Source organism: Lycium ferocissimum, chromosome 10 (assembly GCF_029784015.1).
Source record: "Lycium ferocissimum isolate CSIRO_LF1 chromosome 10, AGI_CSIRO_Lferr_CH_V1, whole genome shotgun sequence".
Lineage (NCBI taxonomy): Eukaryota > Viridiplantae > Streptophyta > Magnoliopsida > Solanales > Solanaceae > Lycium > Lycium ferocissimum.
Window position 1 is genome coordinate 32,481,974 of NC_081351.1, and position 143,452 is coordinate 32,625,425.

Sequence of the window (143,452 nt, forward strand, 5' to 3'; positions counted from 1 at the left end):
TGTATCGAGGATTCTGCCGATGTTCTATGGGCACGAGGGTAGAGGTCCCTGCATTTTGCTCGCTCCTTCAGGTTATATATTTAAGTGCGTGTTATTATACACAAAATATTTTTTTTTAAAACGACGACTGAGACCTTTTTTTAATTGACTATATCAGATATGGGTGTGGACTAGGTTGAGACCTTTTCGGCCCGTACCCCGACCCTCCCGGCCGACTATCTTCCGTCCCGATGCCATACGCGCGGAGATGGTCGCGGGCGTACGCCGACGTGTGGAGACGCACCACGGCCTTCTCCCGTTTAGGGATCGGCTAGACCGCATGACGTGCGCAGACGGTATGTTCGTATTTTGGATTCACACGCTAGACCACATAACTACTATTTTAGTCTTATGTTGTTAACTAGTTCAATTCTTTTTACGAGCTTTTATATGGACGCCGTATGATCATATTTTGGATGAGGCGCCCGGCGTTTTGTAGGGCGAGTCGGCACATGTGGATGTCGCGGTGTCCATTGATACATATGGATATCGTTGAGTATCACGCGCCCGATCGCGTGTTACGGCAGTTTGGGTATGTACAGAATATACCCGCGGCTACGGTTTGGGAGCATGACCACTATACGAGGGACGAGCGTGCGGGCGTCGATGATGCGTGGCGACTCCATATGCAGCAGCAGGTCCATAGTTGGGATGTGAGGATGGCGAGCCTAGCGGTGGTCGGACATGACACTCCCATCCATGTGTACATGGAGTGGTACATGCGGATCACTCGCATCATTATTGGCAACCCCTCTAGGCGTCGTCCAGATGGATTGGGATATGTAGCTCTCGCAGGAGCGTACGAGGCTGGTAAGTTTTATTAGTCTTAAACTTAAACCATCGTCTTATGTACTACTTTACAAATTTATTAAATTGTTAATATTTGCAAACATATGCGGTACGGACCGTTCGGACGATGCGCTATGAGAGCCCGCCCGTACGGAGTCCCCGAGACGGCGGAGTATGCGGCACGGATGATTGAGCTTGCCGAGACGGTATGGGGACGGGCACATGACTTTGAGCGTCTCCGCGAGCGTGTTCCGGTGCCCCGCCCGGGGCGGCGGTGGCCGTGGTCGCCGAGGCGGTGGCCGTCGCAGGTGGTGGGGGGCAGCGAGAGGTGATGAGGCTCCATCGACTACAGATATCCCATCGAGTTCTCATTCCCGGCCGTCGACTTCACAGACACCTCTATATACGCCGGACCTTTTTTCAGGTTATGTGCCCTGGCCTTCACTTTCACATCCACCAGTTCGTGATCCACAGGGTGAGCGGCCAGTTCGTGATCTACAGGGTGGCCTACATTTGCAGTTCGACGACACCATGTTCGAGGACTTCGTGTTTGATATGGCACCATCTGCATCACCTGCGAGGGCCGCTCGGGAGCCCTTTCACCGGCATCTCGGAGGCCGTCGACACACGAGTTTGACTTTTACAACAAAGTAAAGTAATTTATTAATTATTTGTTTATTTAAGGTTCATTTTACAATAAATCAAATCTAAATTATTTATATATTATTTCAAGTTCATTGTTCTACGCCCGTGGGTCCACGGGAGCGACCCATCCAGAGACTACCTCATATTCACCACCCCACCCATCTCGGGAGCCTACGGACCCATCTCGGAGCCACTCAGCGCCCGTTGACACATAAAAGTTCTATTAAATAAATAACGTTAATGTATTCAATATAAATAATGAATGGTACTAATTATTATATACTTTTCGGGTTCATCCTTCGGCGCACGAGGTGGCGACTCCCGACGAGGTAGAGGTCGAGACACCGGACCTAACTCGGCCGAGGTTCGAGTGTGCCGGCGGGATCGCATCCCAAGAAAAAGCACGTTCTAGTTAAGGGATCACGGGTGGCGAAGAGATGATGATCATGAGTTGGGAGCGCCGGTTATTAGGAGGAAAAAGGGCGATGGAGACGATGACGAGCCCGGTGGGGATGGTATGAGCCTTAGGCCTAGGGATAGTCTCAGGCATACTACATGTGGGACCCATCCTCGATAGTGTATATACATTAGTGTTGTAAAATTTATCGTAAATAATATATATTTTTTGCATATTTAGTCTTTAAATTTATCATAAATTTTTTGCATATTTTTTCACTTTCACGAACAAATTCTGTGCGTGAAAGGGTTAAATATGTTTGTTCCACTTTCACGCACAGATTTCAGGGTTTGGGTTACGTTTTTGAACTTTCACGCACAGAATTTGTGCGTGAAAGTGGAAAAACATATTTAACCTTTCACGCACGGAATTTGTGCGTGAAAGTGGCAAAACTATTTTACCTTTCACGCACAAATTCCGTGCGTGAAAGTGTAATTTTTTTTTTCCCACTATCACGCACAGATTTTAGGGTTTAGGGTGAAGTTGTCCACTTTCACGCACAGATTTTGTGCGTGAAAGTGTATAGTACGATTTTTGCACTTTCACGCACAAAATCTATGCGTGGAAGTGCAACAACCCACCCCTTCGGTACAACACCCGCTATTTGTATTGCGCACCAAATTAATGCGCACTATAAGTATTGATTTGACAACACACCACGCATGACAATTTCAGAATCTATGACACATAAAGGATTGATTTGACAATACGTTCCGTATTTTTTGACCGTTTTGTATTGCGCACCAATTTAATGCGCACTATAAGTATTGATTTGACAACACACCACGCATGACAATTTCGGGAATCTATGACACATCTTGATTTGACAATACGTTCAGCATTATTTGCGCGTTTTGTTTATTTAAACTATAAGGCTTGACAACCCATGACAAGTGAATTTAACTCATCAATTCAATAGGCCTAAGTCTTACAAGTCATAAAAAAAAAAATCAAACTTCATTCAAAAAATGTCTCAAAATGCTTCGCGTGTTAAGGTTTCACTATTTTGGGATGGAGATATCGTCGAGGACAATTACTCCATTCGTTATAGTGTCAAACCAAAAGCCCATGTTAAATTTCCAACAACTTTAAGTTATGAAACACTAGTCGGTTACTTGCACGAAAGAATGAAAACTACACCCACCGAGTTTGGAATCTCAATAAGCGCAAAGATATCCACAAACAATATCAAACGGTGTAGTGCGTTATGGCATGCACAATATCAACGATGATGAATCTTTGAGTGATTATTTGGGATCGTCGGAAGAATATCGTGATTTTGTATTCATTAATGTTCTTGAGATGTATGTTGAAAAGATACCTCGGGAAGAAGTCCCTCAAGTTATTCATGGTAACACTTATGGGAACTTTAGTTCTTATGGAGACATTTTGAGTGGTCAAGTGGCTGGAAAATCTAACTTGACAATTTAATCAAGCTCACAATGAAAATTGGTAAATATGGTTTTGTTATATTATTATTATATGTAGTAGCATGTGTTTGTTGTATGAATTGGTAAATAACCGGTTTTCAAATCTTTATAGGAACTATTCTCAAAACTCACCAGTGGTACCAAATATGGATGTTGGTCAATCCTCTCAGTTCGGTGGAGTTGATCATTCTCCACACCATGACAATGCTTATGAACAACAGTAAGTTCATCACCTTGATATTAAATTATCTATATATATGTATGATGTTGGTATTTAAAATATGTTACTTTTCATGTAGGAGGATGAATGCACTTAATAATGAAGATTTTCCTAATTATTATGAGTCATCATCAAGTGATGACGATGAAATACCTAATAATGCAGAGGTAACCGATGATGAAGACGATGATGATGTTCAAGTTGGTATGACCAACAATATTCCTCAAAGCCAAAACCAACAACAACCAATGCACCAAGACGTACCACCACCGATGTTTGAAAACCCAACTTTCGAAAGCCCAATTCGGTGGCATTCTAACAATATCCCTTATCTTGATAGCTGCGAGGTCGTGATGATGCATTTGTCTTCACAAGAGAAGATTATGATAGTCGCTTAAAAACCTGGATTGAACCTAAGGATCTCAACAAAGATCGATGCTACCTTGCAAAGGGAATGTTGTTCGCATCCAAAAAAGCTTTGCAACGGGCTGTCAAAATTTATTATTTTAAGGACATGAGGGAGTTTAAGGTTGATCAGTCAACCTCAAAGATATGGAGGCTAATTTGTAGACACACGGTATCAAAATTTGTGAGTGGTTGCTTCGTGGAATTGTTGCGATGGTATGTGGGCTATCACAAAATTTCGCGAAAGACACACTTGTGATATGGAAGAAAATCGAGCAGATCATTATAATTTAGATACAAACATGATTGCTCAAGTGTTACTTAAAGACATTGCCGAAACGCCAAGGTAACTTATCCTACCTAGTACATTATATGTCTTATATCAATTGAAAGATTATTACTAAAAGTTGTTTGTTTAAATTTGTGCGGGTTCCCATTAAAGATTGTATTCGAAACGTTCAAGCCGTATATAGTAAAACTATAAGCAACAAAAAGGGATTTCTCGGGCGTAGACGCGCTTTTGAGATGGTCTTTGGAAATTGGCATACTTCTTTTCGATCGCTGCCAAGGTATATGGCGCTACAACATTTTAATCCTGGTGCTTTGTTGTAGAGTGGCGACTTATAGAGGGTAAAATCTTCAACTTCGTATTTTGGACATTCAAACCATGCATTGATGGTTTTGCTCACGCCGACCGATGATATCCATAGATGGTACGCATGTATATGGTGCCTACGACATCAAGCTCCTAATTGCAATAGGAATGGATGCCAATGGGTCAATATTTCCTCTTGCTTTCGCAATTGCCGCTAACGAGAGCAACGACACATGGGGGATCTTTTTGACCCATTTGAAAACTCATGTTATTAAGGATCGTACCGGCATATGCGTCTTTGTCGATCGTCATAAAGGCATATTGCACAATATGGATAATTTACCGGGTGGCACCTCCTTTGTTTACCATCGATATTGTTTAAGGCACTTGAAGGCGAATTTGCAATCAACGTTTCACAATGGCACTCTAAACAAATTGATGTGGGGGCTGCGATGGAGCATCAACAACGAAAATGGGCCGCAAAAATGGATCGATCGGAGTCGGTGAGTGAACCCGCATACGTTTGGTTGATGAAGCTCGATGTTGAAAAATGGACGCTTAAATGCCGATGGAGGAAAAAGATGGGGCATGCTCACAACAAATAGCTCGGAGTCTTTCAATGGATTGTCGAAATCGCTCGAGGACTACTGTCACCGCAATGGTGAGAATGACTTTCAAGCAAGTGGTGGAGCGATTTGTTGTTAGGACAAGGCAAGCGGTAGCGATATTAGCCGACGGCGGGACATGGATGCCAAAGCCCTTCAAAACTATGGAGCATTATAGACAAAAATGTGAGCGTCACCAAATGACCGAGTATGACCCAATTCAACATGTGTATGAAGTTAGGACGGGTTATTATAACGGTAAGGGTGGAAACGTGCATACTGGTTTATGAGGCAACAAGAATATGCACTTGTGGTAAGTGGCAAACGTACCACGCCGTGTTCTCATCTTGTCAAGTGCTTCGAGAGAATGAGAAAAACGGTAACAAATTATGTGGCGGGGGAATACAAGGTCCAAAGTTACCTTAGAGCATATTCCGGCCAATTCCACCCACTTGGTAATGAAGCTTATTGGCCAAACGAGCCATTTTCGATGGTTGCTAACAAGGATTACATTAGAAAATTGGGCATTAACTCACGGAGTCGTAGACCCAATCAAATGGATGTTAGTGAAAGAACTTACTCTCGCAAGTGCTCTATATGTAAGCAATATGGCCATGACAAGCGTTCGTGTGGGCAACAAGGCCGTGGTAGTACAAGCACGTCTCGAAGTAATAGAGCCTCTAGAACTTGAAGATTGTATTGTTATTGTAATTGTAATTTATTATTGTATTGCTTTGAATTAGTATTGTAATTAAATGGAATGAATTATTTTTTAATTAGTATAAACCTCTCGTATTGGATGAATTATTATTAAAACACTTAAATCAAAACCCTATAAATATTACAAGTTTCAAAACTTGCTTCGGGGCACTTTAGAACCCCTAAAACGACGATCCAAACGTTTAGGTGGACTTGATGTAATGAGCCGACATTATTGTACGCAAAAAAAGATATTAAGTTTTATATAAAATATTGATATTTTAGAATTTTGAAATATGACTAATCTTTGCCCAAAGTATGGAAAAAAACGTGTTTGGAAAGGTAACGCAAAAAAAAAAAAAACAGTTCGGCACATTCACGCACGAATTTCGTGCGTGAAAGGGCCAAAGTGAAAATTTTGCACTTTGGTCCTTTCACGCATCGTGCGTGAATACTACTAATGGAATTTTTTTTTTTTTTTTTAGTTTAGCATTACAACTTTTTATTTTTTGTGCTACTTAAGTCGCGGACTCCTCATAATAAGATTATTTATATTCAAACATATATTTAAGACTTGTTTTAGATCATAAGATTACAAATCCTTATTTCTTTTTCCAGTGGCCAGCCAAACAACGTTAGATAAATTAGGTCGGAGAGAGGACTATTTTTGGTTTCGCTGCTGATGGCACCTGAAATGTTCCACAAAAGTAGAGGTCAAAAAGAGATTTGTACCAAACATTCCCACTAGAGGACCAACAAAACTGAATGCAATGAGAAATAATTATAAAAATTGTCGTAAAATAATTAAGGACCACCAAAATATCAATCCCTCAATTAAAGATGATTAGTTTACAAAATTTATTACATACTAAAGTTTCCTTGAGGCGTGACTTCCTCTCAATAGCGCAATCGGAGATGAGCCTAAACAATCGGTTGGCGAGTAGTCATAAAGATTGTTAATCATCCAGCATCACAAACAAAAAATGAAAAATAAAATAAAATTACGCCACTGTTTATTAATTCCTAAAACTGAACTAGACGGGCTAACACTTTTTGCTTTAAAATATTAGGAGCAAAAATTTAAGAATTAAAAAGTAAAAAACTGTAACACACAAAGTTATGATGAGATTAATATGACCACTTCATTTTTAATTAGAATTTCATGTTCGAGCCCTAGAAATGAAGACATTACTAGTACGAACGACTCGCTCTTTAATAAGCCTCGCGTTGTGAATTCGATTTAGTCGGAGCCAGAGACCGAATATAAAACAAAAAAGTACATGAAGAAGAAAAATCAGTATTGTGCACCATATGGTACACTTCATAATTTAAAGAAAAGTCCAAGACATTGGTAAAAAGAAACGACCCCATTATCGACGACATTGACGCCCAAGACAAGTCTTCCATTTAAATCACAATATAAACAGACACAAATCAACCAATATGCCAACCAACACAAATTAAAACACATACACTTTCCCCTTTACCCCAAAAAAATACAGTTCCAATGGATCACAATATGTTCTTTCCAATCTTATACGCTCCTCTTCTACTAGCTTTATACATTATCACCAAGCATTTCATACGCAAATTCAAAAATCATCCACCAGCTCCATTTCTTGTTCTTCCTTTTATTGGCCATCTTTATCTCTTCAAGAAACCTCTTCAACGTACCTTAGCCAAAATCTCCAATCAACATGGCCCTGTTCTTCTCCTTCAATTCGGTTCTCGTAAAGTCCTTTTGGTTTCTTCACCTTCTGCATCAGAAGAGTGTTTTACCAAGAACGATATTATTTTCGCGAATCGTCCTCATTTAATGGCAGGGAAACATTTAGGATATAATTTTACTTCGTTGGCTTGGAGTTCTTATGGAGATCATTGGAGAAATCTAAGAAGGATCACTTCAGTTGAGATGTTTTCCACTCATCGTCTTCAAATGCTTCATGGAATTCGTGTTGATGAAGTGAAGTCTATGGTAAAGAGGCTTAATTCTTCTGCCATGGCTGAGAAATCTGTGGATATGAAGACTATGTTCTTTGAGTTGATGCTTAATGTCATGATGAGGACAATTGCTGGAAAAAGGTATGCTTAGCACATTTTTATTTACTTAGTGGTCGTTTGGTAGGTAGCCAAAATTATTTCGGGATTATCCGGGACTAATTTATCCCACCTTTTGAGATTATTTTATTTCATGAAAAAGATGGTATAAAATAATTTCGGGATAAGTGGGATAAGGTGGGATATCCCACCGTTGGGATTATGCTTCATTTTGTATCGTATTTGGTAGGAGGTATAAATTTATCTCCTACCAAACACGATACAAAAAATTAATGCTGGGATATCCCAACCTATACCGTGCACCAAACGACCCCTTAGGTGTACTTATTTCCGTGTGTCTGATTATTTTTCACGTGCCAAGCACATAAATCATAACGGGAAGGGGCTGAGGCGGATCTAGGATTTTATAACATGGTGCACCACTAAAGGAGAAAAAAAAGAAGTATCAAGTGGGAATTTATCCTTGCTCCTTCAGGTAAAAAACGTAGCATCAACTAACCAACCAAACGACCCCTTTAGGTAAATATATCGTTTTAGCCTTTTTGAAGCATGATTCCAGGCACTTCCAGCAGATAATATTAAATAAATTCTAGAAAATATATAAATAAAATATAATTTGGCGGAGAGACTTCACGGGTACCATAAATTGCCCTATAAATCCGTCCCTGGGAAGGGGCAAATCAACCAATAATGAAGTAAATTCAATTGAATCTCATACAAATAAGATAAAACCAATTTTTCTTTTTATATTTAAATTTTGAATATGCTTGACGTAAAGGAAGCTTCTAGCTTAGTTATAAAAAATGAATCAAAATTTGATTCAATTTTCGACTTCATCACTAGTAATGAGTGATGATGAGACTTAAACTTAAGATATTTGCGCTAAAACGTGTCTTTACCCTTATTAGCTTATAAAATTTAACCTGCTAGATAAAACATACTTTATTTACTTAATTATGTTTTGAACAGGTATTACGGAGAAAATGTGGAAGACATCGAAGAAGCTACGAGATTCAGGGAAATGGTGCAGGAGACTTTCAGGATTGGTGGCGCGACGAATGTCGGTGATTTTCTGCCAGCGTTGAAGTTGTTGGTGAGGAAATTGGAGAAGAGTTTAGTTGTGTTGCAACAGAACAGAGATGAGTTTATGCAGGATATGATAAAAAATTGCAGAAAGAGAATGGAGAAAGAAGGTACTGTTACTGATTCAGAGATTGAAGGGAATAAGAAATCATTGATTGAAGTATTGTTAACACTGCAAGAAAAGGAACCTGAATATTACAAAGATGAAATCATCAGAAGCCTTATGCTTGTAAGTTACTACTTCAATTTTGCATTAATCCTGAATTTTGATTTAATTTTAATCTCTGCCCTTAATTTGTTAAGTATAAGTTTTTTTTTCTTCCTTCTATAGATGTGATTTATGAAATGAAAACGGATTAATATGCTGCATTTAATTCATGGTTTGGTCAACAAGTTTAGTACAAAATTCACTTAAAAAAGGAAAAGAAAATAGTTAGAGAGAGAATTTAACTTCTATACAATGATACTATTACTCCGTATTAGGTTTTTTAAAGGAGAATCCTATACTTAAGAGTAACGGTCAGAATAAGTAAAATTAGTTACATGAAAAGTAAAACAAAAGAACCTTCAACTTACGGATTAAATTTACTTTAGTTACAAGTTTTGTGGCGAAAAAAACTGTAATCCCACTTTGGAAAGCAAGGATTTGGTGCAGCAAATCTATGATTAATAGCCTATTAGATGACAGTGGTCAAATAGATTTCCTTTTCTTAGAGAGATTAATTTAACTTAATCTATACAATGATACTATTACTCCATTTGTTTATATTAAGGTTTAAGATCTTAAAGGAGATCTTGAACCAAATTTTAATATTATTAAGAGGTATTTTGTATGGATAAATTTTTACCACCGCCTCAAACCCCCACCCCAAAACCAAAACCTCACCCACCACCAGTACAAACATCTCCATCGTTATTGACAAACATAATTTTTCTTTATCAAATAATATTTTTATTCTATTAAATTTGTATTTATTTTTTAATATTTAGTTACTTTTTTATTTGAATTGGATATATATTGTGTTTAAATAAAGAACCTTCAACTAGATACGTTTGATGTTTAAACATTTTAAGTTGTATTTTTCTTTACATAAAAATCCCACAAAGTTAAACCTATCAAAACATTCTCAATTCTTATATAATCTTACCAAATTAGCAAAAAAAACAAAATTGTAATCCCTAGAAAGCTTTTCTAAAAATGCAATATCAATTAATCAAATTTTACTTCAATAAAAATGAAAATTTAACATGAATAGTAATGTAACTACTCTTTAATATCTATGATATAAATAGCCTATTAGATGATGATTGGTGGTTAAAAATATTTCAAATACAAAATATCTCTTAAATTTTAATTTAAAAAGTTTTTCTTACCCCACTATGCTTTTGAAGGGTTTGATTTCAAAAGTTACAGGTTTTAACTATGGTTTGAAAAATCTAAGACAACTTTTCCTAAGACAACTTTTTCTCTATAATTGATTCAATCACTCAACCTAAATTGATATAGATGAAGCGCAAATGACGCCACTAAAATATGGCACCTGTTTATTGTTTTATCTCCACGTTACTATTAGGTGGTCCTGAGCTAGTGTACTGCCCACCACTTTAAATATTTATTCTCTATTCGCTTTCTGACTTATTGGGATATTTTAGTAGGTAATATCGTTGAAACGACAAGGCTGTATTTAATTGTATCAGTTTGAATTAAACACCTGTAGGGTCAAAAACAATTGTTCCGCATTTATTGTATGAAAATCTTATCAAGATTTTGTTTGGATTTGACATTCAAAAGTTGGATTAAGTTCTTTCTAGAAACAAAGGAGGGGGCAATGCTTGATATTTCTCGACTCTATCCTTGAGAGACAGTTGAACTAGCGACTCACGAATACTACAATCTGCAGGGTTGGACAAGTCAATAACTCGAAGGCGTTAGATCTGTTTCTTGAGAACTTCGCCTCTCTTTTTATTTATTTATTTTTCTAAAATTGAGTAACAAAATAAAAAAACATTTGAGTTAGTTATACATTCAGAACTAAAATATATTGTTAACTTTGTGTAAATATTTTTCACAACTCAGTGCATAAAACTGAAACACTTTTAATATTTGTAGGTTCTATTAGCAGCAGGGACTGATACTTCAGTTGGGACAATGGAATGGGCTTTATCTCTAATGTTAAACCACCCTGAAACTCTGAAGAAGGCACAAACTGAAATCGACGAACGCATAGGACATGAACGTTTAGTTGACGAGTCAGACATCAACAACCTACCTTACTTACGTTGTATAATAAACGAGACGTTCAGAATGTACCCTCCAGGACCTCTGTTAGTCCCTCACGAGTCGTCTGAGGAGACTACCGTGGGAGGCTACCGTGTACCTGGAGGCACAATGTTGCTTGTGAATTTGTGGGCTATTCACAATGATCCTAAGCTTTGGGATGAACCAAGAAAGTTTAAACCAGAAAGATTTGAAGGACTAGAAGGTGTTAGAGATGGGTACAAATTGATGCCTTTTGGTTCTGGAAGAAGGAGTTGTCCTGGTGAAGGATTGGCTGTTAGAATGGTTGCTTTGTCATTGGGATGTATTATTCAATGCTTTGATTGGCAAAGAATTGGCAATGAATTGGTTGATATGACTGAAGGAACTGGACTCACCTTGCCTAAAGCTCAACCCTTAGTGGCCAAGTGTAAGCCACGACCCGTAATGGCTAATCTTCTCTCTCAGATTTGAACACAATTGGTCTTGAACCACATGTTCAAACTAGAGTATTATTCATATTGGTCACTCTATATTAATGTACCAGTTTTGAAATATCTTATGCCTCAATGTAATCTTTGCTTAGTAAATTGAAACTGGCACTTCAAAAAAGAAAAGAAAAAAGGGCCTATTTGGCTATTTCCATTTACTAGATGATAATACTATGATAGGAGAGTGATAACATTTATTGCTCATAATTGGACGGGAAGTTTGATTCTTAAAGCAAAGTTGGAGGGTGTAATTTATGTACTCCATGATTATCACCCATTCCGATAGTATGCAGTAACATTCCTTGGAAAAGACTCTTGTCTTAACGCTCTTTGTTGCGCTTCAACAACCTTATAAACTGGACAAAGAAAAAGAAACAATCTTATCAATAGAGGGGCTAATTTTTGATGTTTTGCCCTGACCAGTTCCCTCATTGGCGTAGCTTACGAAGAAAATTTTACAAGTTTCTGTTTTCAATTTTTCATACTCCCTTTGTCCATTTTTTACTTGTTCTGTATTGACTGAACACACCTCTTAAGAAGTCATAAATAGAATGATAATTTTACTATATCAACCCTAATTATTACTTACTAAGTTATTTAATGATTGAAATCAATCAAACATACTTTAAAAGTTGTGCAACCACTAACAATTCATTGAAGTTTCCAACCCAATAATTAATAGTAAGGGTAAAACAAGTATATGAAATGGTAAATTATCTATTAATTTTTCAAACTGAGCAAGTAAAAATGGACATCAATTTTTAATATAGAGGATAAGTAAAAATAGACGGAAGGAGTATTGACAAGCACAAGAAAGCTAAAGCTACAAAGTAAAGAAACCTCTTTGTGTGCTATGAGCCATAATGAACATAGTTTATTAAGCTAGTATAATGATCTCATTTCCTTGTTAACACAGATCAATTTGGGCGTTAGTGGGAAATGTGGAAAAACAGAATTTAACCGGAGTTAGTGGAGTGAGCATTTTTTGTTTGCATCAAATAGTTAAGTCATAATACATAAACAAATCCTTATGTATTGTGGTTTGTCTAAGAGCATTTTTTGTTTGCATCAAATAGTTAACAAACTCCAACTATTAGAGTTAGTGGGAAATTGTGGAAAAGAAGAATTTAACAGAAACATCTTGAAAGTCCTGTCAAGTTCTAAACTTGCAACACAAAAAATTACACCAAATATAAAAAATAGCATAAACTACAAAAATTGCACCTTCAAATTAGTTCCAATTAAATCAATTTTTTTTAACATTTTCAATTATATCTAACAATCCGAGCTTGTTAAATATAAATGGAAACCAAAAAGTATAAACTTAAAGGACATATTCTACACAAAAGACAAGCAAATAGCATGTCCAATAAGAAACTATTTCCTATATATTAGACAAGTCTAGCTTAATTAAATCAATTGTAGCTATCCAGAAGAATATCTCAAAATCATTTGTAGCCAGCCATCCAGATGAATATCTCAATGGAATTCTCTTCCATTTACTTAGCTATTCCTATGTTTCTAGCACTGTATATCTTAACTCAACATGTCCTTCACAAGCTCCAAAAACTTCCACCATGTCCATTTCCAAATCTTCCAATAATTGGTCATCTTTACTTACTGAAAAATCCCATGCACAAGAATCTCTCAAAGCTCTCGAAAAAACACGGTCCAGTACTCTTTCTCCAGTTTGGCTCCCGAAAAGTCCTTATCGTTGCTTCTCCATCAGCAGCCGAAGAATGTCTATCCAAAAATGACATTATTTTTGCAAATCGTCCTCGGCTTATTGCTGGAAAACACTTTGGTCAAAACTACACTAGCCTTGCCTGGTCATCCTACAGTGACCATTGGCGAAACCTTAGACGTATAGCTTCTACTCAACTCTTATCATCATATCGCGTGCAAACTTTATCCGTTTTTAGAACTGATGAAGTTCATCTGATGATCCAACATCTAATTCAGAAGTGCAAGAACAATGATTCATATCAGAAGGTGGATATGAGGGGCATGTTGTTTGAGGTAACGTTCAATTCCATTACGAGGATGCTTGCTGGTAAAAGATTTTGCGGAGAAAGAGTTGTGGACTCCGAGGAAGCAACAACGTTTCAGGAGATTGTCGGAGAGCTAGTGAAAGTACTTGCAAAGTCAAGCAAACAGGAGTTCTTGCCATTCTTTCGTTGGTTTTCGTTGGAGGGGATTGAAAAGATGTGCGAAAATGCGCAGAGGAAAAGGGACGTTTTCGTGCAAAATTGGATAGAAGGATTTCGACAGATGAGGTCTAATAAGATAGAGGCAAATAAAGAAAACAGAGAGAGAACCATGATAGAGATCTTGCTATCACTACAAGAAACAGATCCTGAGTACTATACAGATGAAATGATCAGGGGCCTTATGATGGTAAGAATTCACAGTGTATACAATATATTCATCACTTCCTAACAGTGGCGGATTTAGGGGTGCAATCCAAACCCCCTTCGCCAAGAATTATACTCACTCAGTCCAAATTTACATGATGGTGTTTGACTAGGGCATGACGTTTAAGAATGAAAAAGAAACTTTTATTAAAATTTGTGCATGTTAAAACACAATGGATTCAATAAGTCATAGATATTTATGTGGCTATAAATATCTCACTTAGTATACGACCAGGCAAGGCTAAGTAAGGGGATTCAACATCTATTATATACAAAAAAAAAAAAAAAAAAGGTTACTTGGAACACGGAGTACTATATATACAAAAGTAAAGTTATTCTTTTTTTATATCGATGATGTTGAATCCCCTTGACTTATTCTGATGTTTACCTTTTTATATTTTGAATCCCCTTGGTGAAAGCTACTGCTTCGGGATGGATTATAATTGACTTGATAAGCTATTTGGCAGACACTTTTAACAGCTGCAAGTAACACCTCAGCAGATACAATGGAGTGGACAATGGCACATTTCCTAAACAACCCAGAAATCCTAGAAAAGGCAAGGGCTGAAATTAACAACGTTGTTGGACAACAACATTTGATCGATGAATCAGATGTCTCTCAGCTACATTACCTCAAGTCAACCATCATGGAGACACTAAGGATGCACCCAGTAGTCCCATTGCTCCTGCCACACGAATCATCCAAAGATTGCACGATCGGAGGTTTTCATGTCCCGCGAGGTACCCTGTTACTAGTGAATGTGTGGGCAATACACAACGATGAAAAGATTTGGGGTGATCCAGAAGTATTTAGGCCAGAAAGATTTGAACATATGGAGATGGGAAAAGACAATGGAAATCAGTTCAAGTGGTTGCCTTTTGGATCAGGGAGAAGGGGATGTCCTGGTGAAAACTTAGCCATGCGTATGATCGCGTTGGCACTGGGATCACTTATTCAGTGCTTTGAATGGGAAAGAAATGGTGATGAGAAAGAAGACATGATCGAATCGGGTGGTTTCACTGCACCTAAAGTTCGACCTTTGGTGGCTAATTTTCGTCCTCGACAAACAATTGTGCCTCTTCTTTCTCAAACTTGATTTGCACCTTCTGTAGAAAGTATGAACTTCTAGTACTTTCAATTTTGTTTAAATGGATCGACATGGTCAGTGAAAATCAAATGGCTGGTTGGAGTCATCTTTTGTGATTCTCATATAATGTATTTACTAAAGCTCTATCTGCTGTACAATTTAAGGAGTTTTTTTCCTAATTTTCATCCCCCTAGATTAACGGAAAGTAATAGGTTGTTTTTCACATTTGTTTATAAGTACTTCTTGTGCTCACGGCTAGCACATTTGTACCGACAAAGTATAAATCAAATGGTGCTTTGGCTGTTTGGCCTTTCCCTCATAGCAGGCATTTGCACATGGGGATATACTTCTTTCTCTTGTTAAATGAACTTCTAAAGCGAAAAAGAGATCAATAATTGGCATGAGTATTCGTTAATTTGATGGTCCTAGCCATGTTATCTCACCCTAAATCTGTTTAGAGTTTTTCTATTTTGTAAATTACTTTCCTCTAAATGAATCAGGTTAAGGAAAAGGAAGAAAGGGAGAAATAAAATAAAGAATACAGGAAAAGCCAAGAGGAGTGGTTCCTTCAACCATTAAAAGTACAGAAAGAAACAAGTAAGCTGTATCTCACACACACACACATATATATAGAATCAAGATGTACAAGCAAGAAGATACCATTGCTCCAAAAGACAAATGGTCTTGCGTCTTGCCTTTCGTCATCAATCAGCGACTCAATCATTCAAGGGCTCTCTTGCCACAAGTGGAACCAGGATTTGAAGTTTATGGTTTCTGACTTGCTATTGAAACCATAGTTTGTTTTAATTCTGCCCTTGCTTTCTGGGAGGTTTACCTTGTTAGGAGTAGCATTCGTTCTTGTTTTTTCACAAGGATAAATTCTAAAAGAATCATTTTCTAACTAACCAAAAAAAGGTTATGGATTAACAAATACACCTGGCCAGCAAAGACTTGCTTAATTTAGATAACACAAGTAGATAATATATATTCTTATCTAAGCTGCAAGGACATTAATTTAAGCCAGCATTGCTAAGACTACGTAATACCAGATATAGTACTAGAATATTGATTATCATCATCTTTTCTTTGTTAACAATCCATGGACAGTCTTATCTGTATTCCCCAGTGCTGTTCTTTGTTCTCTATATTATCAGCCATCATTTTCTTCACAAACTACAAAACCTTCCCACTAGCCCATTTCCAGCACGCCTTCCATTTGCCATCTCTACTTACTGGGTAAACCTTTCCACAGAGCCTGATGTGGCTATAATAGCACCTCATTATTTCGAAAAAAATAAGCATTTTAGATTCTGACTTGTTTATTCGTTCGTTGAAGTGAGTTGTGAGGAAATATAATGACAAGAACGAGAAAAAGTACTAGATGGTGGCGAAATTTACGTGCACAAAATAATGTATACCTGCAAAAATTGGACCTGCACAAAGCAGAGATAATAAAGAAAGGGAAAAGTGTTCAAAACACACTCTAACTTTGGCCGAAATTCTGCTATACTAGATGGGAGTCCTATGACCCCTGGACTATTTTTTGTGTATTATTGAGGGTATTATTGGTGACGTGGACTCAATAATACCCAATATTGAGGACTCACTTTTTTGTCCACGTCACCCAATAATACCTCAATAATACACCAAAAATAGTCGGGGGGTCATGGGACTCCCACAAGTTGGAGTGTTATAGCAATTTTGGAGTTGGAGTGTGTTTTGAATACTTCTCCCATAAAGAAACATACATGCCACTTTATGCGATGCCACATATATTGCCTTGTAAATTGGGGATATGAACTCATAATTGCTCGAGAGTTTCTTCCTCTCAAGGCTAAGAGTTCTTTGAGTCCAATTATTATGAAACTTCTTTGTGAAGTAATTTCAGTTCCCAGATCATTAACTATAGCCTCCGATCTGTTCTGTGTAAAATATTGTACACCAAAGACAACCAAAAAAGAAAGGAAAATGAACTCTTTATTATTAAGCATGAAAATAGCAGCTTATGTAACTCCATATGGCAGGAAAAGCATGAAAGTAACCATAATATTACAAGTGTTCAAATGTTGACAGAGGATAACGGTTCGTACATTGCATACAAGCAATATGCATTTTGTTCAAAAGACTCATCTACTAATATCAGACTATGGATAATAAAGCATGTTTAACATCAAGAACCCATTATCAGAAGAGAATCCGTGAATTTAAAATACTGAATCACTGATTAGTCTAGGAGGGGCATAGGTAACGTTAACCAAATGGCCACAGTAACTTATAACGCATCGGGGAGGGCAAATACCAGAACTCTTTCACATGATAATAGAAGACCAGGCCGGACCAGGGTAGTCCAAGTGTATAAAAGTCACTAAGAACCCATCTAAAACCAAACTGCTGACTTCACAGTTTGAATTGCGACTTCTTGACCACTAAGTTGTGTGATTAGAGATGAATATAAGATAGTCATACGTTTGATTTTCCTCCTTGACCAACTACCGTGCCTCTTTCTCAAATTTGATTTGCATTCTTCTGCCGAGAACTCTGTCAGGCAATAATAAAACCAAAAAAAGAGTGCACGAAAATTAGCCAAGGTGATCTTTCATGTGAAAGTTTAAGGTGTTCCTCCCTAATCCTCATCCCTTTAAATTAAGAGAGTGACATGTTATTTGTACATTTGTTTATATACACTGGATGTACTCGGAGCTTGCACGATTGCACTGGCAAAGCATAAATCAAATGGTTCTTTTGCATTCGCGTCTCTGGCTACACGTATTTCTCTCGTAAACTTCTTCTTAAGCGAATAAGAGTTAAGTAATTAGCAGAAAGTCCTTAATGTGATGGTCCGTTCCATGTTATCTCACGCTAAGCCTATTTAGAGTGTTTCTATAATAAAATACTTTCCTTCACTATATGAATTTGGTAAAGAAAAAAGGAAGAGAAGGAGAAATAAGAGAAATAATAATACACGAAAAGCCAAGTGGAATCAGTTTTTCGAGCAGACCTTGATTTCTGCTGTCTCATATTAAATGGATTACGTTGCTATCAGCCAGCAGTGACAATGCACGAACAAACAATAAAGGCTTAAAGAGAGAAAAGGTAAGATGTAGGAGTATCATATACCATAATATATATACAACGTCCAAATCAAGATGTAGGAGCAAGAAAATGCCATTGCTCCAGAAGATCCAAAAGGCCTTGCGTATTGCCCTGTGTCATAAATTAAATAATACTGACACAACCGATTCAAGGGCGGCCCTATTTCGGGGAGGTTCACTGTGTTAGTATTTAATTAAATTCCTTCTTGTTAAGTTCAGAAGGACAACTTTTAAAAATTAAGTTTTGACAACTAACCAAACTGATTATGGATTAAGCAACTACCTGGCCTAAAAAGACTTGTTGCTTTAATAGTTAACATAAGTAGATATAATATATCCCTGTCTAAGCTGCAAGGATCTTAATTCAAGCTAGCGTAGTTAAATCTAGATAAATCATCAGACATTATACTACAGTATTGCTGATTAATGATCCATGGACAGTCTTTATCTCTATTTTCTAGTGCTTTTCTTCGTTCTTTATATCATCAAACACCACAAGCTCTTATTTATTTATGTGGTAAGAGCAGCAACGAAGCTAGTCAGTACGTAAGCTGGTATTGTAATCCCATTTCCAGTTTGTTCACGGGTCAATATAGTGTAACAATCAGGGGCGGAGGTAGCTTTCATCATAGGTATTCAACATAACCTAGTAGCTTTGGCTCAAATCATGTATACAAATCCTGAGTAATATTCAGATGATTGATTCATCACAAGTATTAATATTATATGATGGTAAGAACAAAAACAGTAAATAAATAATTGCTCATCAATAAGCAATTTTACCAATTTGATATGCTATTTGGCAGACGCTTGAAGTAACACCTCAGCATAGGCCATTTGGAAGCGACGATTTTCACTGAGGGGGTTCAAAAATATAAAAAAAATAAACACGGGTCCAAAATCTACTATAAATACCAAAAAAAATAAAAAATTACCTCATATATACAGTGTTATTTTTCGCCGAAAGGGTTGAGCCCCTAAACTCCACCTGACTCCACCCCTAGCGGAGACGAGTCGACAATGGCTCAAAAAACAAGGATGTTCATTGACAACAATTGTTCGGTCGACGAATCCGATGTACATCAGCATCATTTCCTCAAAATATCACAATGGAAATATTGGGACCCATCTGCCTTTGGCCTCGAAATTATATTTGGAATTTGAAAAACACCTAAAATCATATTTTTACTTTTTTTATTTCCAATTTTTGCACATTCAAAAAAATAAATATTTTTTTGCAAAAATTATAACCAAACACAACTCCAACTTCAAAAAATTCAAATAAAGTGAAAAAAATATTTCATCCAAAGATGGTACAGTTGATTACTTGAAAGGTCAATCAACTAACTAAAAATGGGCAAGAAAATCATTTTTCTTTATTTTTTAATAAAAAATTAGTATTATGTTTTTATCATTTCATATATAAAGTTTCTTTAATTTTATAGTAGAAAAATCACTTTATTTTTGTCATTTCATATACAAAGTCACTCACCATACTCAGATGATATTTCCGGTCACTTAGCTAACGTGACAATATTTAATCGTTTCCAAATCACCACTTCACTTTAATTTTAAAATAGGGAAAACTACGTATATATACATTTAAGGAGAAATAAAACGTAACGATAGTTTTCCTTATTTACAAAACATAACGATATATTACAAAAACATGACGGATTTTCATATATTTTTCGTTTTTTTATTTTTTTTTCCAGAAAATATATATATTTTTTATAAAAAAAATATTTTTTTAAAAAAATATTTTTATTTTTTAAAAAAATAATTTTATATATATATTTTTAAATATTAATTTTTTTTTTTGTTCAATGGCTTAAAAAATTACCTCATATTCCTATGTATGAAAGTTGTATGAAATGTGTATGTGTTGCAAAATTTTTAATATAATTTTCATATACAAAATTTTGAGCGAAAACTTTAAGCCTTGAATATTGTATGAAAATTGTTACAATGTTGTTGTAGTTGTATTAATTTTCGTAAACCTAATATGAAATTTATATACAAACAATGTGAATGAAATTCTAAGTCTTGAGGAAGATATACACATTTCATACCATTCTCATGCATAAAATTTTAAGCATAATGTTTAAGCCTTGATCAAGATATACACATTTCATACGTTCTTCATACATAAAATTTGAGCTGAACTTTTAAGCCTTAGCAAGATATACATATTTCATACACAAAAATTTGAGCGATTATTTTAAGTCTTGAATGTTGTATCAAAGTTATATACAATGTTGTTGTAGTTGTATTAATTTCACAATCTAACATGAACTTTATACATGAAAATGTGAGCGAAATTTTAAGACATGAGCAAGATACAAATTTCATATTGTTTTCATACACACAATTTTGAGCGGATTTTTTAAGCCTTGAACGAGATATACACATTTCATACACTAAATTTTGAGCAAACTTTTTAAGTCTTGAGCGAGATATACACATTTCATACAACTTTCATACATAAGTTTTTGAGCAAAAAAAAAAAAATTAATTTTTAAAAAAAAAAAAAAAAAAATTTAAAATATAAAGCATGTTTTGTATAGGATTTTTAATGTTATGTTTTGTAAATATAAAACTATCGTCACGTTTCGTAAATATTTCTCCTTAAGATGTATATATATGTCAAAGACCCTTTTAAAAAAGCAGACATTTGACAAAATAGCCCGTAATCAAAAACCGACCAGCTAAATTTTTAAATTTAGAAAAATAAGGATTGTTTAATCCTATGAGGTGCGATTGATGGGATGAGTTTGAACGATGTGCTAGATTTAAGAAAACATGATTAATCAATCCTTTCACAATCTTGTTATGAACTATTTCTTCATTATCAAGATCATTGCTATAATCTACGTTCATTCTGTGTACGAACATATGACCTCTAAAATATTTTATTCAATACAATTAGTTCCTGAACCCCATGTATTTGTGTGGATCCTGTATTTGTATTGACAAATTCAGCAAATATATAAAAAATACTATTTGAGAATCCATTAATAAAGTGTGTTGTTAGTCCAGTGGCAACAATGAACTCTTAAAGCTTTGTTTTTTTTGGTCAAGGGTTCGAATCCCTTGGTCACCTGTAGGTCTTTGCTTTGTCTCTTTATTTTTTAAGTTTGAAATGGATTCCAAATCAAAATGCACCAATAGTCTGTCTCCTCCAAAAATTAACTGTCCCCCACCCCCTCTCTTTTCCCTGTCAAAATTCTAGCATATCGAGTATTTTAGTTTGAGATTCATCAGTCAAACATGTAGCTTTTTAATTATTTAAGTGAGATTAGTGATTTTAGCAACGGGAAAATATTGCCCCGTTAGTTAAATGAGCGAAAAAATCACTTGAGTGTATTGAGGGACTTTGTGATTGAAATAACAAAATTAAAGTAAGTTTTTCAAAACAAAGAAAAGTAACTTAACATGAAGAATAACTTTCTTGCGTGATTTCTATTGGTAGATTGATCTTTTGAATAATAAAAAATTGTAGCCCATGGTATGTTGCCCTCTTCCGCACACGGTGATTGAACAAGATTAACATTGACTGAGTCAGTGAGTAGAATATTACTCCCTCCGTCCCATAATAAGTGTCACCTTAGCCAAAAACACGCATATTAAGAAATCAATTGTGCAATGTAAAGTTTATTAAATTACCCCTATATAATAAAAACAAATTACTTTAACCTCTTGATTAGAGCATGCACAAGAAGCAAACCTTTTGACATTGGTAATCCAACAATACCAAGTTACTATGTTGCTTTTTAAATCATCATTTAGATGTTACTTTATTATCCAAGGGTAGAATTGAAAAAACCTAAGCAATTTATGTCTTGATTTTCTAAGATGACACTTATTATGGGATAAAAAATTTGGTTAAAGTGACACTTATTATGGGACGGAGGGAGTAGGAACTATAAATAAGATCTAGTCAAGAAATATACTTTTTTCTCGACATTAACTTGATTGGTCGGTTTAAATTCTAAGAAATTACAGTAATTAATGAAACAAATAAATGCATGCTTGGAAGCTTAAGAATTATGATGGCTGAATGGTTCTAGATTGATGATGTTCACATGACATGATGACAATCCTGTTAAAGTCTTCTATTCACTTAAATAAATTAATTATCTGGACCATTAATCTTCTAGATTAATTATAGTCACAACAATGCCTTAGCGAATTCCTTTTATTGACTAACCAAGACAAATAAGTACCTATTTCTATCCTATTTGCATAACACGCCCCTGATGCCTAGGTTTATGAACTTGTCATATTCAAATTTATTGCAATCTCCTTCAAGCTTGAATCAAGATTCATACATAGTAGTTACATTTTTTTGCGCGGATTGCCCTTCTTTTGGGGTGGTCTTTAAATTTTGCCCCTCATATTTGTAATCTTTAAATTATGCCCCTCATATTCTTTGGTCTTTAATTTTTGCCCTTCGCATTGCAACTCGAGCGTTCACGCGAGAAATCATGAGGTTACGAGTTCGAACCCCCGCTCAAGATAAATTAAAATAAAAATTGCAAGACAAGGTTTGGGTCGCGTGTATCCGGACCCAAAGATACACTTGTTAAAGGAATTGCCAAATTTACGGACGACCCGCATCTCGTATGCTATCGGGCGGACTTGACATAAGTATCTGGGCCCGACATAACTTTGGTAATTCTTAACAAGTTTATCGGGGTGGGGGCATACTTATGGGCAAACTTTTATGCGGACCGGATAAACGTGAAGGAATTACAAAGTTATGCGGACTAGGCATACTTATGCAGTTTGCCCATAAGGCATAAGTATGCGGTTGCATAACTTTGGTAATTCCTTCACAAGTGTATGTCGATGGGGGCATAGCGAAATTTAAACTCTGCCTTGCGAATTTTTTTTAAAATTTTGACTGTGTGGGAGGTCGAACCTGGAACCCATGGATTTTAACCGAAAGGCAAAATTTAAAGATTTCAACTATGAAAGGCAAAATTTAAAGACCACCCCAAAAGAAGGACAATTCGCACAAATTGCCCTAGTAGTTATTGTTGATAAAGTAATCAAACCATTAAGCTCAAGATGAATTAAGAGCCCGTTTGGATTGACTTATAAGTTCTTTTGAAAACAACTTATAAGCTATTTTCACTTTTTTTGAGTGTTTGATTGGTAGTTTAAAGCCATTTTGTGCTTAAAATAAACCCAAAAAAATAATTTAAATTTGTTTTGACTTATTTATCTAAAGCGGTGAAAATAATTTATAATTTGCTTTTTAAGCCCATCCAAACAGGCTCTAAATAACTCAATACAATAAATCTAACTCATTAAGAAAATATAAAAACTCTAGCAATCATCGTGTCCAGATCTCATAACCTGAGAAACAAGATAAGTCAAGGATAATAATAATCCAATATTCACCCAAAAGAACATAGAAATCAAGAAAGGAAAAGGGTAAGATTAAGAATGAACTCTAGAAAATAATCCAAGCTTCAAATCCTCTTTTATAATATACAAAAAATATATATTTGCCGGCTATAATTTTAGGCAACGACCATACAGCGTAAACACCCCCTAAAATATTGTGGAGGAATGGCTGAAAATACGAGTCTTTGGTATAGTTGGAGAGGTTGTTGAATATAATAAACAAAAGAGATGTAAACTTACAAGTAACATACTCTATGAAGTAAGAGATCGTTTTCCCATAAAACTCAATACTTAGCTCCTTCTACTTCTCCTATTAATTTAATTTAGTAGCCCTTTTTGCCTTCTCTTTATTTGACGTGATCACATGAATCAGATATAATTTGAGGATTATAACCTTAATAAAAAAAGGGGCGGGTGGGGGAGAAAAAAGAAAAAAGAAAAACAAGTTTACTTTCTTTTTTACCGCTATGCATGCATATGACAAATTGACATTTATCACCAAAACAAGTTTACTTTCTTTTTGTTATGATGCATATGACAAATTGACATTTATCACCGGTGATGTTAGGGGTCCCTACCATGTTATCTAAAATTAAATCTATTTAGGACTTTTTCAACCACGTAAGATGCTTCCGTCAAATAAATTAAATAAAGAAAGTGGAAAAAATGGAACAAAAAGAGAAATATAAAATAATAATAATACAGGAAAAGGCCAGCAGCGTTTGTTTTTCAACTGCACTAGATTTCTGCAGTCTCATATTAAATGGATTAGGTTCCTATCAACCAGTAACAGTACACAAACAAACAATGAACGTTTAAAGAAGAAAACGTAAGCTTAGCATATGACATTACAACGTTGAAATCAAGATGTAGAAGCAAGTAGAGTACCGCGGCCTCCCTTTCAAATGAAGCAGGTGAAAACTATAAGCAAATGAGGGTTTAAATTTCAATAGAAGCGAGGGGAGAAAAAAAAAAAACTTAGGTGATTTCTTTCCATCACACGTGTTGATGGAAGGTAGCAGTCACGATTCGTGAAGGGTGTTCAAAATTTAGTATATACGTATAACAAGCAATTTTTGTCCTACATATATAGTACTATAATTTTATATATCCACCCTTGAAGTGCAAATATACTTGAACACCTTGGTCATATGTGGTTGAAGTTCGGTCATACCAACAAAACTTACATTTGTTGCAACTTCAAACACATATTTTTGCAACTTCAGTCCCATATGTCTTAAGCTGATCCCAAAGTGGCTAAAGTGACAAAAAATTTGAACTTCACCTACAGCTTAAATAGTGTCCCAAAATCGGGTATTTGTTCACTTCAAGCTGTCCGTAAACTAACCTTCAGAAAGAAAAGATTAGAAGCAAGTAAAGGCCATTGCTCCAAAAATCCTATGTTGTCTAACCTGGACAAATGAACCTAAATTAGAGTACAGCCAGAAATTGCGTCTTGCCATTCGTCATCAATCATCCAAAGGTCCTCTTTATGGGATGTTTACTTTGTTAGTATTTAATTCCTTCTTGTTGGTTTACAAGGATAACTTTTCTATAATAAATAATTTTCTACAACTAACCTACATTATAGGGATTAACAAATACCTAGCCAGCAGAGACTTCTTGTCTAATTAACCAAGATTTAATAATATTATTCTTGTCTAAGATGCACAGATCTTAATACAAGCTAATAAAACTAGATAATTATCAGGCATAATACTACAATACTGAACATCTTCATCATTTCTTTTTAATGATCCATGGACAGCCTTTATCTGTATTTCCCAGTTCTGTTCTTTGCTCTTTATATCATCAGCCATCATTTTCTTCACAAGCTACAAAACCTTCCCCCTAGCCCATTTCCAACACTACCTTTCATTGGCCATCTCTACTTATTGGGTAAACCTTTCCACAGAGCCTTATTCAAAGTCTCGAATCGTTATGGTCCGGCAGTCTTTCTTCAGTTTGGCTCTCGGCCTGTCCTCCTAGTTTCATCACCTTCAGCAGCAGAAGAATGCTTTACCAAAAATGATATCATCTTTGCCAATCGCCCTGATTTTCTCAGTGGTAAGCATTTCGGGTACAATTTTACCAGCCTTGCCTGGTCCTCTTATGGAGAGCACTGGAGAAATCTTCGAAGAATTTCCTCTCTTGAAGTTCTATCTTCCTATAGAATTCAGACACTATCAAGCATCCGTTCTGATGAAATAAACTACCTGATTCGTAGACTCTTTCGAGTCTCCATAGAGAGTCCGGAAAAAATGGTGGAGATGAAATCATCTCTTTTTAACTTCACGTTCAATGTGATATCAAGAATGATTGCAGGAAAAAGATATTACGGAGAGAAAGTAGAGAACTCAAAAGAAGCTAACCTATTCCAGGATATATCAACAGATACGCTAGCCATTATTCCAAAGGCTAATATTTTGGATTTCTTGCCATTCATGAGGTGGTTTGGATTGCATAGTGTTGAGGAAAAGATGACGGAAATACAGGAGAAGAGAGATAACTTTATGCAAAACGAAATAGACGAGCATCGACGATCAAAGACCAGTGGCTCCTTTCCTTCAGCAGAGGTTGTGGCAGGGAAGAAGAAAACTATCATGGAAGTCTTGTTAGATTTACAGAAAACAGACCCCGAATACTACACAGATGAAACAATTAGAAACCTAATGTTGGTAAGACTATCAGACATCTATATGGTTTTTTGTATATGAAGATCCACTCAGAAGATTATTTTCAACATGCTTCACATGCTTTTGTTTGCATGTGCAAAGGTGTTCTTATAACTAGATTCTTTATTCTTAATGACCATTCATTGTTTTCTTTGCTTGTGTTATCTTGAGTTAATAATATGTTAAGCTCAGATGGAATTTGACACAAAGTGGTATACTGCTGGTGTTTCTTGGTCAAAAGACATGCTTAGATGAATCTAAATGCTTGTGTACCTAGATTGATATATACATAGTAATCTAGTATAGGTAGGTAATATTGACTATTTTAATTCTATTTGTGTTTTACGCTGGATATAGATCTTAAAATGAAAGCTATATTGGAACTTTCAAACTCATTAACCCTATAGTGTCTTTGCTTCTGTCTATATCTACTGTTCCTTTAAATGTTGTAGACTAGTTTATACACTTTGTTTTCTTATGCATGCAGGTCCTACTCCAAGCTGGATCAGATACTTCAGCTGTAACATTAGAATGGGCTTTTTCACACTTGCTTGACAATCCAAAAATTTTAAAGAAGGCACAGACTGAAATTGACAATCACGTTGGACAAGACCGCCTAATTGATGAATCCGATTTTGCTCAACTTCCTTACATCCGATGCATCATCAATGAGACATTGCGGATGCATCCAGCAGCCCCTTTACTTGTGCCTCACTTTTCATCAGAAGAGTGTAAGGTTGCAGGCTATCGAGTTCCGCGTGGAACAGTTCTATTAGTGAATGCATGGGGCATACATCATGACCCTAAGGTATGGGAGGACCCAGAAAAGTTCAATCCTGATAGATTTATAGGCTTTGAAGGTGTCAAAGAGGGCTGCAAGTTTATTCCATTTGGATCAGGTAGGAGGGGTTGCCCTGGTGAGAACCTAGCCATTCATGTCATTGGATTGGCACTGGGCTCACTTCTTCAATGCTTTCAGTGGGATAAGCGTAACAGGGAGATAATCGATATGAGTGAAGGGACTGGGTTCACACTTTCACCAAAGGTTCAGCCTCTACTGGCAAAATGTTCTCCACGACAAAACATGGTTAAACTTCTTTCTGAAATCTAATCCTAACCAAGATTCTAATAATGTATGCCATTACTTCCACATAAATAACTAAGCATTTAAGATCCAATTTTCTTATTCTATCATTCGGTGAGGAAACCTAATGCCAAGTACGAAAAACAAAGAAAGAAACGTACCTGCATAATTTACGCATTCAACGAATCCATTGGCTTGTAAAAATATGAATTCATTCTCCAGAGTTCCACCCTCTCATGGTGAAATTATCATGAATTAGGTTGGATAGCTGGCAGTTTCACTCTCCTAGAAAATGCTTATTTTATTTAGCCACAATCATATTCATACAGTAATTTTATCCCTTCTTTATGTTGGACCTTGTTTATTAATGTTGTTGCTTTGTCAAGTGTGTTGCAGAAAACTTTTCAATACAATCCTAATTGATAGCTCCAATTCATAGTTTTGTTATAGAGATACACAATATGCGGAAAATCTTTTTGTGACACCTTCCAACTTCTTACTGGGACAGTATTACTACAAAAGGCATCTGCAAGTGTTCAAAGGCACGTGTTTTGTTCATATTCCTGCAAAACTAGGAGAAAAATTGTCCCCAGTACACAGCACACAACCAAAAAAGAAAGAAGAGCAAACTATTTCTCGAAGCAAGAAATAGCGAAGCATCAGGAACACCATATGGCATAAGTTCTATGATAGTAACCATAATACTGCATGGTTGTAAGCAGAGCATATTGATTCTTCGACCTTGCATTGATATCCGACCTTTCATCAAACAGATAGTATGCATGTATAACACTCACAACTAGAATCAGCCTATCAATAGCAAAGCATCTCTAATATCAAGGGTCCATTACCAGAAGACAATCCGTGACTGGAACTTCAATAAGGCAACCAACAGTGACCAAATAGGAAATAGCAATTTATAATGCATCTCGGACAATTACCAGAAGTTACTTTCACGCGGTTCACAGGGGAGCAGGATAGATTAACAACGCAATTCGGATTTGAACTCGTGACACAATAATTTGAATTGTAACATCTTCAGCACTATACTATTCCCTTAGAGATGTCTAGAGAAAAAACTTTCAGGTCACTATTGTGAGGTAAAAGACTATACTATTGTGGGGTAAAAGACTATCTCCCTTGCACACTTTCCGAAATATTAGGACCCGTTTGGCCATGAGAATTATTCAGCTTTGGCCACGAAAATTCCAAATACAACTATTTGGGAAACACCTAAAACCCTGTTTTCACTTTCAATATATTCAAAGTTCAAACAACCAAATAGTTTCTTTGCAAGAACTATAACTAGACACAACTCCAATCAAATTTCCAAAAAAAGTCAATATCTGGTTTTCATGGCCAAATGCCTATTTAGTCTTATTGTCCACAATCACAGGTCTGGTAAATCATACATATGAAAGACACATCTAAATACTCAAATAATCATTGGCGTATTAAGTACATATCCTTTTTATGCTTGTAACAACAAATTTATAGTCTCTAGAAATCATAAATCACCATTTCAGTGAACCTCAGACGTTTGTGTTACTCTTATTGGGGCATCCAAGAGAATTTAGAAATAAAATTCATTAAGTTTCATCAACTTGACTAATAAGAAAAATTCATTACAGGAAGGTATAAATACTTGAACACACATATATGAACAGAATCAGAAAATTAACATGTGTAATGCAAGGGAAATTAAACTGACATTGATTAAAAACTGATGGCGTTGTTCAGATTCCAATCGTTGGATTTGGCGATTGAGCAGTATGAAGAGATATTCAGATGTATTTGTGCTTGTAAGTTTAATTATTGTTGTTTCGAAATTGAAATTTTGAGAGATATTTTTGATGGGTTAGAATAATTGACTCGTTTAGCCTAAACTCGGACAATTGCGCAAACTGAAGCTACTCTTTAGATTAAGCTCCTCGATTCAAGTTATTTAATTTTTTTTCCTTTTTCAATTTTTTTTCCTTTTTTTCCTTTTTCAATTTTTTTTCAAACTGAGATTAAGATGAAGTTTTAACATTATGAGTATCTTTTATATTGAATAATTGACTCGTTTAGATTGAATTTGTCTATTTGTACAAATTGTCTTTTTAAAGCTATTCTTTAAACTATGCTCCTCGTTAATTCAAGCTATTCAATTTCTTTTTTTTGCGCGGATTGGCTTCTTGGTCTTTAATTTTTGCCCTTTAATTTGGTGGCCTTTAAGTTTTGTCCTTCGCCTAATACTTTGAGGTTATGGATTTAAATTTTAGCTCAATAAAAAAGAGAAAAATCGCAAGGCAGAATTTGCAAAACTGGCCATACAAATTCTGTCTTAAGACACAATTTGGGCCTTAAGGGCAAAAGTTAAAGACCACCAATTTGAGGGACAGAGTTTTGGGTTAAAACTGTCCTTTATCTATGGGAGTAGGTTCATTTTGATCCCTCAAATATTACCCTGAGCATATTTGATCCCTTATCTATGGGATTAGGTTCATTTTGGTCCTCAAATATAACGCTAAGATATTTAATCCTTAACTATGCTAAAGTAAGGCACTTTTGGTTCTCCTAATGTAACCCGTTTAAAAAAGTAACGCAGCTAAACCCATGTATGACACTCGACGTGACTCGTAAAAGGCTAAACGCATCGGACAAAATGCAAAGCAGAGTAATGACATTTCTCTAAAAAATGCAATTCATATAAGATATTAACAAAGCAACTCATAATATTTAGATCATATGGTTGGTAACCAACTCTTAAACAGTAATCTGGTCCCACACATGGAACCGTTCCACTTACTTTGGAAGCATGTGAATATAAAGTTATTTTTGTTAAATATTAAAAAAATCGAAATTCTTTTTAACAACTGTTATAAATTATCTTAATTGTGGAACTGCTCCAATTTTTTTCGGAAGCATGTGAATGCAAATTTTAATAAATTAGATAAAGTTTCTGCCTGTTTTAAAAAATCAGCTTAAATTTCTTCCAGCCAATTGAAGCTTTATACAGAGAGGCTGTATTTTTTTAAATTGAAGTGTTTCTTCATATGAAGTTGGGGAGAAAGGCGAATGAGTTTAGTATTTTTGTCCGATGGGTTTAGCCTCTTACAAGTCACGTGAGTGTCACATGGGTTTAGCACCGTTACTTTTTAAACGGGTTCTATTAGGGGAACCAAAAGTGCCCCACTATAGCATAGTTAAGGGATTAAATATGCTTAGCGTTATATTTAAGGGACCAAAATGAACCTACTCCCATAGATAAGGGATCAAATATGCTCACAGTAATATTTGAGGGACTAAAATGAACCTACTCCCATAGATAAGGGACAATTTTAACCCAAAATTCTTGAGGGACAAAAATTAAAGACCACCCCTAGCGAAGGGCAATCCTGCAAATTGCCCATTCAATTTTCCACATTGTCTTAAGTCCCATCGTTGTTGGGCAATTTGCACGATTTCCTTATTCTCAGGTGGTCTTTCATTTTTGTCCCTCAAATTGGTGGTTTTTAATTTTACCTTTCGCTAAAAATTCCTTAGTTCCGGATTTTGAAGTTAGAACCACTGCTCAGTCAAAAATTGAAAAAAAAAAAATCGCAAGGCATAGTTTTGCTACCTTCAGGCAGAGTTTCAAACTTTATCTTAAGGCAGAGTTTGAATTTTTTTTTTTTAACTGAACTGGAGTTCGAACTCCAAACCTCATGACATTAGGCGTAGGACAAAAATTAAACACCGGCAACATGAAGGGATTTAAAGACCAGTGCCTTCGAAGGGCAATCCGCACAAAAAATGATCGTTGTTTCGAGACTGAAATTTAAGATGCACTCCTATTGTTAACATTTTAAAAAAAAATTATGGTTGAACAATTGACTCTGTTTAGTCTTATACCATGCATTTATACAAATTGCTTTTTAGGCTACTCCTTAGATTATGTTTCCCGTTAATTCAGCGAAATGTAGCTAGTTGGACTAAGAAAAGACAAAATAATATGGCCCCATACAATACAAATACCCATTTAATAGATGGTTTACTTTGGGTTACAATCCAAATTGATTCAATCGAAAATTACCAATATCCCAACCCATTAAAGTTTGAACAAGACTGAATAACTCTATGAAATTATGTTAATATTTTCACATATTCGCGTCATTCGCACAAATTTCCTTATTCAGGGGTGGTCTTTAATTTTTGTCCCTCAAATTGCAGGTCTTTAATTTTTGCCCTTTCGGTACTTTTAAGTGGCCAAAAATACCCCTGAGATTCTGGGTTCGAACCTCAATAGAGTATAAAAAAAAAATTGCAAGGCATAATTTCATAGCAAATTAGGCCTATTCGGGCAAAAGTTAGGCCTAAGGCTTAACTTCTGTAGAATCCTAGCAAAGTTAAAAAAAATTGTAAGGCAAGTTATGCCTAAGGCATAGTTTTACAGATAGAAGTTATGCCTTAAGGCATAACTTTTCCCCTTGTTCGGTATAACTTTTGCCTTAGGCATAACTGAAGTTTTGCCTTATAAGGACTAACTTGGAACTACAACATAACTAAGTTAGGTCTTATAAGGCCTAACTTTCGCGAAATCTTGCCTTGCGAAATTGTTTATTTTTTTCACTGAGCCGGGATTTGAACTCAAAATCTCGAGATATTTTTTGTCACTTTTTTAAGCTAAAGCCAAAAATGAAAGACCAGCAATTTGAGGGTAAAAATTAAAGACCAGCGGTTTTGAAGGACAATCCGAGCAGAAAAAAATGTTATGGGCTATACAATAGATGCATGGAGCTGCGAAAGAAAATAGCATGACAATTATATCGAATACTTATCCTTAAATTAATCGAGTCTTCATATTGAATTAGATCTGTACTCAACCTAAAATAACAAAAATGGATTTTCTTTATCCTACAACATGAAGGTTGTAGGATACCAATGTACCATCTTTTAATTTCCTAAATTACCCGTGTCAATACATCAAGCAAGAATAATGAAAGGGAGTTTTATGTCTTTCTGCTAGATAAATAAAACCCAGTTCTCTTTGTCCTCTTCTCTTCATTCTTTCCTCTTTCTGTACACTTTCTTCTCTACCATCCATGGCCAAACCAAAGCTAAAATCAAAACTGATAATGCATTGAACTCACGGTATATCATGATAACTCCACCCAATTTTGTTGGGTTTATTGTTAGTTAGCAAACTAATGGCATTTACTGTGTAAAATCTGGACCCCATTTTCACCCTGCTGAGAAAGAAAATGAAAAAATAGCTTCACATTTTATTGGACAAAAACCTGAAATTTTTTCTTGTCCTTCTTTTAGGTGAAAAATTACTCAAATGCCGAGAACTACTTTGATCGACAATTGCTAGTTTTTTCTGAAAAAAAAAAAAGATTTAAAGAATCCTATAGTTTTGTAAACAAATTCATTCGACTTCTTTTGATCGGGTTGAATAGCACCATTCAAGATTCATTAATTTGAAAGAATTGGGAACAAGACAATAAATTTTCTAGTGCTTCTTCAAGTATTTGGTTATTTTAAAGGATTTATAAAGAGGTATTAGAACACTAAATTCTTACCTCCATTATGCATTCAGTGTTGGGAAAAGAGGAACAAAATCATAGAATTTCAGGGAAGAATGGTGGGTGCTTCACAGGGGCGAATTTGTGTATAAATTTTGGGTCACGTGAACACATGATCACTCGACTAATCTCGATATATTATGTGTATAATTCTGAAAATATATCTAATATTAACTAAGTGAACACATGGTCATAATAGGTTGAGTGGAGCACTGGTCAAAGGTTAGTTTTGTATTCTAAAGGTCACGGGTTCAATCCCCAGCTCGGGCAGCTTTTTTAATTTTTGCCGTTACTTTTATAAAATAATGGTGAACCCATTCTCATGAAATTTTAGATTTACCTCTGGTGCTTCATCAGAGCAAGAGGGGAGGAACTGTGAAGAGAGAAACAGGGATGGATTGGTAGGGTTTTAATTTTTGTACGAAAAGACAAAAAGGCCCTTACCATTAATGAAATAGTAAGGGTATTTAAGTGAATCAAAAAATGGGTAGGATGCTATTCTACGACCTTCATGTTGTAGGTTAGCAAAACCCAACAAAAATATGATCTCGTACACTACAAGATTAGATTGGATAGGATCAAAATCTCGTAACAGACAAGGAGAAAAAGTGGCCGATTTATGAAGGAGAATAACAAAGACCGGCCGGCCATATAACAAGCGGTGTAAAAAACTTTGAATTATCTAATGGTGTTGCTTTAAGATGCGACCATTTCATGGTTAAAATATATCCATCTACTGATCAATCTTGGATAAATATATGTATGTGGGGGCAAAAGAAATGGTGAAAATAGGATCTCTTGCCCTCTTATAATTTGAATAGAAAAAAATGGCTTTTTCAAATCTCTTATGTATTTTTTTGAAATTTTATGTGTAAAAAATGAAAATCTTTTTTAAAAAGGTCATAAAACTAAATAAAGTTTATAAAGGACCAAAAATCCAATTCAACAGCCCACGGTGAAAATGGAATGGCAAAGTTAGACTAAGGCACAAAAAATTGTACTATTTGGAGGAGACAAATTTCCTTTTCCTATACTCACTAGTTGCGAGCTTATGGTATAATGTTAGTGAAGGGTGAAAATTAGTTGTGCTCTATGTTCTTTTGCGTGGCAATAATGTATTGCTGGAAACGAATCAATCAAATTTTAGACGGAGTGCAATCATTCTAAATAAGAAATGATCGTAAGGCTCATTGGTTGATTGGTTAATTATATTCCTATTCCTAATTAACCTAAACATAATTAGCAACAATATATGCTAGAACTTGCTTTAATTGAGGACAATTTACATAAATTAACAGTTCAATGATAATAAGTTTTAGTGATAACATTAATGTGTATGCTTAAAGAAAATTATGCATTACCTTATCCTTTCTTTCACGTTTCCCATACTTTTCTAAGACGTAGGGGCTCAAGGATTGCGATAGGATATATAGAATAAATTCATTTGTAATTAAAATCTGAAATAAAGTAATAGTTGATAGGAAGCGTTTCCTTTTTTCCTTTTTTATTTAATAGACCTTGCACGGTATGAATCTAAATTAGTTGAGGCCCGAAATTGGTATCCAACATCGAGTGAAAAATCCAAAAAAATAAAAATAGGTACCGGTTCTGTGAAAGAAAAGGACGTATGCCATGGTTCTGTGACATGATGTGTCGGTTTGAACAATTTATTGAAAAGACTTTTGGACAATTTCCTTTAGGAAGTATTTTAGAAAAATAAATTCTGTAGATAAAATGGGTTCGTTAATTGTTGTTTTGAAGTTCTGTGGATATTCTCAATTGAGTTTTGTAAAAAGGTGCCACATAACAATTTTCTCTCAGATAGAAATAAAGGATACAGAAAACCTTTTTTTTTTTTCCTTGAAAAAGCACAAAACAAACTTCTCTAAAATTAAAATATTGGCACTTCTTCAGGAAGTGAGATGAGAGATGACTAGTTAGTTTATGCTCTAGAAAACAAAAACAGGAATATTTGAACAGAATAAGTATAATTGTATACGGTAAAAATCGGATATAGTGTAAACCGATGAAACGAGGACCGAGTGAAGGAAGAGAGGAACGTTCCCGATGACAAGCCAAACGGAGGAGCGCTTGGGCCGGAGGCCGAGCAAGGACACCATTTGGTCCACCACCTTTACTTCTAGCGTTGGTTAACCGTTGGTCCGTGTGACCGTTGGTCCGTGTGGCCGGGTGGTGAGACGCGAGCCGCGTCGAGCGTCTGAGACGGCGCCGGTCTAAGAGCTGTCCTTGTTATTATTATTTTATTAGTTCACGTTTATGCTACGAAGCCCATGGAGGCAACACTATAAATATGGGGCATCCCCCTCCTTTGTAATGGCTCAGGACAAAGAACACTTTGTAATATTTTGGTCCGGGTTCATTGTGTTCATATCCTAAATCTATCCAATCAAGCAATACTCATATGTTATTAGATACGGATCTCGGATTATTATTACTTTCTTCGTATCATACCTATATATATATATTTTCCATCGAATAGATTGAGGCTTAACCACGTATCCTATACCTACTCACAAATTTAATTGATTATCCGAATTCGGGGTAAACAATAATGCCATCTTGCTTTTTTAACTTTAAAAAAACAACGACCAACATTTTGCTAAGATTGAATATAAGATATGAAATTCTGTTATGATATGTCCCTCATGCTTTTGGTGCATTCATACATTTTCTCTTTTTCCATAAACGACGCAACCCTTTGCCTGATGAATTACGTAACTCAATTGCGTCCCTCTTATATTTTCAAGTTTTATTATTTATCTATATATGATGTTTATACCAAATAATTAATGAATAAATTAAATAAAACGAGTTATATGTACATACATATACTTCTATACACCTAACCATTATTAACTACTTACTTATATCTTTTCTCATCTCACTAATACATCACTTGGCCATATTGAATTAATGTAGTTTAGTGTAAATATCAAGTATGCATCGGTTTTATTGTTAGAAATTCTCTATTTAGTGAACTCTCATATTTAATATAATTGTATATAGATATGCTATCAATTAAAGACGCCCATTTTTCTGATCTAACAAAGTGTTGTTTTTATGAGCTATATATAAATCTTATGTTATAAGATATGATTTTATATGCGTGGAAACCTAGTTGACTCTTTAGTTATAATTGATGGATTCATAACCGAAGAGTTATACCTCTTCTGAAAGGTTACTTTGAAGAGTTATGTCTCTTTCAAAGAGGTGCCTCACTATTATATGTATGGTTGTGGTTCCTAAGTCTGTTACTAATTATTTTAATTTCCTCTCTGCCCCATTAAGAGAAGTGTCATCAAGAAAGTAATAAGACTTTGAAGATCATGACTTCCTTCTACTGATTCTAGTAATCAGACTTAGAAGATCATGACTTCCTTCTACTGATTCTTACAATGGATGAAAGGTAAGTATCTTTACTAATTTTCTAGATTTATACCTTTGTCTAATGATTTACTTGCGATCTTGTATGGATTGTGTAAATTATTCCAACAAGTGGTATTAGAGCTCGGTGTAGTTAGATCATTAGACGTGATATAAAAGAATTTATGATCCATGAAAAATATTGCAGTTTAAGTTTTCATGAATTTGTGGATCAAATTTCCAAGCACTGTTTCGATCTTCTCAAAGAATTTTGCACGCTGGTGTATCAAAGCATTATTCTGCCATTTTTTGCCAGTGATTCTTGTACAATTCTTTGCAAATCCTTTTTATAATAATAAAACAAAATAAAAGGGAAGAATAACTTTGATAGGGTGATGCTTCATTTTGCCGGTTGTTGTTGGTCTTCTGCCGATATATGAAGGATGCTAATGATGGCAGAATCCCTTTTTCAATACTAACTCTTTTAATATATTTTTTATTCTCTTGATTAAAATAAAAGGGATAAAGTAAGATTTAAGTAAAGCTTTAATACTTACAATGTTTTGATGTCCAATATTTTGGTTGGGATTATGTTGTTTCCTTCTGTTACCATATTCCATATTATCATTTTTTTTGGAGCAAGTATTAAAGACACTTTCTTCCCGATCTAATTTTTTGTGGCACTTTCTCCTTAACTTTATAGATCGTTTTCTTTTAAAGTTATTTTAAAGGATGATTAGGTTAAGGGGCGTGGCAAAGAGTTAAAAGTGAAAAATACCAAAGTTTACTTGCCGCATTATGTTCTTTTGGTGGAATTTTTGCGCATATCCAGTTCTGCATAGTTGTTTTAAATTTATGCAATGTTAAAGTGTTATTATGGTCAAAGTTATTAATCTTTATTTGACGTTTTCTTTGAGATTAATATTTTAAAAGGCTAACCAAAATAAACTGGAGGACAATTAAGTGTCATAATTTTTTTCCAGATCTAATGAGATTTCAGGAGTTGCTAGTTCACCCTAAGACCATAAAGTATTAAGTTCAGAAGATTTCATATGGATCATGACATTAAAACTTGATGCGTCAATGTCAAGAAATTTTAATCATCAGAGATATATTAACATGCATATCTTTATTTGCATATACATATTTATTGACATACATACATTCATCAATAATACATAAGGCTAATTAGTGAAACTTGATTTAAAATTTGTATAATACGACATGAATTATGCTTTCATATTTTTAGTCGTGATGCTCCTGTGCCAAAATTGTTAACTCTAGGAATTAAGTTTTGGAATGTTCACGGTTCGATTTGGATAGACTTTATCTAAAAGCTAATCAAACTAACTAAATCAATTTATTAAATATAAGAATCAAATAAAATCAAGTAAGTCAAAGACAATAATGTTCATAGAATTAAGCTCACCGATTATTGGAGGACAATAGATAATAAAGCACACACGTATCTATACAATAAATTCTCAAAATATTATGTTATGGAACTTCAGCCAATTATATAGGCAAAATGGAAAAGATTTTTAAAAGATCCTACAATTACAATTTTATTCAACAAGCGATTCTTGTTTGAAGGAATAACACAAAGTTTATTACACATGGAATTGTAGATACAAAATCTTAGTTGATTTGAGATTCTTAAATCTGTATTGCAACAGATTGATGTGGCGGTGCTTGAGAATAAACACTACGGCAATGAAAAGAGAAAAATAAAAAAGTTATCCCTTTTCCAAAACTAATAATTGCCCGATTGGGATTGGGAGGAAGGATTGAGCTAAAATAGTACGAAACTTATTTCCTTATACACTTCAATTTTTTAGTAGTATCAGTATCAATTGGCAACCTTGGTTGTGATTTGTTCGGAAACTGTAATCATCATTTAATACTTTTTCCGCTGTTTGAAAAACTGCAAATAAGAAAAAACTCTTTTTCTGCCCTTAAAAATTTAGGAATTGATAACCGCAGCAGGTCGACATATTCAGAGAGGTAAACATTTTCGTCTATTCTTTATTTGTGCAATCAGGGTCTGTTGGTAGTTGGTTTGCAGATGAGTTATGTATGTATTATATCTTGTATAAGTAATATCACGTTTGGTAGCCGGTTAGGAAGTGAGTTATTTATATATAAAATTAATATGATGTTTGGTTCTAATTTAAGAACTTCGCGTTAGAAAATCATGGTATTATTTATGCAAGGCAAAAGGTGGAAGAACTAATACATGAATAATTAAACGCTGCATAACTAATACATGCATAAAATAATACTAATTCATATATTACTATTTACTAATACCTGCATAACTCAACATACTACCAAAAGAACCCTTATAGTACTTAATTATCGTAGTCATGAGGTTATTTTCTTTTCGATTTGACATTGCATATATGTTTACTGTGCGTTTGAATATTTTTGCGCCTCTTTTCATATTTAAATTGTGAAAGAACAGAAATTGAAGATTTTTTTTTCACCGAATTGGAATTGGAATAGACATTATTGACAAGGTTATCATTAGAGAATATGACTAGGAAGAGAATAAAGTAGCCATCAGATGTCAAGCCACTGAAAATTAAGACGTCGTATCAAATGTTAAACATAGAGTTATTATCACAAAAATATGTGCCAAGGAAGCAAACAAGATTGTCCAATCGAAGCACACTTAGCCCTAATTCTTTAAATGCAATTACAAAAGTTGAACAGTGGTATAGTCTAAATTAATTATATTATCGTACTGTTTTCTTTAAAAAAAATTAAATCATTATTAAAAGGAGATAAAATGTCGCTCGAATCTTTAAAAATTAAATTTCATTGAGCATTTCTTCTATTATAATGTTTACTTTATTAATACTTCATAATTTTCGATGCTTAGATTATAAGAAAGAAACTGAGATGACGGAGTCTAATATATATTATATCGTGTTTGCACTTTGTATTATTTGAAAAATATTTGAAGAAGCGTGATGAAAGAATTTGTGTTGGTTTGTTTTTAGTATTAAGTCACAGAAATAATGAAGTAGTAATTTTCGTAAGATATATCTCCATAGGAGTCCTTCGGCATAAGAAGACAGATGAGATAATTCGTCGTTAATCCTATATCGACGGATTAGCGACGAATCACTAAAACAATTTGTTAGCTACAGTAATTTATCGACGGATTAACGATGAAATACGTAGCTAAGTCTAATTTTTTAATGTAGTATTTGTTGTCAAATGAAGTAGGCGCTTTGGTTACGCACAAAGCGCGTACACTCAAACTAATATATAATATAAAGCTAGGCATAGACAAGGTGGTGTGACACCTCTCTATGGCTAGCGTTCTCATTTATCTTTTTTCTCCTTTTTTGTGCATTTCGTTGATTCATTTTTATACATAATCTAATAAGTAATGGATTAAGAAAAGCTCCATAAAATAAATATTGAAATATACCCACGTGGCAGAAACCAAGCTGTCATAAATCTTTGCAATAAAACTCAATTACTGTTTGTCAAAATCAACCCACGTCAGAGCATTAAAACCCACGTAAGAGCAATATAACATGCCCTTAATGGCAATTAAATTGCTATTGATGAATTACTTAAATTTTGCATATTGCAAGTGCTGTATATATTGTATTCAACAACATACCTTTTTTGGGAATAAAATGTAATTTTGATGCTGATTATCTATCGAGCAACAGAGGGAAACAACGCAAATTTTCTACTCTCTTTCTTTTCTTGTACAACAAATTTTTCTTTCAATTCAAGATGTTGTTTCAATATATTTCAATAAGTTGTGAGAAGTCTGACAAAGACGGTAATTTCTTTTGATTCAAAATAGTTACTCATGATTTTTTTGGAAGTCTACTAACTAATAACCAAAATTTTCCTCCATGGAATCAATTTCACGTCTGAGTTTTTATATAGAAATGGCCTAGTGGGTGTATTTCTTTTTTTATATTTCTATTTTGCATACATTTTTATGTAAGGAGAAACTCCCGAAAAATATTTAAGAACTCTGACTTAGATACGTATATATTAAATATATATTATTAGATAAAAACATTATTATTTATATAAAAAATGATATAATTACATCAAACTTTAACATTTTAAGAAATCAAGAAGATAATTGATTAAGAAATACGTATCAACTTTACAAATATAATCCATTTATAAAAGCTCGACCATTTGTGTGCTATTATGGACAACTTTTAACATGTAATGTTTCTTGACGCATGAAAATTGTCACCAAATTATTGAAAGTGTTTTACATTTCTGATTTAGCTAATTTAAACAAATGATATTATCTATATATTATAAATACCTTTCTATCTATATTATATATATAATAAATTGTTGGTGTTATTGATGGATTCGGTATATTTTGTCGAATATTTCGTGATGCGCGGACAAATTTACTAATATTTTTAATAAATACTGTTCCTAAATTGTCTGTCCATACAACATTTAAGGCAAACATTAGAAGAATTATAAAAAATTTAATCTTATAAAAAAGCCTTTGTTTTGCCTCCTTCTTGGCTAGAAGATTAGCTACCCTTTTCTACTTCCGATAAGTGTGGTTAAAGGTGGACATTCGGTATTTGACTCGATATTTTCAAAGTTTGGTTACGTTTCGGTAATTTGATAATCAGTAATTGAAAGTAGATATCAATTACCAAACTTTCAGAGTTCGCTTCAGGAAATCAACCTTCGGTACAATAATTCTGATAATTACATATTGAAAGAAAAGATATTTTGACAAGATATGTTCATAATTTGTCCAACATTTGACATGTTAGCTTTTAGAGAAATCACATATAGAGGTTAGATCTCCACTCTCAAGCCCTAACATTATGACTTTGACGTTATAGGTCAATAAAGACATCCAAATCACTCGTCAATATGTGGTAAACAATTCATTAGAGGCGGGCAGGCGTTATTCAGTTCGGTATTTCCAAAGTTCGATTTCAGTAATTCGGTAATCGATAATTAAAAGAAGATACCAAATACCGAACTTTCAAAGTTTAATCCGATACGGTAATCAAATTTCAATACGATAAATCTCTCTAAATTGTAATTCGCGAACATTAGAAGAATTATAAAAATTTAATCTTATAAAAAAACTGTTTTGCCTCATTCGGTACCCTTTTCTACGGTGAGTCGGTATTTGCCCCAAATTGTGGTTGAGTGTTGGAGCCAGTGGCAGAGCCATGATTTATAATAAGGGGGTTAAAAAATATAAATAAATAATACACGAAGAAGCCAAGGGGATTCAACATCTACTATATATAAATAAAAAATAATTTTAACCTTGTCTATACAGTATAATTTTTCCCTAAAGGAAATTCAGATAAACCCCCTGACCCCTTACTGCCTCCGCCCCTTTAAGCTCCCAACAATTGCATTAAGTACCTATATTTAAGGGTGTTCATGGGTCGGTTTGGGGTTAAAACCAAAATCAAATCAATCTAGTCGGTTTTTAAAATTATTAAAACCAAACCAAACCAAATATAATACATATCCATCCGTTTGGGACGGTTTTTCGGTTTATAAGAAAACTAACGACATTTATCTCTTTCGTATGTTCCCCCCCCCCCCCCCCCCCCCCACAATTAGGAGAGAATTTTCTATCTTTTTTCAACTTATAATTCGTTATTACCCTTTTATTGTGGTATAGTTTTCTTGGAATATGGAGAGAATGCCTTAGAATTTTTAAGTTTTAATTAAGTGAATAAAGTTTATAAAAAATACAAAAAATAAATCTAGGTAATGTTTCTTTGAATTAGTAAGTTTGAATTCATGGATTTCTTTTTAAAGATGAGCTTAAGGTATAAAGTTCATTAGCCTATTAGAGATAAATAAAATTTTGCTTAAAAAGTATACAAATTATTTAACAGTATTTATAAAAATTAATATATTATATATATATAATTATAAAAATTATGTATAAAATTTGTCGGTTCGATTTGGTTTTTTCTTCGGTTTGCTTTTAGTGAAACCAAATCAAACCAAACCCAACACAAGTAAATATCGGTTTATTTAATCGGTTCGGTTCGATTTTCAATTTGAATCGATTTTTAACCAAACCGTGAACATCCTACCTGTATTCAAGAATCAAGTTGCATCAAATACCTGCTTTCAAGAATCAAGTTGCATCAAGTACCAGCATTATATTCAAGAATCAAACAGGGTAATGGCCATGCATGAATTAATGACCTCAATGGAAAGGACTACACTTCATTATCACATTAGTGGTGGTTGTTTATTCAATTTGTTCTTCTAAATTCTAATTAATTGTTCTTTTATTACTTCTTCGAAGATGATTGGTTGAAAAAAATAATGTGTTAGCACTATTTCAGTGCGTATTTTTTTTTCCTCCAACTTTCAGTGCCTATTATTAAAGTGCTGTTTTTGTATAGTAAAACCCACTTTGAGAAAGAAAAAAAAGATTTCAATTCATTATTGATTGCGTTCAAGATACTCTTATTACTTTAAAGAAAATATGTAACCACAATCCTCCTGCTCCACGCATCTAACTGAGTCCGTGCAATTCGCTGGTTTAAGCATTTTGAAAAGAAAAAAAAAACTACTTTAAACAGTGATGATATGACACAGCTTATTGAATTATTTCTCAAAAAGATACTTTTGGGAAAAGAAAAATGAAAGTGACAAATTTCTTTATCTTTTTTACTTTTGTTTTTTCGCCCGTCTTACCTAATTATTATGCACGAATTGATATCAAGCGCCTATCAGATAAGAGTAGCGTAATAGGAGAAAATTATAATAAAGTACTACTTTTTCTATCTCATTTTATGAGACATATTTTCTTGTTAGTTGTCCCACGAAAGATAACATCTTTTTTTATTAATAATAATTTTTTATTTAACTCATAATAAAATAATTATATTTACACAAGTGTCTAAATTTTATTTTACACAAAATGGGAGAGAGGGAGTAATAAATTCAACTAAACAAAATTTCTTTAGCAATGAAGTGTTAGTACAATTAGAACAATAGTTACTGACTAGAGGAAGAATTTAGGATTTGAAGTTTGTGAGTTCAAGCGCGATATGCAAATGATTTAGTATTGGGAATCGTGAGTTTCGTCAAGCTTCTCATAGAATTACAAAAATGTAACGCCCACTTCCTACAACTCATATGATCGAACCTTTGGGTAGACCTACAATATTTCAAGTTAATATTAATAATAACTTAAAGCTGATTTAACTCTTTATGGACATTTAGTACTATATTTTATAATATATATCAACAAGATATGGACAAAAATTATTGATTTCACATGTACTCGTAACAAACCTTCTAAATTCATCCTTACTACAAAGTCTTAATCACAAATTAGTTAAGTTACATAAATCTTGATTATTCATTTTATTTCATTTAAATTTCTCTCATTTTAATACATAAAATAACTAATCTTAGACTTTCTTTACATTTTCTAAAGAGTTCTAATTAAATCTTTTATAAACCTTTAAAATGAAAAATTGAATAAATATGAAACTTTTCCTTTTGGCTAAGGAATTGGAAAAGCACGTAACGATCAGGCCTTTACGGGGAAACAAAAAATTCAACAAGCTAAATCTCATTGGATAATAATACAAGTAGGCAGTAGCACACGAAAATCCTAAAATCAGCCCGTACAAAAAATTTATATATAACAACCTGGTACCTTGTAAGCGCCACGAGCCCGAACACAAAACCTTAATCTTTCTATATCGGGTCTCCTTCTTAATTCCACCACCGTCAACCACCACCTTAACATACGCCACCTTTTCGCTAACATACGCCACCTTGTTACAATGAGACAATGAGCTCTCCTTTACAATCCCCAGATTCCAAAAACGAAGAAGAATCTTGTCAACTACTTACTGTTCCGTTACCAGAGTCAACATCACCGTTAATTAACGGTAACGTCAATGATGATGATGATGATGAAGAAGAATTCACATACGGATCTGGTGAAAAGATCCACGTCGTTGATTTCGAATCAGACCCAATCGACGGTGTAGATTACAGCACAGTACCACCATTTTCATGGAAAAAACTATGGCAATTTACAGGTCCTGGATTCTTAATGAGTATAGCTTTTTTGGATCCGGGTAACTTAGAAGGAGATCTACAAGCTGGTGCAATTGCGGGTTATTCACTTTTGTGGTTGTTGTTATGGGCTACTGTTATGGGCTTGATGATCCAGTTACTTTCGGCCCGAATTGGGGTTGCAACGGGCCGGCATTTAGCTGAGCTTTGTAGGGAAGAGTATCCTAAATGGGCTGGGCTTTTACTTTGGTTTATGGCTGAGGTGGCTTTGATCGGTGCTGATATTCAAGAAGTTATTGGAAGTGCTATTGCTATTAAGATACTTAGTCGTGGGTTTATTCCTCTTTGGGGTGGTGTTCTTATTACTGCTTCTGATTGGTAAATTTTTGCTTACTTAAGTTGTTTAGCTCAAATTAGCTTTTATTTGGCAGTAGTATTGTTTTATTTGCCTATTGGATGTGGAAAATACAGTATGTTCAGTGCTTATCAACTGGGATCATAGTTTGGTTTTTGCATGTAGTATGTTTCTTCTTCTGATCGTACTGACATGAGAAGAATTGCAACTTATAGGGCTTTTTCGTATAGTTTATATGAAAAATATGAATTTTAATTTTAAAATAATGAGTTGATCTAACCCAACTTAGCTTCAAAGATAGTTAAATTGACCCTCGAGAAGCGAAAAGTGCCACATAAATTGGGACGGAGGGAGTAGCTTCTTTTGTCTGGTGTCCTAAGTACTGCTTCTGATTGGGAAATTTTCGTCTACTTGAGTTGTTTAGCTAAAAAAGATCACTGCTTTAGCTCAAATTAGCATTTATGTGGTAGAAGTATTATTTTGTTTACCAATTGGATGCAAAGAATATAGTTTGTTCAATGCTTATCAACTGGGATCATACTTTGCTTTTGCATGTAGTATGTTTCATCTTCATGTGGGGTTTTAAGTGTCTTTTTGGAGACATGTATGTAATGTATGAGTTGATTTCTCAGATGGCCACTCAACTAATACTAGTTATTATCTCATAAAGTCACTTTCTTTGTCGAAGGGAATTGGAATCGAGAAGAAAGGTTTTTTTTTTTTTTTTTTAATTACATAGGGGGTAGGGGAAGGGGAAATGGGGGAGGGATTACAACGTGGGGATTCGAACCCTCACCAACAAGGTGAAAGTTCAGGTAGCCAACCGACTACCAACTGAGCTACTAGATCCCTACAATTAAGAAAAAAGGTGAAATTGGAATCAAGACGAAAAGTGACTTTCTGAGATATTAGTTGAGTGACCATCTGAGAAATCAACTCTGTAATGTCCCTGTGTGGACCTGAATAGGGTAAACGGATACAAAGGGTTCATGTAGCCGACCCCAAATTATTGGGATCGAGGTGTAGTTGATTGGTTGAATTAGTACCTTTCTAATGGAATTAATCTGCTTTGGTGTTCTGGTTGGCATAACTTACCATCATAAGCCTGAACTTATGCTTGCATATTCCTCGTATTAATTGATCAATCTGTTGACTAGTTTTTCTTCTGTTCTGTTTTGCAAACAGCTTTCTTCTTTTGGTTCTTGAAAACTATGGGATAAGGAAGTTGGAAGCTGTGTTTGCTGTTCTTATTTCGACTATGGCACTATCTTTTGCTTGGATGTTTGGAGATGCCAAACCAAGTGGGCAGGAGCTTCTAGCAGGTGCATTTCTTATTCTGGCATATGTTTAGTTAAATTACACGGAATTATTGTCGGTAGGTGCTGATATGTTTTCTTTTCAAATGCATTTCATCATCTTCACAGGTCTCTTGATTCCCAAACTCAGTTCTAGGACAGTTCGGCAGGCTGTTGGAGTAGTTGGCTGTGTAATAATGCCTCACAATGTATTTTTGCATTCAGCTTTGGTGCAATCCAGGGAGATCGATTTGAAGAAAAAAGGGCAGGTTCAGGAGGCACTGAATTACTATTCAATAGAATCCTCCTTTGCCCTTCTTATCTCGTTTATGATCAATTTGTTTGTTACAACTGTCTTTGCCAAGGGATTTTATGGCAGTCAGCAAGCTAGTAGTTTAGGCCTTGTAAACGCAGGGCAGTTTCTTCAGGACAAGTATGGTGGGGGACTGTTCCCAATTCTCTATATTTGGGGTATTGGATTATTGGCAGCTGGGCAGAGTAGTACGATAACTGGTACTTATGCTGGACAATTTATCATGGGAGGTTTTCTAGATCTACGCTTGAAGAAATGGCTTAGGGCGCTGATTACTCGAAGTTGTGCCATTGTACCAACAATCGTTGTCGCTCTGATTTTTAATAGATCGGAATCATCGCTCGACGTTTTGAATGAGTGGCTTAATGTGCTTCAGTCTATACAGATCCCTTTTGCGCTTATTCCCCTTCTGACATTAGTGTCCAAGGAGGATTTAATGGGTACTTTCAAAATTGGGCCTACTCTTGAGGTAAGTTGACCTTCCCCGTTATCTGTGGTTTTCAGTTTCATGTCTTTTTACTTTTTAAAGAGTAGATATGAAGCAGTCTCAAGCATGGTCAGTTCCTTTATTTGTCTATGTTTTTTTTCCGAACAACTATGCTTTTAAAATTCAGATCATCTTAATTATTTTGGTGGCTAGCAGTTTTATGTGAGTTTGATATCAGACAGTGTAGAATTTTGAAATGTTTACGGAGGACGGAAAAGAATCAAAACTATAAAACTAGCAAATACAATCCAGTTTGTGATTAACACCATGAGTGTGTCATTTAGATATGCGTAAGCTGTTTGTTTGGTTATAAGTGCATAAATAGTTACCGATCAAGTCGTATTCTTGTGTTTCAGTACACAACTATACATATACTTACTAGATATTTGAATGATCTTACTTCTTTTGAGCTAGTAGCCTTTTGCTATGATACGTGGATCCTTCAATTGCCTTGATGTAGCGTGTATCTAATGGGTGTGACATGGTGTAAATATTTCTTTGCAAAATTTTCTGAATATAATGGAAGATTAGCAATACCTGCATGTGTCCTTACTAGATATCGGATATGTATCCACATCCTAGTGCATATATTATAGGTCTTATGCGTGTTTGATATCCAAATGTAAAACTTTGAAAATTCAACAATATATATATACGCTTTAATTTTCATTTGTTTTGACAATGGTGGTCTCTGAGTCAGAGTTCACCTTGATTAATCTAGCTAGCATTGCTACCTCCCACCAGCACAATACAGGTTATTAACTTTGTCGATCAAAGCTTAGACAGACGCGAGTAAAAATAACTAACTTCTTATGTCTTAACAATATATGTATATATATCTAAATCTATTGATAATGGACAATCTCTGTAATGATTTTACAATACACTCCATTCCTTAAAGAACATCTTTTATTTATTTTGTGGTTGTACCCAGCTTGACACATTTATGACTAAGACAAACTACATAAAATGTACAGTCCTTTCAGAGTTCTCTGGCTTATAGGGAGTATGTTATATTTCAGACTAAGTTACCCTTATTGCATGTGTGAAGCCATCATCAATTCGTTAGTGTTTCAGCTTTTGTATCCTCAATTTTGGACTGTCTTATGTGGGGTGCATTCTTTATGCAAATCTTATTTTGAACTGCCCATTCATTATTACTGTAGAGAGTTGCCTGGACTGTTGCTGCACTCGTGATGGTGATAAACGGCTATCTTTTGCTGGACTTCTTTATCGCTGAGGTCAATGGGCTGCTCTTTGCTTTTCTGGTCTGTGCTGGGACTGCAGGTTATGTTGCCTTCATTTTATACCTTATTTCACGTGGGTGTGGCAATGTCGCCAATTGGTTCAACCTACTTCGCACAAAAGGATATAGCTATGCTGGTCAATGAGACTTCAAAGATAATAGATTCCGTCAAATCCAAATGTCGTAAATAGTAAATCACTACATGGCAGAGAGGCCAGGGCTTGGGAAGTTTGGTTACTGAAGCATTCTTTCATCTGAAGAGATCCAATTTCTTTGTGTCCCAACTGTCATAATAGATTCCTTCTCAAAAAAAAAAAAAAAAACTGTCATAATAGATGTCCAGAAATTGTCAGCATTTGCTTTTAGCTGTAGGTTCCCCAGAAGAAATAATGGAGCAAACTATCCAGGATATTGACAATCAGTTATAGATGATGAAGAAAGTATATAGTCCGCCGGATGAAAATACTTGTTCATTGCAGGCGCATACAGTCCACAATGTTGTATTTATCGAATAGATGCAGAAGAACTTGAAAGCCATTGATTTTTTGTAAGAGAATTTTCTGTTGTGCAGTAATGTAAGTGTTGGTTCAGCTGATTAGAATTGACTTGCATCAATACAAGAGAAGTGTTTGGATCTTTTCTTGTGATAGACTTTTGATGTTTTTACTCCATCTTTAGCTTTTCTTTTTCCTCTGTTTCATTTTGTGCTTTATTTTGATGATCTTAAGCACTATCAATTCTTCTGCAAGAAATGCAAGTCCCACATCCCCTGGCCTGAACGAAAGACTCGAGGCTAATTATCTATTAAAACCGTTGAAATTTATCCCAAAGTTCCAAATCTATATTCTAATCAGAGATTTCTAATGAGCAAACTATACGGACCGACCATAGAACCCTGTTCAATAAGTGGAACGCATTAGCTGTCCGCTCTCAGGTTGGGCAGTCAGGGTCGGAGAAGGGCAATATATAACAACTCCATTTTTGTTTTCGAACATCTTGATAGTTACAATGAAAGCATGAAAGGCTTCTCAAAACTATTAGTCATTTGAATATTATAACACAACATTCTACAAAATAAATAAAAAATGATTTTTTTAATATTTGAAATCGTTGGAATGTACTATGTATAACAAGTTGAAATTTTAGGACAACTATGCGTAATTCTCAAAGTATTTTATATTGTGATTATTTTAATTAATTTTGTTGTGGACTTGTGGTCGCTATTATTTGAAACCAAAAAGCACATGCATGTTAGCTTATACATCAGGATGCAGAAAATGGCACTTCACAGTCGCACTATATTTCTCGTTCGAAAGACTCAAAAGTCATGTAAGTTGACCAAGGTAATGGAGCAGAATTTTCCAATTTTTCTTTCTCAAAATAATTTGAAACAAAGGGAATTAAATATTTTGAAACCACGAGATAACACATGCTTTTGATGATGGACAGATCAAAATATTCCTCGGCGCTTTATATCGTAAAAGAAAAAAAGCAAAATTGAACAGATGCATATGGTCCCCCAACCTTAATCACCGACGCTGATGGATCCTGACAATGTGAAAAATGTTAATTTATTGACCACAAGATCTAGGTCTCTTTGTCATATTCGAGCAAAAAACTTAGCTATGACTTGTAAGGAAAACGCGTAGAACTAAGTAAAAAACTATGGTGAATTCTCCAACATCAGAGCATAATGGCATACTTGGAATTAACAAACATGAAACCAAAGATCAAGAATCCAATTATCTTTTATCTGACGATGACAATGACGATGAGGCTAAGGATAAAATCTTGGCCATTGAAATCGAGAAAGCGGACACCGGTGATGTTCCAGGGGTGGTCCCACCATTTTCCTGGAGGAAGCTATGGGAGTTTACAGGGCCAGGTTTTTTAATGAGCGTTGCATTTCTCGATCCAGGTAATTTGGAGGGTGATTTGCAGGCCGGAGCCATTGCCGGGTACTCACTGTTATGGTTGCTTATGTGGTCCACTTTTATGGGCTTGCTCATTCAGCTCTTGTCCTTGAGATTGGGTGTTGCTACGGGCAGGCACTTGGCTGAGATCTGCCGGGAGGAATATCCTAACTGGGCTAGGATTTTGCTTTGGTTAATGGCGGAGGTGGCCTTGATTGGAGCTGATATTCAGGAAGTTATCGGAAGTGCTATTGCTATTAAGATACTTAGTCGTGGGGTTATCCCTCTTTGGGGTGGTGTCCTCATTACTGCTTCAGATTGGTGAGCTTTCCTTTTACTTTGGTTTCTTTTCATGTGTTAGTAGTCTCACGTCTTAGACTGCTGGCTGCTTCATTTCTGATGACGCTTTCTCTATCTTAGCGCTCCGCGCCCCATGTATAGTACGGGCTACTTTGGTTGTGTGGCTTTCTCTTATAGGGTGACTTGACTCAACGATTAGAGTATCACTTTCATACGGCAAGAGTCATTGCCTCATTGGTCCGAGTAGATATAAATGATAATTTCTCTTAAATGGTCTTTGCCAATCCTTACTTTTTGAGTAGCTGGGGTTGAGAGCCAAGCCAGCTAGGCCCACCATTTTCTTGTTTCATCGATGTTAGGGCACCATGTTATCTTGTTCATGCTCTAGTTGTCAGGTCTAGGCATGCAGTGGTCTTATCTTCCCACATTTGTGGGTGGGATGACAATTTGTGTCCTTTAATGGTTTTGAACAATCCTCACTGCTTGAGCTAGCTTTTAGGGTTAGAGTTAGGTCCAAGGCCTATTTTTTTTGTCATCATGTTACCCTTCTTTTCGTTTTTTTGATTTTATTATAAAGATCACGTATGATTCAATTTGAGTACACCTCGAATTATTTCATCCAATACACTGCTACCTCCCAAGGCTTTGACATAATAGAAGAAATCATATAGTTTTTTGTCTGTGCTAGGATTTAGCCCATGCTCTCACTAGTTTTCGCCCTTATCATTGACCATTAGACAATAGTCTTCGACATTGTTTCCCCTTTTGTTTTGTTATTCAATCCACTGAAATTGAAAACATCTTAGCTTTTAATGTCATTTAGTAACTCTATACTAAAATGTTCATGGAGCCTATAGATTGGTCGGTGCTGACAGATTATTTTGTTTGAATAACAGCTTCATCTTCTTATTCCTGGAAAATTATGGGGTTAGGAAACTAGAAGCATTTTTCGCCGTTCTAATTTCCACTATGGCATTATCATTTGCCTGGATGTTTGCTGATACTAGGCCTAGTAGCAAGGAACTCATAATAGGTCAGAACCTTGTTTTCACATGTGCATTTCACATGGCATTATCAATTCGTACATTAAATTCCTTAGCTTGAACGTTTTTCAGGTCTTTTGCTACCTAGACTTAGCTCAAAGACAATTCAGAAAGCTGTTGGAGTTGTCGGCTGTGTTATAACTCCTCACAATGTATTTTTGTACTCTGCTTTGGTGCAGTCAAGGAAAATTGATCCCAAAAAGAAAGAAAAAGTGCAAGAGGCACTGAACTACTATACAGTCGAGTCTTCGTTTGCTGTTTTTGTTTCGTTCTCTATCAATTTGATGGTAACAGCTGTGTTCGCTAAGGGATTTTATGGAACTCCACGAGCTGATACTATAGGTCTAGTAAATGCAGGACAATATCTTCAAGAAAGGTACGGTGGAGGGTTATTCCCAATACTCTACATATGGGGCATAGGCCTTTTGGCAGCCGGTCAAAGTAGCACGATGACAGGTACTTATGCTGGGCAGTTTATAATGGGAGGTTTTCTGAATCTGCAGATGAAGAAATGGATAAGGTCAGTGATTACAAGGAGTTGTGCCATTGTGCCAACCATAATTGTGGCCATCTATTTCAACAGATCGGAAGATTCACTGGATGTTCTGAACGAATGGTTGAATGTGCTTCAAGGGATGCAGATCCCATTTGCTATCATCCCTCTTATAACATTAGTGTCAAATGAGCAGATCATGGGAGTCTTCAAGATTGGGAAGCTTATGGAGGTCAGGCCTCTCCCATACTGATTTATAACAGAATTTGCCTGTTAACGCCCTTTCAGCACGATGATAATCCTTTCTAGCCACCAAATTGTAACATGTTTATCTTGCATATAATTACCTGGCATTATCAATAGTTGCTTATTAGCAATGAGTAAAATTGGCTTCATCCTATACATCAGTACAGATCAGGGATCCTTGATCTCTCTTTTTTGCTGATTCAACTCTCTTTGTCCAAACTTTAACAACTTCACAGGATAACAAGAACAAATATTATCTCTTCGATGTCATGGGGGAAGAATGTAATTCTTTTATGCTTATGCTTCCATCATTATAGTTTCCTCACATTTAGGCTGTTTCGCAGTATTCTTTTAGAAGGTAAAAATAAACTTAATTCCATTTTGCATGATTAAAATGCCACAATTCTGTACTCCCCTTAAATAGGTCAACTAGAAGCACAAATGAGAAAAGTGGAGTACAATCTCAACTGTTATTACATTTAGTGAACTGGAACGTCTGCAATCTGATAAAACTACATTCTAGAAAATTAATTTAGAATGTAAAGAAGACTAGCCATGATAGCTGGAGAACTTCCATTCAAAGTTTAGCTACTTTGATAAGGCATTGGCGATTCCCTAAACATGTAGATTATGTCTGCTGGTTTTTCTTTGAGAGCTTCTACGTAGAGAACTTCCTCCAGATGAAGTCGGATATTCCTTGTTTATTATCAGAGAATCAGCGCTCTCCTTCATAAATGTGTTGCTCACTTCTGTGTATGAGCTCCCTTTTTGGGCGCATTTTCAGTAGAAGTTAGTCTTACCTAAAGAAAAGTGATTTGCTTTCTGAGTGCCAAAGGTTATAGAATATTGTTTATCTCATACTTATAGAATATTGTTTATCTCATACTTCAATTCTTGATTGCAGAGAACTGTGTGGACAGTAGCTGCCCTGGTAATAATGATCAATGGATATGTCATGTTGAGCTTCTTCCTTTCTGAAGTTAATGGCCTGCTGTTTGGTTTTGTGGTTTGCATGGTAGCTTCAGCATACGTGGTTTTTCTTGTTTATCTCATTTCCCGGCGTCACAACCAGGCAGAGTTGAATGGCTTTACTCACCTTACAAATTGAGCTGACAGCTTGATGAAAATTTTGAAATATTAGGAAATGACAGAGCAGGAGAATACATTTGTAAAGGAGAGTTCTTGATTGTGATAACAGCCCTTAGGAGTGCAGAAGCTAGAATTGAATTTTTTTGCATTTTGGCACTAGAGAGAGCTATGACAAAAGCTGAATGAGACGTGTATCACAGGTAGATAATCTCTCCCACGTTGACTTCACCACCAGTGGCGAAGGCAGAATTTTCACCAAGGAGGCTCATCCTCTATTATATATACATACAAAATTCATCTTATACATATAATGTTGATTATCCGGAAAAGGGATCGGGAAGAACCCTTTCCCCCCTTCAAGCTCCTCCCCTTCTAACACTGTTGTTCCCTCCATTCCAAGAATGATAATTTTGGAAGGAGCTTCAAGGAACAAATGTCATATGAAAATATATGTCTTGTTTTCAGCTTTTATCATCATCATGTAATTCTCATATATCAAATGTAGATATTGATCTATCCTTTTGTCATGGATAAGGTAAAATATTTTGCTAATTAACTTCCTGCTCTCTCTAGTCTTTCAATTTCATTCCACCTCTTCCTCTGCTGTGCATTATGTTATCAAGTCTCCTCTCTTACAACATGTCCTTGAAATTTATGACTTGTTTGGCCATATTGATGAACAAAAAGGGTGATAATACAGCACAAAAAAATAAATTGCAACTCCTTCAATCTGATGACCAATGATTTCTGTTGTCATTTTATATCTGTGAATCGCACATTAACTATTCATTGGGATCCTTTGCTGCTGATTGGACAATACGTGTGTGAGAGAACAATTTTATATTGCCAATTTGCAAAGGTAATGATGATAGTCATTTATAGGGGTTGAAAAGTTCATTAATCGGCTAAAACATTAGAATATAAATATATCTAAAAAATATAGTATATAATTTGATACCTTTATGACCAAAATCATTATCATCATTCAATCAACCTTTTATAGCATTTGATGATTTTACACTGCGTAAAAATCCCAAGGTAAGGTACTGTGCTTGATTAATTTTCTCAACATAAAAGGTTTAGTTTTTTCTTTTTTGTTACCCCTTCGATAGCTATGTGTAGTACATTATTGAGAAAAAAAATATGAGTTCTATATAAAATATTGACGTTTCGAGTCTTCACAACGATTTCTCTCTTCCACTGTTAGATTACATGAAATATATTATAGGTAACTTATATTGCATAACTGGTATGTAACCTTTGGCGAAATACATCTACGGCTCTTAAAATTATCATTATATATCATCCTCTCTTACAACATGTCCTTGAAATTTATGACTTGTTTGGCCATATTGATGAACAAAAAGGGTGATAATACATTGCAACTCCTTCAATCTGATGGATCTTCTGTTGTCAAATCTGTGAATCGCACATTAACTATTCATTGGGATCCTTTGCTGCTGATTGGACAATACTGAGAGAACAATTTTCTTTGCCAATTTGCAAAGGTAATGATGTTATACAAAAGTTCATTAATCGGCTAAGAAGATGTATCTTAGTATATAATTTGATACCTTTATGACCAAAATCATTATCATCATTCAATCAACCATAGCATTTGATGATTTTACACTGCGAGGTACTGTGCTTGCTAAAAGGTTTAGCTCTTTTTTGTTACCCCTTCGTAGCTATGTGTAGTTGAGATGAGTTCAATTTCTCTCTTCCACTGTTAGATTACATGAAATATATTATAGGTAACTTCTAATAGCAAACTGGTATGTAACCTTTGGCGAAATACATCTACGGCTCTTAAAATTATCATTATATAATTATTGTGAAGTATTACACACTTTCGGCTTAAACTTTGACATATTTTAAGTTACTCCTTAAAATATGATCAAAAATTTGAGGTTTTACGGGTAATTGAGACTGATATGTGTATAATTAAAGAAGGTGACATATTTTAAGTTACTCCCTCCGAATCAAAAAGAGTGTCCATTTAGCCATTTGCACACCCTTTAAGAAAAAGAAAAGAAAAACAAAAAACACACCCCTTAAGAAAATGCTAAATCCTAGACAAAAATAGATAATTTAACTAGATTACCCCTAATTAAATAGGTGTTAGGATTTGGTCACTTAATAAGGGCAAATTTGAAAAAATAAAGTTAATTGTTTCGTGATTTGGTAAGTGGATACTCTTTTTGAACAAAAAAATAAAGGCTAAGCGGACACTCTTTTTGATCCAGAGGGAGTATTAACTTACGTAATGGGCGTTTGAGGACACCCACAAAAGTTTTTTAAAGTTTGAACAAGTATCTACTCGGAACAATTTATTATGTGTTAAGTGCTCAATTGAAACAGACCGAGGCCATAATTCGAATGTCTAAATGAAAATATATTGACAAGTTTATATATTCCGCCAAAATAACTTGTTACAAACAACTAAAACACAGTAATATGTTATATTTGGAATTTGAAAATGTGTATCTTTATCACCAAATAATCATTTATCAACAATTGTAACAGCCGATGTCTCTATAATGGTTATGGTTTAAGGACAAAAATTTTGTTTACTATTCTAGCTTCGACAAACTTCGTCATTAATTGGAATTTCTTTGGAAAATTATAGTAAAATTTTGAGCAGAAAGATTTTAAGTAAGGGAATATTCTTAATGAAACTTTATGGTGAAATTTTAAAACATTTGCGAGATCCAAATCAACGGTATAGTAGTCAAAGCACTTTGTCTGAATAGAAAATTAAGCCAAGCTCTCTTCTAAATTAGTTTATTTACTGAAAGGCTTAAATCTAGTCAAATTTGTCAAGAAAGCTAATCAAAGTAAAATAAGTTCTACCTTTTTATCGCGGTTATACGGAAGAAAGATAAAATTTGATGTTATTCAAACTCTTGATAATGTGATTCAAATTGTAATCCGTTGATTAATGAAAGCAAGCAAAATTGCTAGGTAACTTAAGCTTATTTTGCCAAGTTTTAGGAAGTTAAAAGTGTTTATTTAAACAAATGGTTATTTTTTTGAGTGGAGGATTTTGACTAAATTTTTAGGGAAAAAAGTGTCTTTGCGTAGCAGAAAAAGTTATTTTTTAAAAGCTGAAAAAGTTAGACTTTTCCCATCAACACTTTTGGAAGCTTAGTCAAAAATAATTTTCAAAAAAACAATTTTGATTAAAAAAACACTTTACAAAAATAAGAACTTTTAGAAGTTTGAAACTATAAAGAACGTAATGTCCGATTATTCAATTCAACAACTTTATAAAGTCACACACACATCCATATACTAGAAATTTCATTTTTACATATAAGAAATCAAAAATAATATACAAAAAATCTGAAAAATATATCATTTTCTTTTTGTTTTTTAAATTTGTAAGTGGTTATTGGAGACCCATTTCCTCGAAATTATGTGTATTGCTGTAAAAGACGAGAAACGCATTAATTACTCCATGTAAAATTAGAAAGACCATTCCCTGTTAAGGAAATTATGCCTTGAGTCAAACCAATTCAGCATCATCCATTTTATTCTCTTGTTCACATCTGAATTATTATGGGATTGATAATTCTAGTACGTTATTTACCCCCTTCTCGGAAGCTAACTAATAACTTCCTATATACGAGTTTCAACACTTCTTCATATATATAATTTTTGAAAAAAAAAAAAAGGAATATGACAATTGATAAATAATACTCCTATGATTTTCAATGATCAAAAAGAGAAAAAAAGAAAATGAAATTTTACGCGTTTAAAGTGCATCCCACAAGCATTGAACGTGATGCGTTTATTGGTCGTTTCATTTGCAAATAGCCATCACATAATATGTTATTTCAAATTGAATAATTCGACTTTAATACTCGGTTACATGATTTTTATGTCTTATATAAATTTAATTTTAATTGTGTATCTCTTTTATGAGAATTTTTTATTTACATGTAAACTTATTTGAAGATTACACACGAGAGCGTGACAAGAGAGGGTTCAGATGAGCAAGACTTTCCACCTTCAATCCAAAGCTTTTGAATTCAAGTAACCAAGGGAGCGAAAAGCGGGAGATCCTGGGGGGGGGGGGGGGTAAAAAAAAAAAAAACGTGAGAGAGATATTTGTAGGGCCATTTTCTTCTGAACACGAGAAATCTTTAAGGAGAATACTTATCGCTATCAAAAGTGTTAAATATACAATTTAATTTCAACATATCACAGGACATATTTTAGATCATAAGATTCAAAGGATATTTTGATACATTACATACATATGTAGTTTAAGATTTCAAAATTCAAAAATTTCATTACTTATTAAATTTAGTGCTCAACCAAATTAAGACACATAAATTGAAATTGATGGAGCAAGACACGACTTACGAGGAACAGAAGAAACTAGAAAGTCACGATGATATAATATTTTTGGTCTCTTCTAACGTCAAAATTTATTTTATAATTGTATCCCTTTTGTGGAAAATATTTTCAATTTATTGTATAATAATATATTGGAATGGCTAGCTTTTTAAAATGAGTTTCTCAATTTTGAATGATTAATTTTGATAAGTGAAAATTATTTTCAATCACAATATTTTAACTTTTTCGTCTAATTCCTTCCTCGAATATGCTATTCCTCGAGTGCAGCAAGTAATAATAATTCATAAGAATACTCCTATTGGTTCTTAATAATAACCATAGTTGGCAGTAAAGATTAATCCCATATCACTAATTAATTGCGGAAACATGTGTACAAGTGGGACCAGAAGCAATCTGTTTGTATTCCTTTTAAATTCTAATTCAAACGTGGTTGAGATGTGGAGTTTAAGACTATATGAGCAGAATATTCTACAAACTGTTTTTGTTCACATCGAATACTAATTCAAACAATTAGCAGATTCTTTCTTTAAACTGTGTCAGATTACAACATAGTATTAAAAGAAAAGCTTAAACATTATAAATTTCACCAAAACTCCTAGTGAGCTATAGAAAAAATTAATTTCGTTATGCCAGTTCAAACCAAGTTTTAATTGAATTACTATTAGGTCTTACCGTAAATTGTGAAAACCTATCTCGGACCAGTGACTTTGACAAGATAACTAAAAAATTATGTTGACAGAAGATGACAAAAAAATTAGAACAGATATCATCGCACACCCATTTTGAAAGACTAAAAAAAAGGTTAAGAAAAACTAAAAAAAGTTATTATCCAATGCAAACAATAATAGGAAACATTTCTATTTGTATCTCTCAATCTCATCTGAGATTTTATTGATAAAAGCTCAAACAAGTATTGCTAGGAGGTTTATGTATTTCTTACATGCAAATCATAATAAGCATAGGCGCGTAAAATATACATTATAAGAAAGTTCATGTTATGAAATGTCAACATTTTAGTTTGATGTTCTAGATGCACAAATACAAGGAGTATATAATGATTAAATGATATTAAATTATATTTTTATTATGTTGTAACTTGTAACTGGAAAGAATGGCTTAGAAGAAAATGACTTGGAGGCATAACCAAGAAAATAAACGACATAACACACGTACACAAATGTTATGGTATTAAGGTCACAAGTTTCAAAAGTTTCATAACCACATAAATAGGAGTATAATTTATTGCAAACTACAGATTCCAAAAGTCTTTATTTTGTTCTTAAACTCCGTGTTAATTCAAATTATACGTCACTTAAATTAGAACAAAGTGACTACCACAATATTAATATCTTCACCGTATGGCATATGATAAGTATAACACTAATTATTTTATTGTGTGGTGATAAAAGCTTCTCAATGAGAGTAAAATGATAATTGATAAGTATAACTTTGATTATTTGCAAGTTTATAAGTCTGTCAATTTTCTTAAAACGGATTACAGAATAAACATAAAATAAAATATAGAGAATATTTGCAATTAATGACTTAAGATTCGAAACATTATATTCTTAGTGGGAAGGGGAGTTAAATTAGATTTAATTAGATGGAGAGTTATATTATATATAGTTAGATATAAGAGTTAAATGGCACCCTTAAAATTTTTAATTTAAAGATAGCAAGTTATTGCATGCTTAAATATTAGAAGTATTCTCTCTCCCACTGGTTCAATAGTAACACAATTTTTGATATGGTATTCATAATCCATCAAGAATACAATTTCACTTAATTGCTTGGCGTAGACCTAGATCTGCACATAACGACTATAGTCACAAATTGAATTAGTAAATAAAAATTCTCACATCTAACAAATTGAATTTTAAATAAGACGTCATATAATACAATATGAATAAAGAATTCCATTAAACTTACGTAACAACTAACACCAGATCCATATGTTAGTTATTTAAATTTGTGATTATGCGCAATATTGAGATGACAATAATCTGCGTCAGGGCGGAAGTACATTTGACGAATAGTGATTAGCTGAAGCTTTAACAACTTCGTCGAAATATTATACTTGTTGAGAAAATTACTACAATATTAATATTGAGCATGAATAAAAATAGTAACAATGTCAAATCAAACATTGCATCATAGCTAGCCACGCCGTGATAGTTATTTCGATATTATTAAGATATAAATCATTTGCTTCCATGGCACCTTCAAATAATTGCCGAGTTGAAACTCGACATATATGGAGTAAACTCAACTAATTTCTTAAGGAAGGGGTTTGTATGTAAAGTGCTCAATATTTTCTCATCTTTGTAAGTGAGATTTTTATCTCTCACATAAAATAAGGAAGAAGTTGTGAAAAGGGACCCACAAGAAATTCCTGAATTGATTAGAGTAAATTTCACTTAACCCCCTCACAGTTTGAACAATAAACCCTCGGAATTAAATTTTTTAATGGTGTAATTATTTTCATATCAATATTACAACTAGTTGTCAACTAAACATCAAATAATACATTGTGATATAAATTAAAGATATTACTTATACATATTAAACTTTAAACACTCCTAGTAAATTCTCGATTCACTACTAATTATCTGTGCTCCATCAATAAATAATCACTTCTATTTTAACAAAACATTTAGGTGAATTATTTTGAAAATAGTATTATCACCTTCGACTTATAATTTAACCATTGTTCCCTTATTTGAATCAACTCAAATACTAGTAGTAGTATACTACTCGTATTAGTATTACTTATGTGGAAAAAAAAAAAAAACTTTTTGAAGTCAAAATAAACAAAGGTGCAAACCAGACGCCGCGTCTGTTAAATAATCGCACACTATAACCGAGATTATTTCCTTATATTGCATGCAGATTTTGTGTAACAGTATTTCTCTTCTTCTCTAACTCTTCACTCTCCTCCCATATTTATCTCTTTCCATCCATATATTGACACATAAAATTAATAGTCCTTAATTTTTCTATATTACCCAAAATCCCCCTAAAAATCTTCCAACCCAATAAAAATCGCCTATTTATAGGATCAAGAAGTCTGCTAAAACCCTTGTAAGTCCACCCCACTCTACCAAATCTCTCAAACGGCGATGGAGAGAAATCCTTATAACTCCGTTAACCCGGAAAACAACTCTGGTATGCCTGAAAATAACAACTCCGTTAACCCATCTCACCGTAACTACAGCTTTACAGAGTTTCATCCAAGAAACAACAACAACATTCATCATACCTCTCTTGAATCTTCTTTCTCCCGTTTATCTGTTAACGGTGATCATCATCATCACCTGCAACAAACGCCGTCGTTTCGTACTTCTTCTAATAACCGTGATTCTTTGTTGATGGGCCGTTTGAGAGCTCAATACACTGCTGATTATTGTCAAGGTTTAATCCGGGCCCACCAGAATGGGGCCCACCAGAATCTGAATCTTGTGGGCCCAACACACAACAACATTCTCCTAAGAATGTTGAATCTACAACCATGGCCACAACAACAACAACAACAACTATATACTGAAGATGATGATTACTTGAGATGTAACTATGACGTGTCAAATCCTGGTTTTCCTCACTTGCAGAACACGTCACCATTATTGCCTAGGGAACCCACTGCTCAGTTCCAAATTTTACCATGTTTAAAGGATTATAACCATTTTGAACATGTAGTTTCGTCCAATTTTGTACCAAGAAATCTGAATTTTAGGGGACCCAATGCAAAGGTGAATCAAGAATTGGCTAGCTGGAATGAGCAAATTGATTTAATGGGTAGTAATAGTGATTTGAGAGGAAAAGTGGTTAATGCTGCAAAGGATCAACATGGGAGTAAAATGTTGCAGGCTAATCTTGAGAAAGGGAATAATGAAGAAATTGAAATTGTACTTAGTGAGGTGGTTGAGTATGTTGGTGATTTGATGAAGAATCAGTCTGGTAGTTATGTTATTCAAAAGCTTTTTGTTGTGTGTAACGAGGAGCAAAGGACAACTATTATTCAAGCAATTACAAGAAATAGCCATCAGTTTATTGGTATTTGTTTCAGCCAACATGGGTATGTGTGATTAAATTAATATTCTTTTTTATTTAAATTGCAAAGGTATGTAAGTTTTTTGTTTTGTTTATTACAATGTGTGTTACCAGGGCTAGAGCAATGCAGAAATTGTTGGACAACCTTAGTACTCCACAGCAAAGATCATTGATATTATCTGCTATAACTCCTGTTGCTGTTGCATTGGCTAATGATCAAAGTGGTCAACACGTGATACAATATTGTGTCAAGACATTCTCTATTGAGTACACCAGGGTAAACAAATTATAATACTCTGCTGCTATCATAATATATGTGATTGGAACTGTCTTTTTCTTCCTGTGTGCCCCACCTTTCATTAAATTATTGGTGTTGAAGTTTGTTGTTGACTTGTTTAATAAAGAAAGAGTTAAAAAGTTTTGATTTTTGTTCTCATTCAGTTGTGGGTACACAAGAGAATGTACTAGGTCCTGTATAATAACTTCTAGTGTTATTTAGCAGGTGAAAAGCGCAAAGACGTTGGGGCTTTAAGCACAAAGCGCAAATAAAGTGTAGGCCTTAATGAAGAAGGGGCAATTAGGGGGGAAAATACAAATTTGTATGTGTAGTCCAATACTAATAATTATAAGCATGACTAAAAAATATATGGACAAAACAAATTGACAAAATATGTTTAGTGTCGACTCTATAGAATTACGCTCATTGGCAAGGAAAAATATGCCTTAGTGTCTTGATGACGATACTCAAGTGCCTATTAAGCGAGGCGAGGCGATCAACATGTTCTGCGCAGCGCTTCAGGGCTTAAGCGCGCTTTAGTTCAACACTGCATTTAGTATAAAACAATTCCTTGTTTCAACTTGTTGTCTGTACTAACTTTGGTACTACTTCATCTTAAAACTGAGAAGTTCATTTGGTCTTTCTGCCATGTTTACACGTAAATGGATAAAGATGAAGGTTGTAGTTGTGCGTTTGGCGAGCATATGAACTGGTATTCTGAGTTAGGATATTGTATGAATTATGAAATAAATATTGTGGCTCCTTCTCCTATCGATATAGTTTTAAATAAATTTTTATTTTTATTTTTTAAGTGTATACATACGTGAGTCTATGTATGTATATATTAAATTCGAGTACGCAGCGAGTTTTGCTGAGCCTGCTTCATTTGTTTTAGACAACTGCTATTTGTATATAATGTCAATGACTAAATGAAGGAATTTCCTTGAACATTAGGACAGAGTTGCAAAGTTTTGGTGCCATCAGCTTTTGTTGTAGAAGACCCAACTAGTTTCATTGCTCAGAATAATGAAGCCCTTTAATGGACTGTGATGAATGGTTTTTATATTTATACTTGTTTACCTCTACTCTTAATGCTTGCCTAGAACCTTTCAGGAAGACAATCCTCTAAGGTAACCCTAGAGGATGATGACATGCATACACTTGTAGAACTTTTTTATATTTCATATTACTCCTTATACAAAAGTTATAGGAGTTAACCAAAAATTAAGATTATGAATATGCATGATAGATGAAGATTTAACACATAATGTTAAAGTAGGATGGTTGAAATAGAGGAGTGTCACAAGAGTAATTTTGATGTACAAATTAGTGCACCATCTTAGCGTTGATTCTCCATCATTATATTTATTTACTGATCGAGAAAATATGGATCCGCGTTAATACATGATTGCACAAGATTACAGATGATCATAACTGAGAGTTCTCAAACAACACACAGGGGTCTTTTGGTTCAAAACACGATTATGCCAGAAATATAACCCCAGAATTATAAGCAGGATACACAATCCCACCTTAAGATAATCCCATGATTTTTGCATAAATTATATCCTGGTTTTAGCTAATACTTACAACCTAACACTTGACAAATTTAATCCCAAATTTTATGATGAGATAACTCCCCTAATCCTTGTACCCAAATGGCCCTATAGAGGATAAAGTGAAGGAAGGTTGCTTGATATGGTTTAGCCATGTTTTATGTAGACTTCCATATGCACCAGTGTTCCTTAGATGCGACAATACGATAGTTGAGATTAGATGTATCACGTGGAAGACAGGTTAAATTAGTCTACAACTCGAATCAATATGGATTTAGATAAGAGCCTAATACAATGGAAGAATACATATAAGTGATACCAACAGTTGTTGGCTTAATTGTTGTTGTTTCACTTTAAATTATTGTTTATTAGGAATCTTACCTTTATTTCCTCATTGAGATAAGTATGAATTTATCGGAAAGAGTCTCTCTATTTCCCAAGGTTGGGATAAGGTCTGCGTACACTCTAGCCTCCCCAGACCCCACTTGTGGGATTACACTAGGTATGTTGTTGCTGTTGTTGTTGTTGAGATAAGTATGAATTTATAGTTCCCAAAAACTTAATTTGCCTTGAATTATCTAGTAATGGAATGATATTGACCTGAATAGAGCTTAGTGGCTGCAGAGTGTCCATGTAGCCCACTCCTAATAATTTGAGATTAGGAGTTAGTTGATTGATTGATTGTGTACTGATGAACCCGCTAAATTTACTGTTTGTTAGATACCAATAAAATGTCACATGAGAGTTGTGATTTATAAGATATAAACTTGATAGAGATGAAATGATAAATCTATGTAAGTGGAAAAGCCTGTGAAGAAAGAAAAGTTTACATATATAATATTGCTTCAAAGAAGCAGTAGGCATAATACAATGAAAATTCTTGTTGTTTCCAGTAAATGAAATTACACTAGTTTCTGTTTTAATCACTCCTTTTCCTCATCTTCATATTCCTTTTCTTTTTTGAGTTATTCATCTGCATATTTGGGTACTTGCTAAGCGCAAGTTTTCTAGATTACAAGTATTTATGCTCCATTACTTTGTGCAAGTGACTTTGAGACAATCAAATTTATCGCTTTAGGTTGAATATGTCATTTCAAGGCACAGTGCTGCTCTCCAAGTCTCTTTGCAAGTTCGTGTTATGCACAACTTCCTCAAGATTAGCCTTTCTTCTTTTCTTGCTTTCCTATATTGTTCCTAGGATGTAAGTTATAGATATGCTTTATTCATATTATTGCCGAATATTGCTTACAATCAATCTCATGTCCCTCTAAGGTGCTAGGTGTTTCCCCTGTCTCCTGCCTCTGCCATTAGCTAGACTAGTGCTTCTGTTTAACTATCTCACATATGAAGTGCTTATTGCAGCATCTTCTCAATGAAATTGCAAATAACTGCTTTGCAATTGCAACCCAAAAAAGCGGGTGCTGTGTGCTGCAGTCATGCGTAGAGTCCGCTCGTGGAGAACTCCGAGATCGCCTGATAACTGAGATATTAACAAATGCAGTGCAGCTATCAGAAGATCAATACGGGTATGACTCATTTTCTTTTTTCTTGTGCTTATGTAATGTGTGAATGTCAAGTTGCTATATAGGTCTAATTGCTTTTAAACGTTCCATTTCATCTAGCAACTATGTGGTGCAACATCTTGTGGGACTGAAGTTACCAAGAGTTACAGAAACTTTACTGGATAGGCTTCAAGGAAACTTTGTGACTCTCTCATGCAATAAGTATGCTAGTAATGTTGTTGAGAAAATTATCCTCGAGTCAGGAGAAGAGCACTCCACGAGAATTATTTCCGAGTTGCTCAGAAGCTCAAGTGCTTCAATGCTACTGGTGGACCCTTATGGTAACTTTGTCATCCAGACAGCACTGCAAATTGCAAAGGTAAGTTTACTTCACTAAATTCCTTGGTCTATAAGCCTGCTTATCTTTTAATGAGCCACCTGGAGGTGCTAATTCAGCTTGGATTAAAACAACCTTCTAGGGGTACGACAATTATGAGCTATTTAAACTTTTAATATTGCAGAAGATATTATGGAGGGAAACCGCAACTGGAAAAAGAGCTAATTCAATTTGTATTGATGACACTTCTAGAATTTAGATTGATGATGTATGTCCAATTTTGTGTTTCAGTAGATGGATTAAAAATACTAATTATGCAGGTCATATTATTATGGTATAGATGTTCTTATGTATGAGGATAATCAAATATCTCTTTGGTCTATTATATATTCAAGAAATTCGAAAGTTGTGGCAAGCTATGATGTTTAAGTTCCTCCCGGTAGTATATTTCTGAGTAGCCCTTTGACTTATATTTTAAAACAAACTTCTGTTGAAGCATTTTATATTATTTCCGCTTTTGAAATATTTGATATCAACTAGCTTACCATAACCTATCTTTAGCTTCTTTTGCTTATTAGACCTCCGTGTCACTCGAACATTGTTGATATTGATTCTAAATTTTTTTGTTTAGAATCTACATTGTGAGTTATTATAACATGTACATTTTGTTAATTCGACTGAGCAGGGCCATGTCTTCAATGCTCTCTGTAACCTAATCAGCTTGAATTCTCCATCAATGCAAAGTAACCTTTACGGGAAGAAGATCCTTGATCGGTTGTTTAGCAAGAAGGACCCTCTACATTGTACAAGATTTTACAAGCGACAGGTATAAGTTAACTCGAGAGTAGTTGACACCACTACTGTGCCTTCATTCTTTTGATTTGTCTGATGGAATTTCGGGTTTAGTAGCATCCATCTAGTATCTATTGTTCTCTCTTATGTTGTTTGTTTTCTATGTAAGTTAAAGATCTGAACTTGTAGGAGCATAAAGCTGAGTATGCAAGCGAACCTCAATGTGTACTGTATATTTTTGGTTGTCTTGTTGGTTGTTATATCATAATATAGGGCATGTAGACAATATTTGTTGAATAAGTAATCTTATAATGTTTGTTTTATATGAAGGGTAACTATTGCTTAATGTGATTGCAGTTTTACGAATATATCTCCTACAGCTCTCACCCTTTTACTTGCCCAAATTGGGTAAAATACCTCAGATGCATTCTATTTCTGCAACTCATCAAACTATTTTAAAAACTTTTTTGGAGATCATGGTGAGGGATTTTTTAATTACATAGGGGGCTGAAGGGGGATGGTGTAAACTATACTCATACCTATTATGTAAGAGACTCTAGCTGGTATCACTAGAGTGCTAAGTCTATATCCTTCCCTCGAAAAAATGTACTTAGTGAAAGAACTAGATCAAGCTGTTTGTGGTTTCATCAGTTAGATTTGAAAATATTCAGAATTAGACTAAGAGGCATACAGTGTCACGGTAAATGCTTACCCGCACCTCGACTGCCTGAAATGAAAGGAGAATCCATCCCAGAAGTCACGTCTTTCGGTACAAGAATTGAAGTGAAGTAGATGTATATATTTGCACAGATCAGTCACCAGGTCTTTCTTGATTGTAACGAGCCTTAGAACTAGTATTTGTCTTCTATGGTTGTTCATTTTCTGAGTTTTCTCTCATATCCCTAACAACCACATGGAACATTAAATACTCAATACGACAGCATGTCTGACGTAGTACAAAGAAAATAGATGCTATCCCACGGCTGAGGTGGAGGCAGAGTAAAGTACGGGTTTGACATAAACCCAATGCAAAATTTACTAGTTATACTAATTCAGATTCACGTCGAATATTATATCTATTAAGACGTTGGTCGTCATCTCTTTCACTACATTAGCTAATTCCTACTTTTATCATATCAAATTATCTATCATGCTTCTCTTTCACACACCCATTAAGAAAACATTAGTTAGAAAGGATTTTTCCCTTTTTTACCTCATTTATTTCTTAAAATATAGTCTCTCTTCATTAAATATTTATTCTGCTCCACTATTAAGGAAAAATTGAAAAATAATATTTTTGTCTTCAACTTCTAAAATAAAAAATAATTTGAGATTATAGTTTTAGAAATCACAGAGAGAGGAGACAGAGGGAGTATTTCATAACGTGTAGTAGTGATCGAAAGAGATGACTGGATCTAAGCTAAGTAAATTGCAAATAATTCATAAACATTCAAAATCCCAGTACATTTAATAATATGTAAAAATTCAATAGATAGAAACAGAGCAGGCAATCACAAAAGGGAGTTCAAAAGAAGAACCCCGTTTATTTATTGGTAAAAGTATTTATTTTGACTAATTTTCACACTATATAGTATGACTTTAACACACCTAGAAAACTTATAGTATTTAAAGACCAGATTTGACCACATAGAAAATTGGGACACATAAATTTCAAGGGCATTTAGGCTTGCCCTTAGAGTTCTTCTTGTCCCTGTAGCAAGGGCACTCATGCTTGTTCCCATAAGTTCCAGAAGGCACACACTTGCATTCTTCACAACAAATCCCACAATACTTCAAGCATCTGTCTGTTAATCCTGCCTTTGAGCACCTTTGCTTGCACTTTGAATCACAATAGCCTTTCAAAAAAGAACACAACCCCAACTCATTATTAGAGCATAGAACTTAAAACATTTAAAAAAAGGAGTAGAAAAAAAACACATGAGGGTGCGGCTTGATGGTGAATGAACTAGGTTGATAATTATGAGATTTCAAGTTTAATTCTTAGCGAGGGCAAAAACACTAGGTGTTTTCTTTGCGATATGTCCAAGCTTTGCTGGACAGAATTATTTGATACTGTGCATCCCGATAAAATAAATTGAACCCGAACACCACAGTTAGTAGAAAAAACAGGGTGAAGCTTTTATATAGTTTTTGTATATCCAACTTTAATTTTAAACCGTGAGTTGAGCTAATTCAATTTAAGCTTCAAGATTAATCAAATTTTCCACATAAATTGAAAGAGGAAGAAGTAGGTGTTGTCTTTCCATATCTCCACGCTTTGGTGGACAGAATTACCCGATACCTGCGTCTGTATAAAAGTGCCACTTGTTTTTCCTAGTTTCACTGGAAACATTTCCTCATTTCTAAGAACTTGTTTTTCTAGAGAAAATATATTTAAATTTTTTTACTATCCAAACAATGCAATATTTTCTGGAAGAGTTTCTTACTTACCAAACACACCCTAAGAAAAAAAAAGGGGTTGAAACTCTTAGATGATGGAGAAATTGGTACTTACTTGAACCAGCCATTGAGGTTTGAATGAGAGAAGGGGTAAGAACAAGAGTGACCAAAAGCAGAGTTGCTAAAAGCAGCTTCATCTTTCTGAGCTGAAAATTCAAGAAAAGTATACAAGTGGTGAATTGAAGCACTGCTGGCTCGTTCTTAGGGGGAATATATAGCTAGGAGAAAAGTTGGTGGTCCACTATAAATGTGTTTTCTAACTAATTAAGTAAACACTTGTCCGACAAAACAGAAAGAAAAAAAGAAAAAAAAGCTTATTACTCACCTCTGATACTCAATAAACGAATGATACATAAAACCTAATCAATATATGACATATATCATTTTGTATGAATTGTTATTAACTAATCATAATTTACCAATACATATAATAAATTAATGAAATTTGATGTAAACACTAAACGGGAACAAGTTATTTTTGAAATTCAAACTGCCAAGTGTGTATTACCATGCGCTTAAAAATTTGGGTAAGAGAAACTTGGACTAGGACTTGGATGGAGATTATATTGAATTTACATCAGACATTTGCTTTGGGCAATTTGCAGGATTGCCCTTCGCTGGAGGTAGTCTTTAATTTTTACCCCTCAAAATGGTGGTTTTTAAATTTTTCAAGCCGAGAGGCGAGAATTTGCGTAAGGCGGCGAAATTTTCGTCTTCTGGCAAGTATGCCCAAATAGGCAAATATGCAACCTTTGCAAAATTCCGCCTCGCGATTTTTTTTTTTTTTTTTAAGTAGCCGGGGTTCGAACCCACAACCTCAGGGTGTTAGGCGAGGGACAATACTTAAAGACCACCAATTTGAAGGACAAAAATTAAAGGCCACCCCAAATGAAGGGCAATCCGCGCAAAAAAAAAAAAGATTTGCTTTTACATATCTTATTTGAAATTTAGCCAATTATTTAAAGTATAGATTTAGCCTGTAAAGGGGAACTTCACACAACTACTGATGATACTTTTTCTTCCTCCTCAATTGAGCTCCTCATTTTTCAATACCAAATCAGAGTGGCTTTGGTTACACATTTTTTTCCTTCAATTTGAAGTTTTGTTCCAATGTATAGTTGCTCTTGACGCCAAAATAGTAAAGTTACTGTACTAGGTATACTGACATTAGGAGAAAAGTAAAACCAAAAGAGAAATATTAAACATAAAATAACCAGTAAAATTTGAATAAATTCAGATATGATCACATCTCCACATTGTGTTTATCCTATTTTACTATGGATAATCAAGATAAATTAGCATAACAGTAATTAGGGAAACCATCATGCAACGAGAGCATTGTTTTTCGATGATTTTACCGTATACGGCATGATTAAATGTCAACTATAGATATAACTTCAAACTTCAGACTTTGGTAATCTACAACTTCTAATCTAAAGAGTCGTAATGTGAAAACGTCCAATCTAAAAATCTGAAATTTGAAACTGTCAAACTTAAATTCATTAGCACATAATTATACGGCACATATACTTTAATACAAAATTAACTAGTTACATGGCACATATGAGGATCCTACTGTTGCTACCCTTTTTACTAACGAAGGACGCGGATTGAGTTGTTTGTTGGATGTTGATTGCATTTAAAGTCGGTTGAACCAATTAAAATAATCACGCGGTTACACTAAAATTTAGGCTTTTGTCCTTTTCGTCTTCAGTACTATGTTTGGCATATCTGCAAGCTGGCTATTAAGGTTTGATCGATTTTTAATGGTTCTAGACCCACAAGAAAAAAAAAAAGGGATCTATTTATATTTGGGAAGAAAATTACAGGCAGATACACAAAAATGTGTAGTACGCAACAACAATTCGTAAAGCTTTTCTTTGTTGGTAAAAGAAATGACATATCAAGAATGGAGTTGTTTTTGTGAGGTGACATGACATGTATAATTGCTAAAGTGCTCTATGAAAAATTGAGCAAGTTTTACCCAACTTCTCTCTCTTTTTATTTTTAACTTCATCAAAATATTTTTCCAAACGCCTAATTAACTACTTGAACATTCAACCAAAAAAATTATGATAATGATTGAGTGTTTCAGGATATTATTAAGCTCATCTGAAAACTCCGACACTGATCTTACAAACCAAAACAGGATAAGGTGTATCCTCTAATTGCAAAATTATAAGGAAACGTGGTGACTCTTTTTAGAAAAAAACAGACGTATTGTAACTTTGCTTTCTTGATTGGAAATTATAGTGACATGATAATATTTTGCGTTTATTGTTTTATGATCTACATCGGTTTTATGTGACACGTCGAGAACTATCAAAAGTAGTACTGCTTAAAATACACGAGCGGTGCGAGAAGCACATGCTAATGTGGCTCATGGACATGGTTTGAAATCAAATCATGGTTTCAAACCATGATTTTAAATCATGTTTGGACATGCAATTTGGATGTCTTAAGTTATATTTTTTCTTATAGATATAAAAATCTCACAAGTTGTGAAAACTATCAAAACATTCTCAATTTCTTATCAATCTTGCAAAGCGAAGATCATAGTTCATACAAAATTAATCGCTTACCTATTGAAGGCTTTTAAAAAATATACATTGCTAATTGATCAAACTTTAGTTCAATAAAAATGAAAACTTAACATGAATAGTAATGAGGTTGGTAGACATAAATAAAGGTTGGTGGAAATTAATGAGGTTGGTAAATGATTGGTGGGAGTAATTGTTAAAGATATCTATTAATTTATGGGTCTTTTTTTACAAAATATAAACTTATGGGTCAAATTTTTTATTTAAATTTTTTGAAAACATGGTTAGAAAAACTCAAATCATGCCTTTTTGGATGATTTGGGATTTAATCGCGATTTGAAATAAATCAGATGAAATCGTGTCCAAACTTATTTGGTTTAAATCTCATGGTTTAAACCATGTCACGTCCAAACGTCTACTTAGTGTTCAACAAAGAAATTTGAGGTCTAATATTTCAATTTTGCTGGCAAAATAATATAAGTTGTATTTTTTCATCTAGCTAAGCTTTGATATGAGTATGTATATACTGTTATACTGATGAGAGATGATAAATATTAAAACATAATTAAGATATGCATAAAATGTTAAAAAAATAAATTTTATAAAATAACCGATTGAATTTATTAATAACACCCTTAGATGTGCGCAAATTTGCCAAATCGATCTATGGATGACAATTTGAACTATAAATGGTGTACTACTACATATCTTTTGCAAAGATTTCGGACCCATATTCCATGTTACCTCTATGACTTGTCGTTTGTTGATAATTACGTGTAATAGTGATTCTTTTTCCTTCCCCATCATGATGTTTTGTTCAAAAAATTAAAAGCATGGACAGATGTGTGGTTGCATTGCATGGGCACCTCGTCCTAAGATGTTTTAATGGTTTTAGATCTTTCTAGACTCAGAAAAGAACCAGGCACCTAACAAGGTAATGATTTCTTTATTTGTTTCTTTTTTCTTTCTGTAAAGTAACGAAACACATCTGGTGTTGCATGCTAAGCAAAGTGAAGTGGTCGGCCTGGCTTTATTGCAGATACATTCGTGCAATTCACGTGATATGTTCTGTTCTTTTCTCTAGAAATTGTCTATACTAGCCAATGAACAGATGCAACGTACTGTATTGTGTTTTACAACTCTGTTTTTACAAGATTAGTTGGAGATTAAAGATGCTTACTTGAATATAGTTTGAACTCAAGTGGAGGTTACTCAAATTTTAAATTAGTATTAGCAGGGAAGCAGAAATTCGATGTTAAAAAATGTTCGAGATTTCTATATATACGTAGTAAATTTTGTATTTATACATTATAATTTTTTGATAAATGATATTTAATTGACCATTCTTCACCGGCCGTAAGTCGGGTATTAACAGTAAAGTCTGTCTTTTTGTTAATTAGAGTAATACGCTCTGTTTGAATGTGTATGAGTTAAATTTTGAAAGTTAACAAGTTTTTAACTTTTTTGGCCAGAAATTTTTTATATGCCTTTTAAATATTTTAAGTTGTGATTTATATAGTACTTTTTACGTAGTTTTCAAATATATAAATTTTATTTCACAAAACTTTAAGTTTTATGTCTAAATTCACGGTCAAAAATTTAGAAGCTTGAATCTCAAAATTTTAATTGTGTCACATAAATTAGGACAGAAATAGTACTTGTTTAACCTTTTCTAGCTTGCTTGCGAAGGCTTGGATCAAGTATTAGTTACTTAGTACTTATTTATTTCCGTAAATTAACGGAGAAAAGATTAAAAGGAAAAGCTTAAATCTTAAAGTTGGTGTACATATGCTTCTCTTTGGATTTCATGTTTGATTAAATTTCAAGATTAAAAACTTCTTTCTTTTACATTTAGTCTATTTTATCTGTTTGCTTGTGTGTGCTTTTATCTGTTCATCTCTCGTTGTGCTACATTTGCAAGTTACGTTTTACTATTCCTTACTGTATATTTATTTTATTTAACCAAAAGGGAGCATAAATAATTACAGATGTGAGACGTGGAAAGGAACGATGTACATGCATAAGGAGTATATATAATGAATTAGTAACCGTGATTATGCATATTAAAGTTGGGGTTTCACACTTTGGAATTTGAGATGTGTCGGTGCCCAGATCTTTATGCTTCCTGAAGTTTGTCCTATTTTGGACAGAGATTGTTTCCCTTTAATGTTATAGTCGTATTGATTACTATGTTTCCTATATTAACTTTTGTTAGTTCCATATTGGTTTGTAACTTATTGTCACTATCATGCTGAGAGGTCTGAAACTGACCTGACCTGTATATTAATAAGCAAAATATTGTTACAAGCAAGGGAATAAACAAAACTATCTAAGCAAAAAAATGGGCTCGAAGTACAAATTTGGGGATGATCTAACAATTGATAATAATTGTCAAATTATCAGAGTTAAAACTAATTAAATTAAAAAATATAGATTACAACTAAATTCGGTCAAAGGTTGCTTGTGTTAAGATGTGTTGAACAAATTGCGCAATCATGAATTCATGATCAAATATGTGTAAAATTTATTCAGATCAAAATGGATTGAGTCAACAAAATTCGAACTGATGTGACGGATTACATATTTATTATTCAAAATTGACATCCCTGCCACATATCAATTGCATTATCTCCACCAAACAACCTTAAATATGCATCAGGTTAGGAGGGTTTTATAGTATTTCTTGGGAAAGAGTTAAGAAAGTAAGAAACCAAGCCAACGTCAGTGGAGTCGGATTCATTCCCAAATCCTGTGGATATACCAGTATATTTGGGCCTCAAAAGGCCCATGCTATACATATTGGGTCATTGGTTCTTTAATCCTTATTTTGTGTTGGTTTTTAATTTTTGGCCCTCATATCAAACAATTTTTTCGCAACGCATAAGTTTACATTTTCGCATTATAATATCCTACAAGTTATGTCCCGTACGACTCTTGACTAAACATTAATTCAATTGCTAAAGGATAAAAATTAAAGACCAGTCCATTTGACGGCTATTCGTGCAATTTCTTCATACATCTTCTATTAAGATCCTTGATGCGTTGAACGATGGAAAGCTTGATAGCATTTTCCTATTTCTTTTCTTAATGATGATGGCATTCACCAGCAAAGATGACAATCCTTGTTGGGCTGGAATTGGACGACCACCTTTTGATAGCCTGTGATCGGGCTGGGCTCTATTCAATTCTGTTTGACCTATCCTTATGTGAATACAGTCACACAGATCCGTTTAGTATTTTAAGATGGGAAACTTACATAAATAGCTACCTTTTATTGGCTTCTAACTAGATATAACTATAAAATACAAAATTACCAAACATAGCTACTTTTCTTTAAAAAACGCGTGTATTTCTGTTTTTTTGAAATATAGAGAAATACAGTAAACACGCTCCAGTGAAATCAGGAACTATTTATGGAACATATTTTTTGAAATACACGAAAATACAAAATCAGGTTGAGTAAAAATAGGATATATTTTTTTAACAGATTCTTCTTTTTCTTTTTAAATGGTAAGTTAAATTAAATCAACCATATTTCACGCATTCCATGTGTACTCACGAATCTCTCTCAACTTTTATCACAATCAAAACTTTTTGAATTCAAAAACCACTAAAGATCTGAAAACTTTCAAATATAGAAAAATATACGCTGGAATACAATGAAATATGGTTGATTGTTTAAGAAATATAAAGTTGTAGTATGCGTATATACAATGGAATACAATGAAATATATCAGAAACTATTTCATAAATTAGAAATACAAAATGCGAAATACATTGAAATCAAATAAAATACAAAAATCGTGAAAACAAAGTGGAGTAAAAATAGGCTCTACAAAAAAAAAAAAAAAAAAAAGATAAATACATTTAAATATACTAAATAATATCATTGAAAAATTAGATATACCGTTTGTTGATACATACGTAAATATCTTTGAAACATTTTATCAAACATTTAGTGGGCATTAAGTCCACAACTCTCATCAATGGTGTTTCTACAACAACCTATTCTCTTGCTCCTAGATGATGCTATAATATCATATCGCTATAATCAATACTATTCTTCATCACTCATAAGATAAACAACACCACATGATTAGCAAACATAAGAAGGATTTTCCTCTTATTTCGCCTATCCATGGAGATTTAGCAAACGAATTGTTACGGGCCGAGCTTCGGCCATTGGCTGAAGATCCTCCGCTGCTTTTCTTGTTGCCACTGGTGTATTTTTGCTTGGAGTATCAATATCTCCCATTAAAATGGAGAGTTAGAACTTGTTGAAGATACTCTAACAATGGCTGAAAATAAATATAAAAAAATTGAATGAAAAGTGAAGGAAAAGACGATGAAATTTATGACCAATTGAAGAGAAGTACAACAAATAACATAACGAAAATTAGTTACCTATAAAGATTGGGTAACTGATAAGGAAGAAGAAGAAATCGTGGTAATTATGGTGAAGAATAATGGGAGTAAAATACGTTGTGAATTAAAGATGTGACGTAAAAATATTTGGAAAAAAAAAAGAGATGTAAGAACCGGGAGAGAGGTACCTTATTTTTGCGAAATAATCGCAGCTTACAAAACAAGTTATAGATGGTAATTTGATAAATAATTAAGCTACCAAAAATAATTTTAAAAAAAGCTCGCTATTACTAATAAATAAGTCTTAGAGGTAGTAATGAGCTGTAACTTTTGCTTTTAAGATAGTGACAATCCATTTTTCACTGGATCCATATATACGTCAAAACTTTTCCAAAGAATTCGAAATAAAGCACCCTCTATATGTTGAAGTGAAAGAGACCACCAGAATCATTCTATTTTACTTAGTTGTATCTGACAACTAAACTTTGTTTGGCCACATAAAACTTATTCTAAATATAATACATACTAGCATTCTAACCGGAACTAGATGTAGTCACGTTTTAATCTAACACCACAAGCTATGGCCAAAGAATACAAGCCATGCCCATGGCATTTACACTCGGAACATGAAATTAATCACTTAGAAGATACCACGATGTGGTATCATGAAATAACACCAAATATGGATGTGTTTGCCATGAATTAAGATTAAGATGAAGATAGATGCACATCCACCAATCACCATGGCCCATGGGTGTTACCATTTCCAAAAAGTTTGAATTTGGTTGGGCTAAACTTTTAAAGATAAAGAAAGAAAAAAGAAAAAAATATCACTTGGAAGATTATTTTCAGCTCACCGTAAAACAAGTAGATTAAGAATGTAGAATTAGTGAATATGAAATTATAATTAGCTTGAAGAAAAAATGTTACTAGATATATTTTTATCTTTAAATAGTGAATTCAGATATTTAAGCTCGATGTAGAAAGCAATAAGCTCAATTGACCCTACCGTATATACACATTTAATTTGCATTGAAGGAACCTGCATCCCAAATTTATAGTTGTATTTTGGTAAAGCTCCAAAACATGAAAGAAGTCAGAGAAAACATCTAGTTGAAAATAGGTAGAGTGAAGTGAAAAAGTAGTTATAATAAAGTAATATTCTGTCGTGACACTTCATTAACTTTATCTACGTTGAAAATCAAATCAACTGCTCTCTTTTGTCTAATCTCTATCACTAATCAGATAAATCATTTGTCAATTCTAGTCTAAAGAGGTCCGACATAAAAACAAAGAAACGGACCAACCATTTAAGACTTTCTAAACCTGAATTTGTGATTACGTAATTAATAACAAGTCATGCCTCAATTGCCCCACCTTCCACTAATTTTCAATCTCCCTCTCAACTAATTAATAGCAATATTATATTTTTCTATTAAATTAGTCACGCAGACAATAAATTCAAATATTTTGCATTAAGTTTATTACACATTTACACCTACTCACGGAAGACTTCTCTTTCATAAAATTAAATAAGGAAAAACCACTTTTTTTATGGTATTAAGCTCAAGCAGAATTTAATTGATTCTAAGGCCGTGATATACCTACCATAGTTGATGTTTAATATCTTTAATTGTGGACTTGTCATTTTATACATGTTTGAAATTCTATAGTTTGATAAATTTTCTTGGTCAGAATATTAATTCTAATTACTACTTACCCGGCTCTTATTGTAATAGCACAAAGTTCCACCATAAATGAGATTTAAGTATTGTGCTTATGTACGTAATCGCATCAATTGACGTTGTTATTGTAGATTCTATTTATATTCCGGAGAATTACGTACATATCGACCTAAAATTAGAAGGAGACGTTTTTGGGAGTAAAACAAAGTTATTAATTTATTTGTTTCTTTAAAAAACTCTGTGTGAATTTGTTCACAATGCCGTTTTCAACTCTGAATGAAGGAAAGATTGTTGCAAGTATGTTGATGTTACGCAACTGGCATCAACATAATGCAACAATCTTCCTTCATTCGGAGTTATCATTCGGAGTTAAAAACGGCACTGTGAACAAATTCACACGATAGAGATTATTAAGGAAACAACTAAAATAATACACTGTTTATAACGCATGCTTAATAGAGCATGCAGTCTTATTGTGTTATGTGAAGTCCACAATTCTCACAACACATATGACATAACACAGTAAGATACATTTCTCTTAAGCACACGCTACATCAGCATTTGTGTGTCACAGGGGGAGAGCTTAATTAGACCGACGTGAATAATTAGAAATTTATATAGTTGATCTCAATTTATTTGGTACTGAAGCATAATTGTTCTTCTTGGTGTTGACTCTTTTAACCGGAAATTCGATTATCTTTGTAAAAAACGATTTCTTGCTTACCAATCACTTTGTCCTGTATTTACTAGAACCTAGAGGCATGCACAAATGGGAAAAAAGGGGTATGCACAAATGGTGTTATTAGGAACAACGTGCACACATGTTACCAATAATTCATGCATTCGCATGGTGAAAAACCTATCACGTACAAACTCTCTCAAATATAAGTATTTCCGTTCTTTTTTATTGCCCAATCATTTGCTCGCCTAGCTTTTTTCATTTATTAATTTTCAAAAGAATATATATTAGCCAACATTTGACTATAATGGTATTCTAATAAGCATTTGCAAGAAGCTTGTGTACAGTCAATGCACTGTATAATGTGTGATGTTGTTGGCATTGGAAAAGAAAAAGCTAGTAGGAGAGCCAACAACTTAGAGACAAACACGTAAGGACATCTTTGTTGACAAAAATAAGGTGGGAAAAAAGAGAAGGGTCCATAAATTTTATATTTAAGTGGAGTTAAAATTAAAAAAAAATCTTAGTTTCCATATATAAGTCAAAGCACTAGCTATTCTCTTCCGTCAATTGCGCCAAAAAAGTCCTTACCTGATACCGTCTACCTCAACAATCTTGACATTCCCATATGCTTTTGCTCCCAAAGAAATTTCCACCAATCCAAAAAGCGCCAAAATACATTATTGACATTTTACGTGTGTGTGAGTTGTGCGCCATTCCAATTTAGAAATACTAATATTGAGCTTATTGGCATTCAACATTGTTAGGACCTCTTTAAAAGTGTTATTGTTAAATTAAGTTTTATTTTGGAGAATTAAGTTGTTCGGCCAACAAGAGGGTGTTGTTCAGATGTTAAGCATCCTCCTCCTCCAATTCTAAGGTTATGCGTTTGAGTTACGTACCAATGGAGCAAAAGAAGTGGGAGTTTCTAAAAATATATTTTTTTAAACTGTACGGCCTAACATTTGGAAAAAAAAGAAAGTAATTCTAAGTAGTAACATAAACACTTTTTATGTTGTTGGAAGAAAGCTGAAACTTCTAAGTTCTCTTTCTAAGAAGATTACTTTTTCCAGAATAAAAATATCTTTACCAAAAAATTATATTTATCAAACACATCCTTCTTAATTTGAAGGATATATAACTATAAGTGTGTGTGAAGTTGATAAGGTATTCAAGACAATTCCTACTCAAAAGCGAAAAGAAATAAAAGGAAATTTTTTTCTTTGTTGGTTTTCGAGTGTTATTGGGATTTATATCCTTTCTAGGAAAGGATTAGACCTAGCAATATAAATACATGCTAGCTAGGATTTATTAAGTAGAGATTTAACATAGAACCTAAGAGTATTCAATCTTGTAACTTACTTTCTCCCTTAATATTAATAAAAGTGCCGGCTGTTCTCAGTGGACTAGGATCACATCGATCCGAACCACGTTAATTATTGTGTTTTTATCGTTTCCACGCTAACAATTGGTATCAGAGCCTATAGGTTGTGAGATCTAGGAGACGAGGAGACTATGGCATCTATGAAGTTTGAGGTAGCGAAATTTGATGGACGTATCCCGAAAATATCCCGAGGCGAAATAATAACTTCAATTATCCGGAAGATCAAGATAATGGCGTTGTTAACGAGAGAAGGATCAATCTATGCTTTGGACGATTGGCTATGGATCGTATCCCGAAAATACGAAAGAGGCCGAGAAGCATAAGAAAAACGAGATGGGACGCGTTTAGCGCAATTCAATTATCCTTATCGTGGCGAAACACGTGTTATGTGAAGTCGCATGCGAGAAAACGAGGCATGCGAGTTTGTGGAAGAAACATAATAATTTAATGAAACATCTCTATCGAAGAAATCGCAACAACTAGAATTGTTAATCATGAATCTTGATCGGAAAACGTACTTTACACGCTTTCAAGATAAAGAAGTCGAGAGGTACAACTTAATAGATCATCTTGACGCTTTTAATAAATTGGCTACGGATCTTACTCATGCCGATATATAAAGTGATGAGATGAAGAATTAGCATGCTCTATAACCGATACATGGCTACACTCTACTATTTTCATTGTCACCGGCGTACAAAGACGTAGTTAATTCAATGATGTACAGAAGGGAGGTGGTCACGTTATAGATGGTAAGATACGCGGTTTCATTAACTTGTATTTAGCATTTATGGATGAAAGTAATTATATAATAATTAAGAAACCATATCAACAATGGTGAGAAAGAGGACCATTCTCAATAATCATAATGAGTTATTAAGAACACAATGATAGAGATGCATAATATAACACGTGACATGTGCCTGAGGTCACTCGAGCCAAAGAGAGAGACAAATCGAAAGGCTAGGTCAAAGTCTAGGAAAAAGGTGAAGTAAGAAGGATGGTTTTCTTTAAAACCCTAGGTTAGGAATGATGATTTCTTGAATGTTGGGGTTGTCATCAGTGTTCTTGATGATGTGAGGTCACTTTGGAGGGTGGATTCCCGAATAAGAAGATTGATAAAACAACGAACCATGGCATCTATTTACGGTCTGAATAACTTGTACATTTGCCCGAGAAGATTATATGCTAATCGCTTCAACATGTCCGATGACATTCGGACACACAAGTGGATTTTAGATTCAACTTGTATACCTTTCACGTGGTACTGCTTAAAAAAGATTGGTTTACTAGCTATGTCTTTAAGAATTTGGGACCGTACATTATGGGTAACGATGCAAGATATGAATAACGATTGGTTCAACCAAAGATACCTATACGGTGTCATGACGGTCATCATAAGAACATTGTCTAATGTTCGACATGTTCCTAATATGAAAAAAGAATCGATCTCTCTTGGTACTCTTGATAAGCTCGTATATAAGCATACGCGGTTGAAGCGTGGAATACAAGAACATTGTCTAATGTTCGACACGTAAGGTGACCAAGGATTCTCTGGTCATGTTAAAGGTCAAACTGGAGGGTAGTCTTTATGTACTTATGGGCAACACCATTCTAGCTACTGTAAATGCTGCAACCTCACAGTTATCAAATGATGACAAGGCTAAGATGTGGCATATGAGATTAGGTCACATGAGCGAGAGGGGGTTGACAATTTTGAGCAACCGAAACCTTTTGAAAGGTGAGAAGATTAGTACACTTGATTTTTGTGAGCATTGTGTCCTTGGAAAGTAGAAATGGGCCAATTTTAGCACGGGCAAGCTCAAACCCAAGGGTACTTGACTACATTCATTCAGATTTACGGGTCCATCTCTGTGTTCCATCCAAGAGTGGAAAGAGATATCTTCTTACTTTCGATGATGATTTTTCACGCAAGGTTTGGGTATACTTCTTAAAGGCTAAAAGTGATATCTTTGAGAATTTCAAAAACTCGGAAGACGTTAATTGAAAATCGATTGCAGGACGAAAAGATTAAGTGTCTTCGAACAGATAATGGCTTGGAGCTTTACAATAAAGAGTTTGACAATTTATGCAAGATTCATGGTGTATTGAGACATAAAACTGTTAGGCATACACCACAACAGAATGGAGTAGCTAAAAGGATAAACCGCACTCTTCTTGAGAAAGCACGATGTATGCTCTCTAATGCCAAGGTGCCTAAGGAGTTCTGGGCGGAAGCAGTAAATACTGCTTGTTATGTTGTTAATCGTTCTCCAGTGTCGGCGATTGACTTCAAAACTCCAAATGAGGTATGGTCAGGTAAAACTTCTTATTACTCGTACTTAAGAATCTTTGGATGTCCCGCATATTATCATGTAAATGATGGAAAACTAGAACCTAGAGCTCGAAAAGGTTTATTTATAGGATATGCTGAAGGGGTAAAAGGATATAGAATATTGAGTTTAGATCCTCTTAAGTTTGTAATCAGTAGAGATGTTACTTTTGATGAGTCCTCTATGCTTGATCCTGGAAAGACTTCTATGAGTTTGCGGTGACGTAAAGTTCTTACAACAGAAACGGTGGAGGAAAATATAAAACTCAACGAGCAGGAGGATCAAGTGACTCAGGTGGAGTCAGATAATGAAAAAGCTCACAAAGTAGTACCTGAAGGTGAACCATACAGTATAGCTACTGGAAGGGACAAATGAACTCCGAAGCTTAATACAAAAATTATCCTCAGCCTTCGCAAGCTAATCTTGTGGCTTATGCATTAGCTACTGCCGAGGAGGAAATAAAGGATCTGTAACCCTCAAGCTATACATAAGCTACTGTGTGTGGTGAAGCTGATTAATAACGTTTAGCCATGACCGAAGAGATGGAGTCTCTGCACAAGAACCAGACATGGGATTTGGTGGATCTACCAAAGGGTAAGAGAATTGTTGGTTGCAAATGGGTCTTTAGAAAAAAGGATGGCATTCCGGGTGTAGAAGATGCTAGATACAAAGCGAGATTGGTTTCTAAGGGCTTTTGTCAGAAGAAGGGAATCAACTACAATGAGATTTTCTCACCAGTCATGAAGCATAGCTCAATTCGTTTGTTACTAACTTTGGTTGCCCGATGTCAAGACTGCATTCTTACATGGCGAACTTGAAGAGGTGATCTTAATGCATCAGCCCGAGGGTTTCCTTATTGAAGGAAAAGAAGACCAGGTTTGTCAATTGAAGAAATCTTTGTATGGTTTGAAACGTTCATATGGAAGCTCGAAATTCATCTCAAGGTGGAGATTGTGAAGTTGAGAAGATATTCAAGTCAATTCCTACTCAAAAGTAGAAAGAAATAAAAGGAAACTTTTTGCTTTGTTGGTTTTCGAGCGTTATTGGGATTTAGATCCTTTCTAGGAAAGGATTAGACCTAGCAAAGATAAATACGCTAGCTAGGATTTATTAAGAGGATTTAGTAACATAGTAACCCAAGAAAGATTCAATCTTCAGAACTTACTTTCTCCCTTGATATTAATAAAAGTGTCGGCCGTTCTCCGTGGACTAGGATCACATCGATCCGAACCACGTTAATTACTGTGTTTTTATCATTTCCGCGCTAGCAGTGTCCAATATTAGTACTTCGATTCAACTCTTTTTAAATTAAGAGTAAGTATGTATTATATATATATATTTTTTTTCTTCTAATTTAATTCATTTAAATCAAATTCTTAATTATATGTTTTCAGAATTAATATTTGGACTCAACATTTATGCGTCTTTTTTCGTAACATGACACTCAAAAGTTCTTACTAAAAAAATTGTCAAATGCATCAAACAATGATGAAGTACTTCTCAAAATAATTAGGTCAAAGACAAATTATTTTACTCTCCAAAAATATATCTTGACAAAAATATTTTACAAATAAGCAACATTTTTTGTAAGTTTGACCAAATAGCCAGTGTCTTCATATGTCAGTTAGTTGTTCAATCAAAATAATACAAAATGCATAATACACCAGCATGTGCTTCAATAGTTCCTCAAAGGAACAATAATAGCACCTATTGCCAATATCAATACCTTTATTTATGTTTTTATCTGGTTTTTTTTTTTCCTTTCCGTCTTGTGCCTGATATTTGTATTAATGTCCCGATTAATTTGGATTCGCAACGCATAAGACTAAAAGGAGAAACGCTTTCTAATAGGATATTTTTCACACCGAGAACTCAAACTTAAGACTTCTAATTGAGGCCGGATAATTCTATCCATCCCACTACAACCCTTAGTGGTCTATTTTTATCATTATTATTTTTGACACTAGCGTATCTCAATTGTTCAATGAATTGATGAAAATGAGTGGGATGTTTAAACATAAATTTTAGGTTTCTAAGGGGTGGAATGATTACAGAACGTGCAGAATTTGCAAACAGCAATATATTTTTCATTTGTATTTTATAAGTATATTAATTACAGTATGTATTTAAGAATCTTGAAAGAATGAGTCATCACAAGTCCTTGGCCAATATTTATCAGCTAATTGGTAACTTTATTAATACCCCTTCTTTTTTCATTTTAGGCTTTTTGATCTCAGCAAAATAGTACTGTTGCCTTTGGCACAAAACAGCAAAATGTGCCCTTTTGTCCGGACCTCTTTGGCATACTTCACTCAATCCTTTATTCTTTTACTTCTCTCTGTTTACAAAGCGCACTCTCTCTTTAATTTTGTCCTTTGCATTTGCTGCATTTTTTTGACCAAGATTACACACTTCTCAGTGGTGTTATAGATTCTAAATCAAATAGGCATCAGATGATGAAATTTATATACTACTACTATGTAATATAATAAAATGAGGATCAACATGTGAACTGCCATGGTTTTTTCTCCTTTGGCGTTAATGTACACGTCAGTTGATTCCGCTGATGATTTGAGAATCTCAATCTCTAAGTTTTCATAATTTAAGCTTCCAGCTTAACTCTCACATACAGTTACGAGCCAGAACTTTCACTAACAAAAATCAAAATATCAAAATATAAAGAAATAAATACTATAGAGAATTCAAAGTAATTCAATATGGAGTATGAAAATTTTCAGCAGTTGTCCCTTTATGGCACAACTAATTAGTAAATGTTCCTCCTTTTTTTTTTTTTTTTTTTGTTTTTTTTTGCTCAACTTATGGATCACGGACACCATTTGCCCATTATCCCTTCTGAGCAAATTAAAAATCTTATGAGAAAAGTTGAATCATGATCTAAAATTTTGTAAGTCATTAAAAAATTATACACTAATAGAATATGTTTTGTTTGTGAGGTTGAGTAATATATTAGCAAATTAACATTAGATAGGAGTTTAACATTGTCCGGAAGGGATTTTATCAAAGCTATATTTGCACGTCTTTTACAAAGAGGGACAATAAATGATGACTTAAAATGTGGACATTTGCATAAATTAGCACCTTTTATTATATATACATAATTTTTTTGAACCTATGTAGTATTTAAACAGCGTAATTTTGTGACGGAAAGGAGTAAAGTAACTTACTTTGGACAGGGATAGCTCTGCTCATGCCCATTTATATAGGCTAAGTATAGCTGGTCTCAAATTCAAATAAGAGAGGAAATTGTTGTAAGCTGAGATTCAGTATAAAAACAGTTTAAGTTGCTGAATCCACCAAACGTTGAAGCAATGATATTAAGTGGGTCCAAATAAGCAAATTACATACAGATTATTTGAATTGATGGTTCACTAGGTACAAATTAAACAAGCAAATTGGCAAACAGTTGTTATGCACTCAAGAACAAAGTCATCTAATTAGCTTTGGTCACAAACAACACCTTTCATGTTAATGATTTTCTCATGGCACCAACATCATGTTCTTTGCTCACGTTAAAAGTCTTTACCAATGCGACACACAAAGTGTGAATGGACTGAAAATTCTTTGTTTTGTTCTTAGAAATAGTTGTCAGTTCTTTAATCCGCATGACAGATCGACAACCTCATAAACTTGCTAGTTAATTTCATTTGGATACTTCAACTATGGCATGTTTTAATTAAACATCTAAATAGATGATACATTATTTCTATCAGACACTTATCACTCACAATTTGTTAAAAAAGTTTTGTGGGGTTCTTAAGCGCCCATTATGTAGATAAATTAATCACTTAAATTATGTCACCTCCTTTAGTTATTTATATGCATTAGCTTTAATAACTCGCAAAACCTCATGCATGTTCCAATTAATGTTGATGGATATAATTAAACAAGGGAACATATTTATGCATGTGATTAACTTATTTATGTAATTGACACTTATGAACACTCACAGAAATTTATCCAGAATATGAATTGTATTGTCTAACAGGAACACTTTATCATTTGTTAGACAGTTAAAATACCTAATTTTTAAGTGTCTAAATAAAATTTACTAGCAAGTTTAAAATATGAGCACAACCTATTCTATTTGTAGGCTGTAAATTAACCGTGAGGCATAATAATGAGGTACATGCGTGATTGTGATTGTCCATCCAATTGTTTGAAGCCTGCATTGATTTCAGCCTAATGTACTCATTTTGCATTGTCATCATTCATCATTCATCAACGTCCTATGGTTAACGAAGTCAACCTAATTTAATTATGTCCAACAGTCGGTTCATTACATAAGCTTCGTAGGACATAAATTCTCATTTGTTAATGCGAGCATATTTACAGCCAATGTTTGAATAGGGATGATTGAGATTGCTCCACGTTTAATCAGGTCTCGAGTGAGGTATATAGAGGTATTTTACAGGTCCGATTGAATCAGATAAGAAGTTTATGGTTAAAACGGGTAAGGTTTAATATTTATAGTTTTTGGCTTAAAAAATCAGGTTTCACGACGTTAGAAAGTGATATATTCTATCACTTTCCGATTTAAGTGATCTTTTAAGTAAAGGAGCAAAAGATAAGTGATTTTTCTGTTACAAAAGAATAAAAAGTGCTTTTGTATATCTATTTTCAATAAGTAATGAGTCATGAGTTCAAACCTTGAGGATAGTAACTTCTTGGTCGGAAGTGCTTCAATTTACCTTAGTGAATCTACTCAACACGAATCCAATTAGTTGAGCTAATAAGCTTTGAACACCAAATGTTTGAGAAGGAAAAAAGCACGCACAGTGAATGAACAAGTTCAGAAACTAAGAAGTAGCAATACTTCTTGTGCTATAGATGGATATAAATCGAAAGAATCTAAATGTTCAAAGAATACGTTCTTCATTAATAACTAATGAATTACATGAATTATTTCGAAATTTTGTATAATTCATTTAAATTTTTTTGTAAAGATAGTTTCAAATCATTTTTTTTTTAATCTTTTATTTTTGTCTTTTCCGCAGTCTCTATGTCCAGCTCTCACTCAAAACCACCAGTAGTTTACTCGAGTTTTAAGTTTTATTTATTGGAAATAAGATTACATTGAATATGAATTTCCTATAAAATTTGATTGTTGGTGAAAATTAAAGAGAAGCAAATGAACATTATGAAAAGAGGAAAATATGAAGTATTAAATACTAGTATCATATTAGCACCCTAAAGTCCAAGAGGATGCCAAAAAGGAGCCACCCCGGCGCAATGGGCGCATAGATTTCTTTAATATAAATATCTAACCACTTTGATTCCTATTGCAAATTTGCAAAAAATTATAGTATAAGTTGGTACATATCCAGATGAAAAATAAATAAATTAAAAGGTTGGTACATATCTTATCAATAGACAATAGTTACCCAAATGGGAAAGAAATAAGATGGTTGCTACGTTGGTATTAGGGGTCCTTTGTGTGGTACTGGCAGCCAAGAATAACTGTGAGAGAGCTACAAAATTACTATACACTTTTGGTCAACATAATCAATAATTTCTAAGATATTGATTGAGGAAGACATTCATGAAAATAGAGTACTTAGCTTCTAAGCTCTCCTTTTTCCTACAAATACCTAAAAGATGTTGAATATTTGTCAGCATCATTTTAGCTTTTACATCAATTCTCTACTTATACGTTAGCACAATGGAATAAGACTATAAACAATCGGTGCTTTGTTCAGTGATTTTCAGGTTAAAAAAAATTCTAAAAAGGTAAATACAAGAAGTGAGGGGTTCAACATCTACTATATATACATAACAAAATAATTTTAACAAATTTCATGAAACCCTTCCATGTGGCTCCGCCCCTGTAAACAATCAAGTGTGCAATATTACAAATTTCATCTTCCATTTTGTTTCATTTTATGGATACATGAAATAGGCAAACCAACTATTTAATATTTATACCTAGAAAATATACATTGAAATTTAAATTATACTCCAAGTTAGATATTTGACCCAGTTTTGGGCTAAAATTTCCGAAGAGGGTCCCAGTGAAAGGTGATGTAGGTGGGGGATAAAATAAAGCAATAAAAGAAAAATGGGATAAAAACAAAAAATAGAAGAAGCCATTTCACTTTCATTGCGGGTCACGATTATAACTCATCAGCTGTTCCACTTCATTTACTCTTCAAATTCATTTCCCACATGCCTATGTTTTAGTTGTGTTTTATGTTGATTATCATAACATTTTGAGAGATTCAAACAAATTTTAACTTATCCTGTTCATTTATTTTAAAACGTTAAAAAATTGCATCGTATGGTAGGAGATTAGTTTTACGACCCATTATAAATACTTTTGTAAGTTATATGAGCATGTAAATACTAAATAGGACATCGGTTCCAATATGATGCGAAGGATCAATATAGGATATCTTTGTATAAACGTTTTTTTAATTACAAAATTTAACTGGTTATAAAAAATAATTTCCTCTCCAATTTGACAATCATGCAGCTCATAAATTTTCATGGGACGATCAATTTTATAATTCATTACAAATGTTCCTTAGTTATATAATCAGTAAAATATAACCCGTCAGAGGCTGATATAGAGTTTGTAATATGTGGTACAGGTTGTAACTCAATATATCTGAAGCTCTATATTCATATATTAAAATTTTATTTAATATATATAAAATTCTAAAATAAGACCCAATAACTTTAAAAGGCAAAAATTTTAAAATATGAATTCGCGTAAGTAAATCCAGGAGATCAAAATAAAACAGAAAATCTTTATGGCATCATTTTTGTAGTGTGCATTAAACCATTTCGAGAGCAATGAGTCATATGGATTTACTATTTACTATTAATTGAAAGTTGAGATTCTCCCAGATTTGTATGCTTAAATGGAACCAAAAAAAAAAGAAAAGGAAAAGCAAAGAGTAAAAAAAGGAAAAGTGAGAAAAACAGTACCCTTTCCACAACCACCAGCCAATGAAAGCGTAAGGTGAAAAAGGACAAAAGAAGAAGGCGCCTAAAATAACAACCTTTGTGCAATTGCACTCATTTCATCTACACACTGTTTTGGATCCTAATGCTGAGCTTCTCCTCCTTCATACGTCTATTTGTACACCTACCTGACCTTTTGAACGCTCCACCCTACCCAAAACACACCTTTTTGACTATCTGACATTTTTACTCAAAATGACACTTTTACCCTCAAATTTGCACCCATAAATCATAACGCTAGTTCAAAGGAATTTATTTCTTTAATAATCTATGAAGAATTAATATTTAAGATTTTCATTTACTTCATTGACCGATAGTTGGGTAGATTTTCCGCACATTGACCATTGGAGTCTGACACCATCAAAATTTTCGCGCGAGTTCAGACATATCGATATTATTCCTTTTGTGAATTTCATTGAATTTAATCTACGCAAAAGGCTCAAACATAACATCGAACTGTCGAAAATGACTCATTTATGCCATTCATCAATAGTTTGGCTCATTTATGTCATCGCCGTTACCAAAATGGCTCATTCATGCCATTTTTCATTAACGCCGATTTTACAATAGAAAATACGACACTTGGCCTTCAATTAGAGGTCCACGTCGTTTAATTAAACCAGCACAAATTTATAGGTCGGGATTTAGTTTAATCTAGGATTTAATTGTGCTGATTTAATTAAATGACATAGACCTCTAATTGAAGGCCAAGTGTCGTATTTTCTATTGTAAAATCGGCGTTAATGAAAAATGGCATGAATGAGCCATTTTGGTAACAACAATGGCATAAATGAGCCAAACTATTGACGAGTGGCATAAACGAGCCATTTCCGATAGTTCAATGGCATATTTGAGCCTTTTCCATTTAATCTATATACAGTCAGTCAAACCTCTCTATAACAGTATCGTTGAGTCCAAAAAATTTTAGCTGTTATAGCGAATTGTTGTTATACGACTACAACAGCATTGATATTTAAATAATATTTCGCTATTATAGGAAAAAAAAAAAGATGCATAAAATCTAATTTTGTATTTTTAATTGTCAAATCCTATGCTTAATCACACTTTGTATAACGAAAGGAAATCTTTTAATGATGAAAATATATATTCATATAATATTCTTTCTCATAAATATTGTATTAAAATATTAAATATTTGGTCAGAATCTCTACATTTATTATTGGTACTAATAGATATTCTATTTATATAAAGATGGTTAATTGTTATATTACAAAAAAAAATGGAGATAGCTGTTATATGGGGGTTATTTTACGAAGAGCGTACTATTATAAAGTTGGTTATTGCTGTTATAGGTAAAATATTATTATAGAAAAGTAAAATATAACATGAAATTTTAATTCAGAGAAAAATTAGCTATTATAGAGAGACGTTATATACGAATGTTGTTATAGAAAAGTCTGATTATATTTACGAATCAGAACGTAAAGGTTTTTTTTTTTGTCATTATAGTTGACAAAGAAATGCTTTGCAAGACATTTATAGCTCGAAAAGAGATTGGGTTTAATAATTTAGTGGCACTAGTAAAATTGGTGTATGAATTTCAATTCTCGTGATATTTTTTCCTTACTTAGCAATTACTTTAATCAGTCAACTGTACTTCAATCCAGCACTAGTTAAATTCAGCATATTAATCATTTATCCATTCTTCTTTATCAAAAGATCGGTTTATTCCCAGACTCTTCTTTCTAAGTTCAACAGTAGAAAAACAAATGCAAGAAGAGAAATGGGGAAGAAAAAGAATTACTCCATCCGTCCCATAATAAGTGTCATCTTAGCTAAAAAAATTTGTCCTATAATAAGTGTCACCTTAAGAAACCAAGACATAAATTAACTACTTTTTTTTAATTCTACCCTTAGACAATAAAGTAACATCTAAATGATGATTGAAAAAACCACATAGTAACTTGTTATTGTTGGATTCACAATGTCAAAAAATTTACTTCTTGTGCATGCTCTAATCAAAAGGTAAAAGTAATTTATTTTTATCATATAGGGGTAATTTGGTAAATTTTATATTGCATTATTGATTTCTTAATATGCGTGTTTTTTATTAAGATGACATTTATTATGAGACAGAGGGAGTAGATCCTGAGGGTATATTAGTCATTACAAGAAGTTATTAGCATAATAAATCTAGGAATGATGAGTAGATTAGGAGGTGCCCCTAGAGGTTCCAAAACTTTAAAACATATTATACGCTTATATAAATAAACACAAAAGCATAGAAATGTTTTGCTTCTTCATAACGGCATGCCCTTACCCCCACCCCACACCCCCACCCTTTATATCCTTTCTACTACCCCCCAACCTCTTTAGTTCCCTTTTTCAGTGAGACATTTCAGTGAACACCTTCTCTGCATTCTTAACAGCATTTCCATAACTCTCCCTTCTTAACTAAAATGGAGAAGAAACAAGGGTTTTTCTCAGCTTTAAAAGACGAAGTTGTTCGTGGATTATCACCGGGTCGGTCTAGGGGTCGAAGCCCATCACCTTCCGGGTCGGGTCTACTCCGTCGAAGAAAAGGAACTCACGCGCCACAACCAGAAGTGTACATTTCAAGATCGGGTAGTTTAAGGCCATGTGTTGAGACATTGTCGCCATTAATGGAGGGTCCGGATCCAAACGGGTCGGAAATTGGAGACTCAAAATCTGACAGGTGGTGGATGAAAGGTCAGTTATGTCGGGCCCCATCCGTTTCAACTTCCGGGTCAGGTTCCGGGTCGGGTTTGCAAAGGTCGGATCTGAGGTTGTTACTTGGTGTCTTGGGTGCGCCGCTTGCACCGGTGCATGTTAGCAATAATGAACCTTTACCTCATCTTAGCATCAAAGACACTCCCATTGTAAGTAGTAACAAATGTTTGAGTTTTTATTTTGTTTTGTTTTGTTTGAGATGTGACAAAGGTGGGTTGTCAGTGTTTGTAATTTTGTTTGATTCTAAAAAAATTGTTGCTTTCATTTTATTTTTTTTGTTGCTATATTAAGTATGTTTTTTGGACTTCATTGAATTATTAACTGTATGAAACTGAGACTTTTGGTGTATACATTATTTTCCTGTCGTTTTGCTTTCTTTATTGCTAATTATGGTTGTTTTCTTGGCTTCTCGTTGAATGCATGATAGGGAAATTGGTTGTGCCATGTTTTTTGGCTGAGTCTATATGTGGACATAAATAAATTCTTTTAGATAGAGCAGGAAGGAAGAATTAATATTATAGTTAAAAGTTAAACACTTGTTACATCCACATTGAGGTCCAAAATCAAGAATGGCTCCGGAGGGGAATCATTTTCTTTTAAAAAAAAAAAAAAATTCACTTGTGTGTTTTTGTGGGCTGGAATTACTATCTGGATGCAGCCCCTTACCAGTGTTTTAGTTGGTGGACTATGAGTATCTCCATTTAAGGCAATGTAAGGATAATTGGGCATAGTGTTGTGATAGTGGTCCTTGTTTTGAGTTTTATGCTGTTGTCTTTAGTTCTCATCTCTTGGCAAATTGATTAATTTTTTGTTACTATGAATTTATTTTGGAATTTAGGCGTAGTTGATTGATTGACTGTGTGGTACTATGAACTTGCAGGAGACTTCATCAGCTCAATATATATTGCAGCAGTATACTGCTGCTTCCGGAGGTCAGAAACTTCAAAACACGATGTATAATGCTTATGCAATGGGAAAGGTGAGGATGATGGCATCAGATATTGAGACGGCTACGAAGGTAATAAAGAGCAGGAATTCGTCTAAGACAGCCGAGTCTGGGGGATTTGTACTCTGGCAAATGAACCCTGATATGTGGTATGTTGAGCTTGCACTTGGTAGCAGTAAGGTTCACGCCGGTTGCAATGGTAAACTTGTGTGGAGGCATACCCCTTGGCTCGGTGCACATGCTGCAAAGGGACCAGTTCGACCATTGAGACGAGCACTTCAGGTACATTTGTATATGTTTTTGGACCACTCTAAAATAATAGCCAAACATATAATATACATATCCTATACACATAATATACATATAATATATATAATCATGTATATGTTTTGTATATTTTGGCTAGCGCCCGTAATTAATTTTGGCTGATGGACCAAAAATGAAGAAAAGCCCTTCGGAATACTGCCTCCTTACTTTCTTTTTTGGTCCCTCAATTTCAATAAATGCCCCCCATCCCTAACTTACTTGTAGGGACTTGATCCAAGAACTACTGCAAACATGTTTGCTAGTGCAAAATGCACTGGAGAAAAGAAGATCAATGGTGAGGATTGTTTCATTCTTAAACTTTGTGCTGATCCACATACATTGAAAGCCAGGAGTGAAGGACCAGCCGAGATCATTAGGCATGTTTTATTTGGCTATTTTAGTCAAAAAACAGGGCTGCTTGTACACCTGGAAGACTCACATTTGACCCGAATCCAAACAAACGGAGGCGATGCTGTTTACTGGGAGACGACAATCAATTCATTCCTTGATGATTACAGGCCTGTTGAGGGGATCATGATTGCTCACTCTGGACGTTCAGTTGTAACCCTTTTCCGATTTGGTGAAACAGCTATGAGTCACACAAAAACCAGAATGGAAGAAGCGTGGACTATTGAGGAAGTGGCATTCAATGTTCCAGGCCTATCTGAAGAGTGTTTCATTCCTCCGGCTGAACTAAGATTTAGTTCAATTGGTGAAGCATGCGAGCTTTCTCAAGGAGAGAGGGTAAAGACTACTGTATCTGCCGCTGCTGCTGCAGCTTACCGAGCTAAGGTTGCTGCTTTGGATAAATCACGAGATCGCAGCAATGTCAATAACATTGTATTGAAGATGAATTATTAGATCTGTCTTTAATTTCTTTAAGATGTTAGGTCTTGTTGGTATAAATAGGCTGACAGAACCAGGTAAGTAGTACTTAGTAAACTAGGTGTCAGATGATTGAGGAATTTTGAGGTTTTATAGAAGTCTATCTCAATCTGTAAATATTCACAGGATATCTTCTTGTTTCAATTAAGATTCCTTCTGTGGAGTCAACTCTACATTCTGTGTTTCTGGCAAATAATGTAGGCCCTTTTCTTTCCCCCTATCCTCGATTACCTTACATGAACACTTTTAAATGTAGCAATTCATATTTAAACTATTTATTTCTATTTTATGAAAGTAGTTGAATAGTGTCACTCAATTGGTATTTGCTGAAATTTCAGAGGAAAGGGAAAAGGGAAGTTAGTGTTTGTCCCTTTCCCCACGCTTAGGGCCTGAAGCTCAAATTCTTTATGGTATTTTGGATAGTGATGATCGGTGTTGCTATTAAAAGTGTAGGCAATTTAAATTTTTTGCAGTGGGGTTGTTTGTGAACAAGGAATGATGAGTGATTATTGTTAAGGCGGCACGCTTTCTGCTGGACCTTATTTCATCTTAGCTGCAAATAATATCTAATTCCTATTTTGCCTATTGCCTCTGTCCTGTGTGAAATGTTGACAAAAAAGAGAAAAAAAAAAAAAAAAAAAAAAAAAGCAAGTCTTTCTAGAGATGATGATTGCAATACTTGAATGCAAATGGCGCCCAGTTTACATTGAAATTGGATCTCACACGTATCGCAATCACCATCATTCATTAAGGGCCTGCTGAGGCAATATTTCCTGAGATAAATATTAGGATCTAAAAGTTTAAAAAGACCGTTAGATGGCTCAACTTATGAGCAAACTGGAACTCTACATCTTTGAGAGTTTAAGTCATAACCCAACACTTCAAGCAAAGTCCGTTCCTAACTGAAAAACACAAAGCAGTATGTTTTTGTAGGCATATTGACGGTCCAACAATTGCAAGATATGACGGTGTATACCATCAGAAGTCAATAGGTGGTCCACCCCAAAGTTGCTTGCTAGACGAATACAATATATTTTTATCATTTCGTTTTAAAAAGTTACTGAAGACAGTTGATTTTTCTCAGCTTGATTTTTGTGTGAATAATCAACTACTAGGCCTCAAAATTTAACGGAATGGTCGTGATTTAAACCAGTGGTGTAGTGTATATATGGCTGAACGCACTGCTTATTTTATGACGATGAATGTGAACTGAATATTTAGTTTATCTATATAGTTTGAGACGAATTTTTTTTTTTTAACCTGAATCTGTTGCCAAGATGATAGATTCGTCCCGACATCGGACCACTTCTTTTTCTTTTTGACGTCAGTGGACGAACATTGCACTTGAGACGTGATGTTCTTTGTTCCAAAAAGAAAAAGAGATAAAGGTAGAATAATACATGACTTTCCACACAACTATGCAGGCTTTAGTAAGTGTGTATAGATGCTGATAACTGTGGGCCTGTGATGAACGTAAGATAACGCTAGGCAATACAGCTTTAGACATAAGAGTGGGGTTGGACACCTGAAATTTGGGAGACGAGGACTCTGAAGACAGGTTTAAGTGGGGATTGGAACTTTGGAAAGGACTTACCGTACCGGATGTTAATACGGTAAAAAAATTATTCTCATAGGAGATTCGGAGTTTACATTAATGAATGCATAACGCATGCTTTCATGTACATTATTATCAATAGATTACATTAATAAATATAACTTTTTCACATCAGTTTATCAACAACAACAACATACCCAGTATAATCGCAGAAGTGGGGCCTGGGACATCAGTTTATCAGTTGACCATGTTATAGTAGCATGATTTGGTATAAACATCATGTACATATAAATTTCTACCTTAGAAAATCTGCACTTGTGTGACAAAGTGAAGTTGCAATCTCGTCAAATAGATTTTATACGAAAAGAATAGAAAGAAAATAAGACATAGGGAACACATAGTACCATTTTAAAACATGGGTTTTCATTACTTCTCAAAAAAAAAAAAAATTGACAGGTAAATAATTCAATTGAATATTTAGGACCACGGAGGGAAAAAGGTCCCAAATTTAGCCCCTGGAATTGTACATATGAACTTCCAGAAGAAACTGCACTTTTGTCCTTCAAATGGGTTGGTCTTTTATTTTTGCCCTTTAGCAATCGAGGCATAAGTTCTTTTGTCATGGTGGGCATAACTTATGGAGTATTATAACGCAAAAATATGAATTTACGCTCCGCGAAAAAGTTGTTCGTTGTTAAGGTAAAAATTAAAGACGAGCGCAAAAGAGGGACATATAAGACATAAGTGCCAATTTCACTTTCAGAATCTTTTCCGTGAGATGTCTTGGGCTATCTTCATCTTATTGGGCCCAAACAGAACCGGTAAAAGCCCAAATTGGCAAAGGGACCTGCTAACCATTAGAGCATGGCAAAACACAACTGTGCAATATTTAAGAGATATTTACAGAATCGTAGCATCATTAATTGATTATCATTCCATGGCAACTAATATAACAACACCGTAACTAATTCCTAAATAAAAGGAATCCAGTGGAAGAGAATCATGTATACCAACCCCAACCTTTCCTTTCCTATTTATTAGCTAAAATATTTTATCTTCCGAATTGGTTTCTCAAACATAAAAATACAACTAAAAAAATAAAAGGATAAATGTATTTTAAAGAAGTTGATGTATAATTTTATAGAGGGCATCAACCTCAAGTTTAATGATGGGTTACAAAAAGAAAATTCTAATGGTGGGACTCTTACAAAAATAGCCAGGCAGATGGAAGTTGGGTAAGAATGGTTTTTATTCTCCTAAGGCTGACATACAGGGTAAACTTCCTTTAATTATATTTATATCACACTATCCATTTTGTAACTAGCTCTGGATTCTCGTAAATGCATTAACTTCCTCTTCATTTAAAGCATCAATTTGTTCTTTCTATTTCTAATACTATCTTTATATATTTGTGCAAGTTGTTAAGTGTAAATGATCAACTAATCGTCTAGACCAGGAAACTATTAGCTTTTCTTCCGTTGTTTACGTTCCTTGTACGCCACTAATGAAAGTTCTTTATCAATATCAAACATTATTTGCCAGTTGCATTTGTACCTTTGGTTAACTGCAACAGTCAATTCCATTTTTATATTTAATATTTTTATGGTCCACATTAGTTGTAAAGATATTGCAGTCGGATATTTCTGCTTTTTGAAATATGTATTTAATCTATAACAATCTAATTAGAAAATCTTCAACATATAAGCATGTCTTACATGATTATACTGTTTAGGATGATGGAAATAATATAAAACGGAATAAAGTAGAAAATTGCATAGGTGGTGTATCGGGGATTTCTCTTTTAATTAGCTAGCTACTAGCTATTGTTACAAAAGCTCATAGGCTTACTATAGACCAAGTCCATACATCGTACCAAACCAGGAAGCCGATTTGCTTTTCTTTTGTTAAGATAATTATGTTGGAATGGATCATTGAACAACAAAATTGACCAGAATGTCCTTGTTTTTACCAAGAAGATGAAAACAATCTAATCACCAAAAACTATAATAGAAGCTTCTTTTTGGTTAAGGGACATTCAAACTTCAATCTTGTAATTGGATCATATCCTTTTCTCGATTAAGTTTTATCTAGTGATTGTGTAAAATATATTTTATCCATTTAGGTCATTTTAAAGTTAAAGTTAATTAAATGTCTGCATTAAGCATAAATCGATAGGATTTAAGCTATATATATTCACTGATAAATTTTTTTAAAATTACACTATGAGCTGTGTATTTTGACTTATAATATACTCCATTATATACCTCTTCCCCTTTTTGTAAGGTTATCAATTAATGTTTATAAAAATTACTCACAGTTATTTTTGAGTGTCCTAATAGTTTTTTTTTATAGGGTCATGTCAGTACATAGAACTTATACGATCAGATTGATAATCTGAAAAGATGATGGATATGGAGCCGGTTTTATTACAGTGGCTTACAGTTTTTTTTACATTATGATACAAGCATTAGTGGTTGATTCACACTGCCAATGAATAAAGTCATTTTTTTAAGGAAAATCTACCTTAGATTTTGTCACTTTTCCTTGGTTTTGCGAGATTAGTTTAAGATTACAAAGATGAGAGCCTTTATCACGAGTTTAGGGTTAAAGCACCTTATATAATCCACGCCTAGTTATAATTCATTAGCGATAAAGAAAGTTTAATGTATGGTTCCCAAGAAATTAAACAGATGTCCTCCTCCGAACTATGTGTTAATACCAAATCATCATGATAAATTGGCACGAGTGATACACTATTAGTAGGCAAACCTTAATTGTTTATAAAAATTAATCAAGATTAGTTACCAGCTTTTTGTTCTAATTCTCCTATTAATAGTCTGGTCCTTAGCAGCCGCATTTATTGAGACCTTCCCCTTTCGTACTTGATTCCTTTTGTTATTTGGGAATTATGAAGTGTTCAAAATGGAGAGGGACCACAATTTCATTTACGGATATAAAGGAATGTTATTTCTCAAAATCATGTCTATATATGTGGTCCTTAAATATCTACATAATTTGTAGAATATTAACAAAAAAAAAGATTTTCAGTCGTTGGAAGTTTTCCACAACTTTAAAGTTCTCATGCACATAATTAGAGCTCGTTTCAAGTTAAAACAAAATAAGGTCCTTTTCCCTATTATTGTGACATCATGGCCAGTTTATGCACACCTTGATTAATTTTATAAGTTACTTTCTATCTCCACTAACATAGATATTGAAAACTTTGTCCATCTAGACTTGGACAAATAAGAAGCAGCTCGTATTTTTGCCTCCGTCGATTGGAACTTGAGATCTCATCAATCTCAATCCACTTTATTGACCATTAAGACACATACTTGAATGCATTAAACAAAATAAGGTCCTTTTAAGTTTAACGTCTTAATACATTATATTAAGGTAGGAAAAATGTTCAAAAGTAACTTAATTTTACATGTTATACGTTGAGAAAAAGATCTTCTTGTATTTGCGTTCTTATCCGTGACCAAGCTGGTGTAAAAGAAAGTAATTTTAAAGCATAGTCACCTTTTTAACCCTAACCGAGCAAAGAAATTTTAAAGTATAATCAAAAGTATAGGGCTAGTAAGAACTTCTTATCCCCAAAATATTTTAAAATGCGGAATCTATCCAGTACGCTACGACGTTGAAGCTCTGTTAAAGTCATTGGCAAATACTATGATTTGCTAACAACATGTATGAATGGCTTTAATGTATAATGATATGGTAAAACTAAACCAGTTCATACAGTAAATTATAAATTTGACCTTTATATATCCTCCATTCATTTACCATGGAGAATATTAAGCTGTGCTTGTTATGCTATGTATCGTGTCCATCCTTCATCAATAAAATGTCGTAAAGTCATACCTACACTTACATGTACTTCATTTAATTACTTATTGAACTTTTATACTAAAGATCTGCCTAACCTCTCCATCACTTCTAGCATCATATTATGCTCAAAATGATTTTTGCAGTCGCTAATATGACAAGTTTCAGAAAAAAGAAAAAAGCAGCTGGTAATTAAAAGGTACATGCTCATGTGGAATTGTAAATGCTGGATGCTCTTTTATCTGTTTTTGGATCAAAATCTAATACAGTTAAAAGCATGCCTCCAAGGCACATTTCCTCATTGCCATATGTTGCAGAATTTGGTAGAATGGTCATGAGATTTATTTCCTCATTGATGTAAAAAAAAATTTATAGCAACCATCAAATGATACCTGAAGACAGTGACAAGAATCTTTTATCATAGTATAAATTTAGCAACTTAACAAAATATAAAAAACCAAACTTGTACATATGACAAGATTCACATAATTAGAAACCCTGTTCCTGCCACAATATTATGCAGATTAGTGTTTTCTTGTTTTATATTTTATGTGAATTTAGAAGATTCACTTTCAAGCTTTGCACGTATCCCCATTTTGTTACACATAAGACAAAATAACTTTTTTACCCAACATACCTAACAGGAGAAAGGTAAACAAAATATCATAAATTAATTTTATACTACAAAATATTGAAAATTAGGTACGATCCAACTATGCTAACGGCAGCACGATGCACTTCATCAAATGAAAAAAAGACCTTTGCTCACTAATTAATTGCGAATTCAATAATAATTCCGTACTACACATGAATGCTTATACAGTAACGAATATTGATATATATATATAAAAATATAGGAGAAACCAACAGTATCACTTGAAATGAAGTATTTTTTAACGGTGAAATTGTAAAATATTTACATAATCAGATCATATATAAAATAAATACAAATAAGCTTATATGATAAAGTATTAAGTAATTATTGGTGGATTTAACTTATTATATGCACCGACATGTAAAGAATTTCTTTTTGATATATGTGATGCCGCTTGTGCGCAACTCGACTGAAATCACACAATATTGTTGTCTCCTCTAGGATTTGTACCAGATACTTCATGGTTCTCTACCTATTTCATTAACCACTAAATCACACCTTTGGGTGCTTTGATATGAAAAAAAATTACGCTATCATTGTATTTTAATCGATTTTGTAGCAGAAAAATTGTCTTAGTTTTCAGGTTACTCATTTCACATTCTATGATTCATGTGATCTGATGGTGAAAAAATCTTTTAAACTTAAGAGTGTAGTACTAAGTTACCAGATAAATACAAAATCTTTTCATGTATGTTTCCACTTCCAAAAGACCACAACTTAGACCAATTTCCTACTAACCTCCTAATTATCTCCTTTGTACTAACTTGCAAATTTCTACACGTAAAACCCTCAACCATAGAGACACACTAGAAAACCCTAGAGTGCTACTGAAAGTTCTATTCTTGCTTCTTCCATGAATTCTCTCAAGAAAAAAGAAAAAGTTCCAATTACCACCATGTCTAGTGTGGATGAAAAATGTTGCAGTAACAACCCTTTTGGATGTTTCTTTTGCATAATGAAGGAACCAAACTCATCAATCAGAAGCAATGGAATCAAGAACTACTTTAAAAAAATGCCTTTGATTGATGAAGATCAAGAACTTGTTCTAGTGTTAAGTGGCCTTTGGACCATGGCAATGTCACAACCCAATGACAAAGAGCTACCATCATTAGGCATTTTTGAATGCATGGCAAGCCTAATCAACAACGGTATCAATCACAAATCTTGGCTTCACAAAAATCAAAACATTTATATTCCCTATTATGCAGCTCATATAATTGGTTCTTATACAATGAACAATGTTGAGTTTGCTATTAAAGCATTGGATTGTGGTGTTTTAATCCCATTATTGGATCTTTTGCGAGGAAATATGACTTGGGTTGAACAAAGGGTAGCTATTAGAGCAATTGGTCATTTAGCAAGCTATGAAAAGACTTTCAAAGATGTAGCAATTTACGAAGAAGAAATTGTAAAATTAGCCATGAAATTAGCTTCTACATGTCTTGAAGTTGTGTACAAAGAGTTTGTTGGTGTGAAGGATTTAAATGTGAGGTTGAAATATCATTGTGATTTGTTGACTAGAGGAGTTGGAGGGATAGAAACGGAAAATAGGAAAGCTGAGGAATGGGCTAGTCAACTTCAATGTTGGAGTTTGCATCTTTTGAATTGCTTTGCAATTAAGGAGAGGTGTTTAAATCTCATTTGTGAGCAAAGTTTCTTGAAGGACTTAAGTGAAATGTGGGGTGGATTGGCCAATGATACTTCACCAGGAGGTGTTGGATTAATTCGAGTTTTGTGTTATAACAAAGATGGAAGAAGATGTATAGCAGAATCAAAGGATGTAATCAAGAATCTTTGTAATCTTTCAAGATCTTCAGATGACTGGCAATATATGGGAATAGATTGCCTACTTTTGCTTCTCGCCGATTCAGGTACTGTTAAATTATGTGATCATCGAAAAGCTTTAACCGTCAGTCATTTACTGCTAATTATTTACTTATTTTATGTCTCTGCTCCCCCACCACCTTATTTAACAGCTTAAGTTGTTAGAGAACATGAGTTTTGATTATTTCGTTATAAATCATGTCTCAACAGGTACAAGGTACAAAGTTCTTGAAGTGGCTTCCATGTGTCTTATTGATCTGGTTGAACTTAGGACCCTTGGAGGCAGATCAAATGTCGGTAATACAATCACAAGAACTCTTCTTGCAGATTTCAAACAAAGAAAGGTAATGATAATTACTTAATCATATCATTTCCCAATGCGCCCTCTTATGTATGAATCTGATTTTATTTACGAGCGAAACATGTGAAGATATTTTTTATTTTTGGGTTCCGATGACTAAAGCCTTTTCTTCGCTTTGATATCATGTTGAATTATTATATCATCTAAAAATTTAAATTGCTAGAGAGAACACAATTTAATTACTTATTAATTATATTATGTTTCAACAGGTGAAAATCAAGAATATTGGTGTCCAACGAGTGCTTGAAGAAATATGGGGTTTGAAAGTAGATAAGAAGAAAAGGGAGCAAAATATGAGTGATGAGAAACTTGAAGAGAAAAAGGTAATGGTGAGTTTGATGAAGCAACAAGGGAACAATAGTTTTTGGTTAGGAAAAATTGAAGAAGCAATGATGAAATATAGTGAGGCTTTGGATTTATGCCCTTTGAGATTTAGAAAAGAAAGAATTGTGCTTTATAGCAATAGAGCACAATGCAAGTTGTTATTAGGAGAGGCTAATGGTGCTATTAGTGATACAACTAAAGCTCTTTCACTTTCATCTCCAACTAATTCTCATGCCAAAAGCCTATGGAGAAGATCACAAGCATATGATATGAAAGGATTGGCTAAAGAGAGCTTGATGGATTGTATTATGTTTGTTAATGGTTGCTTTAAAATGGATTCTTCATCAATGAAGAAAAATATGAGGATCCCTTATTATGCTGTTAGGATGATCAACAAGCAAATGGAGTCAACTTGGTTGTTTAAAAATGCTCAATTGAAGGATTTTGTTGAAAAACCAAATCAACCACATGATCATGAACCTCATGAAATTAGCCACAAGGAGCAGATAAATGACAGAGCTAGAAGAATTCTATTGCAAAAGAAGGGTTTCATGGAAGGTAATTTTTCACGATTTTGTGTTGTGGATACTCATATGAATATCACCAGAGTTTAACAATTATATGCACTGACAATGTATAATTTTAATTTCTTATATACACTTTCAATTTAAGGTGACCTGCAACATCATCTAACTGTCTAGGATATGCCTAATTTTGTAACCCTAGCTGGAAAATAAAGTAAAAGTACACTAAGTGTGTAAAACTTCTTTATATGTCAGTTCCATCTAAGTAAATTTTGTACCATCATAAGCTACTTTAGTAGTCCAAATTAGATAGTTGAAGCTAGTTAAAAGTCCAAATTAAATGTGTTCTATAAATGTGACATTTTTTGCAGCTTTTCAAATTTATCATGTACTATATGTGACATTATTTCTTATATGCATGTGAACCCCTTATCTATATATTTTTTCATTTTCCAGGGTTGTCCAGTATATCAGAAGAACCTCAGCTAATTGAAAAGGGTGAAATAATTAACAGGAAAAGCAAGAAAGCTGTATTCGCTCAGTCAGTGTAGTGAAACTTCCCCTGAATTATTGTACCTAGTTTAATTTAATTAATTTGACCATCAGATGATCAAAAATTTTGCCCACCTTCTATATAAAATTACTAATATATTCGAATTTGATCATTTAAGAAATCTACTCCTTTCGTATTTTTTTTTTCATATTTCATATAGCTACTTGAGAGACTGCTCAGTGGACATAGATTGGAATATATATCAGCTAAACAAATTCAGCTATGTACTAGAAACTATTTATTTTCTGTTTTGGCCATTCTGATGATCTTGACATCAGGAAATGAGTGGGAAGGACCACATATCCACATTGTATTTATTTAGTACTACTTGAAATAATTAAGGAATTTCAGCTAATCAAAATGAATGTAAATGCAACATTATGACTAACTTTTTTTGCAGTAGTCCAAACATTAATCCACTAGCTCGATGATCTTGGATTTTAGTACGTGCTTTACATTAGTAAATAGTGTGTCTTCCTGACTTGATCGACTAATTAGCTGATTTTCAACCTTCTGCCATTTAGGAGCATCTAGTCTAAAAGTATTTAATTATGTTATTCTATATATACACTGACCAATGGCGGAGGCAAAATTTTCACTGAGAGAATCCTAAATATTTATAAAACAAAATTGACTTTGTATATACAAGGTAATTTTCGGGTGAAGAAAGTTCAGATGAAACCCTTCCAGCCCCTCTTGCTCTGCTCTCAACTTATAGTAATGTAACAAATTTTTACACAATCACTATTATATTTTAACTTTTCTCTTACTTTTTGGAATACTAATCTCACCCATTATAAATATTAACTTGCAGGTATATTTTAAGTGACATAATACTATAACGATTATTCTTTTACATTATTGTATATAGAAGTTAAACTTATTTGAATAAACTTTAAAGAGTTACGGCCAGTGTGAGGCATGAGAATTGGTGGATAGAAACTTATACATCAGATTCACATAAAGAAGACGACTTTATCACTAGTATCAGTTATCACTATCAATTAATCAAACTCACCATTCTCTTTATTTCTTTTCATTTTTGTCCGAGTGCATGAGAACAATTAAAAAAAGCTCTAATGATTTCACTATCAAACTTTAAACCTACCTTGCCTTGGTACTTAAGTTCTTGAACTTCATGGAAATTTAACGACTTCTGGAAGCTTATATATATCACTATCATTAATCAAACTCACCATTCTCTTTATTTCTTTTAATTTTTGTCCGAGTGCATGAGAACAAATAAAAAAGCTCTAATGATTTCACTATCAAACTTTAAACCTACCTTGCTTTGGTACTTAAGTTCTTGAACTTCATGGAAATTTAACGACTTCTGGACCCACATATATCTATAACTTATATATATGTGTGTGTAAATTTCAAGCTTAGCTTTCCAAAGTGAATATACTATCATAAGGTAATGTCACCAACTTTTTCACTCTCTCTGTGACCATGGACTTTATTATCTCCACGTTAAGTTAAGCAGCTTTTCACCAAGAAACTAAAGGTATCACTATGGATGCAACATCTGACTTTTGTGTTCCTCCTAGTTACATTTTTAATGTACGTTTATTAACGTAACTATTCGCGATAGAGATGCAATAAGTTTCACGTTGAAAACTTGAAATTACGCAAATTAGCCTTAAAAACCTTATCCCATACTAAAAACCCTTAATCCTAATATGAACCTTCTTCTAAAAAATTCTTTCTATTGGCCATTAATTTTACTCTAAAGAATAGGTACTGAATTTGACCTGGCTTAACTAGTCCTCTAGCAGCAGTCTGCAATTCCTCGAAATTGTTAGAAGTTTGGGCACAATTGAGTACTTTGTGTATTAGTAGCCAACTCATTTGCTTCCACTTTTTTTATTTTTTTTATTTTTAATAATCGAGAAATAGTCGAATGACGCACAATTCAAAACTTGATGAACAATGCGTCACCCCTTCTCAACTTAAATATCAAGATGGTCCCAATATGTGCGTAAAGGCAGAAAAAAAAAGCATTATACTCTTATCAGTAGACCAAAGCCCACCTCCATTTTGATATTGATATTTTCCATTCTTTGCTCATTTTCATTCTAGGATCTTGCTCCAGACAGGTAGACAAGCTACATATATTAACTTGGAAGTTGGAGCAGATTGTGGTCCATTATGGTCTCTTATTGTCCTGATAATGCTAACACCTGGTATTCCTGAATAAAGATCCAAAAAAATCTAGCTTCCCCCTTTTCTTTTGGTCGCGTGGTTGGGTGGGTGGGGGTGGGGGTGAGACTGGTGCTTCCATTGATTTTTGGAGAATGATAAACTTGGTACAGATTTAGGTAGAGAGTAAGGTCCCATGTCATCCAAGCCCATGACTGGACTCTCTGGGTTGCTTTGTCGATTCTTCTGAGATGACCAACTTCATTTGCACCAGCCAAGAATTATCAGAACTTTACCTTGCAATTACATTATCATTAAATCCAGTCGAATCCAGTAATATGCTTCCATGTTTTTCTATCTTAAAGATACCAACCTTGGTGATTGTCCTTTTCTATAGTAGTTTCTTATATGCCTATATCATGTAGTCTTATGTAATCTTGTCTGCTACACATCTCCAATGAACCGGCGCTGATTGCGTCTGAAGAAGAGAACGGCAGAAAAGGTTGCTCCCCAAAAAGGGGGAGGGATGAGGAGATGGTGACAGAAAGAAAGAAGTGTAATTACTCCTGACCAGCCAATATCAAGCAAGAGCGCAAAATAAATCTATTATCACAAGTAAACAACATACCTTATCTTTAAGTACAATTCCTGACTCTCAATCGAATAATCAATCACAAAAGAGTAACTGCATAATCAAGCACAAAGAAAGCAGGTTTTTGACTTTAAACAGTCACAATTATCCTTTCAACCAAGACGGTTTCTTTTTCCTCCTTTATTTTGAAAATCACGGAAAACTTAATCATGTGTCATCTGTGCAAAGTTAAACTATTCCTAGAACTCAGCACATCATTTTCTTTTAATGCAACTCCTAATTGGTCAGCCACAATTGTTAAGACCTAGGCTTTCTAAAACACGGAGAACTGAAAGAGGAACCAGATAACATCACCAAAATTAATGCCTTCACTCTATCCTGACGTTGAATGACGACCGATAGTAATATGAACCTGCTTGTTTATATGGTTGTTCAACAACTTATACATGCATCCATCATCATAATGATCTTAGCTCCACCTCCTTCAATGATCTCCTTCATCTACTGGAGTATACCACGATGGTATATGCTCTAAATTGCTCAGTCTGTAGTTCAGCAGAACCTCTTCATCACAAATTGCTCTAGTAGCCACAAGAACAAGTGTCTTCAGAACAGGGACAACCTTTGATTCATTGTTGCTGGACTTCCACGATTTGATCATAAAGCTGCCAAATCTCTTCATCTCTATTTCTTCACCGTGTCCAAATGAAACATTAGGTATATAGGGTCTCATGTCCTTCTCAAGAAGGGGAAAATCATAAGGACAGATCATTACATTGGGGACCATGCCTTTAGCTGGGTGGTTGGCAAAATGAGCAAAGGCTAGAGGGTTTCTCCTTTCCAGCAATTCACGGTTCATCACATCAGAACCTTTTTCATCAGCTTGCATAGTGTGCTTAGGTTCCCATATTTCACGAGATTCACCACCAGCACCCCAGGGCTGGGCATTGATCACAGTCCCATCATACCGTGTGATCAAATGTGAATTTTGGGCATCCACTCTAGGGTACCCAGGAATATACCGGTAATATGCTGGAGAGTAGACAACTCCAGGATAGAATGCTATGACAGAACCAATATTGGCTTCACCCTGTAAGAATAAACCCTTCCCAGCATCTTCATGGGGAATTTTAGATGGTTTGACCTCGAGCGTGTAGCTCATAAGATCCTTTAACCTCTGTGAAACCTCTCTGCGCTGCAATGCCTTGGTTTCAGGTACAGCTGTGCTGAAATTTTTATCAGTAATCAAAATCCAGGGTGATGCAGCTATGAAGCCACTGCAAAGAACAGATGAAATATAATTTATGCAAAGCTACCAGAGAGCCTCATGATTTGTGATCCTATTTTATTTTCCTATGTTGCAAGAATTAGAAACTCGATCAACTTTTACATGTATCCAGTAATATTCTACACCAAAAACCTTAAGTGACTCAGTGCTTACCCAACATAAGAGGCCGGAGTAACATATTTCATCGTCTACCTTAGTAACGAATTTTTTTCATTTGATCGGATAATACCCACCCGATAATGAAAATATTATCAACATTGCTTGAGGGCTAATGGTGTTTAATGTATTAATGAAGCGGATAAAGTAGCGGCATTAACAATACTACATATATCCTGGAAATATATAGCCAAAGAATTTTAACGACAACATGCAGCAAGGTAAAGCAATGTCACCATAGAATCGAAGCAGGACATCAAATGGTTGCCAACATGCGCATTGAAGTAGGATGCAAGTTAAAATGCCAGACAGTTTTCTCAACACAACAACTAAGAAATACGCGGAAAATTGAGCTTAAGATGCGTCTGGTTCTTACCTGTTTGGTTTTGTAATGGAGAATTCCCACCAGCAGCAAGACCAAGCCCACTACTACCAGGAGAAGAATTTGTTGCTGTAGGCGATGTGGCCAGATTGTCATTGACTTTTTGATCCAGGAGTAATATGTCATCCATATATCTGCAAAAGCTTGAAACCTGAGAATGCACATTCTCATGGACCTGCTTTTGTTGATCGGCTAAGGAGGCTTTGTTAGCGATATCAATAATCTCCTCTGCATCAGCTTCTTCAGCATTCCTTCCTAAACGGTTGTAACTGAAAGTAAAGTTTGTCATGGTAACATGAAACTACAGTGGTGCAACTATGCAAAAAAGACACATTTAATTTCATCACCAAATCATAACTGCGATTTTCAAGGCATGAAAGAAAATATTTGTTACTTCTGCTATTCCAACAACAATGTAAAACCAAAAATCAAAGAGGGGAAGAGAACAAAGAATCTCTCTCTCTCTCTCTTCCCCTCCCTCCCTCTCTCAATACTACTGCAGTTCATGTTGAAGCAGTAGGCTTCTAAAGAAGAAGCAAAATGGAAAGGCTTAATACACCAATAGCCTCTCAAACTTGCCAGCAAATTTCATTTAGATACTCGAACTACACCTTGTTCCAATTGAGCACCTGAACACACAAGCTAAATTGTTCCTATTAGACACTTTCGTTTCAGAATTTGGAAAATCTGTTGAACAAGCCGTAGTTCGAGTGCCTAAATGAAATTTGCTAGCAAGTTTGAGGGGCTATCGATGCATTGAGCCAAAAGAAAAACGTGGAATAAAGACTATTTACCTAAGTAAATACCTAATTCTTAAAAATAACTGAAAGCAAACAGAAATCCACTAATATCCAAGTTCTTTCTTTTTTTCCCCCTTTGTTAAAGACCACTGACGAAAAACCAAGTGCAAACTGTGTTATACTTAAACTACTTATGAAGGAAACTAAAAAAAGTGGAATAAAGCCCTTATACAAATATAAAGCTGCTAATCCATTAGATTTCACTTGCAATAAATAAATGAATGTTACCTAGTGTAAAGGAATAGAATATTTGTATCAGCTTCGAACTGAAGAATCCTCGATTCTCTAGCGAAAGTGGGGCTTTTAGCAAGAATTTTCACCGCCTGAAAATTTGTGTCCCATAACAAAAAGAAATCAACTTTAGATAATTAACTGTGTCAATTCAACAAGAAAATGCAACCCCACATTATGAATGACCTCAATATGCTTACTGATCAAGAACTAGAGAGCAAAAATGAAGAAAAGTAAAGAATGTAGAACAAAGTGTACACATAAAGTGTTTAAAGGGACCTCTTGGAATTTGTGGAAGAGGAAAGCCATGAATCGTTGCCTGCTGATGTTCTTGACTGCTGCTACTAAAGCTCAATTTGAGGCGTCGAAATTTTAAGGAGAAAATGGCAAAAATGGTCCCTTGTGTTTCGAGTAAGTTCAATGTGGTCCCTTACATATACTTTAAGCAGTTTTGATCCTTTAAGTTTGACCAAAATGAGCACTTTTGATTTTATTAAATATTTGACAAAATTTGATTGTTAGATTCAAGGGAAGCTATGAAAAAATCAGTATTTAACATGAACTTACCTTGGGATGAGCAATTTCTGCAGTTATCTCTATTCTTGATCTATTTTAGAGCTTAGTGTAATTTTTTTGAGCTGTAATCTACGTTTTCTTGATCTATTTCTAATGTCTTGTGCATTTTTTAGTGTTGCACTTTTTGAAATTTAACGAACTTTCCTGAAGTTTTTGGTTAAATACTTTTTCACAATCCCATAATATTCAATAACTAGAGTTTGTTAAATATTTAGCGGACATCCATAAGTGTTCACTTCTAGCAAATTCAGAGGAGCAAAACTACCATGAAAATACTTAGTGGACCACTTTGAAACCCCTATCTAAACATAAGGGATCATTTTTGTTATTTTCTCTCTAATTCCAAATATTGATACACTAATCTAAACTTTATACTAATATCTAAAAAGTCACAAAATTGTTAGGATTAGAAAACCAAAAAGTAAAGAATATTGCTCCAAGTGACACTGCTCCCAATTTGTAAATCTTTGTTCTATTGATTGGTAATTTGTTCAACTGGAAGCAATGGTACTGACCAACTTCAATGGAACCGGTGTCGGTTTTGGTATGCATAAATTTTCATTCTTGTCTTTTTAATAAAAAGCTTCTTTTTTTATCTTCTTTTTTTTTGCTTGTTTTCATGTACTGATGCAAAAAGTTGAAATTGGATATTTTGTTTAGGTGCTGGCATTGGTTGTGGATTTGGGGTAGGATGGGGTTTTGGAGGTTTGCTTCTTTCTTTTTTGAACTTTCCATTTTTGGGTTCTCAAAATTTCTTTTATTTCTCAATTTGCGAGTGCTTCCAATCTCTTGCTTATGGTTTCAGTGCTTTTGCATTAAAAAAGTTTACTAATTGCTACCAAAGGGTCCAGCTTTGAAACAGGAAAATATGTGTTGTATATTAGGAGCTTAGTGGGGTTGAGCAGATTATATTGTGTAGTGATTACTGATAGGCTTACTGATATTAATGTTATTGTTTGGGAATTCTTGTTCTCAATTTGCTTTAGTGATTTCTTATACATAGTAGTGAGACACTGAAAGTACCTTGATGTTTCAAGTGTTTATGTCGTCTAGTCAATCTCTAATTTACTTGTTCAAAAGAAAAGTTTTCATCTTTATTGAGTGCTTGATTACATGTCTGTGAATTGGGGTAACATGGATTACAAGACTCGTCAGCCATGAACATATGCTATTGCAGAAAGCACAGTACTTTATCCATATTGTTTAGTACCAGCTTGGTAGATTATGAACGTAGGTTGAAGGACTATGCATGAAAAGATGTGATTAGTTTGTCATGCATCCAAGTGCACAATTTCTCTAGTTTTTACAGCACTGAGGCATTTGGTTTCATGCATGTAGAGTCCAGATCCTTATCCAAAAAATAAGAAAATACATGTAGTCCAGAACTCCTGATTTTAGAAGACCATGAACATATATTCAAAAAAATCTATAGAACACTACTTTCTAATGTAGAATGTGGTCATTGTTGCTGGAAATACAGTTAAATTGTTGTTGCTATGTTTTTTAGCAAGTAAAGATTTCATTATTTATAAGAACAGTCAGCACTAAGATAGGGCTTGTAGTTAGAAAAATGTATATTCCATCTAGACAAAAACCTATAATGTATTGAGCTAATAAAGACTATCATCCTATTTACCTCATATAAGTTTTTCAGGCTACGCCATAGAGCTAACAAGCTCGACGACCTATTTTAATGTAGAGCAGTTGGGTTTGCACTTAATGCGTATCTGATTCATTTCTTTCAATGAAACCCAATAGATACATGCTGAAATTGTCTTCCTCAGCTTTTTACTACCGTGACAGTTGGTGGCTATAAATGTGCATGGAGGAAGTTAGAAACTTTACAGATTTGCCTGTTGAAGGCAGGGATAGCTAAGGAATAAATGGACCTGAGAAGACTTTTTGAAGCATGTTTTTTGTGAATTATGCCAACTTAGAAACTGCTACTCTTTCAGTTAAGCTGATATTAAGGCAAGGAACAAATGCATCTAGACATGTGATCTCCAGTATCCGTTGCTATAGATGATCGGCACGCTCCTTGCTTTCTCTAGAGCTTAAGTGCATGGACAAATGTAGCATCAGGATTATATAGAGATTGGAGTCTGTAATAGTTAGTCGGCCAAGATGTTCCTTGTCTGTTACTTAGCTCCATGTGAATAGTAGATTTGGGATGGATGGCTTGCTGGAGATACCAAAGTATAGGTGTTGATGCCAGTCTAGAGTATGGGAGACTGTTAGTCACCATGATCTGAAGCGATTTGTAGGGGCAACTTTTGTTATGCCATATTGGCACCGTTCTGGATTCTTATTCCTATGTTGGCTGTTCATGACTTCCCAAAAAATGTAGGAAATGTTTGAATGTTCTATACGTCTCTAGGCTCACTCATCAGTATTATTAAAAGCCATCACTTCATTTCTTAAAGCGATTTCTTAAAGCGATGAAACGATGTGAAGTGAGGGGTTACCGTTTCATGAGTGAAACTAAGAAGTGTACTTTCAAACAATGACACTCAAAATGATCCAAAAGAAAAGGGGATGTTCTTTGACACTCAACTTCAGGAGTTGGCAATATTGGCATTATTGTATCTTGGATGCTGAAATTAGTTTTGTCAATTGCAATTTGGTTATTATAGTACTAAATTCAGGTACGTTTGGCCTTTTTTTAAGTTTTCCATAAAATTTGCGCTTCACTTCAAAGAAGCATGTGCTTCACCTCTCGCTTTTTGCTTCAAAGCTTCAAGCCCTATAGACCTTGTCGGTTTTTTTGCTTTTAAAACACTGCTAGGCATATTAGGTCTTCACAAGGATCTTTGTCTGATGAAAATCATCCTTTAACATCTCTATATTCACATTTCTCTGTTTTATTGTCCTTGTCTCCTTTGTCTGATTGTTGACATGGAAAATGTTAAAAGTATCATATAATAGTATCTTTATTGTATAAAATTAATTATCATCATGATGTTTCGAGTAGGTTAGGAAACTCGTAATGTCTCTTTAAGAGTTTAGACATATTTCTGTCCAAACATCCGAGCTCCCTTCCCCTCTCTTTCCCCCATGAGAAAAAGAAAAGGATATGCCCTGCGCTTCATTCACTTATTTTTTAAAATCTTACTGTATTTGTTTATTTGTTAGTTCGCTTTTGTTATCTGTCCTCTTTCTTTTTGCAAAATACTCTTCTCTAATAGCATCATCTAACCTAATGCATATTCTTGTTTTTTCCAGGCATGCCTTTGAATTTCTTGGGTCTTGGTGTAGGTAAAAACTAAATTAAAACCATGTTTTCGTGAAATTATATCTCGTGTCCAAATATTTGATGTTATGTTCACAATTACTATTATCTATAGGTGGCGGGTGTGGAATTGGAGTAGGCCTCGGATGGGGATTTGGCACTGCTTTTGGTAGCCAGTACAGGAACTCTAGAGTAACATTTGAAGGCAAAGATTTCAATAAAGAGAGTAGTGAAGAAAGAGAATCAAAAGAAGTAGCCAAAGGCACTCGAAAAGCTCATGCTTCTTAGTAAATATTGTTACACATTTTCTTTTGATGCATCGACTGTCCCCCAATTCTAAATTTGTCAAAGTTGTACCATCACTTTAATTTCAGATATCACTTGGAAATATATGTTGTACCTCTTGACAACACTCTTTTTCTTTGGTGTGTAAAATTCGTTTGCTTTTGATGCTTGGAGGAATATCTGTATTTGGTGTTTTTGCCTAAATTGGAAACAAGAGGGAACAGATGAAAAAGAGCGTAATGATACGCCTAGTTTGATAAAGCAAATAAGTCGCTATCATTCTTTACACTATCAATGCATATAACTTTAATGGATGGAGATGAGGGATGGGGGAAGCGGCGGTGGTCCGAGGGTGAGGTGCGGCGGAAGTTTTTCTATTTTAAGGAACGTGTTTTTCTAGAGAAAATGTTCTCTCCAACACATTTTGATCAAGCAAACATGAGAAAATAAGAAAACATTCCACACTAACACACCCTTAATCAAAAATGTCATTTTGTGCTACCTTTTTTTCTCCTATTTTAGGCTAAAGGGAAGTACTAACAAAATATTCTACCTTATTACTCTTACCGAAAATCAAGAGAAGGAAGTTTATTACACCAAACAACTCATCTCCAGTTGTGGAAGAAAGGTGACTGTTGAAGATCAGGTAGATACATGTGATATGGAACAAAATGGTAGATAACAATCACATGGGAAGAAACCTACCTACCATTCTTCACCCTCTTTTTCTTGCAGACTAATAAATCCCATTGTCACTATAAATACTAACTCTCTATTCCATACCCCACAAAAAAAAAATGGACAAAGAAAAAACATTTACCCTTTCTCAAGTTGCACCACACAACTCAAAGCAAGATTGTTGGATCATCATCAATGACAGAGTAATATTACCAACCCATTCCCCCTCCCCCTCCCCCTCCCCCCACTTCCCGTACGCTTACTAGTAGCAAATATAGATTAGATGGAACATGTTCGACCGAACTCACTGCGTGTAGCTCGAACATATAGAACAAAAAAAGACTATAGTTCATGATCAAGTCATTCGCTTCTATAGCGGTTCTGAATTCTATTTTATTTGTAAAGTTGTTCAATTGATCCATCAGGAATAGAAGGGAGCACGGGTATAAATGGGGGCTTCTTGAAATGATGGCTTTTTTGGATGTTCCAGAAATAAGGCCTCCAGCTCTATCTTATAGCCTTCATTGCCCTCACCTCCCCACATCCGCCCACACTTCCTGGAACCTTACTAGTAGCATATATAGACTAGACACAGCAGGTTTGACAAAATTCATTGTGTAGCTCGAACTATACACGTGTGTTAGGAAAAATATTGGCAGACGTATAAAGAGCATAATCACTGACTCTGAATCTTGGATTCGCCATTTTCCCTACCCCTATATTTATACATGCATGAGATTATGAATTCAGGGTTTATGTGAATACATATGCTATGTTTTCTTCAGGTATTAGACGTAACGAAGTTTCTGGAAGAACATCCTGGAGGAGAAGAAGTGTTGATTGAATTATCTGGAAAGGATGCAACTAAAGAGTTTGAAGATATTGGGCACAGTAAAGCTGCCAAAAACTTGCTCTTGGAATACCAGATTGGATATCTTCAAGGCTATAGAATCCCAGGTGATGATAATTTAGATACTGATGATTCCTTCAAAGAACCAATAAAGGCCAAAGAAATGGAAGCTTTTGTGATCAAAGAGGATCCCAAGCCCAAATATCTGATTTTTGTTGAGTATTTTGTGCCATTCTTGTTTGCTGCCTTCTTTCTCTATTACCGCTATCCCACTGGAGCTCTCAACCTTTGAACTCACAGAACAAAGGGGGTTATCATATGATTTTTATCAATATATAACTTTTTTTATGTCAATCTTCAAAAGGGAAAAAACCATACATTGTTGATTTCAGTTCTGGGTTGTTAATAGAGGTGATTCTGGAAAATGTATTCTTATTATTTATTTATTTTGGTCATCCAAGAAAGCTGGGGTCACTTAGTGTTATTCTTGTTCATCGAGTTGAAAGTACCCCATAATTTTCATTTCCAGAGCTTCATAATTAAAAAAATATGAGACAGCTGACTGTTTCGATATAAGTTCAATGGTAACAAATTGAACACACAACACTATAGAAACAATAAGCACATCGATGTGTTTAATTTGCTTGGACATGAGCAATATGCACAATTGGCAAAACAAAAGAATGGTAAGAAAAAGTAAACCCAAAAAGGGGGCAAAAAGGAAAAGTAGAGCACATCTTAGAAACATACAGAATTAATGGACAATACAATATACATGATGTAGCAAGTCAAATAGACCTAATATCTCTTTCATTTCTGTATACAACAGAATATCATAATACAACAGAAATTGGTCTCCACTAATGGCACCCTAACTGAAGAGCCAGAGCCAGGAAAGAGGTTAAGGTGTTGCTACAAAGTATGTTGAGGTAATTGCGCACCACCTTCGCATATCCTGAACAAAATTACGTGTAATTTACACCCTTCCTCTATAAAGTATAATACCAAAACTGATTGCACTAGGCCGTTCTCTGACAGTTTCGACGCTTCAAGCTTATCAATTACAGGAACAAAGTTCATCACTCAGATTGTACGGACTGCCACTAAAACTGCAGCAAAAAAAAAAAAAAAAAATCAGGCGCCCAACTAACAAATGAAACTCAGATATATATCTGCTGAGACACAGTTTCAATATAACATATCACCAGTACGAGTATACACTATACAAGGCCAAATATTGTAAAATGAATGCACACTGGCACTACAAGATTTTTGCTCTTTCCGTTTTATAATTGTACAATCTTACCTTAAAGCCAATAATAGTTGCGAGAAGAAATCAAACTAACATAGTTACTGCCTATCCTGTCAACAAGGAGGTCCATCTATGAATAAATGGCTGATTTTACAAGCAAATTGAGGTTCCATAAATTGTCATTTACGCTGTGAACTTTTGACGATTTCATCGAAAGAGTGCACCAAGAAACGTTAAGATGTGTTGGGTTATACTGATTTACTAGTAAAGAAAGAAATGGCAATTTTGGGATCGGTTGCTTCAACAAGACCATAAAGGGATACTTCTATTTCTTTTCTTTTTCTTTTCTTTTATAACTATGGTGTCCGGGCCAGCTTGCTCGCACCTCGACTATTCCACCAGGTACCTGCTACCTCCCACCAGCAGATGTACCATATAAAGAGCTACTTCCTTTTCTTTTAACCAACAAATGTGCTGAGAAGATAGAATGGAGAACCAAGGCCAACTAGAAGGTAAGCTCTTTCTGTAGTGTAGGGAGGGTTAAAGTCTGTTCATTATTAAGTCTGTGTGATTCAAACCATCACCTAGGTCACCAAAGGAGTGCAAAATGATTACAGTGAAATCATTCCAATATTATTTCATTGGAACAATGGGGGAGAGACTAGCCGAGAGAAGCAATCAAGAAAAACCATACATTATAGTTTAATGGCAATGTGTTGCAAACATGTATAAGTACAAAAGATAGTGGTGAGAAGAGGCTGATGTTTGAGGTAATTGGAAATGAAAACTCCTGTTTTACTTGGCATCAATATTAATGATTCTTTGTGGTCCTGTTCGGAGAAGGAGAGAAGGCACGAAGCAGACTCAAACTGAGTATTAGTAGATTTAGTGACATCTACTAACAGACAATTGCATCTCATCACAGATATGGCAGTCAACTTGTGAAGCCAATGATTGTATTGGTGTCTGTTGCTGCTATTCCATGAAGGAAATAACGAATGCATATTTACAAAGCATGTCTTTGCTTCTTTTTCTTTCTTTTGGTTGGAAGGAGTTGACGTAAGGAGAAAAAGGTTATTTGTTTCAGTAGATCCCTCCATTGCAGAATATCTATTCAGGGCTTGTAGCAGAATAAAAACAGGAGCTTAGATAACAAAAAAGCTGCAATCCAATAAAGTTACAGGGAACTAAAAGGTACTCCCTCTGTCCCAAAATAAGTGTTGTTTTAGCAAAAAGAATTTGTCCCAACTTAACAGTCGCTTTAGGAATTCAAGACAAAAATTAGTAATTGTTTCCAACTATACCCTTATATTAAAGAACGAGTTCTTCTTAATAGTGTTCAATTCTCAAGAAGCATCTAATAAATAGGGGTAACTTACTAAGTTATACCCTGTATATATCATTTTCTTAATGGGCGTGAAAAGAGCTAAAGCGACACTTATTTGGGGACAGAGGAAGTAATTATCTTTTGACTAGATCCCTAGCTCTCTTACTTGGTGCATGTGCCAAATTTCTACAAAAGAATACGTATGTCCAACTTGTATCTTCCTTCCTTTATTCCTGAAACTCTCTCAGAAACCTCCCCATATTATAATTGCTGCCTCATTCTATAAACATTGTACATGGACAAGATGTAGATCAAGTTCATTCCGATTATCATTAGTCATACTGCGACACAAAGAAAAGGAAAGGCGTGGAACCTGTGAAAGTAAAAAAAAAAAAAAAAAAAAAAAAAAAAAGAAGAGGGACCCCTACACCATAACCAAAACAGACAATAAGTATACTTCCTGATTCTGCAAATCTGGCTAAAAAGAGAATGACATTTACTCTTTGAGAAGAAACTTTACTTTATCAAAAAAATAAAAAAGACATTATACTCTTTGAGAAGTTTTTCCCTTTCAAGTGGGAGACAAATCAGGAGGGAGAGCCTTTGCTCAACGATAAAGTTGCTCCTCTAGTAACCTACAAGTCATGGTTTCGACGCGTGGAACAACTTCTTCAGAGAAATACACAGGAAAGCTGTGTACGGCATGGACCCACTCCCCCATCCCCACCCAGCACGAGCTGGTAGCACTTCAGGCACAGGGTAAACGTTTTTTAGTAGAAGACAAGTGTGAGTGCAGATTGAGCTCTTCCACACCTCTGACACCCTTCACTCCAATCCATGCATAAACTTTTTGGAGAGGGACACTATTCTAAACAAACAGTACCTCCGATAAAAATAAATTTCAAAAACAAGATATTGTTGGATGACATATGTCATGAACTTATTCACTACTTTAAGACTTCAGCCAAAAAGAGAAAAAAAGCAAGTCAGAATAAATGAACAAACCAAAAAAGAATACTCGAGTTTCTGCTTGAGCTATTACGTCAATGATTATCAGGAAAAAAAATTCTGGTTGATTATAGATTAGATGAACAAATATCATCACTACAACGAAGACTGTTCCCTGTTTGGGAAGAGGCTGCTGGGTGGAGGAAACCAGCACACATGAGAACTGGCTGTGATCCACTAATCTCTTGCTAGAACTTGCTGCAAACAACTTTCTCTCCAAATTACACTTGAGTGGAATGAACCTTTTATTTTAACAACTAACCGTACCCAGGGAGATCCCACTTGAAACTATTTTATAATTAACAGTTCTATTTCTCTACTGGAAAATAGAAGATAGGTAAATTAAAAGAATCATCAGTGCAAGCAGGCTGAAAATAAGGAAAATGGTCTAATTGAAACATTAATGGCACAGAAAACTCAACAATATCTATTGATATTTTTCTCAATCCAGAAGAAATCAAGGAAAACATCAGCAGCAGAGAAACTAGGATTTTTTTTTTCTTAGTTCTTTCAAAATCCATTTCTGGGTGAAAGAATCAACAAAACGTTATATAGATAAAACAAGACAGCTAACTCACCAATTAGGAAAATGAGAAGAAACACTGAGAAAACTATCCGAACAGGTCGACGATATTGCATGTAATACTGAGACCTTTGCAGCTGGCGCTGAACGGCACCATACCAACCATAGAGTTGCTTATCATAACAATCGTCACAACCATCAAGGCAACTCTTATTCCTCTCATAGCATGTGTTTATGCTCTGCAATAAAAGCACTAGATCTCATCACATTAACATCATTTAATTAAATGGAAAATATACGACCATTTCTGGGTCATTGATAAATACTACACTAGTGGCAACGGATTTATATAGTTTTATACTAGTCCAACTGGTTTTACATAGTTTGGTGCTTTAAGTTAAAACTTTAAAATTCTAATCCCTGATCTTTTATGGAACATTTTTTTGATTATATATTCTCATATTATAAACAGGGTTATTTTGTAGTTTTACTTGTTTGGGTTCCCTTTTTCAAATTTTGAACTAATTGATATCAATAACTCAAAAAGTGAGAATTTTGACACCGTAATCATATATAATGTACTACAAATTTGGATACTCTAAGAACAATGCATCACCCTTGTTGGTGGCTGAGTGCGAGGCAATGTATTGTCAGCTTCTTGGTTGAATTTCAACTTCCTGTAACCATTCTTGGACCATTTTAACTCCTTAACAGATTCCATGGCATTCAACAAACCCTGGTAACTAGGTATTCTGCGAGGAGGTGATGCGGGTTCTTTGATGGAAACATCATTGCCAACTGCAATCTGCCATGCACCAATGTCAGCACTAGCACTTGCTGTTCTCCGATGGCCCAGAAACTTCTCGTCCTTCGCCTCACCTCTAACACCATCCTCCGAATGAGTAGGATTCTCGGAACACTCTAGAACTGATTGATTTTGCAGCTCTACTCCATCTACTTTTGCGTGGGTTATGCCTGCAGAAGAGGTGGATGGCCCCGAGAGAAACGCAGCAAGTTCATTGACTTCTCCCTCGTCCAAACGCACCCACGGAAGTGGTGGTTTGCCTTGTGAAACAGCTGATTCATTAAGAGAGTTCTCAACTTTCTTAATCTGACTGTCGATTGCAATAACAAATTCGTGATGTCTATCTCTTGCATCATCAGCAGAGTTACTATTGTAGCTCGATCTAACTGCCCGGTCAAATTCCTCCAACTGCATTACAATGCCATCCAACAAATTAACTCAATTCTCACCCTTTATGCACATAATAAAAATCATTTCTTGGCTTTATTTCTTTTAGGGGGTTTGTGGATTTCCTACCTGCCATTTAGCAGTGCCAAGGGTAGTTCTAAGGTCCCTTCGAAGGGCATCACAATTCCAACTACCAGAAGTATCCTTCAACGCATGAATCCATGTCCTATAAGTTGATTCCATTCTTGAAAATGAAAGCAAAAAACTGTGTCAATGAAGAAAGGCAAAACCCCACATACTAAAACTAATAAAGCTTCAATCTTTATATCATTAATCATCAAACAATCCATAGATAAACAAGAAAATCCAGCTTAAATGATAATTCTAACAAAATCAATCCAAACCCACCAAACAAATTAGAAAAACAAGGGACATGAAAAGCAAAAAACAGGGTTACCTGTCAGCAGATTCTTGAACCTCTTCTGCAGCTGAAAAGAACGGATCTTTCTCCCACCTATCAAAATGCGATGCCATATCTTCCAACTATAGAAACTTTCCGCTAAAAGGCACAAAAATACCCTAAAATGATTTTTCCAGGTTAATAAATCATTGAATAATGAATCAATCCAAGTGTATTTTCGATTTGAACAAGCTTGGATCAAACTCAGATTCAATAAATCCTCTCTCTCTTTTTTTTTTTTTTCTTAATTATGATATATGTTGGTAACAAGCATACTTTACCAACAAAACAAAAAAAGAAACTGTTGGGTGAGGAGATATAGGTAAAAAGTAAGCGTCAAAAACAGACAGATGCTTATTTAAAGCTGTTTGTGGCGCACGCCCTGAAACAGGGCTAGGGAGAGTTTCCAGGAGAGAGAGAGAGGGGTTATATACTTATACTATTTGTATTTTAAAAATTTTAAGCACCATTACTTATCTTTTCCATCTTATTCTTACTAAAATTTTATCATTAATAAAAATAATATAAACATTTACTAGAGAAATTATAACTTATATTATAGTACATAAATAAGAATAAAATTAGTCAAATAACTTCCTAATTAAAGATACCACTTAAGGAGCATGTAAAATAAAAAAAATTGATACGGAAGGAATATAACGTATGTGGAGGAAGACGGCGCCGTTTGGAGAAAACAATTAGTACAATCAATGAGGTCCGAGTTGGTTTGACCTGTTTCTGTCGATGGCCGATGGATTTATTATTAAAGAATTGTTCCAGTGCCACCTTGGTGAAATTCCATTAGACAACAATGCTACAACTGGAAAATCTTTAATATCTACTTTTTAGACAGAGTTATAATTTTTATATACCCTTGATAATCAACTCACTTATAAAATAACTCTATACGACTATCCATAAGAATTAGAATTGGTAATATAAAAAATAATGTAAGATATCCGTTACAACATGCTAAATATATCAATACTGTAAAAAGTTAAGTATAGAGTAGAAATAGTGTATTTAAGTTTTATACACGGAGGGTGTAAATCTTTTGTCACAATTAAGTACTCCCTCCGTTCACTTTTACTATTTTAAAAATAGATTTTCACTTTTAGTATATCGGTCTAGAATACAATTTCCTTTTTCCTGTTTTACTTATAGTATTAATTCTTCATTTCAAATCATCTTTCAAATTCATTAAAAATATGCACCAATTAATATGGATATCATGATAAATTAAACACTTCATTTATTATTTTTTAAAGGGGTGCAAAGTCCATAATGGACAAGTAAACGTGAACAGAGGGAGTAATTATGGGTAAATTTTATAGTAGTCTAAATAACCTACTGAAATTAGTGACCAGCTCCAGGTTCCCAATGGTATTTCCTATTATATGAGCTAATTCATACTACCAAGTAAATTAGTTAGTCCTTTTTTTTTTTCTTTAACATATAATTAGTTAGTCCTCTTTGGTTAATCTGCTTTAAACAACTTTGGCATTTCTTGTTGTTCCAATCACAAACAATAGTTTCGATTTTTTTTTCTTATCTTATTATGAGTCAGTTATGGCTACCTGTCAATAAGTCATCGGGGGCCCTCAGGCGACATGGTTGGAGCTTAGAGAAGGAAGGAATGGAGCTTAGAGAAGGAAGGAAAACTCAAAATTCTTATTGAACAGCTCTATCATCTGTTGAGAAAAATGAAAATGGCTGTTGGGTTTATATGGCCAAGAAAGTTGGCATTTGATAAATTATTTTCTTTTTTCTTTTTAATTTAACATTTGGTAAAAATTATGTTGATCCTACTAAACATAACAATGTTGGTCTCTTAATTATTACTAGTGAATTTTACTTTAGTACTTATAACAATACTTATAAAATCCTACAAAGCACATTAAACCTTCAATTAATTGAAATGATGTTTGTCATTTTTCACAAATTATATATCATTAGACTGCTCAAAAGCCCATGTATAATGTTACTCAATACTTGAGGATAATAAGATTTTAAAAATAATTTAAATATAATAAAATTTCTACTTAATAGGATAAAAATACATATTTTTATTAATTGACAATTAAATGTACTAAGTCGAATATTGTAAGGATCAAATCTTTTTAATAAGTAAAGGACCAAAAATGTTGTTATCCATTTCACACTATGTTGCAAAGGAAAGATGCTTGCAATCTTGTCAAATTGACATCATCAAGTCATCCTAAACCATCTTCTTCAAATTGCAAAGGAAGATGCTTGCTTTTGTTGGTGTTCCAAAAACCATTAGATAGGCACTCCTTTCACCTTGTCAAAGTAAGGAGTGGAGGACATCTAAAGCAAACAAACAAGATTGGCAATTAGCTTTGGTTAAAAGATTTATGGGGACCTCCAATTTATGTGAATGCGTCAATTAGACTATTGGATTTTCTTTTTCTAATCTTATCTGGACCATTGTCTCACCTAGCTTTGTTCAACCAATCTTGTCAACTTTGGTTGACTTGACTGTTGTGTGTAATCCGTGTAAAGTTTTTGGAGTAAAATCAAGTGGATTTATAATAAGTAGTATAACAGTGGTGGTTCAAAATTATTTCTTTAATTAGTTAAAATACGATAAAAATAAAGTTACATCTTATATTTTAAAGTAAGATAAGGAATTTACTTATTAGACATTGGAATCAATACCATGAAAGCACAATCTAAATTAACTAGAGAATATGTTTAAATTAAATACATAAAAAGTAAACTAAATGGTATTCTGATCTAAATTGATGTTGGAAAAAGTTTTCGCGCATTAAGATTCTATACAATTTACTATTAAGAAAATTTTCTTTAGCGCTCTTTTCAGATTTTAACAACTTTCAATTTGTAGTTAAAAGGGGCGTCCTCTTAACCAAGTGATATTCAGTCATTAAAAGATTTTATTGATTCTTTTCGGTGAAAGAAAAGTCATCCTTCTGTAACGAGTTTTATACTCCAAAAACCAACTAGGTAAATCAACATAAAAAGAAGGGCAGCCTGGTGCACTAAGCTCCCTCTAAACTAGGTAAATCTACATAAGTTTTGTTATTCATATATGAGCTGTAGAAATAGACTGTCAAATCTAAAATATATGGACCTATATTTTGGATGATAAAGCTTAATTAGGTAAGACAAACGTTTCAAGATCCTCATATGACCATTTCAGCAAACAATAAGAGCTTGTTTGGCCTAGTGGCTAAAAACTGCTTATTTTAAGAAGTGCTTTTCAAATGGATGTTTTGGTGAGAAGCAGATTGTGTTTGGCTAATTCATTTGAAAAGTGCTTTTGACTGCTTTTAATAAGCAGATTGTGTTTGGCTAATCTTCTTAAAAAAATGCTTTTAGGTGTCAAATTACGAAAAATGACAAATACCAATAAACGTTTTACTACCAAGATTGTTTTACAGAGAGAAATTATTTTAAATATCAATTATGAAAGACTTCAATTAAGTTTTTTCTTTTATTTAATTGAAATTTAACATTACATAATAAAATTTTCAATTAATATAATACATAGATAAAAAAAAAATGATATAATATCAACACAATGATTTAAATATACTATACTAAAAAGCTACAATCAAAATAAAATTCAAAATCATTCCACAAATTTAAATTCAACACAATTTTTTTTATTTATTAGAAATTAATAGATTAATGAGGGATATACCTGGTAAATATGTATTTATGGTAGGGATATTTTTATCATGAAAAATATAATTTTCTGCTTTTGCTTCTGTTTTTTTCAAGTAGCAGAAATTTTCTATTTCTTTCCAGCAGCAGAAAAACTGCTTCTGCCTCTACTTAAAAGCAGTTTTACTAATTGGCCATACCCTCAAATATCCAAGAAAGTATTTTTTTCTCGAAAAAAGCGCTTTTGGCCTAAAAAACGCTAGGCCAAACAAGCTCTAAATGGCCCTCAAGCATATATGTTACTAATTACCAACTTTTAAGAATTTTTTGTAGGTATGTTAAGTTAATGACTAATCTTATTAATTTCATACAAAATTAATGATCAAATATACAGTTAACGCACAATTCAACGACCGAAATCAGAATTTATCTATACCTCGAGGACCAAGAGTGCAATCTTCCCTAAAACCCTCAGTCACTCCAAACTAAATTTATTAATTTCATACAAAATTAAGGATCAAACATATAGTAAAACGTACAATTCAACGGCCGAAATCAGAATTTACCTATACCTGGAGGACCAAAAGTGCAATCTTCCCTAAAACCCTCACTTCAAAATCACCGCAACCATTCACACAGTCTCAAAAATGGCCGACGGCGAAGCAGTATGTGAAGCAGCTAGGAATGGTGACATCAACAGAATTAAATCTCTAATTGATTCCGGCGATGACGTCACTTACTTTGACAAGGACGGACTTACTCCACTAATGCACGCCGCCAAACACGGCCATGCTGACGTGGTAAAAGCTCTTCTAGATGCAGGTGCACCGTGGAATGCCCTAACTCCTTCAAATGTATCTGCTGGTGACTTCGCTATGGATGCTGGTCATCAACAAGCCTTTGACGTTCTTCTCAATTCTGGTACTTACTTTTAACACATAAATTTTGGAGGTGTCTAGATGATAATTTTGTAAGTTGGAGTGTCCAACTGATACAGTGGAGACAAGTTAATGTGTCTAGATGATCATTTTGTAAGTTAAAGTGTTTAATTGACAGTAGAGAACAAGTTTAAAGTGTCTTTCTATGTATTCTGTCTTTTATTTTTGCTAGAAAAATTATGATTTTCTCTAAGACTTGTGTTTGGTTTGAGGTATAAGGAAATATATTGCCAGCGTAAATGCTGTATTACTAATGCAAAGTCTGGTCTAGTTACAACTGTGCATTAATAACATAACTCTTCGTTGTTAATGCACTGTCTGACTTCCTATATTAAACTCCACATAGGTAATAACAGCATAACGTTTGAGAAAAATTATGTTTATTCTAGATAGGATGTGGAACAATATTATGTGCGTCAGAAGTACTTGGATAAGACGATTGACATTACAAAAATACTCTTAATGTAAGGTGACTTGTTTTGGTATCACATTTCCATTCATCTACCAATTCGGAACGAAACAACCTGTTTTCTATCTTAGCTGATTCGTATATCATGCAGAAAATAACATTTGAAAGTAAAAAATTTATGATTACTTTTTTGATTATTTTATTGTAATTATTGCTTCTCTTGTTCCCCAATACGCCCGAGAGTCAACGTTATATCAAAGTTGGAAATTTTGCAGAGTAAAAATCTAGTATCAGAAAGGGCAACTGGAGCCGTTAGTCTTTTTTATACAGTGTGTAGTTCAACTAAAATTTTGAGGTTATTTAGGTTAATGTTACTGATACATGTTTATTATTCAATATATAGCAATCCAGGCAGAATTAATCCTTGGGACAATTGCAAGGAAGGAGAATGTTACAGGGAACTCAGATGGGGACTATTTAGATGATAGAGTTACTTTTAGTGAAGATAAGATTATGGACTCTGATAGTAAGGCTATAATGATGGCTTGGGAGAAGCCATTGATGGAAGCTCACGCGAAGGCTATCTGCTCAAATGGTGGCCACATACTGAATATTGGATTTGGGATGGGCCTCGTAGATACCGCCATACAGCAATATGCACCACTATCACACACTATTGTCGAAGCTCACCCAGAGGTCTATGATCGTATGATACGCGCTGGTTGGGGCGCCAAGGAGAATGTGAAAATCATATTTGGTCGGTGGCAAGATGTCATTTCTGAACTTGAATCCTACGATGGTAAACCTCCACTTCTTGGCATTGCTTGTTCTAATCATGTCCTCTTCCCTACAAATTTTCCCTTTTGGTAAGTTTAGAAATATCACTCTCTCATCATGCCTATGAAGTATAAAGGAGAATATGAAGATATACTACTTCAAGGTTTCACTGCACTTAGTTTGGTGAGGAAAACATCTCATCAACATATGATTTTTAACTATGAAATTGCCATTTTCCCCCTTATATTGTACTGTGAAGTGTCCCAAATCGATAGTTGGTGCGTTGTTCTTGTTGTCATCAATATTATGATTTTACATTATTCTGAAGTTTGTACTGGTGACTGTTGACACATGTTTTTCAAGAGATGTAGGCACTATGCACAATCTTTATTCTTTGATATATCCACTGAAAGGCACAGTTGTACATAAAATTCATTTCCTCTCTAAAAAACTGTATAGGAGGTAGCCAGGCCTTCTCCTAAATGTTTATCTTCATGAGGGAGTAATTTTCTTTCGAGCTCCTTGCTATTGATTTCATATGCTGATTCTTGCTGTTCCGATGACAGTAATGCCTCTCAAAGAACAACATACAATGCTTTATAGCTTTGCTTGCTAGGCAAAACCAATAACCCACATAATAAGAGGCATACCTGCTAAAATGATCAAAGAGTGTCAAGTTGGTTTACTTCTATAATTTGATGAAGCAAAAAGTTATATTTCAATGTTATAATAACCGAACATGTCAGTTAATTATTTAAGCTCGGGTCTCTTTTGCTAGGTTAAAGTTTAGCATCTATCTGTCGCCTTCTTTTTCCTCAGCTTCGTGATTTTCTCTACTCTGTTCTGCAGGCATATTTTTTGATACTTATGGGGAATATTACGAAGATATGCGGGAATTTCATCAACATCTTCCAAGATTATTGAAGCCTGGTGGTATATATTCATTTTTTAATGGTCTATGTGGAGGTAACCCTTTCTTTCATATCGTTTACTGTCAGTTAGTCTCTCTAGAACTTGAGAGTTCGGGATATTCTACGCAGCTGATACCATTACCAGTGAAGGACTGTTTAAGTGAATCAGTGTGGGAGGGTGTTAAACAGAAGTACTGGCAGTTAGATACGTATTACCTTCCTGTTTGTCAGTCTATGAGTGAATCAGAATAATATTTATGGAGCACTGATAATGTGGCATCAGATGAATGCCTCCTAGGATACTCTTCTTTTTTTGTTGTGTATTCATTTTGTAACGAATTTGGTAGTATTTTCACATATTCAATTTTGAGATATTGTTATGCTGCTTATATTTTCTTAGCAAGTGGGATTGTTTGTATGGATAAATGCATTAATGCTATTGCCAAGAAAAAAATCCAAACAAAGGAGAGGAAGTATAGGTGTTTGACATTTGACGTTTTATTCACTATTTCCGAAGCTAACTATTCTCTACAATTATTAAGTACATGAAATTTAGAGAATTGCTGCTGTATCAGTGGAAACTGACTTATATCACAGATATATTTTGAACTTATATTAAGTACCTCAACAATCTAACTCCCTTTGAATCCTTTCTCTGCATTCAACCTTGTTCCTTTGAGAGAAGAAGAGGTTGCATCATGCTCTGTTCTATTGCTGTTTGAACTAATTTGAGCTCTGTTTACAAGCTCTACGTAACCCAACAAAATTAGTGAATGTTTGAACCTTTTTTTTAATTCTTATGGCTATTTGTACTCAAAGTTATAAAAAGCATAATAAATAACATAATGGGTTAAGAAACCTTTTTCTTTTTTCCAGTTCTCTCTTTTTCTTTGTTTGAGGTGGAGAAAGTGTTGAACGGTGCTGCTGTTTTTATAGGTGGAGTTAAGAAACTTAGTAATGTTAGTTTCCTGGGATACTGTTCATATGAGGTTACCCTCTTTTCTCCTGAAGAAATCATTTGTCAAACTTTAAAGGCTGTTGGTTTTTGGATTTTGAATCAAGAGAAATGGTCCAACTTGTAGGTTAGATAGTTAGATAAAAAACATCCTTGTCTTTTCTCTCGAGCCGAGGGTCTATCGGAAACAGCTTCCTTACCCCACAAAGGTAGGGGTAAGGTCTGCGTACATCTTTTTTTTTTTTTTTTTTTTTTTTTTGATGACGTGGGAACCCGCAGCCGCTACCCTTCGGGTGCGCACAGGGTAAACCTAGCTCCCGTGTAATAGCTCGCAAACCACACAGGAGAGATAACCCGTACTAGGCAAGGCAAGCTCGTGGGACGAGCTCAACTCAGAAGGCAAATCCCTGCAGTCATAGGCAGGGGGTTTCGAACCTGAAACCTCCATTATGAAAGCCCTACGCTCAATCAACTGAGCTACCCTTGCGGGTAACGTCTGCGTACATCCTACCCTCCCTAGACCCCAATTGTGGGACTAACTGGGTATGTTTTTGTTAACTTGACAAGTCAAAATTACATAATAGGAGCGTGGAGCTAGAATATTTCATGCTCAAAAGTAAAATGCTAGAAATAAGTAAAAAGCAGATTGCAAAACGCCTGAAAACAGCATCCACTTGAAGCTCTGACTGCCTAACAGCAGCAGCAACTCGAAAGCTGATTTTGACTAAATTAGGAAGAGTGGGAACACTAGGGGTGAATGTTGTGAAAAATTCATTCTCTGGAAACCTGGAGTAACTGCACCTAGGTTTATATTTCCTCTCAAAAGCCAGGCTGAATCATTCTACTTTCATTGTTACACCATGCTTAAACCTTCTTACGAGTTGGGTATAAAATAGAATGATATTAACTCTCATTTGCTGTTAATTCTGGAATGATGTTATCCTTGCCTCAATTTAGCTTTCATACAAGAAAATTTATTCGCCTTTGATAGCCATTGGACGATAAAACCCACTTTACCCTCTTACTGATTGAAAGAACTTATTTTACCTGCTTGATTATGTTTGTCGTACAACATGTTCCCTAAATTATTGTAGGCCATAAATGTATCATAACTTCAAGGGATATTTAATTGCAAGTTGAGACATAATGCAAGCTGACCCTGACATCACCATTAAAAAAAAAAAAAAAAAAAAAAAAATATATATATATATATATATATATATATATATATATATATGACTGAAATAACCCAGAAAGCCAAATTATATCCACTCGTATTGTGTGGTTTGTTACATAATTATATCTGGCAAATACAGCACCAGCCTTTTGCTGGACAAAGTAACCAACATTTTCCTTGTCTAGAATTGCCTAGGCCTCTTATTTATAGGTCAGGAGTAATTGTTCAGTTGGTGGAATATTAGAGGAGTAACTGCTTCACACTAGTAATTATATTAAAGGAATATTAGCACTTGTACATTTGCAGTGAATGACTTAGAACTAGCAGAATCATGTCCAGCTGAAAGCAATCGGGCTAGCAACAACGTGTTCTCCATCTGACCACTCTAGTCGAGCAAAGCTAGTTGTGCCTGATGGCTTGGAACTAGCAGTGAATGTCACCGTGTAGGTCTTCTTTTCGTTCTTTCGACTGAAAGTAAGTGTTTGTGGCTCAACCAGAATCTTCACTTCGTGTGTTTCAGAAGAGACCGAGGCCTTGTATGTAGCTGGGTTTCCCACGTTTGTTAGAGTCCTTGTGTATCTGGTCACTGTGGGTGCACTACCATCTGCATGTTCATCCCAGGCCGTTTCCAAAGGAATGGCAAAAGATGGGTAATTAAGATCAGCAACTCTGTACTCCTTATTTTTGTCACAGGACCAGACTCTCTTCGCAATGACCTTGATCATACTCGCGCTGTAGTCCAAGGCACAAAGGAAGTTTATATAGTCATCAACTGTGAGATCATACACTAAACCAGGATTGACAGCTGCTGTTGGATTCACATGTCCAGCACCATAATCAAATGGTGTAGATGACATTCCTGTTGCGACATCATCAATTGTTTTCCCGTTCTTGTATGTGCTGTAACTAGTAGTCATCAGTGCTGACCTTATAGCTGCTGGACTCCATTCTGGATGGGCAGCTTTGAGTAGTGCTGCTAGCCCACTTACATGGGGACATGACATGGAAGTTCCAGAGATGATGTTGAAACCTACATTCCTGGTGTCTTCTTGCAAACCAGTTGGTCCAACTTTCCCTGTCCAACCAGCAAGAATATTGACACCTGGTGCTATCAAATCAGGTTTAAGTATATCTGGTGTGATAGGGTTTGGCCCTCTGGAACTAAAAGCTGCAACAACTGGCGATGGTTGAACACCCAACTTGGTACCTCCAAATGCAATTGTGGCAGTTGGATTACTGTTAGAAGCTATGTACTGTTTGATCAAGTAGCCAGCAGTTTGACCAACTGCAGCTGTAGGTATGAGATGTGCATCAGCAACCAACTCGTCTCCATAAGTGTCGGTGTTTGTCAAAATCATCCCTATTCCTCCAGCATCCTTCACAACCAAACCCTTTTGTGCCCTTGCATTCATCCCCCGATCACATACCACAATTTTCCCAGCAACTTTTTCTGGAATTAGACTACCACTTGTGCATAAATTTCCATTTGATGCTTGGCTGGCATTTCCAGCATACACTAGTGGCATCACAGAACTTGGCAATGCCTTTCCACTATAAAGTGATACTCCATTGAGCTTTTTTCCATTTCCAATGCTAATATATGCTGGAAATTCACGGTCCATAGTTCCTGCACCTACAGTAGTTATCCATGGTGCAACGTTGGATAGGGTCCCAGAGCTTGGACCGCCATTCCCCGCTGAACATGAGACAAAGATTCCTCGAGAAGCTGCAGAAAATGCTCCAATTGCAACTATGTCCCTGTAATAATCAGAAATTGTGCCACCAAGGGACAGTGAGAGCACATTTACACCATCTATGACGGCCTGGTCCAGCCCTGCTAGTATGTCACTGCTAAAACATCCTCCGGTCCAGCATACCTTGTATGCAGCCACTCTTGCGTGTGAAGCCATCCCCCGTGCTGTACCGGCGGCATAACCAAAGAGGCTAGCTCCGGTTACAACCGAGCCAGCTGCTGTAGTTGCAGTGTGTGTACCATGGCCATCATCGTCCCTTGGTGACTTGGATTCCGTGGTCTCATCAATTGCCCCGAAAGCTGCTTCATAACCTTGTGAGAAAAACCTCGCGCCAATGAGTTTCCGGTTACAGCTTGATGCGTCAAAATTCTTGCCAGTTTGACACGTGCCCTTCCAGCTCGTAGGGACTGGACCTAGTCCAGTGTCATCAAAACTTTTTGATTCAGGCCAAACACCTGTGTCCAGCACACCAATAATGACATCACTCCTTGTCACAGTCTGAAGAAAGAATGATCTACTTTCGCGTCCTTCTAGTCCTAAAAATGTAGGGGATCGAGTGGTGTGAAGCTCATACTTCACCTCCTCGTGGACCGAGATAACTCCTGGTTGCTGTTCTAGTGATTTGGCTTCATCAGCTGTTAGCTGTGTTGAGTAGCCATTGATGACACTGTTGTAGGTGTAAAGCATGTTGGCACTCTTGGACACTGACTTTAAAGATGAGTCATACCAATGGGTATGATCATCAAAATCAGCAGGCATGTTGAACTTATCCATGTGAATTATGTAAGTCTTTTTCTGGTTCTGGCCTGCATCAACAAACACATGAAACAACACTACGACTAGTGTTGAAAGAATCATGAGCCTGGGTCTTTTCATCTTTCTGAAGGTGAAAGTTAGTTTTCTAATGAAAAGGAAGAGTGTTTTTCCCTTTGGTGTGGAGAGGGTGGGGTGTTGGGTGATAGGCGCTAACTGCCTATCTAATTTAGTGCTGAAAGGTGATAATGGTTCATTGAGGAGCACACACTGGGGCTTATATAGAGTAGCCAAGGAGTGTCGTATATAATTACTTGGGTTCAAATTTTTTATGTTTATCTAGGACCCACTTACTCGACACAATTGAATTTTGTCAAAAGATTCAACTATTTTAATTTCCCAATCAAATGATGCAGCTTTTACGGAGAATCTTTTTCTATCAATTTGGGGTGTACAGTATTGTTTTGTCTGATGCATAGTCATCAAGTGTTAGGTAAGATTGTACGCGCTGTCTGTCCACTCGTCTGTGTAGCTTTTTTATCTATGTACTAGTAATAGAGAGCATTGGCTTTTTCCTCTGTTACACATCAAATTATTACTGACGTAATACATAGACAACTCCTTAAATTTGTCAGTATATTTTATTTAGATACTGGCATGTTCCGATTTAGCACCTAACACATAATAAAGCGTTCCTATTAGATAGGTTTGACTCAAATTTTGGAAAAAGTTTGTGCGTGTTCTCAAGCGCCCATTTAAGTAGATAAGTTAACCACTTAAAATATCACCTCCTTTAATTATATTGGATTAGCCTAATATGCCGTAAAACTTCAGGTTTGTTCTAATTGAGGCTGATGTGTATTATTAAAGGATGTGACTTATTTTATGTAGTTAGGGTATCTACCCAGTGGGCTTTAGAACAAGCATGATTTTTTTTTCAAATTTTGAACTGAAAATGTCTAATGGGAACACTTTATCATGTATTCAGATGCTCAACTGGGATAGTACATAGTTCGAGTGTCTAAATAAAATTTACTGACAAATTTAAGGAGCCGTCAATGTGTTCCGCCAATTATTATTGAAAGGTTGTCTAGAACAGAGGAAAAACAAATGCCTGAACGTTAAGTCTCAGAATTGAAAGGTGCAGTTTCAAAGCAGTACTTGTACGAAGATATTGCCAATCTCTATACAATAGGAATGTAGTATGAGGTAGACCAACTGTTCCTTGTATGGTGGGAAGTGATGTGCACTTGGGAAGATTAGGATAAGAATCCTGTGAGCTGCATAATTTGAAGTGAGGGATGTATCCTAGCGATGCAGTAATTAAGCGCAGTCTTTTCTGTTTTAACTCTTCATTTGGAATATTTAGGAAAATCTGCATATCGTGCGAACTATTGTTTAAACATTTTCCCCAAAATTTGAGAGAAGAATTGCGCTTTCAGGAACATCCGATGAAATTGTAACGATTTAGAGAAGATTAGCATGCCTCCTGAGCGAGGAATTGATAGAAAGATTAGACATGACCCAGAGCAAGGATGATGCGCATAAAATGATAAATGGTCCAACTGGGGGAAAAAAACAAAGGAGACGAGAAAAGAGTTGCGGCCTTTCATTGCTAGTGAGGCAACCAATTACTTTTTTTGTTTTCACTACTCGGTGCTTGTTACCACATCGGAGTCCGGATTAATTTGAACTTTTGCACGGTAAACGAGAAGTACTTTTTACTAGAATTTTTTTTCCATTTTTCAGAACTCAAATCGGAGATCTTCGATTAAAGATGGAAGGATCCTATTAACAACCAATACAACGCTTATACTTTTATTGGTAAATGCTCAAGTTGGTGTTCTTTTTAATGAACCTCAGGACGAAAGTAGTTTTTGTTAGTTCTTGGAATCTAATTATTTGCGAGTGGGAATTTGCACACTAAACGAGATAGAGATAATAATCCAAAAAAATTAAGAGTAATTCGCCGCATATTTGTTATCTTTACACATTTGTTACCTTTACACATCACTTTCCATACGAATGAATCTTTTAAATTATTTTATCTTTTGGCGAAACATAGGAACGGAAAGTATGAAATTCGTACTCCAATTGATTTCAATGGAGGCCTTGCATTATTATTCTTTTTTTGGTCCAAACTTGCATTATTTAAATCTCTGATTGGATGAAACAAAACTTTTATATGCCACTGAAAAACGAGTCCGGAACCAAAATGCCCCCAAAAAAATTATTTTGAATCAAAATACCCCAACAAAAAAAAATGTTACAAAAGTACCTTTTACTGCGCTAAAACACTTAACCGTTACTTTTTTAACCAACGGTTAAGTGCTTTAGCGCATTATTTCATCTTATTTATAGCAAATTTATTCTCACCTATAAAGGCAGATTTTAATGCGCTAAATCACTTATTCTTTCACCTATAGCGCAGTAAAATACTGCGCTATATCTTTCCACATAAAACCCATCGGGTTCCACCACTAGTCCCTCCAGTGGTTTAAAAAAAAAAATTAGAAAACGCCGTTGAAGGCAAAAACGAGGTGGTCCCCACGTCCAAAAACGTCATTTTCTATTAAATTTCGTCGGAAAGTTTAGATTCTCGGTATATTCAAGTCGAGGAGGCAAGATTCTAAGTTCGAATTTTGGGAAAAAGCGTTGCACAACTCGATTAAAATAACTTTACAAAAAATCTTCGATTAAGGTTTTCTACTATGAACTTTTGTTATTATTTTGCTATATACATTATATTCTAAGCATGCTTAACATTTAATCCTTGCTATTTTCCAAAAAAAAAATCAATTTTTTTTTTGTTCTTGTTCGAAGCTGAGGCGGTGGCTTTTGCCCTGTTCCGATTTTTTTTTTTTTTTTTTTTGGTTTAATTCATTATTTGTTAAATGTTTATGAATTGTTAATTTGTTAAATGTTTATGAATTGTTAATTTGTTATATGTTTATGAGTTGTTAATTTGTTAATTATTTATGAATTGTTAATGAATTATTATTTTGTTAATTGATTATTTGTTAAATATTGATTATGAATTTATTAGTTGTTAAATATTGTTTATGAATTGAAAGAAGTTGATTGGTAATGAATTATTATGTTGGTAACACTTTGTTTGGATGATTGTTATGTATTGTTTTGACATTTATCGTATTGTGTTGTATTGTATAAGACCAAATCAGTGGTTACATAAAATAGGACCTTTCGTCGTTACATAAAAATAATATTAAAGTAACAATCAAAGCAAACATTGTATTTAAACTAACAACATAATATAATACAATAGGTAACAACCATCCAGACAAGTTGTAAATGATTATGAATTGTTAATCTATATAATTTTAAAAGCGTGAATATATATGTTAAATAAAAAAAGATTATCTTAAAAAGAATAGTTAAAGTTCTTCTTTTCATAAATACATAAGATAACAAAAAAAATGTAAAGTTTGTAAGAAAATATGTGGTTGACGAATATACTCTTTTAGTTTAATTTTATCGTAGTTGTGTTGGCTATTTGGTCAACTAAAAATATATCACATATTCAAAAGTTCTAAACAAATATTTCGCCGAATTTTGATTCTCAAACTAATTAACTTAACAAGTCTTTGCCATCACATAATTCAAAAGTAATTAACTTAAAAGTCTTTGCCATCACATACGTGTCCTTATTATCACATATTAAATTTCGCATATCCCATGTTAATTATTCACAACATATAATACTACATAATTCACATATTCCCTACAAATTATTAATTAGTTAATATAATTTATCTTTCATTTCAAGAATAATGACTAATTTAGTTTGTACAGATCGGACTCTTTCATGGATCCGAATGTTCCCCCTGGGCCCGATGTTCCCCCGGGGCCCGATGCTCACGCGGGGCCCGATGATTACCCGGGGCCCTCTGTTCACCCGGGACCCTCGATAGATCGCATTGTCTTTGCAAGACAATCATAGGTCAGACTTATTATGGGTCGGTACTATAGGGATATCTACTAGGCTCCGTCCTCGTAGGCTGCAGAGAGCTTGGACTCTTTTACGTGAGCACCCCCACACCCTCGCGTCTTGGAGATATTGTTTCGGGGCGGCATCTACCGTTACGTGTCTGTTGGTCGGGTACAGCGTGATTGGGCGCTCATCACGGCCATGGTTGAGCGGTGAAGGCCAGAGATACATACCTTCCATTTTCGCACCGGCGAGGCCACGATTACACTTCGTGACGTGGAGGTCCTCTTTGATTGCGGGTAGATGGAGAGCCACTATACACTCGCACGAGCCTCCTCCCCGGTCGACGTGAGCGACAGAAGTTGACTAGGCTCACCCACTTCGTGCTCGTTGCCCCGGGGCCGATTTTAGGACGTAGCGGGTTCGTATTAGTGCACTTTGCACTTGTTTTGGAGGGTCCGGATCCGGTTGACGACGCACCACGAGAGACGATGTTGATCGTCATGCCCGTTTGTACTCGCTTATTATATTCGGGGGGCATATTGTTCCCCGAACTCATCGGTGCCTTTGTCGCTTACGTTATTTGATTTTCTTGGAGCATCCGGACCGCCGGGGAGACAAGTCGGGGGGGCGGTGTCGTTTTGGCATATCTTTACGTACGCTCGTGCCGAGCGTCTATTGGTGTTGTCAGAGATGTGTGTGTGGATTTTTTGCTCTTCTCCGTGTAATATTTTAAGTGTGCCTTCCTTTAATGTAGACAAATCTCTTTGAAATGACGACTTAAAAATCGTATTTTTTAATATCGCTTACGTTTATGGGCATGGGAGAGGACTTTGCTTTTTCCCCGTACCTAGGCATCACCTCGAGATTGACATGCCTTATGCGAGGGAGGTGGACGTTGGTTTGGACCCGGACGTCGGGGACGCCGTGCGTTGCGCGTAGGTCGCGTGCTACCGTTGCTAGAGGACCCGGTGGTGGAGGACACCATCCGGTAGGGGGCGGATGAGGCCGATCCCATTCCGCAGACGTTCACGGTCTAGTCCATCCGCGATCGTTCCAAGGCCGGTGGCAACACGGGGACTCACCTACGTTTACGCCGCGCTCTTACTTGTTGAGATATCCGGTTGTCATCACAAAGAGCCGTAACGCATACATGGAGGAGCGTGATAACGTTGATTGGGCGGCGTTACACGCTTCATTAGTTGATAAAGTGCCCGTGAGGAATTTAGAGGGAGCCTTTGGTGGATTCTTGACTTCGATGAGTTTTTGATCCCGGTTAGTATTTAAAATACTTATTTGTTCATTTAAATTATTTATTTAAATATATATATGTTACTCATTATTTAGTAATATTTTATATTTTAGGATTCGGCGCCAGCGGGTCCACCAGAGCCACCCACTCAGGCATTTTCTCATGGGTCTGCCGAGCCAACGGTGTCTTCCCATATGACTACCGAGCTACAGATAAGCTTTTTATTAAAAATTTCTTTATTCAATATAAGGTCAATATAATATATATATATATATATTTGATTATTTAAATTACTTATATTAAATATGTATGTTACTTATTATTTCATTTTTTTGATATTTTAAGATTTGGCGCAGCGTGGGTCCACGAGCGACCCATTCGGGAGCATTCTTATCACCGTCGAGGCGCAGGTGTCTTCTCATGAGACTACCGAGGCGCATGTAAGTTTTTTACTTAAAACTAATTTTATTCAATATAAGGTAAATATTTATTTAATTTTTATAACCTTTACTTGGACTTCGAAGAAGATCTCGTCCAGAGACTACCTCATATTCACCACCACGCCCATCTCAGAGCCTATAGACCCATCTCCAGAGCCTACTCGTGCGCCCGTTGACACACGAGTGTTTGATTAAATAAATAACGTTAATGCATTCAATATAAATAAGAAATGGTACTAATTATTATATACTTTTCAGGTTCATCCTTCGGCGCCTGAGGTGGCAACTCCCGAAGAGGAAGAGGTCGAGTTTCCAGACCTAACTCGCCTCTGAGGTTCTGAGCGTGCCAGCGGGACCAGATCCCAAGAAGAAGTACGTTCTAGTCAAGAGCGCACGGGCTGGGGAAGAGATGATGATCATGACTTGGAGCGCCCGTTATTAAGAGAAAAAGGGCTATGGAGATGATGGCGAGGGCGATGGGGATGGTCTGAGCCTTAGGCCTAGAGATAGTCTCCGGCATACTACATGTGGGACCCATCCTCGATAGTGTATATACATTAGTGTTGTACAATTTATCGTAAATATTATATATTTTTTGCATATTTATACATATTATCTTATTTTTTATTATTGTTTATAGTTTCACATCCTAAATTGATAATAAAAAAAACGTAACACATTCGAAATATTATTAAGCATTAATTTAAAAATAAGACGAAACCCTAAAAGATAAATAACGTAAAGCTAATGGCTACAAATTTTCAAACAAAAAAGGACTTCGAGCACTTTTCAATCACTAAAACGACAATCCAAAGTATTGCGTATTCTTGATGTATTGAGCCTATTTTATTAATTGTACAAATATAAGTAGGGTTCTATATAAAACATTGAAGTTCCGGAGACTCAAAGCATGATTAATATACGGCTAAACTACGTAAAAAGGAGTGAAAATGCAATAAGAGTTTGGAAAATGGAGGACTACTATAGCGCAGTAAAATAATGCGCTATAGATCAAAGGCAACTATCTATAGCGCATTATTTTACTGCGCTAAAGGTCTTTCCAGTTAACTGCTATAGCGCAGTAAAATAATGCGCTAAAGCACTTAACGGAGCCGTTACGGTTAAGTGCTTTAGCGCAGTATTTTACTGCGCTAAAGGTACTTTTGTAACATTTTTTTTGTTGGGGTATTTTGGTTCAAAATGATTTTTTTGGGGGCATTTTGGTTCTGGACTCTTGAAAAACTAGTAAAAGAGCTTTGAAAAAAAAGTCTTTTTCTGATTGAAGAAGAATGAATGAAAAAGAAGAAACAAAAATATTACGTAGGCTTTTGGACATGAATTGGTTGAGTTTTGAAAAAGTACTACTATTTAAAATGATATTTGGAAGTTGAAGTTGTTTCTAAACATGAAAAAAACAGTTGAATGTTTGTGAGTGACAATTTAAAAATACTTGAAAATTTTCTAAACATGTTTTTTTAAACTTTATATTTCAAGTTTGAAGTTGAAATAATCTCCAAGTATTACAATTAGACATCTCTATAACAGCATCCGCGTATAACAACACCTCTCTATAATAACTACGATTTTTCGGAATCGATTTTTTATGTTATATTTTACTTCTCTATAATAACATTTTACCTATAACAATAACATCCAACTTTATAACAGTACGCTCTTTGTAAAATTATCCTCATATAACAGCTGTCTGCTTTTTTTAGTAATATAATAATTAACCATCTTTATAAAAATAGAACATGAGAATATGGAAGCCGAAGACGACAATGAAAGTGCTGACGAAGAACCTCAACCTATTGTTACTTGGATTGGGTTAGAAGATTCAACAGTTTAACTCTTAGATTCTTTTCAAGGGAAAGCAATTGGATACCCATTTGCTGAAAGTTTGGACGCAAATCCTCGTAAATTCAGGTGTTATATCACCACTAAGAGATTGGAATCTACGAAACAAGCTACAATTATGAATTTCTTCCATCAATCTTGAAAGAATTCAATTTTCAAGTACTGTAGATTTAAAATGTATGCCTTAGAGCTTAAAACTTTATACATTCAGTTATGGATTTATTGAAATTGTATTAACTTTCTTTAATGTTTAGTTAGTGAAGTATTCATATCTTTGAGATTTAAAATTTAAATAATTTGTTATTTTTACAACATTAAAAATAAAAATTAAATAGATTTTATGCATCTTTTTTGCCTATAACAACTAATTATTATTTTAATGGCAAATGTTGTTATAGATGTATAATAACAATTCTCTATAATAACAAAAAAAAAAATTCGGACCCAACGATCTTTGTTATAAAGAGGTTTGATAGTATCTCAAAATTTTGAGCCAAAGTATATGGGGTTGGGTGCCAATTGCTTTCTCATTCTCCTTATTTTTATTTTATTGTGATTTTTCAAAGAAAGAAGAGAATTTTTTTTGGTGTTGGCGCCCACAAACTAGAGGATCATGCATCACTTCAAAAGAGGAACGAGAAGATAGATAAGATATGTGATAATGCTTATTAACAAATTCCCAACTAATTAAGGAAAAAGAGGTAAATATTGGCCTTTTTTGTTTCTGTTTTCACATTAAAATATCAGCTTGGATAAGAAGATTGGATGGTCCAAGTTGAGATTTTTGTCTAGTGGCTATACAGACAGCTTAATCGTCTGCGTTAAGGCCATGACCAATTGCCTTTTAGGCTTCTAATGCTGAACAACATAATTACCCACATTCCACTAATGAATACTATTTTCATGATTATAGTTATCATCAGTATCCAGCAGGATTTATGCCCAAAGATATCTTTTGCTTTCCCCCCTCAAATCAATATCATTTCATATGTGTCCCCTATACTTGCCCCTTTTTTTTTTCGTTTGGCACCTCAACTAAGTATTGTTTTTATTGAATCCCTGAATTCATCCTCAAGTGTGTTTATCAAACACAATCCGACTTACATAATATTTCATCTTCAATGTACCAACATGCTAATATATATTCTAATTTAATTATGCCATCTTTTAACTAAGATTAGCAGCAATTGAGAGGGGAAAAAAGAGTATCTCTTAATTAAGCTGGTAGTGGAAGAGCAGAACCCGACACATCCATGGACCTAAAGAATAGCTTACCACCCGTCCAAAATATTACTCCACCTTCATTTTCCAATTTAATTTATGCTTCTAACAAAAATCAAATTTAGGGGGTTTGATAAACACACTTGAGGACGAGTTCAGGGGTTCAATAGGAACAACACTTAGTTAAGGTACCAAAATGAAAAAAAGGAGCAAGTTTAGGTGGTTGCATATCCATTAAGCCTAAATTTTTTTAACCTTTCCCTCGTATCATTCCATACACCATATCCTACCTTTAGCTTGCAGCATCCTCTTTTAAAACATATTTAATTTTTAAAAATTATATAAAGTTCAGTTAGTTTTTGACAAACTTGAAACTGAACCTGTTGTAGCTCCTTCTTCTATTTCACGCCGTCAGTTCTAAAGGTGAATTCTGCGAATACCTTACTTCATACACGAAAAGCAAAAGCTTGAAAAGCCACAAATTCAGACTTACGGGTGTGAAGTTGGCTCTACTAATGCCTAAATTCAGACTTAAGCTCGAAAAGCTGAACTTCATTAATTTTGTTAGAGCCCAGACCCATGGGTCTGAATCTAAGAACTTAAGACGTGATTTTAACTTTAGACACGTAAATGACTAAACTTTATAAATTTAAGCTATTCTTTACATAAGGGTCCTAAAAACAGCTATTCGTGCATATAGTCCCTTTCACTCTTATTGAGACTTTTTTCAATGCTCGGTTTATCATGAAATTACTATGTATGGACTCAGGGCCGTCTCAACAAGATTGGGGGCCTAAAGCTAAACTTCATAGAGAAGCCCTATTTTTTAAAAAAAAAAAAATCAAAGATCGTCATATATATTTTTAGTTAAAGTCTACTTTCAAGGTTTTTTAGGTGTGAAGTCATTAATTATTGCTTTATAATCTTCAAGAGCAAAGCAAAGTTGTTAACAATTTTTTCAAATCAAGTTATTCTAAAACAAATCAACTGACAATATAGCTAATCAATCATGTGACTAAAAAAAGTTTCTCCTCTGGTTTTTTAATAAAATTTTGTACTCCCTCTGTCTCGTTTTATGTGACACAATTCGAATTTCGAGAGTCAAACTTCTTTATTTTATCGTGAATTCGGACATACAATCTTTAAGTTTTTTTAAAAACAATTTACATACTTAAAAACTACATAAAAGAATTATAAATCACGATAATTTTTTAAAAAAATTAGCCATAAAACTTAATAAAAATGGGGCCTCCAAATTAAGCCATTGCCTCAGTGGCTTGGGCAATTTGCACGATTGCCCTTATTTAAAAGTGATTTAATTCTTGCCTTTCGCCTAAAAATCATTGGGTTTCGGGTTCGAATCTCCGCTTAGTCAAAAAATTTAAAAAAAAATCGCAAGACAGAGTTTGCCTTATACCTGAATTGCCTTGCGATTTTTTTTTTTTTAATTTTTGACTGAGCGGGGGTTCAATCCCGGAACCTCAGGGTATTTTCAGTCACTTTTTTAAACAAAGGGCAATTAAAGATCAACAATTTGAGGGCCAAAAATTAAAGACCAGTGCCTTTGAAGGGCAATCCGAGCACCTTGAGCTGGCCTTGTGTGGACTCGATCGCGCGGGGCTCAAATGCCTATTAGCGCATCACTACGATCTAAGTTACACCGATGACGTACATTATATTTTACGCAAGCAATACATCTTATTATCACAATCTGACCAATACATCTTATTATCACAATCTGACTAGTATATAAATATTTTGGTATCTGCTTACTGTATAAAAGGATCTGTTTGTATTCTAAGCTAAATTCTATGACTATTTGGTTTCTGGATGATTTACTGGAGTAATAATCTACTTGGCCTATAATGGAAAAGCCACTAATGATCAAATAATTTAGGTGCCGAAAAGCAGTAAGATTTTCTAGCTAATTTTTGCAACTATTGGTTTGGGGAATATGGTTCGATCACCTTAGCATTAATTCGGCGCACAAATTGACTCTAAATTCCATGAGATTCTTAGTGATAGTGATATTTTTGAGTGTGATTTGACAATATCTCAGTGGAAATTAGCTGGACTTGGGCCTACAAGTCTACCACTAATAATTGTTGTTTTATGGAAAAAAAGAAATATTTCTTTTTTATTACAGAACCATTAATTAGCCAAAACGAGGGGGGCAATTCACATAATTGCCCTTCTTTTGGGATGGTCTTTAAATTTTGCCCCTCATATTTGAAATCATTAAATTTTACCCTTTGATTAAAATTTATGGGTTTCAGGTTCGAACCCCACACAGTCAAAATTTTAAAAAAAATTCGCAAGCTACCGAAGTTTAAATTTAACGTCATGTGGGGCCGTACATGATTATTAAAGTTATACGGGCCCGCGTTTATATTTATGCATTTAACCCCGCGCCCGTATGCGGCCGGCATAACTTTGCACTCTCTCACAAGTTTGGCGCCGGTCCGAATAAAAGTTTACCCATTGGGGTGTAAAAGTATCCACCGCATAAACTTGTTAAGGAATTACTGAGATGCTATGCCGACCCGCATGCTTACGAAAGTCCGCCCATGCAGGCATGAAGATGTCGGTCGGCATACACGCGACCCAAACCTTGCCTTGCAAATTTTTTTTAAAATTTATGCTTGAGCGGGGGTTCGAACACAAAACCTCATGATTTCTGCGTGAACGCTCGAGTTAAATACCAAGGGCAAAAATTAAAAACCAACAATATGAGGTAAGATAATTGACGTCACAACATGAGTGAAAGAAATTTAAAGACTAATTCTAAAAAAGGGCAATCAGCGCAAAAAAAAATGAAATGATGGATTGGTGATTTGACCAAACAAACCAACGTGGGGATTTGTCTCATTTTTATTACAAACTAGATGATTAAAGCACATCCTACACAAAAAAATATCATATTTTTAACTTTTTAAATCCTATCTAAAAAAGTTAATGATATATTTTATGTTTAGTAAATCATTTAACTCAAACTTCCCTTTTAGCCTTAATAAAATGATTTAAATCCACACAAATATCTATGACTTGTTTTAGATCACAAGTTTCAATGATCCTTTCTTTTTTTAAAACTGTACGTCTCAGTCAAACTAGTGTCAAGCATAAATTAGGACAGAGAGAGTACCTTTAGTAATATAATTATGAAATTTTTATTATAGAAAGTATTATAATTTAATTAATTGAAAATATCAATAAATTATTTTACTTAGTCCACTTTTCCTATATATGACTTTCCTGGTTTGATTCTCCAATTGAAAGATTTAAAATACACCTTCTTCTACCGAGTTTCATGCCATCATCTACTCAACCATCAAAACGCTTTCATGTATTAGCATCCGGG

At 34.6% G+C, this 143,452-nt stretch overlaps 14 protein-coding genes across 15 annotated transcripts; 10 read left to right on the top strand and 4 right to left on the bottom strand.

Annotated features, from left to right (window-relative positions):
• Positions 1 to 7,235: 7,235 nt before the first annotated feature.
• Positions 7,236 to 11,884, top strand: LOC132033440 (cytochrome P450 81Q32-like). The gene is made up of 3 exons (XM_059423417.1): positions 7,236 to 7,966; positions 8,912 to 9,254; positions 11,136 to 11,884. Exons 1-3 carry the CDS (start codon positions 7,392 to 7,394, stop codon positions 11,754 to 11,756), a joined length of 1,539 nt encoding a protein of 512 aa, XP_059279400.1. The 5' UTR covers positions 7,236 to 7,391; the 3' UTR covers positions 11,757 to 11,884.
• Positions 11,885 to 13,180: 1,296 nt separating this feature from the next.
• On the top strand, positions 13,181 to 15,468 carry LOC132033441 (cytochrome P450 81Q32-like). Its single transcript, XM_059423418.1, has 2 exons — positions 13,181 to 14,170; positions 14,655 to 15,468. Exons 1-2 carry the CDS (start codon positions 13,244 to 13,246, stop codon positions 15,282 to 15,284), a joined length of 1,557 nt encoding a protein of 518 aa, XP_059279401.1. The 5' UTR covers positions 13,181 to 13,243; the 3' UTR covers positions 15,285 to 15,468.
• A 10,074-nt stretch (positions 15,469 to 25,542) lies between these two features.
• On the top strand, positions 25,543 to 27,856 carry LOC132033442 (cytochrome P450 81Q32-like). The gene is made up of 2 exons (XM_059423419.1): positions 25,543 to 26,460; positions 26,945 to 27,856. Exons 1-2 carry the CDS (start codon positions 25,543 to 25,545, stop codon positions 27,566 to 27,568), a joined length of 1,542 nt encoding a protein of 513 aa, XP_059279402.1. The 3' UTR covers positions 27,569 to 27,856.
• A 16,248-nt stretch (positions 27,857 to 44,104) lies between these two features.
• Positions 44,105 to 48,855, top strand: LOC132033443 (metal transporter Nramp3.2-like). Its single transcript, XM_059423420.1, has 4 exons — positions 44,105 to 44,901; positions 46,064 to 46,200; positions 46,303 to 46,955; positions 48,140 to 48,855. Exons 1-4 carry the CDS (start codon positions 44,294 to 44,296, stop codon positions 48,362 to 48,364), a joined length of 1,623 nt encoding a protein of 540 aa, XP_059279403.1. The 5' UTR covers positions 44,105 to 44,293; the 3' UTR covers positions 48,365 to 48,855.
• Positions 48,856 to 49,624: 769 nt separating this feature from the next.
• LOC132033444 (metal transporter Nramp2-like) lies at positions 49,625 to 53,911 on the top strand. The gene is made up of 4 exons (XM_059423421.1): positions 49,625 to 50,453; positions 51,329 to 51,465; positions 51,548 to 52,200; positions 53,119 to 53,911. The coding sequence occupies exons 1-4, from the start codon at positions 49,885 to 49,887 to the stop codon at positions 53,320 to 53,322; spliced, it is 1,563 nt and encodes a 520-aa protein (XP_059279404.1). The 5' UTR covers positions 49,625 to 49,884; the 3' UTR covers positions 53,323 to 53,911.
• Positions 53,912 to 60,345: 6,434 nt separating this feature from the next.
• On the top strand, positions 60,346 to 66,530 carry LOC132033445 (pumilio homolog 15-like). The gene is made up of 5 exons (XM_059423422.1): positions 60,346 to 61,740; positions 61,830 to 61,992; positions 64,911 to 65,074; positions 65,171 to 65,429; positions 66,073 to 66,530. The coding sequence occupies exons 1-5, from the start codon at positions 60,788 to 60,790 to the stop codon at positions 66,217 to 66,219; spliced, it is 1,686 nt and encodes a 561-aa protein (XP_059279405.1). The 5' UTR covers positions 60,346 to 60,787; the 3' UTR covers positions 66,220 to 66,530.
• Positions 66,531 to 67,690: 1,160 nt separating this feature from the next.
• LOC132033447 (snakin-1) lies at positions 67,691 to 68,853 on the bottom strand. Its single transcript, XM_059423423.1, has 2 exons — positions 68,695 to 68,853; positions 67,691 to 68,035 (listed from the first exon to the last, which is right to left on the bottom strand). The coding sequence occupies exons 1-2, from the start codon at positions 68,774 to 68,776 to the stop codon at positions 67,851 to 67,853; spliced, it is 267 nt and encodes an 88-aa protein (XP_059279406.1). The 5' UTR covers positions 68,777 to 68,853; the 3' UTR covers positions 67,691 to 67,850.
• Positions 68,854 to 90,911: 22,058 nt separating this feature from the next.
• Positions 90,912 to 93,631, top strand: LOC132033448 (uncharacterized). Its single transcript, XM_059423424.1, has 3 exons — positions 90,912 to 91,470; positions 92,202 to 92,549; positions 92,799 to 93,631. The coding sequence occupies exons 1-3, from the start codon at positions 91,030 to 91,032 to the stop codon at positions 93,432 to 93,434; spliced, it is 1,425 nt and encodes a 474-aa protein (XP_059279407.1). The 5' UTR covers positions 90,912 to 91,029; the 3' UTR covers positions 93,435 to 93,631.
• A 6,584-nt stretch (positions 93,632 to 100,215) lies between these two features.
• Positions 100,216 to 103,321, top strand: LOC132035336 (uncharacterized). The gene is made up of 4 exons (XM_059425600.1): positions 100,216 to 101,367; positions 101,531 to 101,664; positions 101,891 to 102,563; positions 102,986 to 103,321. Exons 1-4 carry the CDS (start codon positions 100,350 to 100,352, stop codon positions 103,078 to 103,080), a joined length of 1,920 nt encoding a protein of 639 aa, XP_059281583.1. The 5' UTR covers positions 100,216 to 100,349; the 3' UTR covers positions 103,081 to 103,321.
• Positions 103,322 to 105,804: 2,483 nt separating this feature from the next.
• Positions 105,805 to 109,096, bottom strand: LOC132033449 (uncharacterized). The gene is made up of 4 exons (XM_059423425.1): positions 108,953 to 109,096; positions 108,671 to 108,765; positions 107,637 to 107,911; positions 105,805 to 107,037 (listed from the first exon to the last, which is right to left on the bottom strand). The coding sequence occupies exons 1-4, from the start codon at positions 108,980 to 108,982 to the stop codon at positions 106,301 to 106,303; spliced, it is 1,137 nt and encodes a 378-aa protein (XP_059279408.1). The 5' UTR covers positions 108,983 to 109,096; the 3' UTR covers positions 105,805 to 106,300.
• Positions 109,097 to 109,625: 529 nt separating this feature from the next.
• Positions 109,626 to 114,775, top strand: LOC132033451 (cytochrome b5). Its single transcript, XM_059423429.1, has 6 exons — positions 109,626 to 109,793; positions 109,910 to 109,954; positions 112,472 to 112,504; positions 112,594 to 112,746; positions 113,589 to 113,644; positions 114,227 to 114,775. Exons 1-6 carry the CDS (start codon positions 109,754 to 109,756, stop codon positions 114,581 to 114,583), a joined length of 684 nt encoding a protein of 227 aa, XP_059279412.1. The 5' UTR covers positions 109,626 to 109,753; the 3' UTR covers positions 114,584 to 114,775.
• A 232-nt stretch (positions 114,776 to 115,007) lies between these two features.
• LOC132033450 (uncharacterized) lies at positions 115,008 to 120,471 on the bottom strand. Of its 2 annotated transcripts, XM_059423427.1 has the most exons (6): positions 120,051 to 120,471; positions 119,723 to 119,837; positions 119,018 to 119,614; positions 118,457 to 118,640; positions 116,554 to 116,663; positions 115,008 to 115,400 (listed from the first exon to the last, which is right to left on the bottom strand). In XM_059423427.1, exons 1-6 carry the CDS (start codon positions 120,125 to 120,127, stop codon positions 115,395 to 115,397), a joined length of 1,089 nt encoding a protein of 362 aa, XP_059279410.1. In that variant the 5' UTR covers positions 120,128 to 120,471; the 3' UTR covers positions 115,008 to 115,394. The 2 variants fall into 2 exon arrangements, with proteins under 2 accessions (XP_059279410.1, XP_059279411.1); XM_059423428.1 differs by lacking the exon at positions 116,554 to 116,663 and having other exon boundaries at positions 120,051 to 120,468.
• Positions 120,472 to 124,253: 3,782 nt separating this feature from the next.
• Positions 124,254 to 127,125, top strand: LOC132033454 (protein arginine N-methyltransferase 2). Its single transcript, XM_059423432.1, has 3 exons — positions 124,254 to 124,622; positions 125,452 to 125,847; positions 126,675 to 127,125. The coding sequence occupies exons 1-3, from the start codon at positions 124,349 to 124,351 to the stop codon at positions 126,986 to 126,988; spliced, it is 984 nt and encodes a 327-aa protein (XP_059279415.1). The 5' UTR covers positions 124,254 to 124,348; the 3' UTR covers positions 126,989 to 127,125.
• Positions 127,126 to 128,927: 1,802 nt separating this feature from the next.
• On the bottom strand, positions 128,928 to 131,636 carry LOC132033453 (subtilisin-like protease SBT1.7). Its single transcript, XM_059423431.1, has one exon. It carries the CDS (start codon positions 131,496 to 131,498, stop codon positions 129,198 to 129,200), a length of 2,301 nt encoding a protein of 766 aa, XP_059279414.1. The 5' UTR covers positions 131,499 to 131,636; the 3' UTR covers positions 128,928 to 129,197.
• Positions 131,637 to 143,452: the final 11,816 nt, after the last annotated feature.

Excerpts from the sequence above, each read along its gene's own strand:
- LOC132033442 (XM_059423419.1), top strand. The coding sequence starts at position 25,543 with ATGGACAGCCTTTATCTGTATTTCCCAGTTCTGTTCTTTGCTCTTTAT. Across the intron at positions 26,461-26,944 it reads CAATTAGAAACCTAATGTTG|GTCCTACTCCAAGCTGGATC; the intron begins GTAAGACTATCA and ends TTATGCATGCAG.
- LOC132033454 (XM_059423432.1), top strand. The coding sequence starts at position 124,349 with ATGGCCGACGGCGAAGCAGTATGTGAAGCAGCTAGGAATGGTGACATC. Across the intron at positions 124,623-125,451 it reads TGACGTTCTTCTCAATTCTG|CAATCCAGGCAGAATTAATC; the intron begins GTACTTACTTTT and ends TTCAATATATAG. Across the intron at positions 125,848-126,674 it reads TGAACTTGAATCCTACGATG|GCATATTTTTTGATACTTAT; the intron begins GTAAACCTCCAC and ends TCTGTTCTGCAG.
- LOC132033441 (XM_059423418.1), top strand. The coding sequence starts at position 13,244 with ATGAATATCTCAATGGAATTCTCTTCCATTTACTTAGCTATTCCTATG. Across the intron at positions 14,171-14,654 it reads TGATCAGGGGCCTTATGATG|ACACTTTTAACAGCTGCAAG; the intron begins GTAAGAATTCAC and ends GCTATTTGGCAG.
- LOC132033450 (XM_059423427.1), bottom strand. The coding sequence starts at position 120,127 with ATGGCATCGCATTTTGATAGGTGGGAGAAAGATCCGTTCTTTTCAGCT. Across the intron at positions 119,838-120,050 it reads GTTCAAGAATCTGCTGACAG|AATGGAATCAACTTATAGGA; the intron begins GTAACCCTGTTT and ends TTCATTTTCAAG. Across the intron at positions 118,641-119,017 it reads GCACTCAGCCACCAACAAGG|AGCATAAACACATGCTATGA; the intron begins GTGATGCATTGT and ends CTTTTATTGCAG.
- LOC132033445 (XM_059423422.1), top strand. The coding sequence starts at position 60,788 with ATGGAGAGAAATCCTTATAACTCCGTTAACCCGGAAAACAACTCTGGT. Across the intron at positions 61,741-61,829 it reads ATTTGTTTCAGCCAACATGG|GGCTAGAGCAATGCAGAAAT; the intron begins GTATGTGTGATT and ends GTGTGTTACCAG. Across the intron at positions 65,430-66,072 it reads CAGCACTGCAAATTGCAAAG|GGCCATGTCTTCAATGCTCT; the intron begins GTAAGTTTACTT and ends TCGACTGAGCAG.
- LOC132033444 (XM_059423421.1), top strand. The coding sequence starts at position 49,885 with ATGGTGAATTCTCCAACATCAGAGCATAATGGCATACTTGGAATTAAC. Across the intron at positions 51,466-51,547 it reads TAGCAAGGAACTCATAATAG|GTCTTTTGCTACCTAGACTT; the intron begins GTCAGAACCTTG and ends AACGTTTTTCAG. Across the intron at positions 52,201-53,118 it reads AGATTGGGAAGCTTATGGAG|AGAACTGTGTGGACAGTAGC; the intron begins GTCAGGCCTCTC and ends TCTTGATTGCAG.
- LOC132033449 (XM_059423425.1), bottom strand. The coding sequence starts at position 108,982 with ATGGCTTTCCTCTTCCACAAATTCCAAGAG. Across the intron at positions 107,912-108,670 it reads ATTCTATTCCTTTACACTAG|TTACAACCGTTTAGGAAGGA; the intron begins GTAACATTCATT and ends CTTTACTTTCAG. Across the intron at positions 107,038-107,636 it reads TCCATTACAAAACCAAACAG|CTGTACCTGAAACCAAGGCA; the intron begins GTAAGAACCAGA and ends ATTTCAGCACAG.
- LOC132033448 (XM_059423424.1), top strand. The coding sequence starts at position 91,030 with ATGGAGAAGAAACAAGGGTTTTTCTCAGCTTTAAAAGACGAAGTTGTT. Across the intron at positions 91,471-92,201 it reads GCATCAAAGACACTCCCATT|GAGACTTCATCAGCTCAATA; the intron begins GTAAGTAGTAAC and ends ATGAACTTGCAG. Across the intron at positions 92,550-92,798 it reads CATTGAGACGAGCACTTCAG|GGACTTGATCCAAGAACTAC; the intron begins GTACATTTGTAT and ends ACTTACTTGTAG.
- LOC132035336 (XM_059425600.1), top strand. The coding sequence starts at position 100,350 with ATGAATTCTCTCAAGAAAAAAGAAAAAGTTCCAATTACCACCATGTCT. Across the intron at positions 101,665-101,890 it reads CAGATTTCAAACAAAGAAAG|GTGAAAATCAAGAATATTGG; the intron begins GTAATGATAATT and ends ATGTTTCAACAG. Across the intron at positions 102,564-102,985 it reads AAAGAAGGGTTTCATGGAAG|GGTTGTCCAGTATATCAGAA; the intron begins GTAATTTTTCAC and ends TTCATTTTCCAG.
- LOC132033447 (XM_059423423.1), bottom strand. The coding sequence starts at position 68,776 with ATGAAGCTGCTTTTAGCAACTCTGCTTTTGGTCACTCTTGTTCTTACC. Across the intron at positions 68,036-68,694 it reads AACCTCAATGGCTGGTTCAA|GCTATTGTGATTCAAAGTGC; the intron begins GTAAGTACCAAT and ends CTTTTTTGAAAG.
- LOC132033453 (XM_059423431.1), bottom strand. The coding sequence starts at position 131,498 with ATGAAAAGACCCAGGCTCATGATTCTTTCAACACTAGTCGTAGTGTTG.
- LOC132033440 (XM_059423417.1), top strand. The coding sequence starts at position 7,392 with ATGGATCACAATATGTTCTTTCCAATCTTATACGCTCCTCTTCTACTA. Across the intron at positions 7,967-8,911 it reads AGGACAATTGCTGGAAAAAG|GTATTACGGAGAAAATGTGG; the intron begins GTATGCTTAGCA and ends TGTTTTGAACAG. Across the intron at positions 9,255-11,135 it reads TCATCAGAAGCCTTATGCTT|GTTCTATTAGCAGCAGGGAC; the intron begins GTAAGTTACTAC and ends TAATATTTGTAG.
- LOC132033443 (XM_059423420.1), top strand. The coding sequence starts at position 44,294 with ATGAGCTCTCCTTTACAATCCCCAGATTCCAAAAACGAAGAAGAATCT. Across the intron at positions 46,201-46,302 it reads TGGGCAGGAGCTTCTAGCAG|GTCTCTTGATTCCCAAACTC; the intron begins GTGCATTTCTTA and ends TCATCTTCACAG. Across the intron at positions 46,956-48,139 it reads AAATTGGGCCTACTCTTGAG|AGAGTTGCCTGGACTGTTGC; the intron begins GTAAGTTGACCT and ends TTATTACTGTAG.
- LOC132033451 (XM_059423429.1), top strand. The coding sequence starts at position 109,754 with ATGGTACTGACCAACTTCAATGGAACCGGTGTCGGTTTTG. Across the intron at positions 109,955-112,471 it reads GGTAGGATGGGGTTTTGGAG|GCATGCCTTTGAATTTCTTG; the intron begins GTTTGCTTCTTT and ends TGTTTTTTCCAG. Across the intron at positions 112,505-112,593 it reads TTTCTTGGGTCTTGGTGTAG|GTGGCGGGTGTGGAATTGGA; the intron begins GTAAAAACTAAA and ends TATTATCTATAG.